This window comes from Ranitomeya imitator, chromosome 8, assembly GCF_032444005.1.
Source record: "Ranitomeya imitator isolate aRanImi1 chromosome 8, aRanImi1.pri, whole genome shotgun sequence".
Classification (NCBI taxonomy): domain Eukaryota; kingdom Metazoa; phylum Chordata; class Amphibia; order Anura; family Dendrobatidae; genus Ranitomeya; species Ranitomeya imitator.
The window spans coordinates 56,448,930-56,593,108 of NC_091289.1; the positions used below are offsets into that span (position 1 = coordinate 56,448,930).

Consider the following 144,179-nt stretch of genomic DNA (forward strand, 5'->3'; position numbering starts at 1 on the left):
TCTTGCAGGGTGTACCATTAATGAGGAGAGACTGCCATCTTCTGGCCAGACGAAATCGAGTAGAACCAAAGTGTGCTGCAGGGGGAGCAACCTTGTGTGTTGGACTGAATCAGGTGACCCACAGGAAGGACTTCCCTGATTTTTAACAGCCCTTGCGTCCAACCACAAGGAGATTTTGGGCCACGGAAGACACTGTGGCAGAAGTACTCCAGAGACAATGCTGAGACCAATGTAACAGGCATCAGCGGGAGGCCTGCACCAACAGGTGCCAGACACCCTCTGGCAAGGTCAGATTGCCCGGAAGATATCCACAAGTACCGCTTACACTGGTCAGAGTCAGGATCTGCACCCTGCGCTGGTCAAAACTCCAAGGCCCGACTACCCCTGTCAAGAGCTGAGGCCCTGTCCTCTCTGCCCCGAGCCTGAGAGACTTCCGCCGACAGTCAAGCTGAGAAGAGCCATGTGGAGACTGCAACAGGAGAGATATGTCTGCAATTGCAGGAGGTATGGTGCGAGTGAGCAGGGCTGTCACTTCCAGCTATCAACTATGGGACCAGTGTCGGCTGGGACTAGGATTACAGGTTGGAAGGGGGTGGTAGGTGTGTGGAGGGATCAATGGACTTTAAGAGACTACATCAGGAAGAGACTTGCAGCCTAGCGGGAAATCCCGGTGACCCCCGCTAGGGCCAGAGCTTCAAGAGAGAACTTACATAGTGACTCCTATAACGGGGCGCACCACCTTTGTGAAAAGGATATTAACGTTAACTAGTCACTTTCTTGGTTATTCTAACCAATATAATATTGTTATTCATTCTACTGTTGATTTGCATAGTTACTAACACTAATTGTTTAAAGTCACTGTTGTATCTAAATAGCATTATATCAATCCCTGACTGTTTCCGCCTCATGATCTCTCTTCATCGCATCCAGACACCTGCATTACATTTGGCGTAGTCATCTGGATGCAACATTCAGACACGGAGATGGTGGACCAATCTGTGACCGAGCCCGGCAAGAAAAATATACCCTTGGGGGCTCTGCTCAGCAACCTAACCAAGTTCATGGGGAGCAGCGTGTCGCTTTGGGACAGGGTTCCATTCAGGCAGAGTTAGCCCTCCTGACCCTTGATCGGGAGGCTCAGTGTCATGGGGCTACCGCGACAGAGAGGTTCCAGAGAACCGCAGCGCTCTGGGCCTTGTTCACACACAGTGAACAGAAGCTCTTCACCTATATTCTGACCTGGCTGCTTTGTGCCAGCAGTGCAGGAGTTAACCTTATTGCTGAGTTGCTGAGAGCTGGGTCTCTCTCAGCTGAAGTGGATTTTGTAATCTGATCCTCTATATAGACCCAGTCCTGACTTCAGCTATTGTCAGTGATCAGTTCTACTGCCTGGCTTGGAGGTTGAAGGAGCGTAGTGTTGGTGTTGGAGGTTTATTTACAGAGATTGGTGTCTGTGGTTTTGGTTGCATGTTTAACCTGTTTTCCTTCCTAGTTTATTAGCTCTCTTCCCTTCTCTGTATTTCCTCTGTGGTTGTGTGAGCATTTGGTAAGTTTGAGACTTTTAGTTACCTTGTCTGTATACCCTGTTATTTGTTGTATTATTACACTGGTGCAGTCCACCTCCTTTGGGGGGAGAGGGGGCCACTGATAGGGCCTGCACAAGAGACAGGGATACGCTGGTGGCTCGGGACTCCTAACTATCATAGGTACCCCCGAGATAAGGGAAAGCCAGGGCCCCATTAAAGTGGTAGGGACAGGTGCGGGTCCCAGTATGCCGTCCTGCCCCTTTAACGCTGCTTACGGCGTGACAGTATCACTGACCTTAAACCTTTTGCTTGGTCCAATATGGACCCCATTGCTGCTTTAGCTGGACAAATGCAGCAACTCAGTCTAGAGGTGGCTGACCTCCGCTCGGCGGTTGTGCAGCACACTCCAGTGGCCACTGCAGTGGTTGCTACACCTCCACAAGCTTCGCTGGAGCCGAAGATTGCGTTACCTGACAGGTTCTCAGGGGGGGCGTGACAAATTTGTTACATTCAGGGAGGCCTGTAAATTGTATTTTAGGTTGCGTCCTCACACTTCAGGTTCAGAGGAGCAGAGGGTTGGAAATATAGTATCGCTCCTACAAGGTGACCCTCAGGCCTGGGCATTTTCACTTCCCGCTGACGCTTTGCCGTTACGGACTGTGGAGGAGTTTTTTCGAGCCTTAGATCAAGTGTATGATGATCCTGACCGCATCTCCCTCACTGAGTCCACAATACGCCATCTTACACAGGGAGAACGGCCAGTAGAGGAGTACTGCTCTGAGTTTCGGAGATGGGCTACTGACACATTGTGGAATGACCCTGCACTCCGTAGTCAATTTTATCAGGGCCTATCTGATAAAATAAAAGATGCCTTCTCCCTACAGGAGACACCAAACACATTGGAGGCAGCTATCTCTTGTGATCCGTGTTGACCGCCGCCTGCGCCAGAGACTTAATGAATCGCCGCTATTCAAGGGTAATTCAGATTTGGACTCACCAGAATCTGAGTCTCTAGGAGAACCTATGCAGTTGGGTGGCGCTTCTCGTTCTAAGGGGGCTGCAGCAGTACGGTGTAAGGAAGGTGCATGTTTTTTTTGTGGCAGAAGGGGTCATTATGTGAATGTGTGTCCTTCTAGAAGACAACCGCTGGAAAACTATTGAGCCCGAGTTGCGGGGAGGTTGGCAACTCGGATGTACTAATTTCCTCCTTAGGTAAACCTCAATTTTTCCTACCAGCCGAGATTCGTCTTGGTGAAAATAGGTTCAATATCTCTACCTTTCTGGACTCTGGGGTAGGGTTTAATTTAATTGATGCTGGGTTTGTTCAGGCACATGGGCTTAAAGGGACACTGTCACCTGAATTTGGAGGGAACAATCTTCAGCCATGGAGGCGGGTTTTTTGATTCACCCTTTCCTTAACCGCTGGCTGCATGCTGGCTGCAATATTGGATTGAAGTTCATTCTCTGTCCTCCGTAGTACATGCCTGCACAAGGTAATCTTGCCTTGCGCAGGCGTGTACTATGGAGGACAGAGAATGAACTTCAATCCAATATTGCAGCCAGCATGCAGCCAGCAGGTAAGGAAAGGGTGAATCAAAAACCCCGCCTCCATGGCTGAAGATTGTTCCCTCCAAATTCAGGTGACAGTGTCCCTTTAAGACTCAAGAGTTGTCTAGACTCATACCTATAATTGCCATTGATTGTGCACTTTTGAGCCAGGGGACTTTCACTCAGATCGTCCGAGGTGTGAGCCTACAAATAGGGGCGTTGCACTCTGAGTCATTACATTGTTGTGTGTTGGGGGTTTGCCGTCGCCTGTAGTTCTCGGTTTACCATGGCTCACGTTACACAACCCGGTGTTAGACTGGCAGACTCGGGAGATTACTAGATGGAGTGAGTTTTGTCAGGAACATTGCTTGGGCACTCGGCTGGCCGCATTGAGTTCTCAGGTTTTGCCAGAGTTCATCTCAGATTTTGAGGATGTATTCTCTGAGGAGGGGAGTTGAGATTTACCTCCACACCGTCCTTATGATTGCGCCATACGTCTCATTCCTGGTGCTAAACTGCCTAAGAGTAGGCTATACAACATCCCTGCCCCAGAGAGACAGGACATGAAGGACTATATCACGGAGAGTCTGGCCAAGGGTCATATCAGACCCTCGTCATCACCCATTGCTGCCGGGTTCTTTTTTGTTAAGAAGAAGGACGGGGGTTTACGCCCATGCTTAGACTTCCGTGAATTAAATCAGATTACAGTCCGGGATTCTTTTCCGCTCCCTCTTATTCCGGACCTCTTTAACCAAATTGTGGGGGCTAAATGGTTCTCCAAATTAGACCTCAGGGGGGCATATAATCTCATTCGGATGAAGGAGGGGGATGAATGGAATACGGTGTTTAATACTCCAGAGGGACATTACAAGAGCTTGGTTATGCCTTTTGGGTTAAGTAATGCTCCTGCTGTGTTTCAACACTTTGTCAATGATATACTTAGTCACTTAATAGGTAGGTTTGTGGTGGTATATCTTAATTTATTCCCCTGACCTCGAGTCATCAGGATCATGTACGGCAGGTCCTTCAGGTACTCAGGGACAATAAACTGTTTGCCAAACTTGAGAAATGCATGTTCGCGGTCAAAGAGATTCCGTTTCTGGGTTATTTCTTATCCTCCACAGGTTTTCGTATGGATCCGGCTAAGGTCAGGGCGGTCTTGGAGTGGGATCTGTTATGATAAGGTAATTCAGTACCACAATGGACATAGAGGTCAGAGCACATACAGTGACCTGACAATAACCCAAAAACATAGAACGAGCTCTGAGACGTGGGAACTCTGCTGACCGCAATCCCTAATCCTCTCCAACCACACTAGAGGCAGCCGTGGATTGCGCCTAACGCTCCCTATGCAACTTGGCACAGCCTGAGAAACTAGCTAGCCTGAAGATAGAAAATAAGCCTACCTTGCCTCAGAGAAATACCCCAAAGGAAAAGGCAGCCCCCACATATAATGACTGTGAGTTAAGATGAAAAGACAAACGTAGAGATGAAATAGATTTAGCAAAGTGAGGCCCGACTTTCTGAACAGAGCGAGGATAGGAAAGGTAACTTTGCGGTCAACACAAAACCCTACAAAAACCACGCAAAGGGGGCAAAAAGACCCTCCGTACCGAACTAACGGCACGGAGGTACACCCTCTGCGTCCCAGAGCTTCCAGCAAGCAGGAAAAAACAAATAGCCAAGCTGGACAGAAAAAACAGCAAACAAAATAGCAAAGCGGAACTTAGCTATGCAGAGCAGCAGGCCACAGGAACGATCCAGGAGGAAACAGGTCCAATACTAGAACATTGACTGGAGGCCAGGATCAAAGCACTAGGTGGAGTTAAATAGAGCAGCACCTAACGACTTCACCACATCACCTGAGGAAGGAAACTCAGAAGCCGCAGTACCACTTTCCTCCACCAACGGAAGCTCACAGAGAGAATCAGCCGAAGTACCACTTGTGACCACAGGAGGGAGCTCTGCCACAGAATTCACAACAGGGATCGTCCTGAGGACCTTAAGGCTTTACAGAGGTTTTTAGGTTTTGCAAATTTCTTTCACAAATTTATTAAAGACTTTTCAGTGGTAGCCAAACCATTGACAGACATGACCAAGAGAGGCACGGATTTCTCCGTATGGTCCAGTGCGGCCAGTAAAGCTTTTGAAACTTTGAAAAAGTGTTTTTCCACTGCACCCATATTAATACAGCCTGACATCACTCAGCCATTTGTGGTAGAGGTGGATGCCTCTGAGGTAGGGGTGGGAGCTGTATTGTCTCAGGGGATTTCTCCGAGTAAGTGGCGTCCGTGTGCATTTTTCTCGAGAAAATTATCTCCTATGGAGAAGAATTATGACATTGGTAACAGGGATCTGTTGGCAATTAAATGGGCATTAGAGGAATGGCGTGATTTTTTGGAGGGAGCACTTCACCCTGTCATGGTGATCACAGATCACAAAAATCTGTTATATTTAGAATCTGCAAAGCGTCTTACACCTAGGCAGGCAAGGTGGTCTCTGTTCTTCGCCAGGTTCAATTTCTACATTACGTACTGGCCAGGAAATAAGAATGTCAAGGCTGATGCATTATCCCGTTGTTTCCCGGGGGGGTGGGGATAATTGTGAACCAGGTCCTATACTGCAGAAGGGTGTAGTAGTCGCCGCAATGAATTCTGATCTTGAGAAAGAGGTGGTAGAGGCACAGGGGGACGCCCCAGTAGCCTGTCCGTTAGGTAAACTTTTTGTTCCAGCTAATATCCGTCTCAGGGTCATAAATGAGCATCATGACTCAGTTTTGGCCGGACACCCTGGAAGTAAGGTTACCGCGGACCTACTCACTCGGCGTTTTTGGTGGTCTGGGATAAGACATGATGTACAGGAATATGTCGCTGCCTGCAGTGTCTGTGCGCGTTCCAAGTCCTCTCGTTCTCGCCCGTCTGGGTCTCTCCCTTTGGAGATTCCCAATAGACCTTGGACTCATTTGTCAATAGACTTCATCACTGACTTACCGGTTTCGGAGGGTAATACAGTTATTTTAGTCGTAGTTGATAGATTTAGCAATATGTCTCATTTCATTGCGCTCCCCGCATTACCAAATGCTAAGACTCTGGCACAGGTCTTTATTAAGGAAGTTGTGAGACTGCATGGTATTCCTTCAGATATTGTCTCAGACCGGGCGGGGGGGGGGGGGGGGTGCAGTTTATTTATAAGTTTTGGAGGGCTTTCTGCAGCCGGCTGGGGACTCATTTGTCGTTTTCTTTAGCTTTTCATCCTCAATCCAATGGTCAGACTGAACGCGTAAATCAAAATCTTGAGACTTATCTCAGGTGTTTCATCACAGAGAATCAGGAGGACTGGGTTAAATACTTACCGCTAGCAGAATTTGCTATAAACAATCGTACTCATGAGTCTACTGGTAAGTCCCCGTTTTTCGGGGCATATGGTTTTCATCCTCAATCTAGTTCATTTAATAGGAGGGATTCCTCAGGTGTTCCTGAAGAGGAGAGGTTTTCTTCATCCATCATGTCCGTATGGCAAGGGGTTCTTGAAAAATTAAAGATGGGTTCCAGGTATAAGGATGCGGCTGATCGGAGACGTGTGGAAGGTCCGGACCTGTGTGTGGGTGATTGAGTTTGGTTGTCCTCGAAAAATATTAAGCTGAGAGTTCCCTCGTGGAAATTGGGCCCTAGGTTCATTGGCCCTTATAGGATTGTGGCCGTCGTGAATTCCGTTGCTTTTCAGCTGGCTTTGCCTCGGTCATTTAAGATCCATAATGTTTTTCATCGCTCCTTACTCAAAAAGGTTGTGGCGTCATCCAATCAGTCCCCTTCACCTCCATCTCTGGTCCTTGTTGATGGAAATCTCGAGTTCCAGATTTCCAGGGTTATGGATTCTCGTTTAGTCCGTCGATCCCTACAATATCTGGTACACTGGAGAGGGTACGGTCCTGAGGAAAGGGTAGCTGCTGCCGATGTCCATGTGGTTAGGTTGGTTCGGGCATTTCATACAGCTCATCCTGAGAAACCTGGTCCTGAGGTTCCAAAGGTCCCTCGTAGAAGGGGGGTACTGTCACGGGGCTACAGCGACAGAGAGGTTCCAGAGATCCGCAGCGCTCTGGGCCTCGTTCACACACAGTGAACAGAAGCTCTTCACCTATATTCTGACCTGGCTGCTTTGTGCCAGCAGTGCAGGAGTTAACCTTATTGTTGAGTTGCTGAGAGCTGGGTCTCTCTCAGCTGAAGTGGATTTTGTAATCTGATCCTCTATATAAACCCAGTCCTGACTTCAGCTATTGTCAGTGATCAGTTCTACTGCCTGGCTTGGAGGTTGAAGGAGCGTAGTGTTGGTGTTGGAGGTTTATTTACAGAGATTGGTGTCTGCGGTTTTGGTTGCATGTTTAACCTGTTTCCCTTCCTAGTTTATTCCCTCTCTTCCCTTCTCTGTATTTCCTCTGTGGTTGTGTGAGCATTTGGTAAGTTTGAGACTTTTAGTTACCTTGCCTGTATACCCTGTTATTTGTTGTATTATTACACTGGTGCAGTCCACCTCCTTTGGGGGGAGAGGGGGCCACTGATAGGGCCTGCACAAGAGACAGGGACACGCTGGCGGCTCAGGCCTCCTAACCATCATAGGTACCCCCGAGATAGGGGAAAGCCAGGGCCCCATTAAAGTGGTAGGGACAGGTGCAGGTCCCAGTACGCCCTACTGCCCCTTTAACGACGCTTACGGTGTGACACCCAGCCGACGGTTATGTACCGCCCACTTAGGGATCGTGACTCTGGAAAAGGTGATAAAAATCTTGGAGGATATGAATGGTGACACCACGGACCTAGGGCACCTCCGCATGCGGTTGTTCCAGCCGGTCCAGGAGGAAAGTGAGACTCTAGCTCACTATGTTAATGTATTGCAGGAAGTGAAGGCCCATATCACCAAGAAGATCCAAGACGGATACTGAGGACTGGGTACCTTGGACGAAGTGCTGCGGGAACAACTCGTGACTGGACTAAAGGATCCCTCTGTGAAGCAGATCTTAAAAGGAGCGCCTATGCTTGAATCACAATCTCAGCTTCCTTGAGGTCTGGGCCGAAGCTAGATTCTTGGAGAGACAAACCCCTGTTATCACCGCCACGGTCCTGAGTCATGAAGTGGTCACCCCTGAGTCAACCCACACTGAGCCCAACTGGGTGCGGGAGATACGTCAAGAGATTCTGGACATTTGAGGTGAGTGGTGCAGCATTAATGAGGCCTTTGCTGCCAACCCTCTGGCTGATCACACGAAGTCATGTTAAAGGAGGTCTGAGCGGCAAAGTCTCTCCTTCCGAACCTCATCACGCCGCGTACGTAGCATATCAGCAGAACATGAGCGGGAATGTTGGACCTGTGATGGAAGGGGGAATATTTCAAAAGACTTCAAATTGAGGAGGAAACGGGGCACCCATTAAACTAATGCGCCCCACGGTCATGGAGCATACCGTCGGGTTTTGAGCCTCAGAAGGCGCAAGAGAGAACTCTGAGGATATTGCCTCCAAGAGACCCATTACCTGGGCTGAATTTAATGGGTAATGCATTCGCTGCTTGATGGACAAGAGGTCTCAGATGACCACAATGCCTGAGGCATATTTCCAGAGTCATTTTACCGAAGTTGCTCTCTCCAGAAAAGAACATGCCAGCCGACTGGTGGCGGCTAATCAACTGCCTAACCCAGTAGCCGGAGTAGTGTGGATGTCTGTCCGGGTGTGCAGAAAAAATCTCGGCCGAAAAGGAATAGTGCTGACAAAGTGGTCTGGAGTCAGAGGACCTATTGTAACCCTGGGCATGAATATGCTAAAAGAAGTAGGACAATTCTTAACGGAGGGCCCTGATTAAAAACAACAAAGGTGTTCCAGCAACTTGTCAGACAAATTCAGAAATTACCCGTTTTCTGCCAGTATCTCAGCGAAGTTTTGATACCGCCCGAAGTCGCAGTGACACTGCCGGTGGAACAGACTGTACTCTCAATGCCAGTATAGGCCTATGTATCCTTAGGGAGTGAGGACGTACAGATTGAGCCTATAGAGGGAGAAGAAACAATCTCAGGATTATTGGTGGCCCGCACCCTGGCCACTGTGCGATAGGGACGAGTATTTATGTGCTGTATAAACTTAAGTGGAGCAAGCCTACAGTTGATGAACCGTTAATAAGTGACCCGAGTTTGCATAATGCTGGAAGATCTCCCCAGAACTGATGCTATAGGACTGACACCTATGGAAGGAGAAGCATGCACCTTAATGATGTCGCTCAATAGTCATGAGGCCAACCTCACAGTTTTCCTAGAGGCAAGTTGGGCAGGTTGAACAGTTATTACAGCAGAATCGAGGGGTGTTTGCACAGCATGAAGATGACTTTGGGTGCACCCAGGCTATTCAGCACGAGATCAATACAGGAACCACTGAATGCGTTTTCTGTACAGGACTCCTATTCCTTGCCCAGAATTGAGGAGTCCCTATCTGCATTAGGGAAAGTGAAATATTTTTCCTCTCTTGATTTAGCCAGTGGCTACTGGCAAGTCCCAGTGACTGAGAAGCAGGTACGGACTCGGACTGAAATTCAGCCCTTGCGTTTGAAATAATACAGGTCCATGTTGTTCCCGTCGCCAAGCACCAAATTGAATATATTACTAATATTACCCTGGATGCAGGAATGCAAGATTTACTACATGACCAATATTTCCAATGATTCCCGAGGGATAAGTGATGGAGTAGGTGACTTTGTGCTCCGTCACAACTCTTAACAGTATGGGTGTAATTGAGAACACTGATTCTGTTAATAACGTAGCAGACAAGGTGGCCCATGACCAGACAGGCCCTTCTGGCATTTGCCAGATGGCCAGTCCGGCCCTGCTGAGAAGGACCGCCCGAGACATACTTTGTCCTCTCTATGGGCCTGTTCAAGTTCAAGCGGATGTCTTTCAGACTGATGAATGCACCAGGAACCTTTCAGTGTTTGATGGAAAGATATTTGGGGATCTGAACTTCAAAGCCACTTTGATCTATCTGGATGACATAATCATTTATTACGCCACGTTTGAGGAGCATCTTCACTGGCTCGAGCAGGTGCTGGAGTGGCTTCAAAGACACGGATTAAAAAATTAAGCCCCGGGAAATTGTACATGGGCATTTACCCCACCGTAGAGAAGGTGGCTGTGGTACAGAAGTGGCCCACGCCTACCAAACTGAGAGCATTCCTAGGGCAAACCGGATACTACCGAAGGTTCATAAGGGTCTTTGACAAGACTGCAGTTTCACTCAGCGAGTTGTTGAGGGGTACAGCTGGGGAGCCAAACGTCAACCCATTCAGTGGGGCCCACGGCAAGAGGAAGCGTATCAGGCATTGGAGATGGCACTGACAGATTCCCCAATCTTGGCCTTCTCCAGGTCTTCGTTCTGTACACTGTTGGAAGACTATACAGACTGAGGGCAGTAGTGGTTCAGATACAATAAGGAAGAGAGCGGGTGCTCGCTTATGCCAGTAGGTCACTGTGAGACATGGAGAAGAATCCGGACAATTACAGTTTGTTCAAACTGGAGTTGCTGGTGCTGGTATGGGCCATGACCAAGAAATTTGCAGAGTATTTGTTGGGGTCAAAAATACACCTGTGGACGGACAACAATCCCCTAGCCCTCCTTGAAAATGCGAAGCTGGGCACTCTAGAACAGAAGTGGGTCACAAGGATGTCTAAATACCAGTACGAGATCTCCTATCGGTCTAAGTCCCAGAATACGCTTGCAGACACCTTGTCCTGAGTCACACAAGCCAGACTGAAGACAGACATAGATGAAGAGCGTGAAGGGGTCGAGTTCGCTATGGCTGTAGTATCTGCTCAGGAGTCTAAAGAAGAGTTCAGACCCACCCAAATTCGTGGCTGCTCAAAAGATGAGTGGATACACCTGCAACAGTCCAGTCCAGAGCTGGTGAGGCCGAGGAAGTAGGTCGCTCTGGCAGAAGCGTATATAGGAAGGGGTAGCCTTGGCCGGCTCAGAGAAGCTGCAGCCCACCAGCTCCCAGTAATCAATTGAACTCGTGTCTTACATGTATGAGGAAACAGTATGGAGGGGATGGGTGCATTCACAGTATTGGGATTGGTGCAGACACAGAATGGGGAGTATGGGTGGGAATGCAGTATGTGGAATGAAGGGGGTGATGTGTGCAGAATAAAGATTGAGTAGTGTGGGGGTAGCATGGGGGGACAGTGTAAGGTCACAGCTGGGGAGTGGAAGTGTGGTGGCATAGTGTAGAGACTGGGCCTTATAGGGGGGGACACAGAGTGAAAAAGAGCCCCAATATGAAAAGGAGAGGGCACTGAGTAATATACAGTACATAATAAAAGAGAACTATGTAAGATACAGCTCTGACAAAAATTAAAGGGAATCTGTCACCTCATATTTCGTATATAAACTGCGGCCACCGCCATCATGGGCTTATCTACAGCATTCTGTAATGCTGTAGATAAGCCCCCGATGTAACCTGAAAGATGAGAAAAACAAGTTATATTATACTTACCCAGGGGTGGTCCTGGTTCGGTCCGATGGGCGTCGCGGTCTGGGTCCGGCACCTCCCATCTTCATACGATGATGTCCTCTTCTTTGCTTCCTTCCGCGGCTCCTGCTCAGGCATACTTTATCTGCCCTGTTGAGGACAAAGTACTGCACCTGCTCCATAATAGGAATCCGCAGGTGGAATCCGAACGAAATCCGCAAAACAATCGCGGTAATTCCGCAGGAAAGCCGCAGTGCGGTTTACCTGCGGATTTACCAAAATCAGTCTGGAAAAATCTGCAGAGTAATCCGCAGCGTGTGCACATACCCTTGCGATGAGATTGTATGTTCTTCCCGTGTTTGCGCGGGTTTCCTCCCACATTCCAAAGACATCCTGATAGGGAATTTTGATTGTGAGCAGCATCAGGGACAGCGATGATAATGTGTGCAAAGTGCTGCGGAATGTTAGCGCTATATAAAGATTATTATTATTATTATTATTACTACTATCCTATCATTGGTCTGTCTAGGTCAAATACGGTAATGAATAAAATTGGTTTAAATTGAATTCTTACAGAGTTGCTGTATAATAAACAGTTTCGGGTTTTTTCCTGGAAGAAATATGGATGATTTTACATGAGTCTGTATGAATCCAGTCAAAATGAGATGCCATCTAGAGACCATTATATATTTTGGCAGAATAAATATTTAGCTATGAAATGTGTCACTTGAGCGGCAAAGAGGGGTCATTATTTTTGTGTCTCTGTGGCTCTCCTGTTAGTGATCCCATAGACCAGACCAGGATCATGTTACCCTGGCTGTACAGCCGGCCCCGTACAGCTGCAGCCTGGTACAGCAGCAGCCAGGTACAGCCGGCCCTGTACAGCCACAGCCCGGTACAGCCGGCCCCGTACAGCAGCAGCCAGGTACAGCAGCAGCCAGGTACAGCCGGCCCGGTACAGCAGCAGCCAGGTACAGCCGCAGCCCCGTACAGCAGCAGCCAGGTACAGCCGGCCCGTATAACCAGCAGCCAGGTACAGCCGGCCCGTATAACCAGCAGCCAGGTACAGCCGGCCCGTATAACCAGCAGCCAGGTACAGCCGGCCCGGTACAGCAGCAGCCAGGTACAGCCGGCCCGGTACAGCAGCCAGGTACAGCCGCAGCCACGTACAGCAGCAGCCAGGTACAGCCGGCCCGTATAACCAGCAGCCAGGTACAGCCGGCCCGGTAAAGCAGCAGCCAGGTACAGCCGGCCCGGTACAGCAGCAGCCAGGTACAGCCGGCCCGGTACAGCAGCAGCCAGGTACAGCCGCAGCCCTGTACAGCCGCAGCCCCATACAGCAGCAGCCAGGTACAGCCGGTCCGGTAAAGCAGCAGCCAGGTACAGCAGCAGCCAGGTACAGCAGCAGCCAGGTACAGCCGGCCCAGTAAAGCAGCAGCCAGGTACAGCAGCAGCCAGGTACAGCCGGCCCGGTAAATCAGCAGCCAGGTACAGCCACAGCCCTGTACAGCCGCAGCCCCGTACAGCAGCAGCCAGGTACAGCAGCAGCCAGGTACAGCCGGCCCGGTAAAGCAGCAGCCAGGTACAGCCACAGCCCGGTACAGCCGGCCCCGTACAGCAGCAGCCAGGTACAGCAGCAGCCAGGTACAGCCGGCCCGGTACAGCAGCAGCCAGGTACAGCCGGCCCGGTACAGCAGCAGCCAGGTACAGCCGCAGCCCCGTACAGCAGCAGCCAGGTACAGCCGGCCCGTATAACCAGCAGCCAGGTACAGCCGGCCCGTATAACCAGCAGCCAGGTACAGCCGGCCCGGTACAGCAGCAGCCAGGTACAGCCGGCCCGGTACAGCAGCCAGGTACAGCCGCAGCCACGTACAGCAGCAGCCAGGTACAGCCGGCCCGTATAACCAGCAGCCAGGTACAGCCGGCCCGGTAAAGCAGCAGCCAGGTACAGCCGGCCCAGTACAGCAGCAGCCAGGTACAGCCGGCCCGGTACAGCCGCAGCCAGGTACAGCCGCAGCCCTGTACAGCCGCAGCCCCATACAGCAGCAGCCAGGTACAGCCGGCCCGGTAAAGCAGCAGCCAGGTACAGCCGGCCCGGTAAAGCAGCAGCCAGGTACAGCAGCAGCCAGGTACAGCCGGCCCGGTAAATCAGCAGCCAGGTACAGCCACAGCCCTGTACAGCCGCAGCCCCGTACAGCAGCAGCCAGGTACAGCAGCAGCCAGGTACAGCCGGCCCGGTAAAGCAGCAGCCAGGTACAGCCGGCCCGGTAAAGCAGCAGCCAGGTACAGCCGGCCCGGTACAGCAGCAGCCAGGTACAGGAGCAGCCAGGTACAGCCGGCCCGGTAAAGCAGCAGCCAGGTACAGCCGGCTCGGTACAGCAGCGGCCCGGTACAGCCATGTGCACACTTCAGACCTTCCTTTGCCCCTTTAACACTGAGTCAGGCATGTAAATGACATCACTGCCCCATCATGTGACGGCCCAGGCCCCGCCTCGGGGTGACGTCAGTGCATGACTGTGTTTTTATGAATGAAAGGAATCTGTGAGTGAGTAATTCCAGGAAACGGTAACATTACAACTCAGCAGATCTGAGCACTCCCTCCGCCAGCAGGCAGCACACGGCCGCGTCAGGGACTCCAGGCCCCGCGTCCCCCGGCAGCGCAGGTAAGCGGCTCGTCCACGCTCTGGGTGGGGGCTCGTTGTATTACACGCTGGAGCGTGCGGGGGGCGCTGTGTGCGGGCACCGATCTGTCTGATCGCTGGCTACATCCGGGAACGGCCGGAATCTGCAACCTGTGGCTCCCCAGCTGTTGTGAGGTCGTGCTGGGAGCAGTAGTCCCTCGGCTGGGGAGGGGGGTTGTTGTTGTTCTCTTGTATCAGCCCAGTGTGGGCTGTTGGTAAATACTGCTGTGCGTGTAAACATGGAGGAAGGCCTTCCCTAGGAGAACTTCCTCTCCGAAATGTGCTGGCACAAGAAGAGGGCGCAGGATTGGCCCAGAGGGCAATGTTTTATCTGCATTACTGTCACCCAATGGGTCTCCCTCACCAGGGTGGTTATGAAAGAGTTAACACTTTCAGAGACTGCGCTGAACCCATAGCGCACCCCAGCGTAGCCCCCGTACAGGATGGCCAGTCCGAGCTGTCACCGGCCCCTCACAGATGTGTATGACAGCTCTGCCACCCATGTGTGTCACTGCCAGTGGGTACCACACACGACTATGGGGGCCGCCCAGCACAGGTGGGCACCGGTGCCATCAGACATGGTGGAAGCCACAATAGCGGAGGGGGCTCTTCTGGCTGCCGCTCTGTTTTCCTTGCTGATTGCTCCCAGATGAAGTCATGTTGTCCCGTCGTCTTCTTCCGGAGAGGAGTGTGTGTAACATTCCTTACGTAACATTCCTGTTTTTCCTTGGGTGTTGTCTGTGTCTTATTGTACAGAACATGCAGGAGGCGTGGAGATCTGCTGGAAGGAAAGTCCAAGACGTTGTCTCTGCTTCGCATTCTTATTCCTTTCCATAGTTTGTTTCCGAAAATGGGAACAATCCGGAGCTCAGCGATGAAGACTAGGATTCGGCCTACGGACGCCCGCCTGGAATCCTTGGCCCCCTGGGAATCCGGGTTTGGGAACTCTTCTGTCTCCTAAAGTGCAGTCAGGGGGAAGTTCATCCCGTTCTGTGCAGTGGGCGACTCCAACCTTTTGTTATTGCCCCCGTCTATGGCCCCCGTCTATGGCCCCCGTCTATGGCCCCCGTCTATGGCCCCCGTCTATGGCTCCCGTCTATGGCCCCCGTCTATGGCCCCCGTCTATGGCCCCCGTCTATGGCCCCCGTCTATGGCCCCCGTCTATGGCCCCCGTCTATGGCCCCCGTCTATGGCTCCCGTCTATGGCCCCCGTCTATGGCCCCCGTCTATGGCCCCCGTCTATGGCCCCCGTCTATGGCCCCCGTCTATGGCCCCCGTCTATGGCCCCCGTCTATGGCTCCCGTCTATGGCCCCCGTCTATGGCCCCCGTCTATGGCCCCCGTCTATGGCCCCCGTCTATGGCCCCCGTCTATGGCTCCCGTCTATGGCCCCCGTCTATGGCCCCCGTCTATGGCTCCCGTCTATGGCTCCCGTCTATGGCCCCCGTCTATGGCCCCCGTCTATGGCTCCCGTCTATGGCCCCCGTCTATGGCCCCCGTCTATGGCCCCCGTCTATGGCCCCCGTCTATGGCCCCCGTCTATGGCCCCCGTCTATGGCCCCCGTCTATGGCCCCCGTCTATGGCCCCCGTCTATGGCTCCCGTCTATGGCCCCCGTCTATGGCCCCCGTCTATGGCCCCCGTCTATGGCCCCCGTCTATGGCCCCCGTCTATGGCCCCCGTCTATGGCCCCCGTCTATGGCTCCCGTCTATGGCCCCCGTCTATGGCCCCCGTCTATGGCCCCCGTCTATGGCCCCCGTCTATGGCTCCCGTCTATGGCCCCCGTCTATGGCCCCCGTCTATGGCTCCCGTCTATGGCTCCCGTCTATGGCCCCCGTCTATGGCCCCCGTCTATGGCCCCCGTCTATGGCCCCCGTCTATGGCTCCCGTCTATGGCCCCCGTCTATGGCTCCCGTCTATGGCCCCCGTCTATGGCCCCCGTCTATGGCTCCCGTCTATGGCCCCCGTCTATGGCTCCCGTCTATGGCCCCCGTCTATGGCTCCTGTCTATGGCCCCCGTCTATGGCCCCCGTCTATGGCTCCCGTCTCAGACTCCTGTTTTTCATGAGTTCCAATGTAACCGGAATACCATTCGTCCCTGTTCCCTTGTCCGTCCGGACGTTCCAGTGTAATGAGTGGTTTGGTGCATCACTTATGTAAACGGAAGCAGAGGGGTCTGTTGATTATTATGGGGTCTGTCTTCAAAAAACCAGACACCAAAAATGACCCCAGAATAAGTAGCGGGGCCCCGATACTGCAGTTTGCATAACTGATGGAACGGACATGTACACAGAGACAGTATCTGTCACGGGCTCAGATTTCGAAAGAAGAGTTAGATGAGTTCGAAGCCATAATAATAATAATAATCATCTTTATTTTTATATAGCGCTAACATATTCCGCAGCGTTTTACAGTTTGCACACATTTTCATCGCTGTCCCCGTTGGGGCTCACAGTCTAAATTCCCTATCAGTATGTCTTTGGAATGTGGGAGGAAACCGGAGTACCCGGAGGAAACCCACGCAAACACGGAGAGAACATACAAACTCTTTGCAGATGTTGTCCTTAGCCTTCTCTTATTGTACATGACGCGGCAGTAACATGACATTCCCCGGCCATACCCTGTTTTGTTTCTGAAAATGGGAACAGAGCACAGTGATGTATTGCGGATTTTCTCATCCGAGAGCATCGGCCAAATCACATTCTGATCAGAGTGTGATCATAATGAAATCTGATTCTCTCGGAAGAGGAGATGGAGAAAACCATTTCTCCATCATCTCCATTCTGTGGAAATTGGTCTGCACTCAGATGTTATCCGAGTGCAGACCAATATTTCCTATGCACTCACTGACTTGAATGGCTGAGTGCAATCTGACTATCAGATCACACTAGGGAATGCAGGTTTTTTTAAAAATTTTTTTCGTTGGACTGTCTCTGTTGCGGGATAAGATCCGACGTGCACAGCCGCATAGAATAACATTAGCCCAAGTGTCGATCCAACTTGTTGTCGGATCACACCCTCACCGAAAATATCGTCTGCACCTGTTCTTAGAGGGACATTTCTGTGTTATCCACAGGATATATCATGAATGTTCATCTCTGGGACCTGCACTCCACCTCCAGGGCTGAAGTGGGGCCACATGCACAGCTCTCTACTGATACGGGTGTTCGAATAGCCGAGTAAGTGAGACTCGTATGGCCACATCTCCATTTACTGTGCCCAAAAGACCAATGTTGGAGGACTCTATTCCCGAGATAGGAGCAGATCTAGAAGGGGCACCGCCTCTGCCAGACATCTATGGCGCATGCTGTGAACTCCTAAATGGAATTAGTCTGGTGTGTATTGTGAAGCTTTTCTAGGGCATTCATGTCACTATGGAGTCTTGTTCACATTTCATGTGAATCATCAGATTTTGTATTCTGGTGAGGTTTGGCTTGCTTTATGTCTGTTAGGGATGAGCGGACTCGTGAATGTTTTGGGTTCATCCGCATCGGATGAACTGTAGTCCAAAGTTAAGTTCGGGTATCTGAACATGACCCCGACCCCATATAAGCCAGTGGTGACCAGAACTGTCTGTCTCCACGGACTGACAGAATGAAGAAGACCGAGACTTTTTATTATTCATCTTCTAGTCAGCAAAGAGAATTGCAGCACACTATGATCAGTCTGCAATCACACTACTGTGATCATACTACTATGAGTACTCTGCAATCACACTACTGTGAGAACTCTGCAATCACACTACTGTGAGAACTCTGCAATCACACTACTGTGATCACACTACTATGAGTACTCTGCAATCACACTACTGTGAGCACTCTGTTAGCACACTACTGTGATCACACTACTATGAGTACTCTGCAATCACACTACTGTGAGAACTCTGCAATCACACTACTGTGATCACACTACTATGAGTACTCTGCAATCACACTTCTGTGAGCACTCTGTTAGCACACTACTGTGATCACACTACTATGAGTACTCTGCAATCACACTACTGTGAGAACTCTGCAATCACACTACTGTGATCACACTACTATGAGTACTCTGCAATCACACTACTGTGAGCACTCTGTTAGCACACTACTGTGATCACACTACTATGAGTACTCTGCAATCACACTACTGTGAGCACTCTGTTAGCACACTACTGTGATCACACTACTATGAGTACTCTGCAATCACACTACTGTGAGAACTCTGCAATCACACTACTGTGATCACACTACTATGAGTACTCTGCAATCACACTACTGTGAGCACTCTGTTAGCACACTACTGTGATCACACTACTATGAGTACTCTGCAATCACACTACTGTGAGAACTCTGCAATCACACTACTGTGATCACACTACTATGAGTACTCTGCAATCACACTACTGTGAGCACTCTGTTAGCACACTACTGTGATCACACTACTATGAGTACTCTGCAATCACACTACTGTGAGAACTCTGCAATCACACTACTGTGATCACACTACTATGAGTACTCTGCAATCACACTACTGTGAGCACTCTGTTAGCACACTACTGTGATCACACTACTATGAGTACTCTGCAATCACACTACTGTGAGAACTCTGCAATCACACTACTGTGATCACACTACTATGAGTACTCCGCAATCACACTACTGTGAGCACTCTGTTAGCACACTACTGTGATCACACTACTATGAGTACTCTGCAATCACACTACTGTGAGAACTCTGCAATCACACTACTGTGATCACACTACTATGAGTACTCTGCAATCACACTACTGTGAGCACTCTGTTAGCACACTACTGTGATCACACTACTATGAGTACTCTGCAATCACACTACTGTGAGAACTCTGCAATCACACTACTGTGATCACACTACTATGAGTACTCTGCAATCACACTACTGTGAGCACTCTGTTAGCACACTACTGTGATCACACTACTATGAGTACTCTGCAATCACACTACTGTGAGAACTCTGCAATCACACTACTGTGATCACACTACTATGAGTACTCCGCAATCACACTACTGTGAGCACTCTGTTAGCACACTACTGTGATCACACTACTATGAGTACTCTGCAATCACACTACTGTGAGAACTCTGCAATCACACTACTGTGATCACACTACTATGAGTACTCTGCAATCACACTACTGTGAGCACTCTGTTAGCACACTACTGTGATCACACTACTATGAGTACTCTGCAATCACACTACTGTGAGAACTCTGCAATCACACTACTGTGATCACACTACTATGAGTACTCTGCAATCACACTACTGTGAGCACTCTGTTAGCACACTACTGTGATCACACTACTATGAGTACTCTGCAATCACACTACTGTGAGAACTCTGCAATCACACTACTGTGATCACACTACTATGAGTACTCTGCAATCACACTACTGTGAGCACTCTGTTAGCACACTACTGTGATCACACTACTATGAGTACTCTGCAATCACACTACTGTGAGAACTCTGCAATCACACTACTGTGATCACACTACTATGAGTACTCCGCAATCACACTACTGTGAGCACTCTGTTAGCACACTACTGTGATCACACTACTATGAGTACTCTGCAATCACACTACTGTGAGCACTCTGTTAGCACACTACTGTGATCACACTACTATGAGTACTCTGCAATCACACTACTGTGAGAACTCTGCAATCACACTACTGTGATCACACTACTATGAGTACTCTGCAATCACACTACTGTGAGAACTCTGCAATCACACTACTGTGATCACACTACTATGAGTACTCTGCAATCACACTACTGTGAGAACTCTGTAAGCACACTACTGTGATCACACTACTATGAGTACTCCGCAATCACACTACTATGATCACTCTGCGGTCACACTACTATGAGCACTCTGCGATCACTACTATGAGCACTCTGCGATCACTACTATGAGCACTCTGCGGTCACACTACTATGAGCACTCTGCAATCACACTACTATGAGCACTCTGCGGTCACACTACTATGAGCACTCTGCGATCACTACTATGAGCACTCTGCGGTCACACTACTATGAGCACTCTGCGGTCACACTACTATGAGCACTCTGCGGTCACACTACTATGAGCACTCTGCGGTCACACTACTATGAGCACTCTGCGGTCACACTACTATGAGCACTCTGCGGTCACACTACTATGAGCACTCTGCGGTCACACTACTATGAGCACTCTGCGGTCACACTACTATGAGCACTCTGCGGTCACACTACTGTGATCACACTATGAGCAGAGTGTGATTTGCACAGTTGACAGATTCTCTAGGATGAGAGCATGTGCACTCCAGTGACCCTAGTTTAAAAAACAAATCTATACATATGACGCCCAATGGAGCATTACATTTGGACATTGCAATGTCCCTGCAGATCCTTAGTGTGGAGATCCTTAGTACAGAGGTGTACAAGATCCCTTATGCTTTTTACAGACCTTCTGAGTAAAGGTACCGTCACACATAGCGACGCTGCAGCGATACCGACAACGATCCGGATCGCTGCAGCGTCGCTGTTTGGTCGCTGGAGAGCTGTCACACAGACAGCTCTCCAGCGACCAACGATCCCGAGGTCCCCGGTAACCAGGGTAAACATCGGGTAACTAAGCGCAGGGCCGCGCTTAGTAACCCGATGTTTACCCTGGTTACCATCCTAAAAAGTAAAAAAACAAACGCTACATACTTACCTTCCGCTGTCTGTCCTCGGCGCTCTGCTTCTCTGGTCTGGCTGTGAGCGCCGGGCAGCCGGAAAGCAGAGCCGTGACGTCACCGCTCTGCTTTCCGGCTGACCGACGCTCACAGCCAGTACAGGAGGAGAGCAGAGCGCAGCGCTGGAGGACAGACGGCTGTAGGTAAGTATGTAGTGTTTGTTTTTTTACTTTTAGGATGGTAACCAGGGTAAACATCGGGTTTCTAAGCGCGGCCCTCTGGTCCTCCTAGATCTTGAGATTCTCCTGCCATCTTGCCATGGGTCTCATCTGAGTTTATTTCTGACTGATGGTTGTCGTACGCTGCCTGGAAACCTGGACTGGAAACAAGTCTCTCACCAGCCCCAGTGTAAAAGCTCTCCGCCTATAGATGGTAAAGGCACAATAGATTTGCTCTACGTTTATTTTTAGACTGTGCTCATGTTTGACCTCCAATGAAAGTCTGAGAGCTGCCATTGCTTCTGTGGTTGGGCAGGAGTGATCCCGTGTCCTCAGATCCGAGGCAAAGGTGGATGATGACTATGGATGTACAGTGTGTGATGTGTGGCTGGAGAACAGACAGTGCTTCTATATGGTCGTCCAGTGATCACAGTGTGGACGTGTTCTGTCTATATTGATGAGATGGTGATGGGTGCCCACCTGTCACTGGCTGCCGCCCCTGAGAAGAATCACTCGCTGTCAGCAGATGTGTAATTCCTTGTAATATTTAGTATGTAGAAAGATAGGAAGTGTACCGTACGATTCTCTGTAGAAAGTCTTTGCTCAGCACTGAACTACTGACCCCTCAGGTGGAGAACTAACACGGAAGTCAAGAAGCCAAAATATCCTTTGTCATGGAGTAAAGTTCATCTCCAGGGAGATGTGCCATTCCTGCCAGGTGGGGACTCTAGGGTTCGGAGGAAGCTTCTGTCTCGTTAGGCTCTAGGATATGAGATGGGCCTTATGCAAGTTCTTGAAACAATTTTTCTGAGAACAGGAGAATTTTTTTTAAACCCTCCTTAGTGATGTCTTCTAATTGTACTTGTTTCTATCTCCGCCTAGTCCTAACGTGATGTCTATGGGTGGATTCACACCAGGATCGGCGAAATTCTGCTAGGAGTAGGTAGGGTCTGCTCCACTATTTGTGGGTAAGACACAGAATTCTCCTGATGTCACGTGTAACGTACTGCTATGTACTCTTTCACGTGACACTGGACCATAGAGAGCCACAGATAGACCTGTGCTTTAGTATTGGTGTGGCTGCCAGGTTATACTGGGAGTTGTAGTTCATAACTGCTGTAGAGCCATTAGTCTTCTCTGTTGGACGGTAGAGACTAGATCATTGCTAAAAATTAATTGTTGCACTAGATAAGGCCTGCTCCATCCTTGTTGTACACGTGGATATTATAATCACATTTTGTACGTTAGTGATGTACACTGGATTCATTATTAATCTCAGCACTGTGCTCGCAATATTATCACAAAAGTGTTTTGTTTTTTTCATCAGTCCCTTCAATGTAATACTTACCCACCATCATCTTCTGGCAACCACTGGATTGGTCTGTGACCAATATTTCTGGAACCAGTGGAGGTTGATGCTGGCCACCTGCTGCATAAATCATTGTTGGGAAGACTGGGTCCAATTTTGTAATTGTTTTTTTATGAAGCCCTCGTACCCAATGCCCATTCCATGTTAGGGTAAGGCTCATACGACCGATTTCTCCACATCCGAGAAAAACGGTCCCATTATTCCAATCAGACTTTGATCAGAGTGGCATCAGTTTTTCTGAGATTTGGAGAGCAAAAAAAATAAGTTTCTCCCCTCTTCTCCATTCTGTCAGTCCACGAAAATCAGACCACACTCGTGTCATCTGAGTCACCCAAGTAGGATCCCTTTTTTTTTTTTTTTTTTTTTTCCACGAACCCATAGACTCACATTGCCGATTTTGATCCAGCACTCAGATCAAAGTCAGACATGTCTCCATTTTTTTTTTTTTTTTTGTTGCGGACCACCCTGTCCAAAGACAAAATCAGATATGTACACCGCGTCGCAAGATATCATGTGCACCAGTGCTTTCGGTGAAAACCATGGATAGCACTCATATGAAAAAATCGGTCATGTGCACAAGCCCTTGGTGTGAATATTTAGTGACTCTTGCTATCCAGACCTATACACAACTCATTGACGTATGTCATGGATGTTCTATGTTTCATAGCTTTCCTTGTCTGCATCCTTTTTCTTACCATTCCCAGGGATCAGAGCCATCATAGAACTGAAAGTCTACTAGCTCATGACCACTTTTATCTTTGTTCAAGGCTAAAAAAAAAATGTTATTTAAAGGGGTTGTGTCATGTACATTAGTGGTTAAAATTACAAAATGATTGTAAAAACAAGAAACTTTGTAACTTACCAGTACTAATTTTTTAAAAAATCTTCAATTTATTAGTCCACTGCTTGCAGTCTAAGTTACTGGCTGCTTTAGAGTGTCTGGTCTTGTAGGCAAGGAATGTGCACTTGTAAGCTGTTTGCTATATCACTTGCAAGCGTCCCGATAAAAGAAGACTGGATCGCTGTATTTAGACAGCTTTAGTGACCTAATGTTACACCCATACTGCACAGGCAAAATGACCTCTGCTAGCAGCATGAGAGTTTACAGTTCAAACCAGTGACCCAGCCATACTGCCTTGTCTGATCAGTCAGGAGCGCACTGCAACCAGGAAGTCAGGAGGCAGAGTGGCAGTGCGCTCCTGCAGACAGAAGGTAAGCACACCCCTTAAACTTCTGGCCATGAATTGTTATGATGATCTTACAGCTTCTGTAGCTTCCTGACCCTCCCCGTACACATGCAGGCTCAGCTTGTCACACTTTTTTGAGAGGGGACTAACCTTCTGCCAGTGTCTTATCTCCCCAAGAATAAAAAGAGCAAACAATGAAATTGTACAGGCCTGATCCTTTTCTTCCCAACAGAGGGGGGAGTCTGCAGACCTTCATACACTAGACAGTCACCTGGACCTGTCTCTTTGCTCTAACACACGTGGGCACCTTTACTCTTCTTTTACTATACTGTTAGAAGATTAGTGCATTGATACCGATTATTGAAGTGCTTAGATTTTAATTTTTCTGATAACTCTGTTCTACATATTTTCAAAAGTTGTCAGGTTCAGTTATGAAATGAGCCTTTTCTTAATGATTTTGACCTCCTGAATTCAAACTGACAGTGACATTTTTAGTTGGCTCTTGTTTCTAGATCGAAGAGTTTTAACCTTTTACTGCTACATATAATTGATGCATAAAAGTTTCAGAACCTGGAAACATTATTATTTTTGCAAATATAAAGATGCAGAATATTTTGTTGCCAATTTTCTGATATTTATTTAGAGGAAACTTAGCAACAATTCAAATAACTAAAACCTGTCTAAACACTATTGCAAATTATAAACAGATACCGAAATTGCACTGCAAAATTTGGTCCTCATTCAGTGACAACTCTTTTTTGCTTGTCTCTTGTACTCCTGCATTTAATCATCTCTTTCAATTGTTCAACAGTAATCTGCAATCATTGATGAATTCCATTTTCCTTGATATCTTTTTGCCATAGCCGCAATATCTTGGTGAAATCTCTCACCGTGCTCGTCTGTTCTCTCACGTAAGAAAGTGATTTTTTTTTTTTAGGGCATCTTACAGCCATGATCCTTGCATGTTTTGCAACTCTTCATGTTATTTGCTCTTGAGTTTCCCAAAAAGTTAGTTTCCACTAATGCGAATGCTTCCCATTGAGCCTTTTCCTCGCCCTGAACAAACGGAGAGACTCCTTATCTTGAAGACGCTTACGAATCTGAGATCCGATAAAGACTCCTTCCTTTATCTTTGCTTGACTCAACCATTAGAAATTTATCAATGAGATACCGTATTTTTCGGACTATAAGACGCACTGTACCATAAGACGCACCCCAAATTTGGGGTGAAAATTGCAGAAAAAAAGATTTTTTTTATAAGATGGGGGTCCGTCTTATTGTCCGAATGTAAGATCTCTTACCTGAGGGCAGGCAGTGGCAGAGCAGGGTCACAGGAGGCATGGTGGTGGCAGAGGTGAGGTGATGCTGAGCTGCGGTGGGCGGAACGGCGTGCACCTGAGCAGGGTCCCATCCTGCTTAGGTGGGTGGCGCCATGGCCTGGTGTCCATGGGGAGGTTGCTGCAGTGCTGTGGCGGCGGCAGATGTGCGGTCACTTCCTCAGGTGGCGGCAGCCAGGGTCCCTTCCACATTTGAGGTGACGTCGCGGCCCGGTATTGAAGGAGAGCAGCAGAGCTGGGTGAGTCACGGTTTTCCCAGTGGCGGCGGCCATCTTCCTGAGGTCGCGCGTGTGCAGATTCAGTATTCTGCTTCCCAGGGCTTCAGGAAAATGGCCACGGGTGGCCGCACGTGCGCAGATTTAGATCACGGCGGCCATTTTCCTGAAGCCGAGATCTCAATCTGCAAACTCGGCTTCAGGAAAATGGCCGCCGCGATCTCAATCTGCGCACGCGCGGCCTTCCGCGACCATTTTCCTGAAGCCCCAGGAAGGAGAAAACTCAATATGCGCACGCGCTGCCTTAGGAAGATGGCCGCCGCCACCGGGATATCCGTAACTCACCCAGCTCTGCTGCTCTCCTTCAATACCAGGCCATGGCATCGTTCCGGCTTCAGGTCACCACTTTGTGTATAAAGAGCGGTGACTGTAGCTTCACCCTGGTTCTGATTGACACTTGCTCTGCATTCAGCCAATAAAAACAAAAAAAAAAAACCTCCAGACTGTCCAGGGACACAATGTGATATCAAGTATTGCACCCTTCTACCAAATAACTTTAAATTGATCAGTATATGACCTACTCACCCTTTTCGTACCCCATTGCTTTTTCTTTGCACCTTCCTACTCATTCCCCTGCAACAGGTAGATCCCCTTGTTCTACTCTTCTTAAAAGTAAGGTATTGGACTTAACTTTTAAACTTTAAAAACCTTTTATCTCCTATCCACAGGGTAAGGGATAACTTTCTGAATGCTGTGGGTCTGAATTCTGTGGTTCCCAGCGATCCCTTAATTGGGTATTACCAAGTTCGAAAGTTATCACCTATCCATGGGATAGTGTATGACTTTACAGTCACTGGAAGTCCAACTGCTGTGGCCCCTATCGAACCCAAGGCTGAATGGAGCGGTGGTTGATCATGCGCTGTGTCGCTCCAATTAGTCTTAAAGGGAATTCCATTGATTGCCAAGCGCTGCACTTATCTGATCTTCGGCACCACCATTAAAATGTGCGCAGTGCACATAATCGACCTCCGCTCCATTCAGCACTGGTTCTTGGGTTCGCTAGGGGCCACAGCATACGGACTTCCAGTGACTGTAAAGTTATGCTCCAAACCTTGGATTGGGATAACTTTCAAACTTAATAATTCCTCTTTAAAGCAAAGTATACACGGTAAATACCGCTGTTTGAAATAGCTGTTGAAATGGTGTGATTAGCCTGCACATTAAATCATTAGTAATGCAATCTGCATCTCCAGTCAATTTATGCTATGGATGCACTGAGCTGAGCTTGGGACGCAGCTTCAGTGATGAGCGGTAATGTCATAGAGGTTACTGCCTGTCACTGCCAGCTGTTCCCACATTCAGATCACTGTGAGCCGGCCAATATACTGGGGTAACTATCATGACGTCACCGCTAGCACCGTGAGAAAATTCTCTATGGGGTTAGTTATAGATGCCTCTCCAATACTAATCCCTGGGCTTGATGTAAGTGGCCATACAACAGCTGACATCAACCCCAACCCTATTACCCCACTTAACATCACACCAGGGCAAGTAGGAAGAGAGAGGCTAAGTGCTAGATTTTGCACATCTTATGGATGTTCCATTTCTGGGGCAGGTTAGGGTTGATGTTGTTAGTCTGGGAGGGAGGCAATATCCATGGGCACTTCCCAGGCTATTAATATCAGCCCACAGCTGTCTGAGCCTTTGCTGGTTAGAATTTATAGGGGCACCCTTCGTCATTTTTTTCCGGGTCCCCCGAAAACTAGTAAGTAAAGGCTAAGCAAACTGCTTTGAGCTGTTAATAGCCTGGGAACTTTTTGGGATATTGTCCCCTTTCCTAGATTATCAACGTCAGCCTCCAGCTGTGGGCTTTCCCTCTGCTAGTTTTGAAACTTTCACGGGAGCTCACATCATTTTATTTTTTTTAAATGCATTTTACACGCGATGTACACAGCGAGTGCTGTATGCAGCTCCCATCATTGTCACCCGGTTGCACTGATCTCAGGAAGACCAGGCAACAATGATCCTAGCTGTCTTCAACTCCTGGAAGCAGACTGAACTGTAAGGCTTTTTTAAGGCGCCGGTACTTGGCATACTGATGCGACACACGGATTCCACACATATGTAACACATGGACACACTTACATGGATAGCTGCGCTACTGTTTTTTTCCAATACCAGAAATATCAGTACGTGTGAAAGAGCCCAAGTCTGTCAAATGCTGGAGCTAGGAATGTGTTGTCACACCGCTCTCTCAGATACACACCGGTGTGTGGGTCCCTCCCATATTTTATATATATATATATATATATATATATATATATATATATATATATATATATATATATATATATATATATATATATAATATAGTACAGACCAACAGTTTTGACACACCTTCTCATTTAAAGATTTTTCTGTATTTTCATGACTATGAAAATTGTACATTCACACTGAAAGCATCAAAACTATGAGTTAGCACATGTGGAATTGTACTTTTGCTTTGATGACTGCTTTGCACACTCTTGGCATTCTCTTGATGAGCTTCAAGAGGTAGTCACCGGAAATGGTTTTCACTTCACAGGTGTGCCCAGTCAGGTTTAATAAGTGGGATTTCTTGCCCTATAAATGGTGTTGGGACCATCAGTTGTGTTGAACAGAAGTCTGGTGGATACACAGCAGATAGTCCTACTGAATAGACTGTTAAAATTTGTATTATGGCAAGAAAAAAGCAGCTAAGTAAAGAAAAACGAGTGGCCATCATTACTTTAAGAAATGAAGGTCAGTCAGTCCGAAAAATTGGGAAAACTTTGAAAGTGTCCCCAAGTGCAGTTGCAAAAACCATCAAGCCCTATAAAGAAACTGGCTCACATGAGGACCAACCCAGGAAAGGAAGACCAAGAGTCACCTCTGCTTCTGAGGATAAGTTTATCTGAGTCACCAGCCTCAGAAATCGCAGGCTAACAGCGGCTCAGATTGGAGACCTGGTCAATGCCACACAGAGTTCTAGCAGCAGACACATCTCTACAACAACTGTTAAGAGGAGACTGTGCAGCAGGCCTTCATGGTAAAATAGCTGCTAGGAAACCACTGCTAAGGACAGGCAATAAGCAGAAGAGACATGTTTGGGCTTAAGAACACAAGGAATGGACATTAGACCAGTGAAAATCTGTGCTTTGGTCTGATGAGTCCAAATTTGAGATCTTTGGTTCCAACCACCGTGTCTCACAGAAAAGATGAACGGATGGACTCTACATGCCTGGTTCCCACTGTGAAGCATGGAGGAGGTGTGATGCTGTGGGGGTGATTTGCTGGTGACACTGTTGGGGATTCTTTCAAAATTGAAGACATACTGAACCAGCATGGCTACCACCGCATCTTGCAGCGGCATGCTATTCCATCCGGTTTGCGTTTAGTTGGACCATCATTTACTTTTCAACAGGACAATGACCCCAAACACACCGCCGGGCTGTGTAAGGGCTATTTGACCAAGAAGGAGAGTGATGGGGTGCTATGCCAGATGACCTGGCCTGCACAGTCACCAGACCTGAACCCGATTGAGATGGTTTGGGGTGAGCTGGACCGCAGAGTGAAGGCAAAAGGGCCAACAAGTGCTAAGCATCTCTGGTAACTCCTTCAAGATTGTTGGAAGACCATTTCCGGTGACTACCTCTTGAAGCTCATCAAGAGAATGCCAAGAGTCTGCAAAGCAGTCATCAAAGCAAAAGGTGGCTACTTTTGAAGAACCTAGAATATAAGACATATTTTCAGTTGTTTCACACTTTTTTTGTTAATTATATAATTCCACATGTGTTAATACACAGTTTTGATGCCTTCAGTGTGAATTTACAATTCTCAAAGTCATGAAAATACAGAAAAATCTTTAAATGAGAAGGTGTGTCCAAACTTTTGGTCTGTACTGTATATATAGATATAGATAGATGGTACACAATGTAATTTTTATATATTGGACTAAGTATGTGCCGCTGCACCTAGCACTTGCATAATGCTGATTCCTTCTTCATTGTCACTGTGCTAATAAAATCTTGAACTTCAAATTATCATATTATTAATACCGTATATGCTCGAGTATAAGCTGAGATTTTCAGCCCATTTTTTTGGTTTGAAAGTGCCCCTCTCTGCTTATACTCGACTCATGGTCGGCGGGTGATGGGGAGCGAGGACTATCACATACTCACCTGCTCCTGGGGCGGTCCCTGCATGTCCCATGATCTCCGGCGCCCGCAGCTCTTCCTCTGTTCAGCTGTCACGTGGTACCACTCATTAAAGTAATGAATATGGACTCCACTCCCATAGGGGTGGAGCCGCATATTCATTACTGTAATGAGTGGTACTAGTGACCGCTGAACAGAGGAAGAAGCTGCCGGCTCTCTGAGACCATCTGTTCGGGAGAAGCTGCCAGGGACCGCGCCGGGAGCAGGTGAGTATTTCATATTCACCTTTCCTTGTTCCACCGCCGCCCCGTCTTCCGCATCCTCTGCAGTGACTGTTCAGGTCAGAGGGCGCGATGACGTATTAGTGCGCGCGCCGCCCTCTGCCTAAACAGTCACTGTGGAGAGACAGGACGCTGAGGAGCAGCGGGCAGCAACGAAAGGTGAGTATGTCATTTTTTTTTATTGCAGCAGCATTACATGTGGCATATTTTTATATGGAGCATCTTATGGGGCCATAATGAACTGTATGGAGCATTATATGTGGCACATTTTTATATGGAGCATCTTATGGGGCCATAATGAACTGTATGGAGCATTATATGTGGCACATTTTTACACTTACCCTACTGATGTCTCAATCAATTTTACTTTTATTGGTATCTATTTTTATTTTTGAAATTTACCAGTAGTTGCTGCATTTGCTACCCTAGGCTTATACTCGAGTCATTAAGTTTTCCCAGTTTTTTTGTGGCAAAATTAGTGGCTCAGCTTATACTCGGGTCGGCTTATACTCGAGTATATACGGTAAGTATTATTTTTCTTACCTGGAGCTAAACTTCATGAGTTATTTTTGGACTATAAGACGCAACAGAACATAAGACGCACCTAGGTTTTAGAAGAGGAAAATAGAAAAGAAATTGAAGCAAAAAATGTGGTCATGATGCACTGTTATGGAGGGGGGATCTGCTGTTGACACTGTTATAGGGGTAAGGTCCCCTCAGTTCCATACTAATGTCCCCCATCCTGGTATGTATGTATGTATACCCATCCTGGTATATATAAGGTCCCTCTATCCAGGTATATATGGGCCCCACATCCTGGTATAGTTGGCCCACCATCCCCATTCTGGTGTACCACTGCACACATCAAAAAACTATTCTACTTGCCTTCCTTCCGCTCACTCGCTGTGCGGCATCCTGTTCTGATGCCAAGAGCTGATTTCATAGTTTCAGCAGCGCATGATGTCAGTGCCATGTGCACCAATAAGCTGAGGTTGGCTGCCAGAATATTCATGCCTGGGATTATGGGAGTGGGGAGCAGTAAATATTCATTCTCTTTAATAGCGGACACACGTGATTGGCCATCCACTACAAGAGGCGGTAGCTGCGGCTAACAGTGTGCCCGCTACTAAGGAGAATGAATATTCACTGCTCTCCACGCCCATAGTCCCTCCCACCATTCTGCGACAGCTTCAGTGCGTTTAAGTGGGAGGGAATAAGGGTGTGGGGAGCAGTGAATATTCATTACGTTTAACAGTGGACACGTTAGCTGCAGCTGCTGGTTCCTGCCTCTTGTGACCACTCCTCCACCACTAATGCTCCGGCCCCATCTACAGCCAGACTATAAAGTAAATCCAGACAATAAGATGCACAACCTTTAACACACACACACACACTTTCCTCCAAAAATTTTGGAGGTATAAAGTGCGTCTCATAGTTAGAGAAATACGGTCTTTGATAAAAATAAAAAAAATAAATCACCAAAACAAAGTAAATGAACAAAAGAGAAATCTAAATTGTATCAATAATTGGCGTGACCACCCTTTGCCTTGAAATGGCACCAAAGCATCAATTCTTCTCCGTATAGATTTGTACTTGCACACGATTTTTGAAAGAACTCAACAGTGAGGTTGTTCCAAACAACTCGGAGAACTAACCACAGATCTTCTGTAACTGTTTTAGGCAGATGAGAAAAAATGCTGCAACATAAGAATGCTTTAAGAAATCAAAGCGTTAATAGTTTATTTTTTAAATTAGCAAAAATCAAAGTGAATGAACAAAACATAAATCTAAATTGCATATATACATAGTCTTAAGAAGAATTAAGTATAACCTCTTTGAATGCTATGGTTTTACGTATCCGGAAGTAATTACAAAACAATCTTTTTTTAGAAGGTATTATTCTTCGGTAAATACAACTTCAGATGAATAACAACACATGACAAATTACATCATGTTGTTTTTCATTTAAATAAAATTAGTCCAAAATGCTGAGGCAGTGAGTGAAAAATTAAGTACACCCAATAATCAATAGCTAGTATAACAATCCTTAGAAGTAATTGTTTTCTGTATGACTTTATCAGTCAGTTACTCACATAGTTGTGTAAGGATTTTGGCCCACTCTCTTTACAATGTTCCTTCAGTTCATTGAGGTTTGGTTTGTGAGTATTTGTTTCTGCATAGTTCTCTTAGCATCCTGCCACAAGATTTCGTTTGGACTGATGTCTGGACTGTGACTGGGCCATTATAACATGTTGATTATTTTCTTTTTCAATTATTTTTATATATCTTTGCTTGGATGGCTTGAGATCATTATCTTGTTGCATAACCCAAATTCAGCCAAGCTTTAGCTTTTGACTCTAGAATTCTTTGGAGCAGAGAGGAGTTGGAATCGATGACTACAAGGTTCCAGATACTCACCTGTCTTAGCTGAAGGGCTTGGCTCTCAAGTATCCTGTATGCCTTTCTAACAATCTTTAAGAAGTTCAGAGGTGCTGAGCACTTGTTGGGTGCTTTCACTTTGCATACAGCTCAGCCCAAACCATTTCAAATGGGTTGTTTTGGGGTCATTGTGGAGGCTAGGCCATCTGACGCAAAACTCTTCATCTTGGTCTCCTAGATTATTTTTTATTTTTGTAATTGTCCTGTTAAAGCAGAAATGATGTTCCTACTAAAATGCAAACCAGATGAGACCGCATGTTGTTGCATAATGCTGTGGTAGCCGTGCTGGGTAAGTGCCTTAAATCTGGAATAAATCACCAATAGTGTCACCAGAGAAGCACGTCACACATTCACCTCCATGCTTCATGGTGGCCATCATACAAAAAATAATACATACAAAAATCTCAAATTTTGACTACAGTACAGATTTACACTACTGTAATGTCCAGTCCCTGTGTTGCTTGGCCCCACACGTCTCTTGGTTGCGGTGTTAAGCAGAGGCTTCTTTGCAGCAATTTAACCTTAAAGGTCTGATTTTCGCATGTTCCTCTAGACAGTTGATGGAGTTGCGTCTGTTGTTTGTGCATCATTTATGAGAGCTGTATCTTGTGATGCTGCATTTTGTTTTCTGAGGCTGATAACGCTGATAAACTTATCCTCTGCAGCATAGGTAATTCTTGTTATCCTTCCCTGACCTCATGAGAGCCAGGTTCATCATAGCAATTGTTGGTTTTCATTGTTTCATTTGAGGGTTCTAACTATTTTCCAGATTGGCTGAGCTTCATATCTTAAAGTAATGACGGACGTTTGTTTTTTTTAGTTGAATACTTCTTGTTATACACTGTTTTTTTATAGCAGTTGTGTAAGTGGGCTACGCACGCTATGGAATTTTGTACAAATGCATTCCTCTGCAATACCCATGTGATGTTTGCAAAAACTTTGAGGGCCAGTGATTTCACAAATGACCGCTTGACCAAGCATTTCTTTCAATTGGAAGCCATTCCGGGTTACTAACAGATGAGGCTACCATGCCAAGCATGTGTAAAGCTGTCATCTGAGTGAGCGAGGGGTATATAAGGCTTAACACTTTTTGTGGTTTGATTCACACATATTTCTCTATTTGTTTCATTGGCGTTCTTTTATGGTTTTGGTGCCTTTAGTCTGAATAATCTACAATGTGCAAATTCCAATAAGAATAACAGGTGTGTCCAAACCTTTGACTGATACTGTGCATGCAATGTGAATATCCATTTTCAGCTGCCTCAGGAGTTTTCACTTTCCCACATTCTAGATTGTCCATTTTTCTGATGTTTTGTCTTCACTGCACAGTCATCTGTCGTTCTGGACATGTGTATGATCACTAGGATTTGGTTACTGAGTCCCTCGCAAATCTCAATAACAGGATAAAAATCTCCTGTGTAAATCGAGTAGTAATGGGCATGTGAGACAACGAGTCAGTGTGAATAGTCCTACCTTTTTAACCAATCCATGTTATTTATGCCACAACTTCTTTAAGGTGGCTATAGATATTCAGTAACTGTTTACCGAACACTCTTTCAGTCCATATCTATTCCTCCAAACCCAGGTATACACATTCATAGTATAGTAAGGTGGCGGATGTTGTCTGTCTAGATCTCTTTTAAGGGTGTTTGATAAAGTGCCACATAAAAGGTTTCTATATAAAATGAGAACAATGGGACTAGGTGAAAAATGTGTAATTGGGTTACACCTGGCTCAGTGATCGAAAACAAAGGGTGCTTATTACTGGAACACACTGTGATTAGATCACGGTTGACAAAAGAGCTCTACACGGGTCAGTATTGGGCCCTCTTTTTCATTTATTTATTAATGTTCTTGAAGAGTACATACAGAGTAGAATTTCGATATTTGCAGGTGATGATAAAGTTTACAATGTAATCAACACAGAAGAGGATAATTTAATATTACAGGTGGATTTGTCATCTGAAGCCTTGGGCGGAGAAATGACAATTGAAGTTTAGCGTAGATAAATGTAAGGTCATATAGTTGGGCAGAGGGAAAAATAATATAAAATAATTTACTAAATGGTAAACTGTCACTGAAAAAGACTTGGGTGTATGAGTGGACTGCAAACTCAACTTTAGTGACCAGTGCCAGACAGCTGCTGTCAAGGCAGAAGAAATTAACATGGACAGTAATTTTATCTAACGACTTCTTGTTTGTTAGTACTGTAAAATAATCCTTTTTAGATATACTTCCGCATACTGGGCAGTTCTCATTTCTTTCTCTGGTCTAGTAACTTCCTTTCTAGAAAAATAATTTATAACTGTTCTGTTTGTAAGTTAATGTTTAATCACGGATAGGTAACCATCCTGGTGTTAAGTCCTTCTCAGTCCCTGGCTTACTAGAGGTAGGGATCCTAAGTAAATGACACGCAAACAAGGTATTGTGTGATCATGTACAGGGGAAGCCCAGAAGCACATCTCTCTCTCTGGGCTTTGCCCTCCCTTTATATAGAAAAGAATTATTCTTTTACAGACATGCGCACAAGCACTCATATTTCACTATCTCTTACATAAACAATCTATACCAGTCTTTATCAGTAGAAAGTTACATCATCTGGAAGGTGAATGAAAGGCTGCTATTGAAAGAAGGAATGCACACATGATTACTTCCATAAAAGGAAATGTCAAGTCAGCAGAAATGTATCTTGTTGTAAGCGAGATTTCTCAGGAAGAAGACAAGACGGATTCCTTTAGTTCAGTCTGATCTCCACAATTCCCCCCTTTGACATTTTCTTTTATTTATTTTATTACCACAGGGCCAAAGACAAAGCCTTTATTTGGTATTACACATGTACATGCTTGTATTCAATAAGAGAATCAAATCTAGTATTAATTCTTCCGTTTAACTCTCGCAACCTTTTCTTTGTTTTGCAATAAGTACAGATATTACAAAGGGATAGCAAAATAAGCGCAATAATCAGTATCAGCAAAGGATAACATAAGAGAAGAAGGAAAAAAAACTTTATACTCTTGCATCTATTACACAAAGTTTATCTGTGCATACTGAGATACTCTTGAGCACAATCTGGAATAGTACGTATATGACTACAATAATCATAACTATATGTATTATGCTCTGCATAATCCCAGCAACCCACCCACCGATTCCTCTGAACCAGTTGGCTGGGTTAAGAAAAGAAAAGGTATCTGACCACCAGCTATCCTTATTCTGGTCATTGTCTTTGTCATACTGATCTCTGAGTCGTTGTACGTCCTTTAATTTAAATGTCATACTCATAGTACTATTCGGGTCTATATAATGACAGCAGGTGGGTCCGATGATTTGACACATACCCCCTTGTGAGGCAGTTAGGTAATCCAATACCAGGGTATGTTGGTTAGTGACTATTATAAGCTGATTCTGTACAGCTATACTAGTGTTTAGTATATCCAATATATCCCAGATCTGATCATCTAGATAATCCGTGGCTCTAACTAATTTATCCCACATCTGTGTTAACATAGGATAAATAAAAATGGTACTAGCAATTTTGTTAGGAATTCCCATTTGTACTATATGTGGCCTCCCCGAGGGACGTGGTGAGTTATCTGCAGCTCTTTTATACAGTGTGTGCTTGGGCACGGCTTGCATATTCACTTGTTTATTTGGAATTATGAATGTAGCCGGGGTTAGGCGTCCTAATGTACAAGTACCCTTTATACCTACGGGAAGCCATTTATATGCTCCTTCTCCGCATATCCAAAATGTACCTTCAGGCAGATCCCATAGAGCTGAGTGCTGCAATACCAATCTGTGAGCCAAGTCCACAAATCTAGATACATTCTGAAGCATACACCAAGAGGGTTTTTGTCCCAAGGGGCTACAGTACCCGGCTGCGGGATTCCCACATACAGGCATTCCTTTGATATACTCATTGGATTCATTACAAACCAGGTTCCCCAGCTTACTTGTACAACTGTTTGCATCACCTTGGGGGAACAATTTAGAATGTTTCCATTTTCTATTATGTATGTATCTTTCCAATACTACAGGTTTGAAAGCATCAGAGGGGGGGACGGTTGTACTGAAACTAAGCTGTAGATTTTCTGTGGGGACCTGTCCTAAATTAGTTAATCCAGTCTTATTTCTAGGTACCCATTTTCCTCCCCTAAATGCTAAATATTGTAGATGTGTGTTACTCCCTGAGAGATTACCCTGCCACCAAGGAAATTCTACCCATCCCACAATTGGTATGGCGATTGTAGTATTCCACAGCCTAGCATTACCAATTTGGTTGTTGGCCAGGTTGTCTGAACAATTAGGCCAAGCGAATATTTCTTCTGCTAATACGGGAACTGCTAGAAAAGGTATACTTGTGGCTGATACCGGCGAATGGGTACAGATCCAACAATCTGTCAGGGTTTGTGTATTGTTTAACAAGTCATGCACTAATTTTCTATGATGTTGTACGAATCTATTGTTCAAAGGGGCTAGAGAATTCAGTCTATCCCACGCCTCCGTTGAGGTTATCATTATTAACATCAATATCATGAGTTTATACTGCTTTTCTTGCAATGGCTTGCATGTATCCATGATGCCTTTCCTTCAAGCTTGACTGATGTAGGTGTTGTCAACAGGACTTGGAAGGGTCCGTCAAACCTTGGTTCTAGAGCCTTTCTGGTGTGTCTTTTTACATAGACTTGATCACCTGGTTCCAACTTGTGACTTCCTTCTGTGTTGTCAGGATCTGGAAGGGAAGCAAAAACTTGTGCATGCACCTTAGTTAATTGTTTCTGAAGATTTTGCACATAAGAAGCCAATGACTCAATATTTAACACAAGTTGCTGTGGAAAATAACATCCTAAATTGGCAGTCCTGCCAAACAAAATTTCATATGGAGACAGTTTAGTCTTACCCCTTGGGGTATTGCGTATTGAGTAAAGGGCCAGTGAAAGGCATTCTGTCCAAGGCTTTCCTGTTTCAGCCATGGCTTTCTGTATTTTTAATTTTAAAGTTCCATTCATGCGTTCCACCTTACCAGAACTTTGAGGATGGTACGGAGTGTGTAACTGACTTTCAACACCCAACATTTTCAGTACATTTTGAAATATTTCTCCAGTGAAATGAGTACCCCTATCTGACTCGATCACTTCAGGGAGACCGTAACGGGGTATCAGTTCGGCAACTAGCTTTACAGCAGTGTTTTTAGCTGAAGCCTTCCGAACTGGATAGGCCTCTGGCCACCCCGAGAACATGTCCACACATACCAACACATACTCATACCCATTACTTTTTGGCAGCTGGATAAAGTCTATTTGTAATCGCTGAAACGGGTAGAGAGGTCGGACGTGGTGCTTCATAGGGGTCTTTGCTGTCTGTCCGGGATTATGTGTCAGGCATATAGCGCATGCAGCACAATAGTCTCTTGCATAGTTGCCAAAACCTGGAGCCAACCAGACTTGCTTTGCCAGTAGTGTCATTGCATTTGCAGACACATGAGTAGGGTGGTGCAGTCCACCAACTACAATCGGATACCAGGCTCTAGGTAGACATATTAGTCCATCTTTCTTCCAAATTTCCGCTTGTTCTTCTGCCCCTTCCTTTTTCCACCTGTCCCTCTCCTCTTCTCCTGCATCTTCCTGTGCTTGTCTCAGTCTATCTTCAGTATTTTCTGTGGGGTTTACAGTATGAACCTGTTGTAAGGGTTTGACAGCTGCTGCTTTGGCTGCTTTATCAGCCCTATCATTTCCCCTAGATTCCCTAGTGTCGAGTCTCACATGTGCAGCTACCTTGATTACTGCTACTTCTTTTGTTTCTTGTGCAGCCTCTAAGATCTGTTTGATCAGAGAAGCATGTTTTACAGGTTGTCCTGACGCTGTCATGTAACCTCTAGCTCTCCAGATTACTCCAAAATCAAACACAATACCATGTGCATACCTAGAATCAGTGTATATATTAGCTGTCTGGTTCTCAGCTATTTTAAGAGCTTCAATCAATGCTGTTAGTTCTGCTTCTTGTGCAGACTGTTTCGGTGGAAGTGGTTCTGCTTTGAGAGTTTCAGATTCTGACACAACTGCATACCCTGTATGGAAGTTACCTGTGTCATCTGCAAACCTACTACCATCTATAAACAGCTCTAAATCTGGATTTTGAAGTGGTGTTTCGGATACATTGGGTAAGCCTACCGTTTCTTGTAAAATGAGCTCTGTACAATCATGTGTGTCTGTAGGGAAAAAATTTGCGTGTGGATCAGTGTCCTTATTCCCCCCTTCAGACTCGAGAGGTAGCAGTGTAGCTATATTGAGAGTCTGAAGCCTAGCAAATGTGATAGTAGAGGGGAGCAACAAAGAACACTGTAGCCGCAAATGTCTGGCCATGGAAATGTGTTTTGGTTGGACCTGGTTTAATATCCCATAAACATCATGTGTAGTTTGAACTGTGAGTGGATACTCTAGAACAATTTCTGATGCTTTGTCCAACAATAGTGAGACAGCAACAACTACACGTACACAGGTTGGCGCTGCTCTAGCTACGGGATCTAACCTTGCTGAAAGATATGCAATTGGTCTTTGTTTCACTGCATGCTTCTGGGTAAGAACTCCTGTAGCATGGGAATCAACTTCTGCAGCCATAAGCTGAAACGGTTTGGTGTAGTCTGGTAGCCCTAACGCTGGAGCTGAAACAAGGGCATCTTTTAATTGTTGGAACGAAATCTGACCTTCTTTTGTCAACAAATAAGGTTCACTTTTTACACAGTCATACAGTGGTTGCATTAGTTGACTGGCATGTATAATCCATTGTCTACAATGAGACACTATTCCTAAAAATGCTCGTAGCTGTTTATGATTTCTAGGCTCATTCATCTGTCTTATTGCTTCAGTTCTTTGTGGTGTAAGATGCTTTTTACCTTGAGAAATGCAATGACCTAGAAAGACCACTTTGGTCTGACAAACTTGTAGCTTTTGTCTATTCACTTTACACCCTTCTTTTTCTAAAAAACATAGTAAACTCACAGTGGACCTTTCTGCAGTTTCTAGATCTGGGCAGCAAAGTAGTAGGTCATCCACATACTGCAAAATTACTACCTGTGGTTCGGGTTCAAACCTCTGAAGGACTGTTTGTACGGCATTTGAATAAAGAGTAGGGGAGTGTATCATTCCCTGTGGAAGGCGTGTCCACGCCAACTGTTTGCCCTTAAATGTAAATGCAAACAAATGCCAACTGTCTTGGTGTAAAGGAACCGAGAAAAATGCATTTGAAAGATCTATTACAGTAAACACTTGAGAACTGGCTGGTATCTGTGATAGTAACGTATGAGGATTGGGTACAACTGGGGTGATTGGATCTAGAACTTTGTTTATTTCTCTTAAATCATGTACCATACGATATTTGGGCATAGAACCCTTATCAAGAGTTCTCTTCTTGACTGGATACAGAGGAGTGTTAGCAGGTGATTGTATCTCTACCAAAACTCCTTTCTCTTTATATCCCTCTATCTGTTTTGTAATCGCTAGTTCCTGCTGGGCACTCACAGGGTATTGTCTGAGCTGTGGGAGAACAGTTCCTGGTTGCACAGATAGTTTTACAGGAGAGATATGCAATAGTCCCACATCGGTGTCACCCTGTGCCCACAGTGTTTCTGGGACCATTGAGAGGTCTAGATCTGTGGTGTACTCTTTTTCTTCAGCATAATCCTCAAAAGCCTGAATTCTAACATATTGTTCTAATGTTTCTGCATCATCAGGGATAGTCAGTATAACTGTGCCATCTTCCCTAAAATTGATGTTAGCTTCTAATTTCTTTAGGACATCAGTTCCTAACAAACATGTTGGGGCACCTCTGGCATACAAAAATCTGGATGCAAAACATTTAGGTCCTAATGAGACCTCTAGGGGCACAGTATATGGCAGTGTTCGAATTACCCCATCATAACCCTCAGCAAAAGTTGTTTGTTCTGAAATATCTTCCGGATTCGGAAGAAAATCTTGATTCAAAATTGAGGAAGTTGCACCTGTATCTATCAAAAATGGAATCTCTCTCCCCCCCACATTCACCTGTATCATAGGTCTTCTAGCTGGTAGGGAAGTTTGTAACACATCGAGTCAATCTGAATCTGGTATGGGACCATCTATGATGGTAGATTTCTGCTGGTTGTCCGTTTGGGGAGGGTTATTTCTGGGAACAAATTTGCCTGACTTTATATCTGCCAACTTCTTCCTGCACTCTCTTTGGAAATGACCTGGCTTTTTACAGTAGTGGCAAGGAAAGTTGTGTCTCACTCTTCCTCCTGTATTAGCTTGTGCTATTCTAACAGGCTTACGATTCTCTCTCATATCCATGACTATTCCTAAACATCGTTGTTTCACAATATTTGGTTGTTCAATTGTTCTCCAATCTGGAGTAGAGGATTTAAATTTTTCTCTGATTTTCGGATCTAGCCCCTCTATTAATTGTTTTGTAAAAAGTCTCCTTACTGAAGCATCAGTCAAATCCAATCCTTCATCCCTAAAGCTATTTTCTAATTCTTGACTATATTCTTCAATACTTTGCCCAAATTTCTGCATAATCACACCCGTAGATCCCCTTTCCCTCTGTTTTTCTCTCATGAAAATTATTAATGCCTCTGTGAACTGGGTACCTGATGCTTCTGTCTGTAAGGCACCCCCTTCTGCCACTGGTCTATTGGGCTGTAGGTGTGTCAATAATTCCTGAAAAAGTCCGGGGGACATTTTCATTCTACATAATTCTTCCCCGTCCGCCCAGACCCCAGCATGAGTCTGCATGATTTGTTGTATGTATTGTGCAAATCGGATGGGATATTGAGTGGGATCAGGCGCATTATGCAGGAGGGACATACCTTCAGCAGGGGACCAAGGAAAATACTGTCGGGTCTGGTGATATCTAGTTCCCATTACCCCGTCAGCACCAGGTTCCCTAAAGGGTCTTGGTACTACCCTAACAGGGGCAAGTACAGCGCCATGTCTAGGTGTACCACAGACTAGGCAATCATTTCTCCAATCTGGATTTTGTTGTCCACAGTGTGAACATACCCATCCTCCTACCCCACCAAGATTGGGATACAAGGCTGGAAATTGTTTTCCTCCTTCTGCTCCTCCAGATGGTACAAATGATTGGGCTTTTGGATCTAGGTAAGGTGGTGGGATTATGTCACAACTTTTTCCCTTCCCCATAATCCATTTGGAAGTGTCTGGATCATACTTCCAATTCTCCTCTTTAGCTGTTTTTGAGACCTCTATCATACAGTGTATGATTTCTTCCCACCCATTGTCTTTGATAATTCCACCTCGTTCTTTACTCAGTCTTTCCCATTCAGTGCTAAACATAAGTGCTTCTGAAATTCCCAATTTTTCTCTTACCCTTCTAATCTGACTTCTGACTGTCTTCCCACATCTTTCCTGTATGATATCTGCTGCTTCCACTTGTCCTAAGACGGTTTTTGTCTGTTTATTTCCCATTTTTCTTTTTTATTTTTTTTCAATATTAGCTATTTCTACCCCAGGTGACGTTTGGACAATCACTTATCCTAGGTGATGTCTCGTTGCCTTCTCTCCTAGGGAGCTAAAATATTGAAGGGCTGATCTGCTCCATTCTTTCTAATGTGCAGAATGTACTTAAGTGCTATTATGCACGCAAACAGACCCAGCAACACCATACAGATCACAAAACTTTCTGTGTCAGTTAGCATACTTGTCCCAGGCTCATGGACCCGCGTCCTGGGCTCATTCTATCAAACCTTATCCAGAAATGAAGGAGGTTAAGCACTTAAATGAGAGTCAAGCATGGGCGGAGGTCTCCCCGAAAGGACGCAACCACATGACCCAGTTAGGCTGACTTCCGTGTATAAGGCTTATACCCCAACTATTTCGGCTTATTTTTCTACGCACTTTTGCTCTTCTTTCACAACATACCACAACCTTCACACTGTTCACACACTGCCAGGGACAGGACTCATAAATCTATACAATATAGTAACCCGAGTTTTATAGGTATCTACTCACTACTAGACTAACCCAGCGTGACACGGCTCATAGAGATCTTTCGGATAATACAAGGCAGATAAAAGAGAACTAATAATGTCTCTTACCTGGCCAGGTTTTTCAGTTCATTTGCCGTCCATTATCCCAGATCTCCATTGTCCGTATCTGCAGGTGAATCTCGAGCAAATACTCTCATCTCGGGTCCCTGTTCGGTGCGCCAAAGAAATGTTAAGTCCTTCTCAGTCCCTGGCTTACTAGAGGTAGGGATCCTGAGTAAATGACACGCAAACAAGGTATTGTGTGATCATGTACAGGGGAAGCCCAGGAGCACATCTCTCTCTCTGGGCTTTGCCCTCCCTTTATATAGAAAAGAATTATTCTTTTACAGACATGCGCACAAGCGCTCATATTTCACTATCTCTTACATAAACAATCTATACCAGTCTTTATCAGTAGAAAGTTACATCATCTGGAAGGTGAATGAAAGGCTGCTATTGAAAGAAGGAATGCACACATGATTACTTCCATAAAAGGAAATGTCAAGTCAGCAGAAATGTATCTTGTTGTAAGCGAGATTTCTCAGGAAGAAGACAAGACGGATTCCTTTAGTTCAGTCTGATCTCCACACTGGCTACACCTGCTCATGTGAGAGGAGGCAAGAAATGAAAGCCACTATACAGGTACAGGATGATCTAGCAAAATGTTATAAGGAAGCCACTTTTACAGGATTATAGGGGTTTTCCGACCCTTGCCATTATAACTTAATATAACGTATTATAGGCAACTTAATTTTGCAATTAATTGTTTGTTTTGTATGAGACTTTTCAGAATTTTTTTTATGGATATTTTGCTACTCAAACGGCATGAAAAAGTAAATTATGTAGAAGTCTAGGCAATCGTCAGAAAGGATGTAAATACCTAATCCATTTTAAGACATTGGGTGTATTTATGATTTTTCGTTTTTTGTTTTCTTATACCCTTGGCATCTGTCTTCCTTATTTGCTATAAGAATGGAGTGGATATAAGACTTCGTAATAATGCAGAAAATGTCAAAAATCAGGTAGATTGCCCATTCTACTAAAAATACTTGTTAAATGTGTTTTCCAGGCAATTTTATAATCTTTAAATTAGCTGCTAATGGGTTAAACTAAGTAAAGTGGCAAGTGACAACGCATTTTTCCGTATGTAGACCTCCATGTTTAGAAGCTGGAATACTCCCTCTTTTCATTGAATATGTAGTTCTTATATTGTAACCTTTCAAATAAATGGTCAACGATGTCATACTTGGTCAACTAGGCACCCCATACACATTCGGCCTACAATCTACCGTGTATGGCGTGTGTCCCAACTGTCCGCCAACAAGTGATGTCGTGGGACAGACGGTCTGACTTCGAACTGTTGATTTTCTTTTTCTGTTCTCTAAGAGATAAGCTGCCATCAGAATAACTTTAGCACTCTCGCTCATAAAAAAAAATAAAAAGTAGCACTTGGCCCCCTAAGAGCTCCTGTCTATGGGAGCATTTAGGGAGATAGTAGATGACTGAATGATCATTCTTCTGACAGCTATCTAGAGTGTATATAGGGGTCCTTAAAAATTAACCTCCCCATACACATTAGAGTAAATTCCGCCATATTATCAATATCAAGAGGAATGGCCCACAATCTAAGGTGTACGGGTCACTACAGATGTGTTGCGGCGGACAGATGATTGTCAGGGGCGTTAAGCATCCCAGTGTCCAAATTCAGATGGTGATCTTGTTGATCCCTCTGAAGTAAGCCGCTGCCAGAGATGTCTAGGCAGCAGTTTTCTAAAAAAAAAAAAAAAAACCTCACTTGTCAAAGTGGATGCTCCTATTTACGGGAGAGATGGCTGCCAACCAAATGAATGGCTGAAGCTTCATTCTGTCAACAGCCATGTAAAGTGTATGTATTAAAAGTGGGTCCTCGTGTTGAAAAAGCCTTATCAATGGCATCCACAAGTCCTATCAGGGTTTGCTTGTTTGTTTGTTTTTTTTGTTTTTTTTATGAAAAAATATTTTAGGGTCCAAAATAGCCCCAATATGAAGAGAACCCCTTTTTCTTTGTTACTGTTTAACATTACGAATCAATGTGTTTAACAGCCTCGAGATGGTAGTTGGTAGATGGTTTTGGTTTATAGTGATAGAGGAACACACATAACATGTTTCAAGGTCAACAGCAGACAGTTTTTGCACTGATTCTTCAATTTTTTTTCTTTTACTAAAGTCACTATGCGGTTCTACCAATATGGACAATTTTTTTATTTAGTGCTAATTTTTGTAGTCTTTACCAATGGGGTGTTTCTGACAGATTCCTGCGGGGTCATGTCTTTAGGCTGCTTTAAATTATTACCCTGTGAGCAACGTCCCCTTGGTAAAGACAATGAAAATTCGCACTAAATAAAAAGGCCCTTATCACTGGAAATGTATAATAACTTAAAAAAGCAAAAACGGAATGCACGGGAGCAACAAGAGTAAAGTAAGAGCAAAATCTGGCCACTTTTGATCTGGTGACAGGCTTTCTTTAATTACATATGTAAAGTTCCATAATGACTACATAAAATTTTGCACACCTTCACAAACTATTAGTAAATTGCCTACCAGATACTTTCCCATTTCTTGTGGATGGCAGGTTCTGTATGGTGTAATTGGATGCAAGTACGGTAGTTGTATTAAATTGCTCCTTTTTGTATTAAATATCTGAAAGCATTTTTGTCTACACAATTAGGGATTTTCTCATTTGCAGAGGTGGTAACCCCAACTTCTAAAATAAAGCAAAATATTTTTGACTTTTTGTCCACTGTTTGCAGCTTTCAATTTTCTCTCCCAACAGAAGTGCTTCTACTGTAGAAGTATGTTTTTGTTCAGAGTGGATGATAAAAAAATAACACTGAGTGTTGCCCTGTTTTATATGCAGTGCCTTGCGAAAGTATTCGGCCCCCTGGAATTTTTCAACCTTTTCCCACATATCATGCTTCAAACATAAAGATACCAAATGTAAATTTTCGGTGACGAATCAACAATAAGTGGAACACAATTGTGAAGTTGAACGAAATTTATTGGTTATTTTTTAAATTTTCGTTGAAATTCGAAAACTGAAAAGTGGGGCATGCAATATTATTCGGCCCCTTTACTTTCAGTGCAGCAAACTCACTCCAGAAGATCATTGTGGATCTCTGAATGATCCAATGTTGTCCTAAATGCCTAATGATGATAAATATAATCCACCTGTGTGTAATCAAGTCTCCGTATAAATGCACCTGCTCTGTGATAGTCTCAGGGTTCTGTTTGAAGCACAGAGAGCATCATGAAGACCAAGGAACACAACAGGCAGGTCCGTGATACTGTTGTGGAGAAGTTAAAAGCCGGATTTAGATACAAAATGATTTCCAAAACTTTAAACATCCCAAGGAGCACTGTGCAAGCGATCATATTGAAATAGGAGTATCATACCACTGCAAATCTACACAGACCCGGCCGTCCCTCTAAAAATTCATCTCAAACAAGGAGAAGACTAATCGGAGAAGAGGCCCATGATCACTCTGGATGAACTGCAGAGATCTACAGCTGAGGTGGGACAAGTCTGTCCATAGGACAACAATCAGTCGTACACTGCACAAATCTGGCCTTTATGGAAGAGTGGCAAGAAGAAAGCCATTTCTCAAAAATATCCATAAAAAGTGTTGTTTAAAGTTTGCAACAAGCCACCTGGGAGACACACCAAATATGTGGAAGAAGGTGCTCTGATCAGACGAAACCAAAATACTTTTTAGCAACAATGCCAAATGATATGTTTGGCGTAAAGGCAACACAGCTCATCACCCTGAACACACCATCCCCACTGTCAAACGTGGTGGCAGCATCATGGTTTGGGCCTGCTTTTCTTCAGCAGGGACAGGGAAGATGGTTAAAATTGATGGGAAGATGGATGGAGCCAAATACAGGACCATTCTTGAAGAAAACCTGTTGGAGTCTGCAAAAGACCTGAGACTGGGACGGAGATTTGTCTTCCAACAAGACAATGGTCACAAACATAAAGCAAAGTTTACAATGGAATGGTTCACAAATAAACGTATCCAGTTGTTAGAATGGCCAAGTGAAAGTCCAGACCTCAATCCAATCGAGAATCTGTGGAAAGGGCTGAAAACTGCTATTCACAAACGATCACCATCAAACCTCACTGAGCTCGAGCTGTTTGCCAAGGAAGAATGGACAAGAATTTCAGTCTCTCGATGTACAAAACTGATAGAGACATACCCCAAGCGACTGGCAGGTGTAATAGCAGCAAAAGGTGGCGCAACAAAGTATTAAGTTAAAGGGGCCGAATAAGATTGCACGCCCCACTTTTCAGTTTTTGAATTTCCACAAAAATTTAAAATAACCACTAATTTTGTTCAACTTCACAATTGTGTTCCACTTGTTGTTGATTCTTCACCAAAAATTTACATTTGGTATATTTGTTAGAAGCATATGTGGGAAAAGGTTGAAAAGTTACAAGTTACAGGGGGCCGGATGCTTTTGCAAGGCACTGTACACATAAAGTGCCAGAAGGATCACAGAACCTAGTGTTGGTTCCCCCATCGAGATGTACTGGGCTTGTATTTCGACATGTCTGTCAGTTGCTTGTTTCTCCCTTCTCATTGAAAACATGAAACTGAACTGAATGTCCTTGTGTGTGGTTTTGAAGAAAGTGAGCAGCTTTTGAAGATCTGTATGCGCCTATACACACAGACAAGGCTTTTATGCTGCTGATGATTGTGCTGGGCTTTCTTGCTGGGGATGAATATAATATTATATTGAATAATTGTTCCTCCCTAACTGGATTTCCTTGATTCTGGTAATATGTGTAGGTCTCCTTTATTACATAACTTGCAATGGGGAAGCTCAAGCCATGCAGGTGACATTTTAAGGAAGTGAGATTGCGTATATCATCTTTAGTAGTTGGAAGCTCTCCTTGTTAACGGAGTCCAGATAATGTTGTATGTATAAAATTAATGTCCTGAAAGCTCCTCCTGAGGGTATAGACTGTGGAGACCTGGGTGTCGTAACCAGTGCCTTCTCCCCCTCCCATCAATCCCGTAATGAAACACCCACAGTTCTAGGTGGGTTGAACAGGTCGGTCACAGTTTATTAATTAAATAAGCACAGAAAGGCTCATATATCGTAACGGGCGGCTCGCGCCGAGCTCCTGTCCATGATCGACAGGGGAATTGGCCCAACGATTGGTTACGACCTTTGCCCTCCTCCGCTTCTTCCGCTGTAACTTAATAAAGATTACAAAGGTTAGATATATCAACATACGTATATAATTTTTTTTTTTTTTTTTTTTACAATAGTATTTACAAATTTACATTTGATGGTTGATGGGGATATCTCAATCAGGTCCTGCAATAGTCTCAGTGAAATAGGCCGGCGACATTCTTGGCTTGGCTGAAGCCTTTTCCAACCTTTAATGGCTTGTTTTATGCAGAAGGACTTAGTTACGTCTACCCAAGCCAATAATTGAAAGAAAAATGCTAGCCCCGATAATTTCCGTTGTGCTGAGGTGCCCGACGCCCCGCCTTCCCTCATCCGTAAGAGAAAATCAGTCGTCACCGCGTTTCGTGCTCCGTCGCATTCATAGACTGGCCTACCCTGAATTAGTGAGCACCACTCCTCCCAAGCCTTACCATACACCTGCCAGGTAGCTGGCGAAACGGAGGTCCGGATTAAGGGCATCAATGATTGGCCACTGTGTCCCACAGGGACAGTGGACACAGAATACCCCGGGGTTGCGCGTTGGGCTGCTGGATTCTGAAAGCCTGCCAATTGGAAAATAACAGTGGGTTAACGGTATTATCGTCGACTTCCGCCACCACGGTGGCTCTACACCAAATATTGTTATCAAGGCATATCAGCGCTAGCCGGCGCAAGAGAGCGAGTATAGGCAAGGATGAAGAAGACATGTGATTTAAACTCTTCGCCGTTTTCCCATTTTTTTGTTTGGAAACGAATGTTCATGTTCCTCAACTGATCGGCCTATATCTCCAATGCTGCTACTACCGCAAACAATTCCCATAGGGCTGGGTCTTGCCCCCATTTTGTTGTCGTCCATTTCTCTTGCCAACCAGATTTGCACCATTGGTTTTTATAGATTGCTGCAAAACCCTGTTTTTTGTTCCACCCTATTGTCAGCCCTAAATCCTCGCTTGCGATCTCACTAGCCATGACGCATGTGTGACCGTTGTACGATTGTAGGAACATCTGCCATACTAGCAGATCTGCTTTTAGCGAACGAGTGAGCCTAATTCTGTGGCTGGGCTGAGAAGCGCCTTTTGTCGCCAGAGAGAGTCTGTGCGAGAATGCTCTGCCGACCGGCATTACGCGGCAGGCGAACGTCAGTAGACCCAATAACGCCTGCATTTGCTGTAGGGTTACCTTGTTAACTTCACGAAAGCCTTTCAACATTTGCAGGGTTTTTTGTATTTTATCCTTTGGTACGCGGAACACCATCAAGTTGGTATCTATTTCGATGCCCAAAAAGGGCAATACATTACATGGTCCCTCCGTTTTCTCCAGTGACAATGGCACGCTGAATTTGTGTGAGATAGATTTGAATTTTTCTAGTAGATCGAAGCAGAGTTTAGAAGTTCTGGGCCCGACGAACAGGAAATCGTCGAGGTAGTGGATTAGGGATTTACTGCCAGTCTCGTACCGAACTACCCAATCTAGGAAGGTGCTGAATAGCTCGAAATAGTGACATGAGATGGAACATCCCATCGGGAGGCACATATCGAAGTAATAATGCTGGTCCACTTTGCAGCCCAGAAGGTGGAAACATTCTGGGTGCACGGGTAGTAAACGGAATGCCGATTCAATGTCGGATTTGGCTAGCAGGGCGCCGGGTCCGGCTGCCCGTACTAATTCTACTGCCTTATCGAAAGACGCGTATGAGACAGAAGCTTCTTCGGGGGAAATTGCGTCGTTAACCGAATCGCTCTGTGGGTGAGATAAATGATGGATTAGGTGGTATTTACCGGGTTCCTTTTTTGGTATAATGCCTAGCGATGATATTTTTATGTTTTTGAAGGGGAGCGACTGAAAGGGGCCTGCTATTCTACCCAACTCTATCTCCTTTTCAATTTTTTGTCTAAGTATTCCGGGGAATTCACAAGCCGATTTTAGGTTATCGGATAGGGTTGGCGTTCTTGTTAGCCTAAAGGGAATAAAGAACCCGTCAGAGAATCCCGCCTGCAGCTGCTGAGCCGCTTTCTTATCGGGGTAGAGTTTTAGCCAGGGGGCCATCGCGGTTACGCTCACTGGGGTTCTGCCTTGTAGGCGCTTTGTATGGCTGACGAGTGCACCTTGACGCTGGGTGTCCCCCTCCCCTCCCCCCCCCCCCCCTGCAAGTGGAGCAGTCGTGTCTAAATTTGCATAACGCGTGGAAACGACAGATTCCCTCGTTGAATAACCAGCAGGCCCCGGGTTTTCGCACGACCACTGAGTTCTGACCTGCAGCTGCGGAGTAATTAGTGGTCGTGGCCGAAAAGGGGGCTGCTTTTGGGACAACATCAGACGCAACCACACGTCTGTCGCTTTCACCCCCCAGCCTAGATCGGGCTGTAGGGCCAGACGCCTGCGGAATTCCTCGTCGTACTGTCGCCAGGCTGAACCGCCGTGCGACTTGTACGAACTATATATCATGTCCTGATATATAAACATTTCGGAGCAGCGTTCCGGATGTTTCTGGCCCATAATACAGCCCAATACTGCGAAGGCCTGGAGCCAATTATTCATGGTTAAAGCGATTCTTGATCTACCCCTATCGAAACCCCTATCGTTAGATTTATCCACCGTTTGTTGGTCCGCTGATAACGGCGACCATATATCAATATAATGCTCCAGATTTTCTGTCTAGTTTCCTGATCTATATGAGCGCCTAGCGGGCTGATCCCGCAGAAGAAGGCGTCTTTGTGTAGATTAGCGGACTGTGATGTTGTATTGTTCACCACTTCTCCGCCAGAGTGTGATAGTTGTAGGATTAACTCCTTAACCACTGAGGTTAGCTCCATTTCTTGTAACATTTCCTTGCTACCCTTGTCACACTCACCGCTGTGTGACTCTGGACGAGTGTACTCCGATCCTGGAGGAACCCCCGCAGATGTTGACGGGGTGATGTCGCAGGACAGGGAAACTCTGGCTCCCGCTACAGCGAGGGACTGGCCAATGTGCTGGCCGATGCACTGAGTAGCGTGCTTTGGAGCCCGATTACAACCACAAAGTGGCGGATTACTGGCTCTGTCTTCGGCGACTGCGTGGTGGTTGTTGTGGCTGGAAGCCGCGGGGGATTGTTCTCCCCGGCTGAAAGCCCTAGAGGGTGCCCGTAATTTTGAAGTTTTTTGACACGCACGATAACTTCTATCCGGGCTCTGCGATACATCGGACCCCTCGGATGTTGCTGATGACAGCCATCCTGAGGCCGGAGATCTACGGCGGCTCCTATGGGAGCTGCGTCTGCGTCGGTGACGGGAGGGGCGTTTAGAGGGGTAGCGGGAATGGTGATGGGATTTATCCAATGAGGAATGGGAGGACGTTTGGCGTCTACGCCTTCGTCCGCCGTCGCTCAGCGGTGTAATGGGGGAGATTCTAACAGTATTAAGAGGGGGATTATTTGCGGTATACGGTCCCGTAGTGCTGCTTAGAAGGGGGGGGGGTTAGGAGGTAACTGTATTCAGCCCCATTGCTGGGATCTGACAGGGCGGTGGTTAACGGATAATTTTTATTAGGAAATTGGGCAGTGGGGGGAGGTGTAAATGTGTCCGTGTTTGGTGCGTTTATTGATATTTCGCAGTGATTCCCACTGTACAGCTGTTGAGCGCCTTGCTCGGTCCTTTGGGACCGAACAATGCGCTCCTCAGCTGCCCTGTAACCTCTTCGTCTTGACCCCTGATACCCCCGTGCAGGCATCAGTGCTGCGTCTGCCGGGGGTGGGCAGGAGGTCAGGCCTGGTGAGAAATCAGCGCGCTGATCGGTCTGGTTTGACCGATCAGCGGGCTCTGGGGACCGTGTGATGCTAGTGCCAGCTTCCAGGTTACCCCCTGCTGGCGGCATATATGTGCCCGCAGGGAAGGTATCGGAGGACTGGCCGGCACGGTGTCCAGCGCTGAGATGTGGTGACCGGAAGTGGGTGGGCGGGGACAGGAAGCCGGTGGGCGGAGCTTCCACCGAGCGCCAGACCGAGCCAGCGGAAGGAGCCGGAAGACGCCGGCCGCTGCGAGGCCGCCCCCTCCCCAACCTGGAGCCGCTCCGGGGCGTGGGGTAGGCGGGCAGACCGCCTTCCCCCCGCACAGCCGGGATATCTGCCGGAGCGGCCAGGGAAGGGGGCGATGCCTGGCGCCGCCAGCCAGCTCACTGCCGGCCAGCTCACTGCCGGCCACTGGAGCCGCGGGGGAGGAGGCGATGCTGCAAGCTGCACAGCCTGCGATGCCCAGGGGGACTACCATTGTTTTCCGACGTGTGCGGCGCCCGGCTCTCCCCTGCCACTTCCTGGAGGCTATCCCAACGTCTGCGGCTGGGAGACCCTCGGCCCGTTGGGTGGCAGAGAGGGGCAGCACCGATTCAACCTCCGGACCGCATGGACGCTGCACGGGACAGCCCCCAGCTGGCAAGCAGGCCAGCGTCGGAGGTGAGCTTGCCATAAGGGGCCCCAGGGGCGCAGGCGTGAGGGAGGACGAGGCTGACCCAACCGGACCAGATAAGGGGGGTGTGAGCAGGGGGTCGGGAGAGGGCACAGAAAGCTGAGCGCTGATGTCGGTAAAAAGGGACCGAAGCCAGTTCTCACCTCTCTGTGCTGCTCTCTTCTGTAAGGCCTCAACCAGGGGGTCCGACATCACTACTGCAGGGACAAATGCTTCCAGGTGACAAAAGCTTCCAGGTGTCCGCTGGGAGGAAAAGAGGAAGTTCCCGGCCGGACACCTGGATTTAACCCCTGTAGGAGTGGCCGTAGGACCCCTCCCCTCCAGTGACCACTGGCCGGCTGGGGGTCTTCTAATTAGTGCATCACTAAGGGGGAGTGATGCTAGGGGGGAACTGGCACTGACAACCTTTCCAACGCCCTCTATGTGTGCTCCCCAGTCAGAGGCGCGCACCTTATACAGTACCGCGCCTGCCATTCTCATTGTTGTGGCATCTTTCCCAAAGGAATCACCTAATACTTATTGCCAGTGGCCTGCTTCATTTTGTATTTATTTAGGATGAAGACTAGAAGTCCAGCAGGTCCATGCAAAGAAAAAAAAGAGCTTTGTAGACCCAAGATAGTGGAGCAAAAAAGCCAATTGTTCTATTATGGGGTTGTCCACTTCTAAATCCTGGCTGCATGAGGTACGCACATTGTCAGGAGTCACTGGTATTGCTGGTGACAGTGGGCAGTCAAATGATCGCAAGTGTGCGATCTGAATACTTCTGGCCACATTCCGACTAGACGCGCCTGGCTTTGTTGAATACAAGTGACTTGAGGGAAGCCGAGCACGTCTAGTCGGCATGTGACTGCATGTATGCCTGCTCTCACTGGTAATACCGGTGAATCCTTCGCACTGCACATTGTCAGGTTTCTGAAATCATATAGAGTGACTGCATACTTCTATCAGAAGACCGGACAACCCCTTTTAAGACTGTGCCATCTTCACCAATTTATCTACAGCATAGGACTGATAAAGGGGTGTTCAAAGATGAACTGGTTTGGGGAGAGGGGCTAAACTTAATATGAACCATTCACACTTGGCCCTTCAGTTAGGTGTTCCACCTGAATCACCGAACCATGGGAATCGGACTGATCTGTAGAGTACCATGAGACCTATGGAATTCATATGGACTCCATTTGCGCTTTTTTTTCTCAACAGTCTTTTCATAGTAGACTCCAAGGAAGAGGTTAGTGATCAAACAAGGTTTTGTCCCCATAGATCTTGGTTGTCTAAATGGCAAAATTGTGGGAAATTCTAGCTTTTTTGACTTGTGGCTTGCTCAGATGTGCCCTTTTTTGTCTTCCTCCTCACTTGCTCACAAGATTCCGAGATGAGTAATGTAAGATGGACCAAAAAATGGATAAAAATAAAGTGACTAAGAGTACATCTGTAACATGTGAATTCCACTTGACATGCAGAAGAGGAAAAAAACGACAGCGAATATTAATAGATATGGAGTATATGAAGCTCTGTGTCGAAAGCCATGATTGTGAAAACATATCTGCTGCTGTGACTCATGGTTGTTTGTAAACCTGACCTGCAGTTCCACCACTCCCTTGTTCAACACAACCAATATAGCAGTAACAGAAATCCTTGCCCTACAAATGTTTACGGTTTATATGGAATTCGTGGCATGAGGTTTTTTCATTTCTACCTACACAGCTGTTTCTGTTTGGCCTAGCCAGAGGTAGTTCAAGAGGATCTGTAACTTAAACTGAGTTGAATCCCTTGTAAAAATCCACGTTTTGCGCTGCATCACTTGTACAACTGTTTGTTTTTTTTTCCAATCTGGTCTTGCCACAAGTGCTTTCACCCCTCCTTTCCAGATGCTGTCAATCACCTCTCAGCAGTCTCTGAGACTGATCAGATGACGACCTGTGATTGGCAGCGTCTAGAAGACTCTGAAGAGATGCTCAGTTGGCCTGCAAACTAGAGATTTCACATACTGCGCTCCAGAAGAAACATGAATATCTCTGCAATGGAGCAACGCAGCGCATAAAGGAAAATGGCGGCAGAATCAGGAGCTCTCAGAGTTTTTAACAATGTATTTAACTCCATTATTTGGGCACGTGACAGGTTGTCTTTAATGTGATGACCCGACAGCTAGCATTATTATGTAGCACCGGAGTCCTGTGCTCTTATTGTGTCAGGACCTCCGCATATGGAGATTATATTTTAAAGATTTGATGCATGTATTCTTTCTTTAATCACTGTGGATTTCCACCTAAAATGTAACATTGCTAACCAGAATAGCAGCATTTCCTGGTGTAATGTTTGCACAAACTTGGCACAGCAATACAAGACATAAATGTCATTATTATTATTATTTGGTTTCTGATCTAACTTCTGATTTACTAATAATATTGTTAAAGTGATGGGCAGAGGTCCACTTTATTAGAATTAGCGTCTTTCATTACAGGAATAGCCCTGTTTTTTGGGCAATGTTTTCTTTATAGTTATGGTATTAACACTGTTCATTTTTCCAGACAGGTCGTGATCCCCAGGTGACAATGTCGTCTGATGGACTGTCAGCCAAAGCATTAAAGGTACTGCATTTAGTTGAAATGTATATTTTATTTTGTATTTTTCTTTCCCCATGAGGGAAAAATGGTAAAATAAGTAATTAAATACAAATGATTTAATTTTCTCGGTTGCATTACATAGTTATATAGGTTGGATAAAAACCTAAATCCACCAAGTTCAACCTTTCGCCACCAGTTGTACATTCTTTAACACCAGATTTTGTATAACCCACAATGCCATTTGTTGTGAGTAAATCATCCAGCCCTTTTTGGAATGCTGTTATAATGTCTGCCATTACTACCTCTTGCAGTAGGACATTCCGCAGTTTGACTGCTCGAACTGTAAAGAACACTTCCTTTTTAGATTCCTGAATCTTCTTTCCTCCACACATAATGAATGTCCCCTGCATTGTAAAATATGTATGTAATATGTTTTGGACAAAGTCATAATTTTGAAAATACAATTCAGCCATTTTGAACCCAATGATCCTTTAAAGGGTTGTCCATGACTAAACTATTTATTACCTATCGCTAGGATAGGTCATGGGTATAAGATTCCTTAACTTTGACGCCCACCACCCCCTAGATGAGCAAATGAATGAGCAATAAATTGCAATCCTCAATTGCTGATACAATTCAGTCTTCCACATCATACATTAGTTACATCCAGCTCCACCAGGGCAGATATCAAGGTGTCAGACAGACATCCATCGATCTCAATTTCATGTCTGGGCCTAATGACAGTCACTTTATATATATGTCCCCTCGTACTTCTTGTACAGAACAGCCTTATTCACTGATAAAGTACAACCTGGACCCCTTTGTTCTTGTAATCTTTGGGGCACCAGAGGTTGGCTCTTTGTTGTAGATGGTAGAATGAATTCACAGGACCCCAATCGAGAAGCCCAGTCAGTAATCCGTTCTCATTGGAAGGACCCATGTGAACCACCACTTATTGCTGTCCTTTCTGGCTCCTCTTAACTTTCTCCCTCCTATTTGAAGACAAGATTTTAGATACTTAGACAAGTCGGCCATTGGGGAATGAGCGTTTGTAGGAATTTACCGTATTTAGCTCTCTTATATAGCTATCATATTCCACAGCACATTAGACCTGATCATCACTGTCCCCATTGGAGCTCACAATCTACATTCCCTATCAGTATGTCTTTGGAGTGTGGGAGGAAACCGGGGAGAACATACAAACTCCTTGCAAGATGTTGTCTTTGGTGGGATTTGAACCCAGCAATGCAAGGACCCCAGTGCTAACCAATGTGCCACCATGCTGCTCAGGTTTCCTGTCTTATCAGCCATCAAAATGGCTGCAATGATTTGTAACAGGCTTAAAATAATTATCTGCAGCACATTGCGCCATATAAACAGATGATGTGCTAGCGAGAACATAACAATCTAAGGGCACAGAACAATCCTATTAACGATCGTTCTGTGCACATGGAACGTTCAGGCTGTTTAAACAGGCCAGTTAGACGCCACAAATCGGCGGTCGATTGGCAGGAAGGAGACGTTGGACCTCATTCATTTCTTACACTGCTGAGGTAAAGTGAAAGCAGAGCTATGGTTGCTATGGGCAGCAAAGACAAAATAACTGTATGACCTTCTGATGAACGAGGCTAACAATTGTCCTGTACAAACCTCGCAAAAGAAATGTGGGGCTGTTTTTCCTGGCCCACCCTGTATAAAGTAGAAAGAAGGAAATGTGTAATTTTATTGCATTACGTATGATATAATACAGTCCGTATCCCTCACAATTCTGCAGAATTCAGTGGGGAAATCTCTCAGCTTTCCTTCCTGGATCAGTGACCGGTGATTTTGTATTTTGTGAAGTGTAAGACCTCTTTCACACTTGCGTCGGTACGGGTCCGTCGCTATGCATCAGGCCGACGTACCGACGCACGTTGTGAAATTTGTGCATGACGTGGGCAGCGGATGCAGTTTTTCAACGCATCCGCTGCCCATTCTGAAGTCCGGGGAGGAGGAGGCGGAGTTTCGGCCGCGCATGCACGGTAGAAAATGGCGGACGCGATGGACAAAAAAACGTTCACTTGAACGGTTTTTTGTGACGACGGTCCGCCAAAACACGACGGATCCGTCGCACGACGGACATGACGTGTGGCCATCCGTCGCGATCCGATCTAATACAAGTCTATGGGTAAAAAATGCATCCTGCAAGCACACTTGCAGGATCTGTTTTGTTCCCAAAACGACGGATTGCTAAAAACGCAAGTGTCAAAGTAGCCTAACCTTTACACCAAGCTCTGCACAGTTATGGCCTCTTTCAAATTTCTGTCTTTCATCTCCCGTCACAATCCGTTGAGTTTTGAGAAAACAGGATCCTGCAAATTTTTCTGCAGGATCCTGTTTTTTTTCTCATAGACTTGTATTAGCGACGGATTGTGACGGATGGTCATCCGTTTCATCCGTCGGCCAAAAACGGTCCGTCGGGCGAAGAAAACGTTCAGAGGAACTTTTTTTTTCTGCACGTCGGAAAATCTGTCAGCGATCCAGCGACGTATCCCGTTTTTCCACTCTGAGCGTGCCCGGAAGGATTTTTCAAGTCCGGGAAAAAGTCTCTCTCTCTATCTCTATCTCTCTCGATCTCTATCTCTCTCGATCTCTATCTCTCTCGATCTCTATCTCTCTCTATCTCTATCTCTCTCGATCTCTCTCTCTCTCTCTCTCTCTCTCGCTCTCTCTCTTTATCTATCTATCTATCTCTCTCTCGAGCTCTCTCGATCTCGATCTATCTTGATCTCGATCTATCTCGATCTGTCTCTTGAAATTCAGGCAACAACGCATCTGTCAAAACATTGGATACGTTTTTCACTATTTTCACTACGTCCGTCGAGACGTGACAACAACGCATTACGACGCTCCACAGCAGACAGAAGTGTGAAAGAGACCTATCTGATGCCAAGATGTGTTTGTAGACAAGCTTGTTTACTATTTCCAATGACAGTCAGCAGAATTTTGAATACAGCTCTGGGCTACATATGGAATGCAAGCCGTGATCATTACCCGTATTGCAATGTCTTTGTAAAGTGATTGTAGATATCATTTTATAGTTTCTATACAGATATCTAAAGATGAACATATACTGATGTCATTTTTGTAGCAGTGTAAAAATATCTGTCAACTTTAAAACACAAATTTCAGTAATGCAATATAGAGATAGAAGAAGCCTTGGTTTATTAACACAAATGATAAAAATCCCTCTGAAGTCCTTTTTTTTTTTTTTTTCTATGAGCTCCCAACACCCCGAGTAGAATGTCAGGAAATGAGACGATTTTGGCAAACCCTGCCTATTGTTACATGCGAACAACCCTCAAAACCCCATCACAGAAGCTCCTCTGTGACTATTGACGCCTGTGCCAGCTCAGTGCTTTATCTCACTCTTTTATCTAGTTTCTTTTTACATGGGCAGGGCATGTGAATGATCTTTAATTATAAGGTATGTCAAGGACTCGTGGGTGTGGAGGCACAGGTTGCATTCCTGTCTCTTATCATGGAGTGGCGCAAGTGTTGCGTATTGTCTCTCGTCAGGAATGAAAGCGTAAAAAGTGTAAATTTACACGTTTCAGCAAGTTGGCTATGACTCGCTTCCCACGAGGTCATAACACATGCACTCACCACCGCAGCTACTTTAAGATTACTCCATTGTCAAACAACTTATTTGGAAATGGGACTCTAAAGGGTTGCTTGAGATTAGGAAGAAGGTCGGCTTTTTGTTTTTGTCACAAATGTCTTTGCTCTTGGTCGTGGGTTTTATCTAGAATTCTAGTCAATAGGGCTAAGTTGCGAGAGCAGACACTGTCACTGTTCTCCAAGGAACACAGTCCTTGTTCCTAATGTTAATCTTTTGAGCAATTTTGAAAGCCCAACATTAATTTTCTACTATGTCACATATCAGATCATTTTCAAGGTCTTTAAAATTGATGGTATATACTTAGGATAGGCCATCGTTTATAGAGGTTCAACTCTAGTCAGCCTTGGTGACTTGTTTGAGAGAGCCATGGCATAGGACAAACACTATGGGCTGGATTCATCAAGAGCGGCATTGTCCACACCTGTCTTGATGAGGTGGTGTACTAGAGTCAAATGCTCCTAATTCATGAAGAGGCGTATGCCATCAGGAGTGTCAGACCAGTGTTATGCATCTCATCCTGCTCCAGCCTCTGTGGCCACCACCCTCTCCTGTCCCAGCTCCTTACATCTTGTCATGGGTGGGATAAATTGGCGCCAAAAGTCTAAAAATTTAGGAGCATCTCCAAGTTGCGCATAACTTTTGAAACTTTTCAAAGCTTTTGCGCCAGAATTCTGGAGTGAACGCTTTGATGCATTGAGTCTTTTGTCCCAGTCATTGTTTATACTGCTCCATACAGCCCACTTTGTGTACTCTTAGGCTGCTTCCAACTAGATCTTAAAGCTGCTCATCAACTTTAAAAGGGTTGTTCAACAGTTACAATTGTTAACAAAAAGTTCAGAATGTGTTAAAACTAAAGAAGCAGTCTGCTCTTTTCACCTCCAATTCTAACATTGGCTTATCCCCCACCAATGTCTACATAGTAACATAGTAACATAGTTAGTAAGGCCGAAAAAAGACATTTGTCCATCCAGTTCAGCCTATATTCCATCATAATAAATCCCCAGATCTACGTCCTTCTACAGAACCTAATAATTGTATGATACAATATTGTTCTGCTCCAGGAAGACATCCAGGCCTCTCTTGAACCCCTCGACTGAGTTCGCCATCACCACCTCCTCAGGCAAGCAATTCCAGATTCTCACTGCCCTAACAGTAAAGAATCCTCTTCTATGTTGGTGGAAAAACCTTCTCTCCTCCAGACGCAAAGAATGCCCCCTTGTGCCCGTCACCTTCCTTGGTATAAACAGATCCTCAGCGAGATATTTGTATTGTCCCCTTATATACTTATACATGGTTATTAGATCGCCCCTCAGTCGTCTTTTTTCTAGACTAAATAATCCTAATTTCGCTAATCTATCTGGGTATTGTAGTTCTCCCATCCCCTTTATTAATTTTGTTGCCCTCCTTTGTACTCTCTCTAGTTCCATTATATCCTTCCTGAGCACCGGTGCCCAAAACTGGACACAGTACTCCATGTGCGGTCTAACTAGGGATTTGTACAGAGGCAGTATAATGCTCTCATCATGTGTATCCAGACCTCTTTTAATGCACCCCATGATCCTGTTTGCCTTGGCAGCTGCTGCCTGGCACTGGCTGCTCCAGGTAAGTTTATCATTAACTAGGATCCCCAAGTCCTTCTCCCTGTCAGATTTACCCAGTGGTTTCCCGTTCAGTGTGTAATGGTGATATTGATTCCCTCTTCCCATGTGTATAACCTTACATTTATCATTGTTAAACCTCATCTGCCACCTTTCAGCCCAAGTTTCCAACTTATCCAGATCCATCTGTAGCAGAATACTATCTTCTCTTGTATTAACTGCTTTACATAGTTTTGTATCATCTGCAAATATCGATATTTTACTGTGTAAACCTTCTACCAGATCATTAATGAATATGTTGAAGAGAACAGGTCCCAATACTGACCCCTGCGGTACCCCACTGGTCACAGCGACCCAGTTAGAGACTATACCATTTATAACCACCCTCTGCTTTCTATCACTAAGCCAGTTACTAACCCATTTACACACATTTTCCCCCAGACCAAGCATTCTCATTTTGTGTACCAACCTCTTGTGCGGCACGGTATCAAACGCTTTGGAAAAATCGAGATATACCACGTCCAATGACTCACCGTGGTCCAGTCTATAGCTTACCTCTTCATAAAAACTGATTAGATTGGTTTGACAGGAGCGATTTCTCATAAACCCATGCTGATATGGAGTTAAACAGTTATTCTCATTGAGATAATCCAGAATAACATCCCTCAGAAACCCTTCAAATATTTTACCAACAATATAGGTTAGACTTACTGGCCTATAATTTCCAGGTTCACTTTTAGAGCCCTTTTTGAATATTGGCACCACATTTGCTATGCGCCAGTCCTGCGGAACAAACCCTGTCGCTATAGAGTCACTAAAAATAAGAAATAATGGTTTATCTATTACATTACTTAGTTCTCTTAGTACTCGTGGGTGTATGCCATCCGGACCCGGAGATTTATCTATTTTAATCTTATTTAGCCGGTTTCGCACCTCTTCTTGGGTTAGATTGGTGACCCTTAATATAGGGTTTTCATTGTTTCTTGGGATTTCACCTAGCATTTCATTTTCCACCGTGAATACCGTGGAGAAGAAGGTGTTTAATATGTTAGCTTTTTCCTCGTCATCTACAACCATTCTTTCCTCACTATTTTTTAAGGGGCCTACATTTTCAGTTTTTATTCTTTTACTATTGATATAGTTGAAGAACAGTTTGGGATTAGTTTTACTCTCCTTAGCAATGTGCTTCTCTGTTTCCTTTTTGGCAGCTTTAATTAGTTTTTTAGATAAAGTATTTTTCTCCCTATAGTTTTTTAGAGCTTCAATGGTGCCATCCTGCTTTAGTAGTGCAAATGCTTTCTTTTTACTGTTAATTGCCTGTCTTACTTCTTTGTTTAGCCACATTGGGTTTTTCCTATTTCTAGTCCTTTTATTCCCACAAGGTATAAACCGCTTACACTGCCTATTTAGGATGTTCTTAAACATTTCCCATTTATTATCTGTATTCTCATTTCTGAGGATATTGTCCCAGTCTACCAGATTAAGGGCATCTCTAAGCTGTTCAAACTTTGCCTTCCTAAAGTTCAATGTTTTTGTGACTCCCTGACAAGTCCCCCTAGTGAAAGACAGGTGAAACTGCACAATATTGTGGTCGCTATTTCCTAAATGCCCAACCACCTGCAGATTTGTTATTCTGTCAGGTCTATTAGATAGTATTAGGTCTAAAAGTGCTGCTCCTCTGGTTGGATTCTGCACCAATTGTGAAAGATAATTTTTCTTGGTTATTAGCAGAAACCTGTTGCCTTTATGGGTTTCACAGGTTTCTGTTTCCCAGTTAATATCCGGGTAGTTAAAGTCCCCCATAACCAGGACCTCATTATGGGTTGCAGCTTCATCTATCTGCTTTAGAAGTAGACTTTCCATGCTTTCTGTTATATTTGGGGGTTTGTAACAGACCCCAATGAGAATTTTGTTACCATTTTTCCCTCCATGAATTTCAACCCATATGGACTCGACATCCTCATTCCCTTCGCTAATATCCTCCCTTAAAGTGAACTTTAGACAAGACTTTACATAGAGACAAACCCCTCCTCCTCTCCGATTTTTACGATCCTTTCTAAACAGACTGTAACCCTGTAAGTTAACTGCCCAGTCATAGCTTTCATCTAACCATGTCTCGGTTATTCCCACTATGTCAAAGTTACCTGTAGATATTTCTGCTTCTAGTTCTTCCATCTTGTTTGTCAGGCTTCTGGCGTTTGCGAGCATGCAGTTTAGAGGATTTTGTTTTGTTCCAATCTCCTCACTGTGGATTGTTTTAGAAATGTTCTTACCTCCCTTCTGAGTATGTTTTCCTGGGTCGTCTTTGTTCGAGTCTAATGTTTTTCTTCCCGTCCCCTCTTCTTCTAGTTTAACGCCCTCCTGATGAGTGTAGCGAGTCTTCTGGCGAATGTGTGTTTCCCAGGTTTGTTGAGGTGTAGTCCGTCTCTGGCGAGGAGTCCATCATACCAGTAATTCACACCGTGGTCCAGGAATCCAAATCCTTGTTGTCTGCACCATCGTCTTAGCCAGTTGTTTGCATCAAGGATCCTGTTCCATCTCCTGGTGCCATGCCCGTCTACTGGAAGGATAGAAGAAAAAACTACCTGTGCATCCAGTTCCTTTACTTTCTTCCCCAACTCTTCAAAGTCCTTGCAGATTGTCGGTAGGTCCTTCCTTGCCGTGTCATTGGTGCCAACATGTATCAGAAGAAATGGGTGGACGTCCTTGGAGCTGAAGAGCTTTGGTATCCTATCGGTCACATCCTTGATCATCGCACCTGGAAGGCAGCATACTTCTCTTGCAGTTATGTCCGGTCTGCAGATGGCTGCTTCGGTGCCTCTCAGTAGTGAGTCTCCCACCACCACCACTCTTCGTTGCTTCTTGGCTGTACTTTTTGCTGTCACTTGTTGCTGTGTGCCTTTTTCTTTTTTGCTTGCTGGTATTGCTTCATTCTTAGGTGTGCCATCTTCATCCTCTACAAAGATTTGATATCGGTTCTTCAGTTGTGTGGTTGGTGATTTCTCCATGGTCTTCTTGCTTCTTTTGGTCACATGCTTCCACTCATCTGCTTTTGGAGGTTCTCTGACACTTTTTGCACCTTCTGTGACCAGTAGAGATGCTTCTGTTCTGTCTAGAAAGTCTTCATTCTCTTTGATGAGTTTCAAAGTTGCTATTCTTCCTTCCAGACCCCGCACCTTTTCTTCTAAAAGGGCCACTAGTCTACACTTCTGACAGGTGAAATTGGATTCTTCTTCTGGTCGATCTGTGAACATGTAGCACATGCTGCAGCTCACCATGTAGGTTGTCACATCTGCCATGTTGCTCCTAGATCCTGCTGACTTGCTGTGTGTTTTCCTTCTTGTGTTACGGCGCGCGGTTTGGTGATGCTTTCGAAGCAGCTGGTCCCGGCTGTACCCAACGATCTTCTAGCTTAGGGAGACTTCGCTTCTCCCAGAAGGCACCTGGAATATGCAAATTAGCCTCCTGAAGCTTGAATCCCTGGTTTGGTGATGCTTTCGAAGCAGCTGGTCCCGGCTGTACCCAACGATCTTCTAGCTTAGGGAGACTTCGCTTCTCCCAGAAGGCACCTGGAATATGCAAATTAGCCTCCTGAAGCTTGAATCCCTGGTTTGGTGATGCTTTCGAAGCAGCTGGTCCCGGCTATACCCAATGATCTTCTAGCTTAGGGAGACTTCGCTTCTCCCAGAAGGCACCTGGAATATGCAAATTAGCCTCCTGAAGCTTGAATCCCTGGTTTGGTGATGCTTTCGAAGCAGCTGGTCCCGGCTATACCCAATGATCTTCTAGCTTAGGGAGACTTCGCTTCTCCCAGAAGGCACCTGGAATATGCAAATTAGCCTCCTGAAGCTTGAATCCCTGGTTTGGTGATGCTTTCGAAGCAGCTGGTCCCGGCTGTACCCAACGATCTTCTAGCTTAGGGAGACTTCGCTTCTCCCAGAAGGCACCTGGAATATGCAAATTAGCCTCCTGAAGCTTGAATCCCTGGTTTGGTGATGCTTTCGAAGCAGCTGGTCCCGGCTGTACCCAACGATCTTCTAGCTTAGGGAGACTTCGCTTCTCCCAGAAGGCACCTGGAATATGCAAATTAGCCTCCTGAAGCTTGAATCCCTGGTTTGGTGATGCTTTCGAAGCAGCTGGTCCCGGCTGTACCCAACGATCTTCTAGCTTAGGGAGACTTCGCTTCTCCCAGAAGGCACCTGGAATATGCAAATTAGCCTCCTGAAGCTTGAATCCCTGGTTTGGTGATGCTTTCGAAGCAGCTGGTCCCGGCTATACCCAATGATCTTCTAGCTTAGGGAGACTTCGCTTCTCCCAGAAGGCACCTGGAATATGCAAATTAGCCTCCTGAAGCTTGAATCCCTGGTTTGGTGATGCTTTCGAAGCAGCTGGTCCCGGCTGTACCCAACGATCTTCTAGCTTAGGGAGACTTCGCTTCTCCCAGAAGGCACCTGGAATATGCAAATTAGCCTCCTGAAGCTTGAATCCCTGGTTTGGTGATGCTTTCGAAGCAGCTGGTCCCGGCTGTACCCAACGATCTTCTAGCTTAGGGAGACTTCTTCTCCCAGAAGGCACCTGGAATATGCAAATTAGCCTCCTGAAGCTTGAATCCCTGGTTTGGTGATGCTTTCGAAGCAGCTGGTCCCGGCTGTACCCAACGATCTTCTAGCTTAGGGAGACTTCGCTTCTCCCAGAAGGCACCTGGAATATGCAAATTAGCCTCCTGAAGCTTGAATCCCTGGTTTGGTGATGCTTTCGAAGCAGCTGGTCCCGGCTGTACCCAACGATCTTCTAGCTTAGGGAGACTTCGCTTCTCCCAGAAGGCACCTGGAATATGCAAATTAGCCTCCTGAAGCTTGAATCCCTGGTTTGGTGATGCTTTCGAAGCAGCTGGTCCCGGCTATACCCAACGATCTTCTAGCTTAGGGAGACTTCGCTTCTCCCAGAAGGCACCTGGAATATGCAAATTAGCCTCCTGAAGCTTGAATCCCTGGTTTGGTGATGCTTTCGAAGCAGCTGGTCCCGGCTGTACCCAACGATCTTCTAGCTTAGGGAGACTTCGCTTCTCCCAGAAGGCACCTGGAATATGCAAATTAGCCTCCTGAAGCTTGAATCCCTGGTTTACCTTCTGCTGCAGCTATGACTTCCTGAATCACGGTCATGAGACCGTTGATATCGCTCACTGGCCACATCAATGTGCCAATCTTGTCCACATGTTCTAGAGTCAGAACATCATTGCTGCAACAGGTACTAGAAACCCACAAGGGAATCACCAGCATGTAGAATGAGAGTGGCGCAGTGAGTATTTTGCCTTTTTAATTCTTATCTTAACCCTATATATATATATATATATATCTCCATTATTCTAATCCTTTATAGTACTGGAATATCCTGTTAAGGAGAACCTGTTTGCTGACTTGACTTGTCTGTTTTAGTACAGTGGTTGTACACTCATGTTAAAATGCCAGTTTTTTTGTCATGTTGAAAATCATACCAAGAATTATAATTTCAGAACTTTTTCCACCCATAATCTTTAGAGTTACAACTGTCGAAAGACATTCCTGAAGCATAGTGCAGCCTCCACCATGCTTCACTGTGGGTATAGTGTTCTTTAGGTGAAGCACAGTGTTGGCTCTGCATCAAACATGCCTTTTGGAATTATGGCCAAAATGTTCAATCTTGGTCTCATTTTCCTTGGGACAGGGTTTCCTACATGTTTTGGCTGACCATAGCCGGGCTTGGATGTTTTTCTTTGTAAAAAAAAAAAGGCTTCTGAATTGCCACCCTATCCTACAGGCCAGACATACGAAGAATATGGTAGATTGTTGTTACATGCAGTACACAACCAGTACTTGCCAGAATCTCCTGCAGCTCCTTTAATGTTGAGGTAGGCCCGTTAGCAACCTTCAGGACCAATTTTCCTTTTCTTCTGTCTGCTGTGACATCGCCTATTATGATTAGTGGATCGTGTGTTATGAGCTGTGTGTGGAGGTGAAGTCTGCCATTGTAATCCTGACTCTGATGATAAGGAGCCTGCTGAAAACTCTTCCTGAAAGGGTAGCAAACAGGAATCTAAAAAAGCCCCAGTGGCCAGTGTGAAAACTGCAAGATTACGAAGTTGTTGTTTTTTGTAAAGATCATGATATGAAGAAAAAATATATACATGTAACACAAAAACCTTATTTAAACATTAGACCCTTTTTCTGATTATGGCTTCCCTTTTAATACCCCACAGAGTAAATGTGCAGAAAGACTCTCTATTGAGAAGATTTCACTTGTGATCACAGCCACATAATAAGGCATTAACCCTCTCAATTCTCTGAATAGAAAGCTGAGAGTTGTTCCTGTTGTTTGCAGTAGTGCAGTATGTGGAGAGTTATTTAATTGGACATTCGAGGCATCGGAGAGGTACCGACAAACGTATAAACTGCAAATTGTTTATTAAACTTGAATATTTTGCCAAAAAAAACAGATACATCACACACAATGTGTTGAAATTAATACTCTTGCTTTATTGGAAATCTCATATTATTGCTAAAAGCCCAAAAACTTTGAGATGTAGCCATAAAGGAACAAGTGCAGATAGTTTGCCTAGATTTGTAAGCAGGGCCTGCTCCAGGTTTTAGTAGGCCCCGGGCCAAAGAGTCTCAGTGGGCCCCTTTAACACATACCACAATCCATGATGCACAGATACAGCAGAGAAATATACAGTGGGGCAAAAAAGTATTTAGTCAGTCAGCAATACTGCAAGTTCCACCACTTAAAAAGATGAGAGGCGTCTGTAATTTACATCATAGGTAGACCTCAACTATGGGAGACAAACTGAGAAAAAAAAATCCAGAAAATCACATTGTCTGTTTTTTTTATCATTTTATTTGCATATTATGGTGGAAAATAAGTATTTGGTCAGAAACAAAATTTCATCTCAATACTTTGTAATATATCCTTTGTTGGCAATGACAGAGGTCAAACGTTTTCTGTAAGTCTTCACAAGGTTGCCACACACTGTTGTTGGTATGTTGGCCCATTCCTCCATGCAGATCTCCTCTAGAGCAGTGATGTTTTGGGCTTTTCGCTTGGCAACACGGACTTTCAACTCCCTCCAAAGGTTTTCTATAGGGTTAAGATCTGGAGACTGGCTAGGCCACTCCAGGACCTTGAAATGCTTCTTACGAAGCCACTGCTTCGTTGCCCTGGCGGTGTGCTTTGGATCGTTGTCATGTTGAAAGACCCAGCCACGTTTCATCTTCAATGCCCTTGCTGATGGAAGGAGGTTTGCACTCAAAATCTCACGATACATGGCCCCATTCATTCTTTCATGCACCCGGATCAGTCGTCCTGGCCCCTTTGCAGAAAAACAGCCCCAAAGCATGATGTTTCCACCACCATGCTTTACAGTAGGTATGGTGTTTGATGGATGCAACTCAGTATTCTTTTTCCTCCAAACACGACAAGTTGTGTTTCTACCAAACAGTTCCAGTTTGCTTTCATCAGACCATAGGACATTCTCCCAAAACTCCTCTGGATCATCCAAATGCTCTCTAGCAAACTTCAGACGGGCCCGGACATGTACTGGCTTAAGCAGTGGGACACGTCTGGCACTGCAGGATCTGAGTCCATGGTGGCGTAGTGTGTTACTTATGGTAGGCCTTGTTACATTGGTCCCAGCTCTCTGCAGTTCATTCACTAGGTCCCCCCGCGTGGTTCTGGGATTTTTGCTCACCGTTCTTGTGATCATTCTGACCCCACAGGGTGGGATTTTGCGTGGAGCCCCAGATCGAGGGAGATTATCAGTGGTCTTGTATGTCTTCCATTTTCTAATTATTGCTCCCACTGTTGATTTTTTCACTCCAAGCTGGTTGGCTATTGCAGATTCAGTCTTCCCAGCCTGGTACAGGGCTACAATTTTGTTTCTGGTGTTCTTTGACAGCTCTTTGGTCTTCACCATAGTGGAGTTTGGAGTCAGACTGTTTGAGGGCGTGCACAGGTGTCTTTTTATACTGATAACAAGTTTAAACAGGTGCCATTACTACAGGTAATGAGTGGAGGAAAGAGGAGACTCTTAAAGAAGAAGTTACAGGTCTGTGAGAGCCAGAAATCTTGATTGTTTGTTTCTGACCAAATACTTATTTTCCACCATAATATGCAAATAAAATGTTAAAAAAACAGACAATGTGATTTTCTGGATTTTTTTTTCTCTGTTTGTCTCCTATAGTTGAGGTCTACCTATGATGTAAATTACAGATGCCTCTCATTTTTTTAAGTGGTGGAACTTGCACTATTGCTGACTGACTAAATACTTTTTTGCCCCACTGTAGGTAGCTCAGAAACCGGACAGTATAGTCCTCCATACAGTATTATGGGCACCACATAGTGCTCCATACAGAATAATGAGCCCCATATATTGCTCCATACAGAATAATGGATCCCATATAATGATCCATATGGTATCTCTTGGCAAAACCGTCAATGAAAAAGACCTGGGTGTATGAGTGGATAACAAACTCATATTCAGTGGCCAGTGTCAGGCAGCTGCTACAAAGGCAAATAAAATAATGGGATGCATTAAAAGAGGCATAGATGCTCATGAGGAGAACATAATTTTACCTCTGTACAAGTCACTAGTTCGACCACACTTAGAATACTGTGCACAGTTCTGGTCTCCGCTGTATAAGAAAGACATAGCTGAACTAGAGCGGGTGCAGAGAAGAGCGACCAAGGTTATTAGAGGACTGGGGGGTCTGCAATACCAAGATAGGTTATTACACTTAAGGCTATTTAGTTTGGAAAAACGAAGACTAAAGGTACCGTCACACTGAACGATATCACTAGCGATCCGTGACGTTGCAGCGTCCTGGCTAGCGATATCGTTCAGTTTGAGAGGTAGCAGCGATCAGGATCCTGTTGTGATGTCGTTGGTCGCTGCAGAAAGTCCAGCACTTTATTTCGTCGCTGGACTCCCTGCAGACATCGCTGAATCGGCATGTGTGACGCCGATTCAGCGATGTCTTCACTGGTAACCAGGGTAAACATTGGGTTACTAAGCGCAGGGCCGCGCTTAGTAACCCGATGTTTACCCTGGTTACCAGCGTAAAAGTAAAAAAAAACAAACACTACATACTTACCTTCCGCTGTCTGTCCTCGGCGCTGTGCTTCTCTGCACTGGCTGTGAGCGCCGGCCAGCCAGAAAGCACAGCGGTTGACGTCACCGCTGTGCTTTCCGGCCGCTGTGCTCACAGTCAGTGCAGGAAAGCACAGCGCCGAGGACAGACAGCGGAAGGTAAGTATGTAGTGTTTGGTTTTTTTACTTTTACGATGGTAACCAGGGTAAACATCGGGTTACTAAGCGCGGCCCTGCGCTTAGTAACCCGATGTTTACCCTGGTTACCGGCATCGTTGGTCGCTGGAGAGCTGTCTGTGTGACAGCTCTCCAGCGACCAAACAGCGACGCTGCAGCGATCGACATCGTTGTCGGTATCGCTGCAGCGTCGCTGAGTGTGAAGGTACCTTAAGGGGTGATCTTATTTTAATGTATAAATATATGAGGGGACAGTACAAAGACCTATCTGATGATCTTTTTAATCATAGACCTAAGACAGGGACAAGGGGGCATCCTCTACGTCTGGAGGAAAGAAGGTTTAAGCATAATAACAGGCGCGGATTCTTTACTGTAAGAGCAGTGAGACTATAGAACGCTCTGCCGTATGATGTTGTAATGAGTGATTCATTACTTAAATTTAAGAGGGGATTGGATGCCTTTCTTGAAAAGTATAATGTTACAGGGTGTATATACTAGATTCCTTGATAGGGCGTTGATCCAGGGAACTAGTCTGATTGCCGAATGTGGAGTCGGGAAGGAATTTTTTTCCCCAAAGTGGAGCTTACTATTTGCCACATGGTTTTTTTTTGCCTTCCTCTGGATCAACATGTTAGGGCATGTTAGGTTAGGCTATGGGTTGAACTAAATGGACTTAGCGTCTTCCTTCAACCTTAATAACTATGTTACTATGTATATAATAGGCCCCATATATTCCACCATACAGTATAATGAGCCCCATACGTTGCTCCATACAGTGTAATGGGCCACATATATTGCTCCATACAGAATAACGGGCCCCAAATAATGCTCCATACAGTATATAGTAGGTCCCATATATTGCTCCATACAATATGAGCCCCATATATTGCTCCATGCTTAATGGGTCCCATATAATGTTCAATACAGTATATAATAGGCTCCATGTAATGCTCCAGTATATGACGGGCTCCATATATTGCTCCATATAATGCTTCATATATTCTAGGATTGGGCCGATAGAGCCGATATAATGAGTCCCATATATGATGCTCCAGTGTATGATGGGCCCCATATAATGGTCCCCACATATTGCTCCAAACATAAAAAAACAAAAACAAGCAAAAAAAAACCGAAATCATCACCTCTCCTCGCTGGCTGCTGCTCTGCTCCGGACTCCTCAGCGTTGGCATTTTAAGGCTCTCTGCACTGTGACTGCTCAGGCAAGGAGCGCACAGTACTGACGTCATCGCACCCTCTGACCTGAACGTCAGTCAGAAGAGGCTGCAGCAGTGGAACAGGGTGAGGTAAGTATTGCTACTACCGGTGCCCTGAGAAAGCGGGCAGGGGCTCACTCACAGGCCCCCATAGCGCGCCGGTGTCCCCGATCGAGGTGGACAAATCATTGGTGCCACCTGTGCGGCCACACAGGAGCTGAAGGGGCATTTCCACCCCCAAAGCAGGTGGAATTGTGCCTTATTATGAGCTATTGGACTGATAGAGGCCCATATATTGTTCTTGCACAGGGGCCTCTTCTGACTGGGCCCGCCAGTGATTCTTCTGGTAAGGCTGCGTCACACTATCAGTATTTGGTCAGTATTTTACATCAGTATTTATAAGCCAAAACCAGGAGTGGGTGATAAATGCAGAAGTGGTGCATATGTTTCTATTACATTTTTCCTCTATTTGTTCCACTCCTGGTTTTGGCTTACAAATACTGATGTAAAATACTGACCAAATACTGCTAGTGTGACGGCAGCCTAAGTATAAGTCCTGACACTGCTAGAGATGAAGTCATCTGCGTGTAGGAGCAAGAACATTACCTGCATGTGATGCCGTACACGACGTAATTTGCAAACCCATGTGATGAGAAGTCAGAAGATTGTCACAGCCTTCACATAGTTGCCAGAAATAAACAAGTGGTCGTCAATGTAATGACTGTAGAAAAGAATGCGTGTCAAGAATCACATGAGTCAAGTGTTCCAAATGTATTAAAGCGTACAGGTCTTTTTAATACATTTGGCTCACATTCAGACTGTAAATGTGTCACCACTTGAAATATACTAAATTGTAGTAAATCTAATGGTGCAACGATGGCTACTGTGTCACAATTTAGCTTTTTTTTTTAAACACCAGTAAAGTGGTGTACAGGCACTTGTGATTAATTCCCTCCAACAAGTGCAATTAGTTTTTTTAGATTCGGAAGATACAAGTGTAAGGGCTTGTACACATGCTGTGTTTTTGTTTTTTGTTTTTTGCTGCAGGCTTTTTCTTTTGTATTTTTTTTTTCAGCTAGTAATACAGGGATTAAAAACACTGCTCCTTCCAACACCAGCAAAGTAAATGAGATATCAGAAAAAATAAGCAGTGTGTGCATGATATTTCAATGAGGATTTGAACTGTCAAAACGGGTTTTCAAATCTGCACCATGTACATTCTTTCAGCATTGTCAGTGTTTTTTACCCATTCAAATGAATAAGAAAAAAACGCAAGTAAAAAGGCGCATATTTTACATATTTGTTTTTTTTTTCAGCCAACTTTCCAGTATTTGCAGCATATTTTTTTTCAGCACCAAAAACCAAATGTGTGCACATACACTAAGGTGGCAGTAGGGTGTATAAAAATGTAAGCGTAAGTAGTTATACAGTGATACATTTATTAGAGTAGTTTGTCTAAGGCTATGTGCCCACGTTGCGGATTCTTGTGCGGATTTTTCCGCACCGTTTTTGAAAAATCTGCGGAATTCCTGCGTTTTTTGTGCGGATTTCACCTGCGGTTTTCCACCTGCGAATTCCTATTGAGGAGCAGGTGTAAACCGCTGCGGAATCCGCACAAAGATTTGACATGCTGCGGAAAATACAACGCAATGTTTCTGCGTGCTATATTCCACACCATGGGCACAGCGGATTTGGTTTTCCATAGGTTTACATGGTACTGTACACCGCATGGAAAACTGCTGCGAATCCACAGCGGCCAATAGGGCCGGCTCCAGGTTTTTGAGGGCCCCGGGTGAAAGAGTCTGTGGGTCCCCCCCTTTAACACATACCACGATTCATGATCGCATATAACACAGCCATTTAGTATATAACACAGCCCACATAGTATATAACACAGCCAAGTAGCATATAGCACAGCCCACGTAGCATATAACAGCCCATATAGTATATAGCACAGCCACATATTATATAACAGAGCCCACGTTGTATATAACACGGCCCATGTAGTATATAAAACAGCCATGTAGTATATAGCACAGCCCATGTAGCATATAACAGCCCATATAGTATATAGCACAGCCCACGTAGTATATAACACAGCCATGTAGTATACAGCACAGCCCCCTGTGTTACAAAAAAACACTACTCACCTCTCAATGTGCCTACACTGCTCCCTGCTCCGGTCTCGGCGGCTGCCGCTGCACTGCCTGACACACAGCAAGTGCGCGATGACGTCATCGCGCACCCACAGCGTCAGTGTCAGAGGCAGAGAGGGGAATGATGGGAGAGAGAGCGTCAGGTGATGCTCTCTTCTCCATCATTTGCTTTGAACTTTACCGGCAGACGCCAGTATAGTTCAATGCGGCGGCGGGGGAGTTGGCGCTGGCGACAGGCGGGCCCCCCTGCCTCAGAGGCCCAATAGCGGCTGCGTGATGTGCCGCTAGCTGGGGGAGCGGGGGCCCTAGGCTGCTGCCTGCCCTTAGTGCCGGTCCTGAATGGGCCCCCCTGTCTCGCCAGGGTGCTGACGCCGGCCCTGGCGGCCAATCCGCTGCGGATCCGCAGGCAAATCTGCAACGTGTGCACATAGCCTAAATCCTTTTTTCTAATCCCAATGGATAAAGTTTTAATTTTAAAAAAACAAAACAAATATTTGTTCAAAAAATAGACTGTCAATATTTGATTGTTGGGCAATTGCAAGTCCTACCAGAGGGACCCCAGCAATAAGTAAAGGGTCCTAGCACATGCATATCCACTATACAGTGGTGCATCAGTACAGTACATGCATCTCCTCCTGTTACTGCAGCTCTTCCCCATTCAGTTGATTAGTGTTACCCCCACAGTCACATGGTCTATTCTAAGCATGGCTACTTTTAGGAAAACTCTTTTAATACCTATTATTACTATAAATTAAAGGGGTTGTTCGCAACTTATAAATTTATGGTATATTTATTTTGTATTTATTTTACTCACTTATATAGCGCCATTAATTCCACAACGCTTTACAGACATCATCGGCACTGTCCCCATTGTGGCTCACAATCTAGATTCCCTATCAGCATGTTTTTGGAGTGTGAGAGGAAACCAGAGAACCCGTAGGGAACCCACACAAACCCTGGGAGAACTTACAAACTCCTTGCAGATGTTGTCCTTGGTGGGATTTGAACCCAGGGCTCTAGCACTGCAAGGCTGCAGTTCTAAACACTGAGCCACCGTGCTGCCCTATCCTCAGGATATTCATTAAATCTTAGCTAGATGATGTTTCCATTATTGGGACCAGCATCTGTCTTGACAATGGGGCCCTGTTGCTGTATGTTGTGAATGGAGAGGTGTTTGGGATTCTTATACATATGAACCCTTCTCTACCGACTGCATTCTCTCAATAGATGCGGGTTGGTGAAATCCACACCTACCATATATTTATAGCATGTTCTGTGAATACAGCCACACCCTTAAATTAATAAAAATGAGACCTGTTTTATGTATTAGACTACTGTACGTGGTTCTTTGAACGTGATCCATTACCGTTGTATACGGTGAACTTCTCATTGACCATCTGTTCTCTGGTTCTACTGGACCTAGGTTGATTTCACTTGTATACTTTGTTAGAAGCCTCTATTTTTCATTGTATTACAGAATATAAAGTCCTTAAATAAAATGTAAACACTTATTATTCTTGCCTTCTAGGTAAAAAGAGAAATGGGAGAGAATACACCAGTGCTCTCAGACGACGAATTAATGTCTATGTCTGTGCGGGAGCTTAATCACCACTTACGTGGTTTATCAAAGGAAGAGGTAGTCCGGCTAAAACAACGGAGGAGGACCCTAAAGAATAGGGGCTATGCTGCCAGCTGCCGTGTGAAACGTGTGTCGCAGAAGGAGGAGCTGGAGAAGCAGAAGAATGACCTACAACAAGAAGTAGATAAGTTGGCACAGGAGAATTCCACCATTAAACTGGAACTGGATGCGTTGAGGGCCAAGTATGAGGCTCTACAAAACTTTGCCCACTCGGTGTCCAGAGGCTCTGTCACTCCAGCTAAAGTGGCTGCCACCAGCGTAATCACCATTGTGAAGTCCTCTGGGAATTCTTACTCTTAACACCGGCAATAGAACATTGCTTGAGAACCCAAATCCCATCTCACCTTGTCAAAACCTACAAACCACGCACCAGATAGCAGTTTCCCAAAGACTTGGATATTCATCAGTATGAGGCTACCGATGCGAACCTGTCACGTCCAAGATGACGTTGGTTCCATAAGTCTGCAATTAATTTTAATTAAGGAAAGTAGGGGGTTTTGTCTTAAAGTAAACCTGCCACAAAATATGTTGACTATAATTTTGATTATATTTTGTACTGGTCGTTTAGCTAATGCAAAATCTTATCGATGTTATTAATAAGAAATATTTAACATTCCGTCTCTGAGAGGATCTATAAACCCAAAGTCGTTATATAACATTAAGTTAATATTTAATTTATTTTCACAATATTTATTCTAATAAAAATGCTACAGATTATCTATATGACAGGTTTACTTTAGGAAACCACTTACATGCTATGTTTTTGTTTTTTCTTAAATAAGAAAGTACCACCTTTTTTATGACAAATGATTCGTTATATACAGGACTTGCTGGTTACTGGTGGAGTTTGCTTCCAAATTTCTGATCCTTAGGATCTTGATCCAAAAGGAAAATAAAAAGTAAGAAACTAGCTGAAAGTTTTTTTTTAAAAAAAGATGTAAAGTGAATGTGAAACGGGAAAAGAAAACAGGATGTAGGAAACTCGAATGTGAAAGGGGAATTTTGGCAAGTCAGAGAGGAAGGAAAAATATTGCAGAATTGAGAAAGTTAAATGAAGGGAAAAGATTGTGATAAAAGTTTCTAATGTGCCCTGCTTCTATTGACTGCTCTGCCGTAAGAGGCAAAGCTGGGTGTAAATATCAATGTTTCCAAATCAGGAACCAGAACACCGCAAAAGAACTTGTTACTTTCACCATAGAGATAGAAAATTTATTAAAACCTGCTCAGAAGATACCTGATAAAACAGCCAACATGTGAAAAGCTGGTCATACGCCTTCTATAGCTGTTGGGCCAATGCTCATTCGTCTGACCGCTATTTCTCCCCACTCCCCCATCCACATACATGCTCAGTTTCTCCAAGTGTTCGCACGTTTTTGATAGAGAGAAGTAGACTACTGACAGACACCTCCAATGGGATCGGTGTTGAAATTTATACTGCCCAATTCTTCATTCTCAATCTCTTGGAGGAAAGTTGGTCTCTCTCGGCAGAAATAGTTAGTTCGGCCAACTTTGCTCTACCATGTATTGGAACCTTCATTTTTAGACCGTCTTAAAATGTGCTCAATTTATCATAATTGTATCTGATGTTTGATAAATCTGGCGTATTTTTAGACTTCTAGTCTAAGTTTACGTCACCTATTAATTGGATTACTTTATTTTAAAAAATTTGCACCAAAATTTTGATGCAGTTTCGGCACACATTGTTGCATGTTGGGCTGTTTTCCCTGTCGGAGGAGGTAGACCGTGTCCAAAATGCTTAATAACAAAAATGTGTATTGCACCATATTTCTCTCAAGTTGCACCAGAATTCTGGTGCAGTTCTATTGATAAATCTTCCTCATGGTGTCAAGCAAAATTTGTAGCATTCTTTACGTCTTGCGACACTGAAGACCTCCATGCATGAGATAACTGACGGCTATCTTTCCCGACTTCCCCGTAGACCCTCCTGTGTTCTCTGAGAGAGCTGCGGCCGGACTCTTCTGGCAGTGGTCCTCTCAAGGGATAATAAGGACTTATTCACTTGTTTTTAAGCATTTTTTTTTTCTTGTGTTTTTTACTGCGCCACCAAAGTTATTAAGAATTCTGAAATGTAGTGCACACGCTGCTTATTTTTATTTTCTTTGCAGATTTAACCCAGTAAAGTGGGGTTTTTGTTTTTGTTTTTTGTTTTTTTTTAATTCAGCTTGTCTTTTCTTTTATTAATTCAAATTAATGGGGAAAAAGTGCATCAAAAAAGTGCATCAAAACACCCTTAATTTATGCCGCATATTTTCCTGAGTTTTGCTGCAGAAAAAACTGCTGCAAATACTCAACATGTGTACATGCCCTAGAAGAAAAAAAAGTGTAATATGTACTTATTATGGCCCCCGCAACAGTGACTGTTGTTAGAAGCGACTTAATGAATGTTTGGATAAGAACGCAGGATTAGGAGGTGGCTTATACAATTGCAAAAAGTAGGAAGAGATTCAGAGACCAGTGAATAGTAGGAAGGTGGACCCAAAATCCTATAGGACACTGAGCGCTAGAAGCAATCTCCACCAGGAACCCAAATCATTGACGCTTGTGAGGTCACGTGGTGTCCTGGTTAAGGGACTCATGCTGATACTGGTGCAAGGTACTTTAATGTCTGTTGGACATCACGCTATAGAATTACTGTAAGTTTTAAAGCGGCCAGTTTCGGGCATATGACAAGAACCCCGCTCCTGTATGTAATTTTACTTATGGCGAGATGGGTCTGCTCCAATCTTCAGGAGAAACTCTTTTATGAAAAAAATAAAAAAAATACTTTATTAGCTGCTCAATAAAAGAAAAATCAGTTTGACAAAATATGGGACAGAGAATTCCCAATATCTGGGGAGGGAAGGGGCGAGTCACAGACCTCAGTTTTCCAGGCCATTTCTCTCTGATTATCCCGGTTGCCCTTATTTGCTTTCTTATTTATGTTTGAGACGTTTATTTTTCTGCATATTTATATATTTTTATTTTAAAGAATTTTAGGGTAAAGGGTGGGAAATGCTTATTATAAATGTTTGCTATGTCTCATAGGATGATTGATTTTCTGTTAATGGTTATTGATAATGATAGCATTATTACTTGAGCGTATAATTAGTGGGATTCGTAAATAATTCCAATGTAAGTGACAGGCACAAGTCCAGACACTTTGAACCTTTATTTACATCATGCTATAGGTATTATTATTATTATTAATAAGAGTCAGATACTTTTTTACCTGATGACTGGGATTGGTAACCTACTGAGCAATGCACAGGAACATTAGAGGCTCATTCTTAATCAAGGGTTCTGTTGTTGGCCCTCGGTCGGCGGGCTCATCGGAAAGCCATGCTGCAAAAACATGAGACTGGGTTGTCTGAGATTGTTCTGCTTCCGCTGCTCTTGTCCATAGACTTTGTAATCCTACAGTCCACTTGAATGCAGATACTCTGCAGAGCCTATAGAGACGTGTGACGCTGTGTCTGGGGGAAGAAAAAAACAAAACAAAACTGGGCCTTTCATCTTTCTAGTCCCCGAAGGGTCTTTTAAGATCGCTTTTATCATCTAATGGTGCATTTTGTCATGTACTATTAGAAGACAGAACAATTCATTTGGACAAGTCTTTTAAAAGGAATCTGTCACCCGGTTTTTGCCACCTAATCTGAGACTAGCATAATGTAGAGCCAGAGACCCTGATTCCATCGATGTATTAGTTACTCGGTTGCTTAGTGTAGTTTTGATAATCTCCTGCTCATAAAACTCTGATTTTATCACTAGAGAACTAGTAAACCTCTATATTTATGAGCTCTGTGTAACCCCGCCCCCACCACTGATTGGCAGCTTTCCGCCCATGCACAGTGCACACACAGAACGCTGCCAATCAGTGGTGTGGGCGGGGTTATCCAGAATTCAGCATTCAGAGAACTCTGTCTGCCGCAGATAAAACAGGGATTTCATCAAAATAACAGCAAGAAGCCCAGTAAGTGATACATTGCTAGAATCTGGGACTATGCTCCTATATCATGCAGTAGAAACCTGGTGGCAGATTCCCTTTAATAATAGCTATAACACCACCATTTGCCATAGCTAGCCTACAGCCCTACAATTAAAGGGGTTCACTGGTTTCAGACAACCTTGGTAACATGGTTCTTTAGGGTATGTCTATTTTTTTCATATATATATATATATTTTTTTTTATAGAAAGGAATCTCCTCTTTGTTGCTTTTTAAAGCAATTACAAATATTGCAGAGCAGAAATATCAAATTCTTCACCATTGCCCTTCGTCCCCAATGGCAGTCTGCATGCTGCACGGGAAGTTCTTTTTTTTGCCCTTGAATACCCCGGAGCTCAGCTCTGCACTGTTGCATTCATGAAACCTTTTTTTTTATTATCATATCCAAGAGGCAATTTGCCTCCTAGACATATCCCCCCCAACCCCCAAAAAACAACATGTGCCTATATAGTGGATACACGGTACCTAATTCCACCCTGCGACTTCCAGCTGCTGTGCTATGGAGGACTTGACCAGCAGATGGGGCTTCCTTGGCGAGAGGAGGGTTGACTAATCCAATTGTTGATCCCTTTAAGCTTCTAAATTTCTAGTTTCTGAGCGTTGGCTACCCGTCCATGGCATATTCAGTGGTTACCCGCCTTCTTTATCGATCTTTTTTTACCAGCTGAGGTGTGTGGCATATTTCAGGTGTAGTATCTGTGTGTGGGTCAGATACACGTGCACAGTACTTATTCTGTATTATGAGTCACATGTATTGAACATTTTCATATATCTAATATATGTGTGTATATAAATATAGTGAATGCTATTTATTTTTCTGAAGCATTTTAAAGTCCCTTTATAAGTGTATTTTATATTGTTCGAATAAAGCATTTTTTTCATGTAAATTGTGTATTTGCCTCTGAAGTTTACATCTGTTTATGTAGTATAGTACTTTATTATTTCCATCTGTTCTTTTAATCTTTGTTTCTGGCACGTACATTCCGTATGTATAACCCAAGCTGGATATATCTGCCATTGATTCCTATTATGAAAAAAAGAAAACTTTTGCTGCATGGTACAAAGTAAGAATACAGAAGCGTGGTGCCCGAGGGATCAGAAGAGCAATCTATTATTATTATTATTATTATTATTCATTTTTATAGCGCCATTTCTTCCATGGCGCTTTACATGTGAAAAGGGGGCAAATATAGACAAATACAATTAAACATGAGCAAAAGAAAGCACACACATAAGGAGGCAGGACCCTGCCCGCGAGGGCTCACAGTCTGCAGGGCATGGGCGAGGATACACTAGGAGAGGGTAGAGCTGGTTGTGTGGCATTAGATGTGTATAGATATGTTTGATGTACGGTATACATAAATTGTGCAAACTGAGCTTAGTATAGGACAAAAAGGAATTTAACAGAATAGTTTATCAATCGTTTACATCAAATAATGCCATCATCTAATGACACATTTTACCTAAAATTTAAAAAAAAATCCCTCTGTAAAAAAAACTTTTTTTTTTTTTAATCAAGTTGTTAAAACGTCTGTTAAATATTTCTTCTATTTAAAGCTGGATGACAACTGAATACAAATATGGCTTAAAGGCTTATCAGACACCCCCATTACTAACCCAATAAGCTAAAAGAAAAAAAATCACAAATTTTATTTAAAAAAAACACCCCCAGTCTCTAGCCCTATTTCACCAATTTATTAAGAAAAAAAAACATCCTGTCCAAGGATTCCGACGTAGTCCGCAAATGGGAACCTGCAAGACCTAAAAAGAGAGATAAAGAAATACAAACAAGAAATACTCCCTCATTTACCAATTTATTATTTTAAAAAAAATTCCCCGCAGCTCTGGCATAATGCCTGGCGTTCTCACGACGTCCACCAATTCAGTACTGCAGTGCTTTATTCTGAGCATGACGCTTCATAGCTCACGCCCGGTCTTGTCTCATTAGTGATGACGTCAGTAATGTAATCGCTTGTCAGACATGACCGGAAGCAGGGGTGTAACTACAACAGGTGCGGGGGTTGCAATCGCCCCCGGGCTCTGGAGCCTAGGGGGCCCTGAAAGTCCCTAGGCCTATAGAAAAAGACTACTGCTTTTAAAGATTTAAAATATTTGGGGGCCCCGTTGGAGCTTTCGCATCGGGGCCCATGAGTTTCAGGTTACGCCACTGACCGGAAGTGATCTATGGTTGCAGTACAGAGACAAAGTGGCTGGCTCCCGCGAGACCCGATGGCTCTGAACAGCGGTAATGTCAGTAACTACACCGGTAATCAGAGTCACGGATGTTAGGTGTGGGAAAAAAACAGCTCTCACATAGCACTCGCATGACATAAATTGAACTATACGGACTCTACTCATCCAACTTTTCATGAGCAACATCATCACAGCTATTTTTTTCCATCATACATGACGGCACCACGAGAGAGGGGATCCGCCCATCAAGGACAGGAAACCTTCAAGATAAAAGGGGCGGCTCCTCTCTCCACATCAGTTGGTTTCCTGTCCTTGACGGGGAACCCTCAAGATGGAAGTCGTCTGAAGACAGAAGAGGATGCCGGGGCCTGGGTCGGGTGGATTTGGGCAGGCGCTGTCTGCTGCACCCGTCACCAGGTACCCGTAGTCGCCTCGGGGGTCAATGTATATCATGCCCCCCCTGAGTGAAGCATGGCCACAGCCCGCGAGGCGAACGCCCGGGTGAAGATACTCCACGGGGGCCGCAGGTGCGTTCCCCCCCCTGTCGAGCAGAAATCCTGCCTGTCCACGGGGGTCACTTTATGGTGACTCCCCTGTTGACCAAAGGTGGCCATGCAGCCCGTGAGGCACATCGGTGCCCGGGCGAGGTAAGCTCCTCGGAGGTTTGGTGCCCTCCCTGTCGAGTGCAGGTCTCCCCCCTTCCCCCTCCTCCTTGACGGTACCTGAGGCAGAGGTTTGAAGCAGAGTCTTGTGAGTGAAGAGGCGATGCCTGACGTTGTGGCGTGGATACTCCCGGAAGTCCCTCCAGCTGACACCAGGTATCCGGGGAGGTATGGGCGCAGCAGGGGGGGGACAGATTATTCGGCACGCACCGCAGGCAGAGCCGGGTGCGCGCCTGGAGGTAAAGCGCGCACAGGCGCTGAAGCCGGCGGCAGCGGGAACCCTCGTGCAGGAGCATGGCGCCGGGGGGACCCAAAAAGGCGGCGCGCACCGGAAGTGGTGACCGGATGCGCGCCTGGAGCATAATACAGCGGTGCGCATCGGTAGTGAGGCCGGGTGCGCGCGCGCTGCTCTGCCAGGCAGGATCAACCAGGTAAATGGGGGATATGAAAGCGCGCACCGGAAGTAAGGTCCGGATGCGCGTGCACTGCTCAGACAGAGGCAGGATCAACCAGGTAAATGGTGGATATTAAAGCGCGCACCGGATGTGGTTGCCAGGTGCGCACTTGGACATATGCATATAGCGCAGGGTCGCGCTGACAGCTGACAGGCGTAGGATCAACCAGGTAGTTGATTGTTTCACGTGCACCGGAAGTGGTGCAGGCACGATCAGCCAGGTAATCATTCATGATTAATGAAGCGACCAATGGTAGCAGGATCAACCAGGTGATTCATTAAAAAAAAAAAAAGAGTGAATCTATTTAAACAAGCCAGCTGCGCTGCCCTGTGTCACTAAACCAGGCAGGTTGAAGGTGACTACTCTTGTTGCGTGCGGGTGCGTATAATGGAGAGTTTCTCGCCAGAGCATGTGATGCCACAGCAGGAGGTGCAGGAGAGGCGGTCTCGCTCAAGCGAAAAGAGCCAGACCCGCCATGGCAGCAGCAGAAGCCGCTCGGACAGTATACGGCATACCAAGGAGGGGTCCCTAGTCTCATTGGGAGACACGGAGAAGACCAGCCAACCTCCGGATCCGGTACCCGTACTTTGAAAACGTCCGAGTGGTGAGTGAACTACGAGAAAGTCCAGTACGCTAATGCCTGTTCTTTTCTCTTCTCTTATCTCCGTCTCTCCCCTCTTTTCTTACATACATTGCGGGGTGGAGTATAGGAGGTCACCAAAAAATATAAAACGAAGACTAAAAATAGAGAATGTCCCTTATGTAAAAAGCCCTTAATATCATCTTGGGGTAAAAAACTGTGTCAGGACTGTATTAACCAGACTGTGGCGGAGGAAACACCCTCCTTTACGGACAGCTTAAGATCTCTGATCCAGTCCGAAGTCTCCAAATCCGTAAGAGCATTACAGACACCTGACACAGATGCCAGATCTAGGGACAGATCCAGCCCCTCTATAGCATCCCAAAGGGATTCCTCGGGGTCAGAGCAGGATTCTGACACGGCCCGCTGTTCTGATAGTAGCTCTGAGGAGGAAGACAGTCCTCCCAAGAGAAGCAAGACAGTCTGGAGGGGGAAGTAACATCACTCCTAGACAAGCACGTCTTGGAAGAAGTTCCTATAGACGAAAGGAGGGAAGGATTTTATTCCCCTCTTTTTCTCATAAAAAAACCGGACAACTCTTGGAGGACAATTATAAATCTAAAAGGCCTCAACAAATTTCTTGTAATACCATCGTTCAAGATGGAGACCATAAAATCTGCGGTGAAACTTCTCTATCCCCAGTGCTACATGTCCGTCCTCGACCTCAAGGACGCTTATTATCACGTCCCAATCAGACAGCAAGATCGTCAGTTCCTCAGAGTGGCAGTTCAGATGGGGTCCCAGCTGCGTCACTTCCAGTACAGGGCTCTGCCCTTTGGGATAGCAACCGCCCCACGCGTATTTACGAAGCTGATTGCAGAGGTCACAGCACATCTCAGGGAAAAAGACACTCTAATAATTCCCTACTTGGACGACTTCTTGATAGTGGGGAAAAACTTTTCTCACTGTCAGGAGCAGGTCAGGATAGTGATGGACACTCTTCAGACACTGGGATGGCAACTAAATCTCAAGAAGTCCAAGTTAGAGCCGGCAATGGTCCAGAATTTCCTGGGGATAACGGTGGACTCCGTGACACAGGAGTGCCGCCTCCCAGAAGAAAAAGAGGAAAAAATCAAACAGATGATTATGGATTATGGCCACATTAAAAAAGCCGGAAATGACCTTGAGAAGGGCCATGTCGGTGTTAGGGTCCCTAACCTCCCGCATACCGGCAGTAAAATGGGCCCAGTTCCATGCAAGAGAACTGCAATGGTGTGTGCTGCAGAACGACCGAGAACTTCAGGGACAGTTAGAGCAGAAGCTCTCTCCCACTCTCTGTGCTCCAATCTCTCAGATGGTGGTTACAGATAGTCATCCCCCAGAGGAGTTCCCTGGACATTCACAGCCTCCATGGTAATCACAACGGACGCCAGTCCATGGGGATGGGGAGCTCACTCAGACACACTATGGGTCCAAGACCCCTGGGCTCAAGAGGAGAAAGATCTATCCTCAAACGAGTGGGAGCTCCTAGCAATAGAAAGGGCGCTAGAGAGATTACTTCCACACTTGGCAGGGCATCATGTGAGAGTCCTATCGGACAACCAAACAGCGGTCGCATACGTGAACCACCAGGGAGGCACCCGCTCTCGGGCACTGATGCACATAACCACAAGACTCATGTCTCTAGCCGAAAAGCACTTCCTGTCATTATCGGCCCTGCATATCCGAGGTGTGGACAACATAAAGGCAGACTTTCTAAGCAGGAACCACTTGAGGCAAGGGGAATGGTCCCTAAAAAAGTCCGTTTTTCAACGGATAGTGCACATGTGGGGAAAACCCAGGGTGGACCTCTTTGCCTCAAAAGTCAACAAGAAAGTCCAAAAATTCTGCTCCCTGAACCCTACAGACAGGCCGTTGGCAGTAGACGCCTTCAGCATAAAATGGACATCTGGACTCCTGTATGCCTTCCCACCGATATGTCTAATCCCAGTGGTTCTGAGGAAGATCAGGGAAGACAAGGCCAGAGTGATCGTGATAGCGCCCTTCTGGCCGAAAAGACCGTGGTTCTACTGGCTGAGAGTGATGTTAGTGACGGACCCGTGGGTTCTCCCGGAAGACCAGGACCTTCTAACTCAGGGTCCCTTCAACCACCCGCAGAACTCCGGGCTTCATTTGACAGCCTGGCATTTGAGCGGTCGTTACTAGAGAAAGAAGGGTTCTCAGCTGGGTTAATATCCACCTTGCTCAGCAGCAGAAAACCAGTAACGACCAAGATCTATGGGAGGATATGGAAGAAATTCCTGTCCAGCTCAGGGCCAGTACGGGAAGGGGAGGTCCCGATAGTGGCAATACTGGAGTTCCTGCAGAAGGGCTTAGATCTGGGGTTAGCTGTTAGTACCCTCAAAGTACACATTTCAGCCTTAGCAGCCCTATTCAACTGTGACCTGGCAAGTAATAGGTGGGTGGTGAGATTTATCCGAGCCTGTAGTAGAGCTGACTCTGTCCCATCTCCTACTCCTCCACCATGGGATCTAAATCTAGTGTTAACTGCCCTGACGGAAAGCCCCTTTGAGCCGTTAAATACAACTTCTGATAAAATACTAACATTAAAAACAGCTTTGTTAGTGGCACTTACGTCGGCCCGTAGGGTGGGGGATTTACACGCGTTGTCAGCTGACCCCCCTTACACACAAATTATGGACGATAGGGTTGTATTAAAATTAGATCCGGCATATCTCCCCAAAGTGGTATCGAGATTCCATAGAGCTCAGGATATAACCCTACCCTCTTTCTGTCCCAATCCCAGTAACAAAAAAGAGGAGAGACTCCATTGCCTAGACGTTAGGAGATGTATCCTACAGTATCTAGAGGTGACTAAATCCTGGAGGAAACAGAGGGCTTTATTTGTTTCATTCCAGGGGTCAAGGAAGGGCCTTAAAGCCTCAAAACAGACTATAGCTAGATGGATGAGAGAGGCCATTATTCTAGCATATAGTAGTGCAGGCAGGGTTGTTCCACAGGGTCTGAAAGCCCACTCCACGAGGGCCATGGCGACGTCGTGGGCGGAGAGAGCAGATGCTACCATCGACCAAATCTGTAAGGCGGCCACTTGGTCCTCTCCGTCTACATTTTTTAAACATTATAGGCTAGACCTATCTGCTACCTCTGATCTCACTTTTGGGAGAAGAGTGTTACAAGCAGTGATCCCTCCCTAGAAGAGAATACAAATCTCTGTAACTCTCTCGTGGTGCCGTCATGTATGATGGAAAAACACGGGTATTACATACCTGGTAATGTGTTTTTTCATGAGACATGACGGCACCCTTATATTCCCACCCTTTTGATCACGTCATTAGTTGGGTGCATTATTAGCATTATTTGTATTATACACTCCCTGGGGTATCGGTGAATAGAACTGTATAGGATGTATTATTTATGTGTACACTAACCAGTGGAGTTCCTCTCGTACTCTGTAAAACAACTGATGTGGAGAGAGGAGCCGCCCCTTTTATCTTGAAGGTTTCCTGTCCTTGATGGGCGGATCCCCTCTCTCGTGGTGCCGTCATGTCTCATGAAAAAACACATTACCAGGTATGTAATACCCGTGTTTCATACGCTAATGTAAGCGAGTCCTTAAAGAGAACCTCTCAACAGGTTTTAGCAATATAAAGAAAAGTGATGGCCAAAATGGCGCTTTTAGGCCGGGATCACACACAGGGAGATACGGCCGAATCTCGCAGGTTAAAACCAAGCTCTGGCACCGGCACTCCAGAGCGGAGCGTGCGGCCGCACAGCAATACATGGAGCCGCGCGCTCCGCTCTGTAGTCCCGATGCCAGAGCTTGTTTTTAACCTGCGAGATTCGGCCGTATCTCGCTGTAGTGTGACTCTGGCCTTATACTGATTTAATCGATACCTTTGGTGAATCTGTGATTTTTGTTTAATTAGGATTGGAAATTTTCATCAGATGATATTTCCGTACACAGGGACGACTGGGGGTAGGGTCTTCTCCTGCTCCGGCCCCTCCTCCTGTGTTTCTATGACAGGTCACTGATTCTTCAGTGACATGCCTCCAGTTGGAAATTTTCTGCAGCCATCAATGGCGTATGTGTAATTTGATTCCATGGACGTTCTTCTGGTCTTTGATAAAATGGCGCCAGAGGGGGCACATGTGAAAATTGAGATCTTGGCTTAATAAAAATGTTATTGTGCTGGGATCTTGATCTGTGCATGCGCCGCCTCTTGTGCCATTTTATCATAGATCAGAAGACATGTCATAGAAACATAGGAGGCAGGTGGAGGGGCCGCAGCCGGAGGAGAAGATCCTACCTCCAGTCGCCCCTGGTCACTGAAATATAATTAGATGAAAACTTCTAATCCTGATTTATCAGGAACCACAGATTGGACCAATATGGCCCTGACTTTACTTTATGCCACGTTTACACATTCAGTATCTGGTCAGTATTTTACATCAGTATTTGTAAGCCAAAACCAGGAGAGGAACAATCAGAGGAAAAGTATAATAGAAACATATGCACCACTTCTGTATTTATCACCCACTCTGGGTTTTGACATAAAGGGGTCGTCCAGTCCAAACTGATAAGTCTGCAATCACTCTGCGCTGCGGGGATTCACATGTTTCTGAGCCGGGGCCGGAGGGTAAGGCTACTTTCACACTAGCGTCGGGCCGTAAGTTAGGACCGCACTCCCCCCCCCAGTTTAATCCAGTACTCCCGGATTGGGAAAAGAAGAACAACAATACATGTTAGAAAAAAGACATACAAAATTTTGAAATGCTATGAATAGGTAAATATAACAATGCTTCACTTTATGAGAGGTGAGGTCGCTTGAACGTTACAACAGAAACATATAGAAACATTTTAAATAACATCCTAGCTTACAGTCGGGACCGTAGAGTTTTACAACGCATCCACTGCCCCATTGTGAGTTGCGGGGAGGAGGGGGCGGAGTTCTGGCGGTCCGCCACAACACGACGCAACCGTCGCACGACGGTTGCGACATGTGGCAATGCGTTGCTAATATTAGTCTATGGGGAAAAAACGCATCCTCCAGACAACTTTGCAGGATGCGTTTTTTCTCCAAAACGACACATTGCGACGTGCGTCGTACGACGCTAGTGTGAAAATAGCCTAATACTGACGTGAACATCGATTTGGACCAGACAATTCCTTTAAGTTACGTTCACATGTCCAGTAATTATCAGTTAGAATGGATCCAGCAGCAATCCGTTAACACAGACAACAGGTTTTGTCTGGCTTAAAAAAAAAAAAAAACAACTGCTTTTATCTGGATCAGTTTTTTTTAAACCTTGAAGTCTATGAAAAACTTATTCATTAATTAGCCAGCGTTTTTTCTTTCATATGAAAAGGATTCATTTTTTGCTTACTGCATCAGTTTCAAATGGTAGAAAACAGATGACTTAATAACTGATCAGTTTTGCCATAGACTTCAATGTTAAAAAAACAGATCCAGTTGAAATCAGTTTCTTTAAACTGACGAAATCGTAGAGTCTGTACAACTTTTTCATCAACAGATTGCTTCTGGATTAGTTGTAACTGATGACTACTGGACATTAGTGAAGGGCGAGCTTGCTCACCACTCATCGAGGGTGCTCGGCTCCATAGAGTATAAAGTCTCGATGACTACGCAGTACCATGTAGGCAGGCAATCCACGCATGTTTATTAGCTGTCTAACAGCCACAAAAGATCCGGGGCAGAGACTCAAGCATGGCACTCAAGCACCCGCGATACTCTGCATTCTCCAAGCACCATGATGCTCAAGTGGTAAGCACACTTGCTCATCACTACTGGACATGAAAAAATAGCCTTACAAATAGTGATGTCAAATACTGAACGTGGACTTATATTGTGAAATCCTGCTGCCTGGTTCTCTTTAACTGCTCTCGTCAAACCTTCAGAATTGCTATTGTGTTGTTGGGCCTGGTAACTGTTCAGTGTACGTCACTCGCACCACTTCTGCATACTCAAGAATAACAGTGTAAGATATTTAGTGCTTTAATTTAGAAAATTACTCACAAGTACTCACAGGCAATGTATCCTCCATTCAGTCTCCGGCCGACTAACGGGGCTTGGCCACAATCTCTCTGACACTTGAAAAACAACACATTTTCCAGTTACAAATGAAAAAATGTATTCACAACATATTAGCCAAGGCAGAGTAATCATCATTTTATTAATATTTTGTCTCCACAAATCAATAGTACATGTGAAGATAAAAAATTTTTTTAAATATATCTTATCAGTCAAATCTGCTTCTTTCTCCTCCTGGACTGATTATTTATTCTCATAATTCATGGATAACATTACTGTAATAGAAGATGGGGGTTGGTATTCATTTAAGTTCTATGGAGAACTGCAACTTGCAGCAGAATGACTCTGCTTTAGCTCCTCCCTCCATAGAGTTTTAAAAGCACCAACTGCCATCTACTATCTAAGTAACGTGAACATCTGTCTTCACTTAAAGGGACACTGTCACCTGAATTTGGAGGGAACAATCTTCAGCCATGGAGGCGGGGTTTTGGGGTTTTTGATTCACCCTTTCCTTACCCGCTGGCTGCATGCTGGCTGCAATATTGGATTGAAGTTCATTCTCTGTCCTCCATAGTGCACGACTGCGGAAGGTAAGATTGCCTTATGCAGGCATGTACTACGGAGGACAGAGAATGAACTTCATTCCAATATTGCAGCCAGCATGCAGCCAGCGGGTAAGGAAAGGGTGAATCAAAAACCCCAAAACCCCGCCTCCATGGCTGAAGATTGTTCCCTCCAAATTCAGGTGACAGTGTCCCTTTAATACAGAATGTGCCCATTAACTGTGAGCATATCAATCCAAGATTTTCTAAAATATAATGAAAAGATGGTTATTTTCATATGAACTATCCATTTCTGAAATACAAAATAAAGTGTTGGTTATTCTTTAACGACTAGCAGAAAATGATAGAATATTTGAGTGATGGCAAGAGTTTATTACCGAGTACCCAGAGAAAACGTCCACACCAATTCCTTCTTCAAATATCTGCAAAACTTTGGTGTGCAATGAACACGTAGTCCCTGTGTATTTGCCACAAATGATCAAACCATGTCCCTGCACGGTCAGACACGGCCATTACACAGTACACAGCAGGGGCACATTTATAAGATTATCTCAGCACAGGAACATTTTATTTAAACACATCCAATTCTGGAAATTCTAATTCCAAGATCTATTAATGACTTCACCCTCAAGCCATTTTTATTTCCCCCCTCCCCCCCCCCCCTCCAAGTACCATTACTTTTTAATTTTTCCGTCAATATAGGCGTATGAGGGTTTGTTTTTTTTGCAGGATGAGTTGTACTTTTGAATGACGCCATTGATTTTACCATATAATGTCATGCAAAATGGGAAAAAATTCCAAGTGCAGTGAAATTAAAAATAAATCCACAATTGTTTTTTGGGGATTTTTATTTACCATGTTCACTATGTAGTAAAACTGAACTGGAAATAAGATTCTACAGGCCATTACGAATACGCAGATACCAAACAAGCATAGGTTTTTATTTATTTTTTTTTATTTAACCCCTTCTCTCTGAAGCCTCTTTTCACCTTCCTGACCAGGCCAAATTTTACAGTTCTGACAATTGTCACTTTATGTGGTAATAACTCCGGAACGCTTCAAGCGATCCCACTGATTCTGAGGTTGTTTTCTCCTGACATATTGTACTTCAGGATAGTGGTAAATTTTGGTAAATATGACCTGCATTTATTTGTGAAAATATTGAAAATTTGGAACATTTTGAAATTTTCTAACTTTTTAAATTTTTTTTCTCTTCAATCAGAGTTATATCACACAAAATAGTTAACAAATAACATTTCTCACATGTCTACTTTACATCAGCACAATTTTTGAAACGTAATTTTTTTTTTTGTTAGGAAGTTATAAGGGTTAAAAGTTGACCAGAGATTTCTCATTTTTCCAACAAAGTTTACAACATAATTTTTTTAGGGACCACATCACATTTGAAGTGACTTTGAGGGGTCTATATGACAGAAAATACCCAAAAGTGACACCATTCTAAATACTGCACCCCTCAAGGTGTTCAAAACCACATTCAAGACGTTTATTAACCCTTCAGGTGCTTCACAGGAATTAATGGAATGTGTAAGGAAAAATTGAACATTTAACTTTTTTTTCACAAAGAATTAACTTTAGACCCCAATGTTTTTTTTTTTTCACATGGGTAACATGACATAATGGACCAAAAAATTTGTTGTGCAATGTCTGCACTGTTTGAGCACACAGCAGAGCTCAGAAGGAAAGGAGTGCCATTTAACTTTTTAATGTAAAATTTTCTGGAATAATTAGCAAATGCCATGCCACGTTTGAGTGGAAACCACTTATAAGTGACATCATTTTGGAAACTGGACCCCCCAGAGAACTTATCTATATATGTGATGAGCACAGTGAACCCCCAGGTGCTTCACAGACGTTTATAACATTGAGCTGTAAAAATAAAAAGAAACATTTTTCACACAAAAATATTTTTTTAGTCCCTAATTTTGCATTTTCACAAGGGTAACATGAGAAATTGCACCATGCAATTTTTTGTCCAATTTCTCCTGAATACGCTGATACCCTGTTTGTGGGGGGAAAACTATTGTTTCAGCGCACAGCATGGCTCAGAAGGGAAGGAGCGCCATTTGACATTTTGAATGTAAAATTTGCAGGAATAATTATCAAATGCCATGTCACATTTGGAGAGCCCCTGATGTGCCTAAACAGTGGCAACTGATCACAAATTACACCATTTTGGAAACTAGACCCTTCAGGGAATTTATCTAGATGTGTAGTAAGCACTTTGAACCCCCAGGTACTTCACAGAAGTTTATTATGTTGAGCTATGAAATAAAAAAAAATCACATTTTTCCCACAAAAATGTTCTTTTTGCCCCCTTTTTTAATTTTAACAAGGGTGACAGGAGAAAATGCACCTTCAAATTTGCTGTGCAATTTCTCCTGAGTATGCTGATACCCAAAATGTAGAGGAATGGAATGGAAAGGGCAACACTAGACTTTTTGAATGCAAAATTTGCTGGAGTCATTAGTGGACGCCATGTCTAGCTTGAAGAGCACCTGATGCAGGGCCGTATTTAGAATTTCTGCTGCCCTAGGCACTTCTAGTGCTGCCTCCCCCTTTGGTGAGTATGAAACTATCGGCAGTGACTTTGGCAAGAATCGCTGTTGTGAAAGTAGCCTTTTGCAGCAGATCTGGCAGTTTTTCTGCATCTGCCGCGTAACGGATCACTTACGGCAACACTGCGTTCAGCCTCATACATTCCCTATGGGACTTGCGGACATGTGCGGCACTTGCGGCTTTGCCGCGATCCGGCAAATGCGGTACTTGCAGCAATGGAAAAAAATGCTGCTAGCAGTGTTTTTTGTATCGCCGCAAGTGCAAAACCGCAATTGCCGCACATGTCCGCAAGTAGCCATCACTACCTGTCCCTTATTAGGATTAGGAAGTGGACCCTCTGGGTCACGACTTCAGAGCCCCCGAGGGCGAGTGGACCAGATGGCACCACCCCCTGTACAGGGAGTGTTAGGGACAGGCCCAAGGATGGTGAAGCCGCAACAGCCGGAGCCAAAGGGACGAGGAAGAACAGAGGAAGAACAGAAGAAGCTAGGATGGCGGCGGTACTGTTGACAGACAGAGAAAGCAAGGAGTGGCACTAACCGGTAGGATGCTAGTACTTGACAGAAGGAGACCACGGAGACTCTGGACTAGCAGAATACGGCAGACCCAAAAGGAGCGGCTAGGTAGGACAGGAACGCGGAGCCGACTGGATTCAGCAGGAACGATGGAGACAGGAACGCTGGACTGGCGGGACACAGTCAGGATGCAGGAACATAAGACTGGCAGGACACGACTGGAACACAGGACAGGCAGGACACGGCAGGATCACAGGACCGGCAGGACACGGCGGGATCACAGGACTGGCAGGACACGGCGGGATCACAGGACTGGCAGGACACGGCGGGATCACAGGACAGGTAGGACACGGCGGGATCACAGGACAGGCAGGACACGGCAGGATCACAGGACAGGCAGGACACGGCAGGATCACAGGACTGGCAGGACACAGCAGGATCACAGGACTGGCAGGACACGGCAGGAACAAAGGAGAAAAGAGACTCAGCGAAGATAGCAGGGAACAGAGCCAGGGAACCTAAAGGAATGCTGGCAGCAGACCAGCAAACGCAATAGACGCAAAGGCGTCTTACCCGATGCGGTGCAGGGGAGAAATACCCGATGGGCGCCGCCATATTGGGGGCGGAGCTGGCGGGTCACGACCTCCCAGTAGTCCTGGCAGTGAGAGGAGAGCGTCTGCGCATGCGCGGGCCGCCGAAGGGACGAACGCCAGGAAATCCAGAGAGAGAGGAGCGCGGAGGAGAATCGGGAGCGCGCCGGCCGGATAGGTAAGTATAGCGTGGTGTAACATCCCTACACCTTGCTAGCTCATCCCTAACCATCCTTCTCTGACCTAAAACTACTCTATAAAGCTTTAGGAAAACAATTTATTAACTGACATATTCCTATGATAATGAGGGCTCCAGGCTATGGCGTAGACTGGGACGGTCAGTCTCCGGATCTCCATTCTCTCTGCACACCCTCAGTCCCTGCCTCACTACCTGTGCACACACATCCCTCCACCGGACCCGGTAATCGCCGCTCGCAGTGGCATACCGGCAGAGGTGTATTTAGGTTTTCTGGCACCAAGGGCAAGAATTCATTTTGGTGCCTCCCCTCCGCCAAGGACATATGCGATTTGCACACTTAGTCATGTACCGACGAGCTCCTCTCCCTAATGCTCTCAATGTTCAGTGAAAAACTGAGAGAAGTGGGAAGAGAAGCTCGTTGTCACAGGACCATGAGTATGAAAGTCGCATATGAGTGAAGTGTCCATGTGACGACTACTGGAACCTACAGAGCTGAATCCTGACATCGCAGCTTCTGAATTCTCACAACTAATGCACTGTACACTTTTAGAATTCTCCCTTGCCTGTGGACAGTCATGTCAGCACAAGTATGTGATTTGTATACTTCTGACCACATTCCGACTAGACTTGCACAGCCTCGCTCAGTTCATTTTCATGATAGAGTATAGAGGCTCCTCTATCCTCTCACCCTGCGTGCATGTCTCCCCCATCCTCCTCCCCTGTCATACTCACCTTTCTCTCACCGTGCGGCGCAGAACTTCCCAGCATCTCTGCAGCGTCTTCCTTCCTGTATGAGCGGTCACGTGGTACCGCTCATTAAGGTGATGAATGTGAGCATATTCATCACCTTAATGGGCGGTACCACGTGACCGCTGAAGACAGGACGCGCTGCGCTGAGACGGGGTTGCAGCCACCGCTGGAGGAAGGTGAGTATGACGTCTTCAGGGGGGGGGAAGGAGGGAAGGAGGGAGAGAGGAGAGGGGGTGGGCACTTGACCCCGGACTTTTATTAAATAAAAAAATCCTTGCTCAATTGCGCCCCCCCGCATCCTGCCGCCCTAGGCACGTGCCCTCAAGTGCCTAGTGGCAAATACGGCCCTGACCTGATGTGCCTGAAGAGTAGTAACCCCCCCACAAGTGACATCATTTTGGAAACTAGACCCCTCAAGGAACTTATCTAGCTTGTGTGATAGTGTGCATCTTGAACCTACAGGTGCTTCATATAAGTTTATAATGTTGAGTGGTGAAAAAAAAATGTTTTCCCCATAAACATGTTTTTTAGCCCCATTTTTTTAGTTTTCACAAGATTAAGAGGAAAAATGGACCCCCAAAATTTGTTGTGCTATTTCTCCTGAAGACACAGATACCCCATATGTGAGGGAAAATGATTGTTTGGGCGCACGGCAGAGCTAAGAAAAGATGGAGTGACGTTTTGGAACGCAGACTTTGATGGAATGTTCTACAGGTGTCATATCGAGTTTGGAGAGCCTCAGATGAGCCTAAACAGTGGAAACCCCTCACAAGTCACTTCATTTTGGAAACTAAACCCCTCAAGGAATTTATGTAGATGTGTGGTGAGCACCTTGAATCCCCAGGTTCTTCACATAAGTTAATAACGTTGAGCTATGAAAATAAGAAAATCAAATTTGTAATTTTCATAAGGTTAACAGGAAAAAATTCACCCCAAAATGTGCTGTGCACTTTCTCCTGAGAACAACAACACCCCATATGTGGCTGATAACTACTTTTGATGCACAGTGCAAAGTTCAGAAGGCAAGAATTGCCATATTAGAGTTCAGATTTTGCTGGACTGGTTTGAGGGTGCCATGTCACATTGGTAGAGTCCATGTGGTGCCAGAATAGCAGAATCCACCATAAGTGATGACATTTAACAAACTACACAAGTCAATGAATTAATCTACGGATGCAGTGATCATATTGACACCACAAGTGTGTGACAGAATTTGATACCATTGAGCAGTGAAGAAAAAATAATTACATTTTTACCGCCAAATTTTTGTTTCAGCCCCAGATTTTACATTTTCACACTGGGAAATGGGTAAAATGGGCACCAAAATTTGTCCCACAATGTCTGCTGAATGTGGAAATACCCCATATGTGGCTGTACAGTGCTGCTTAGCCAAATGGTGAGACTCAGGAGGGATGGAGCACTATTTTCATCCTGGAGTGCAGATTTTGTGAGAATAGTTTGCAGACTCCACATGCAGAGCCCCTAAGTGCCCCAAGTGTCTCCAGCATTCTGCCCCCAGTGTGTCCAGCATTCTGCCCTCAGTGTGTCCAGCATTCTGCCCCCAGTGTGTCCAGCATTCTGCCCCCAGTGTCTCCAGCATTCTGCCCCCAGTGTGTCCAGCATTCTGCCCCCAGTGTCTCCAGCATTCTGCCCCAGTGTCTCCAGCATTCTGCCCCCAGTGTCTCCAGCATTCTGCCCCCAGTGTGTCCAGCATTCTGCCCCAGTGTGTCCAGCATTCTGCCCTCAGTGTGTCCATCATTCTGCCCCAGTGTCTCCAGCATTCTGCCCCAGTGACTCCAGCATTCTGCCCTCAGTGCTCCAGCATTCTGCCCCCAGTGTGTCCAGCATTCTGCCCTCAGTGTATCCAGCATTCTGCCCCAGTGACTCCAGCATTCTGCCCTCAGTGTGTCCAGTATTCTGCCCTCAGTGTGTCCATCATTCTGCCCCAGTGTGTCCAGTATTCTGCCCTCAGTGTGTCCATCATTCTGCCCCAGTGTCTCCAGTATTCTGCCCCAGTGACTCCAGCATTCTGCCCTCAGTGCTCCAGCATTCTGCCCACAGTGTGTCCAGCATTCTGCCCTCAGTGTGTCCATCATTCTGCCCCAGTGTCTCCAGTATTCTGCCCCAGTGACTCCAGCATTCTGCCCTCAGTGCTCCAGCATTCTGCCCCCAGTGTGTCCAGCATTCTGCCCTCAGTGTGTCCATCATTCTGCCCCAGTGTGTCCAGCATTCTGCCCTCAGTGCTCCAGCATTCTGCCCCCAGTGTGTCCAGCATTCTGCCCTCAGTGCTCCAGCATTCTGCCCCAGTGTGTCCAGCATTCTGCCCCCAGTGTGTCCAGCATTCTGCCCTCAGTGTGTCCATCATTCTGCCCCAGTGTGTCCAGCATTCTGCCCTCAGTGCTCCAGCATTCTGCCCCCAGTGTGTCCAGCATTCTGCCCTCAGTGCTCCAGCATTCTGCCCCAGTGTGTCCAGCATTCTGCCCTCAGTGCTCCAGCATTCTGCCCCCAGTGTGTCCAGCATTCTGCCCTCAGTGTGTCCAGCATTCTGCCCCAGTGACTCCAGCATTCTGCCCTCAGTGTGTCCAGCATTTTGCCCCCAGTGTGTCCAGCATTCTGCCCCCAGTGTGTCCAGTATTCTGTCCCCAGTGTCTCCAGCATTCTGCCCCCAGTGTGTCCAGCATTCGGCCCCAGTGTCTCCAGCATTCTGCCCCAGTGACTCCAGCATTCTGCCCTCAGTGCTCCAGCATTCTGCCCCCAGTGTGTCCAGCATTCTGCCCCCAGTGTGTCCATCATTCTGCCCCAGTGTGTCCAGCATTCTGCCCTCAGTGCTCCAGCATTCTGCCCCCAGTGTGTCCAGCATTCTGCCCTCAGTGTGTCCAGCATTCTGCCCCAGTGACTCCAGCATTCTGCCCTCAGTGTGTCCAGCATTTTGCCCCCAGTGTGTCCAGCATTCTGCCCCCAGTGTGTCCAGTATTCTGTCCCCAGTGTCTCCAGCATTCTGCCCCCAGTGTGTCCAGCATTCTGCCCTCAGTGTGTCCATCATTCTGCCCCAGTGTGTCCAGCATTCTGCCCTCAGTGCTCCAGCATTCTGCCCCCAGTGTGTCCAGCATTCTGCCCTCAGTGTGTCCAGCATTCTGCCCCAGTGACTCCAGCATTCTGCCCTCAGTGTGTCCAGCATTTTGCCCCCAGTGTGTCCAGCATTCTGCCCCCAGTGTGTCCAGTATTCTGTCCCCAGTGTCTCCAGCATTCTGCCCCCAGTGCTCCAGCATTCTATCCCCAGTGTGTCCAGCATTCTGCCCCCCGCCCCGTGTCTCCAGCATTCTGCCCTGGGGCCCCCCGGATCGCCGCTCTCAATAATAATAATAATAAAAAAGTTCTTCTTACCTGGCCATGCTCCTGCGGCGAAGGTGAAGCTCCCTCCACTCACCTGAAGTGCGCACTTGCCGACAATTGCCTCCGATTGTCTGGCAGCTGTTAACTACTGACGTGCGGGCTCGTATGGGGCTCATGTTGCCGCAGCGCCGCTAAGGGCCCGGTTTAGCCTGCCAGTAGGGGCCCGGTGAGCAGATGAGACGGGGCCCGATGCAGGCCCCCTCTGCCCACCGGGCCCCATATGCCAGTCAGGGCAGTAATGCCCTGATGGCGGCCCTGATGGAGACCATCGGCATAGCTGATAGAAAGCATGGAAGGAGCTCCCTCCCTCAGCGATGCCCCACGATGTTGCAGTTACTATTGACAGTGGCATCACAGGGGTTTAACTCCCGAATTCGGTGCCAGCACCGATCATGGGCATCGCTCAGTGTGAGCCCGCGCAATCACGGCAACGTATATATACGGCGGTTTGCGGGAACGTAGCTCCTGTGGCGCCGTATGTATGCATATGATGCATGACGGGAAGGGGTTAAGTGGTGAAAAAAAATTCAGACATTTGCATCAATTTTTTTTTTATTTTGTTGTCATTTTACTCTTTCTTTTTTGGGGATGTGGGTCTGAGAGAATAATCATTTTTGCTCCATTGACTGATGTTTTTACTGATACAATTTTGGGGTATATATGATGTTTTGATTGCCTTGTATTGCATTTTATTGTAATGTGGCAGCGGACAAAAAAAACATAATTCTGTCATTTCAATTTTTTTTTCTCATTATTTCGTTTGCAGATTGGATTAATTTATTTTATATTTTGGTAGGTCAGACAATTCTGAAAGCAGTAATACCAAATATGTGTATTTTTTTATTGTTTTATTTTCAGTGGATCAAATGGTGGATCATTTGAACTTGAGTTTTTTTTTTAGATTTCTAAAAACTTAAAATTCAACTCTGTTACTTTCTGTTTGAACTTGCCTTCCACCAAAAAGATACCCATTGTTTTTTTATGTTTCTGCACTTCGTTCATTCATGTTCAATAAATTCTCCTGTATCATCAAGTTTACTCCTGTTTCTGGCACTGATCCTGAGGAAAAAATTGGTACCGGAATTATCCGTGTCCGTGTGCTCACGTGGCACATCAGTGTGGCACACGTGCGGCATCCGTGTGCCGACTGGGTACCACACGCACCGTGCAGGAGACAGCGCTACAGTTAAGCGCTGTCCCCTGCATCTGGTGCTGAAGCCACCATTCATTTCTTCTCTCCAGCAGCGTTCGCTGGAGAGAAGATATGAAAAATCTTTTTTTTTTTTTTTTGGTGTTTAAAAAAAAGATCCCTGTCCCCAACTCCCTCCCACCCCCTGTGCACCCCTTCCCCCCCCCCCCCCCCCCCCGCTGTAAATAAAATACTTACCCGGCTCCCTCGCTGCTTCCTCTCCTGGCCGCAACTTCTCCTGTATGAGCGGTCACGTAGTGTCGCCCATTACAGTGATGAATATGCGGCTCCACCCCTATGGGAGGTGGAGCCGCATATTCATCACTGTAATGGGCAGCACCATGTAACCGCTCATACAGGAGAAGCTGCGGCCAGGAGAGGAAGCAGCGAGGGAGCTGGGTAAGTATTTTATTAACAGCGGGGAGGGGCGCACAGGGGGTGGGAGGGGGTTGGGGACAGGGATCTTTTTTTTAAACACCAAAAAAAAAGATTTTTCATATCTTCTCTCCAGCGAACGCTGCTGGAGAGAAGAAATGAATGGCGGCTTCAGCACCACGCTGGGGGGACAGCGCTTACTGTAGCGCTGTCTCCTGCACGGCACACGGACTGCACACGGACAACATCCGTGTGCGGTACGTGTATTACACGGACCCATTGACTTTAATGGGTTTATGTAATACGTGCGCTCCCACGAACACTGACATGTCTCCGTGTTTTTCTAACGGACACACGGTCCTTGAAAACACGCTGACATGTGCAGAGACACATTGATTTTAATGTGTCTACGTGAGTCAGTGTCTCCGGTACGTGAGGAAACTATCACCTCACGTACCGGAGCCACTGACGTGTGAAACCGGCCTGACATGGCGTATGAAATAAACCCAATTTTGGACTACAAGAGCGTTCTTGAGAATCTTGTATACTTGATTGACTGGAAGGATATGGTCCCAAGGAGAGTTGTTGGATCCTTAAAAACTATATGAATGCTCCAACTTTGTTAAAAAAAAATGTCATGCCAAGCATCCTCTCTTTTCTGGGAGGGCCCTAAAAAATGGAGTACTGTTACCTGTCCCGGCTCCAATGCCAGCTTCCATATCTGTATGTACAACTGCAATGGTAACCCAGCGGCACCTCACATTTCTCTCTTCTGGGCCTTTTTAGGTTGGCTCAAGTGGCTGCACACTACCTGTGTCCCATGTAGCATTTGGCATGCACATAGTGCACATCTGATTTGTGGCTGCTAAGGAGGCATTATCCAAACGTTGCAAGGGCTTTCTGCTGCATTATTAGAAATAAATTACAATAACCTTTCTGATTATTATTGGCCACAGTTTCGGCAAAAACTGTATGGCCATTAACCATAGGCAAGCCATTTGTAATGAATTTCTAATGACGCAGTAGAAAACTTTCAGGCTGTGTGCACACGTTGCGTTTTTTGCATTTTTTCGCTATAAAAACACGATAAAAACACATTAAAAACGCATACATATGCATCCTATCATTTAGAATGCATTCTGCAATTTTTGTGCACGATGCGTTTTTTTCCGCGAAAAAAAACGCATCGCGGTGAAAAACGCAGCATGTTCATTATTTTAGCGGGGTTTTTTGCGTTTTTCCCGCTATATAATGCATTGGGAAAGCTCCGGAAAAAAAACGCGAAAAAAACGCATGTGGATTTCTTGCAGAAAATGTACGGTTTTCTTCAGGAAATTTCTGCAAGAAATCCTGACGTGTGCACATACCCTAAAGCTGTGTTCACCTGTTGCTCATTTACAGTAGAACTGCAGCGATTTTGGGGGAAAAAAAGTAACATTTTCACAACAGGTAAATGCAGCATTTGCAAGCATCTTCTTATCAGCCTCATCTTGGATGTGTTACTATATGTGTCCAGGGCCGGCGGGACAAAACATTTTGGTGCCTAAGACAGATGAAGCCAATGGCCCACCACCCCAAAGCAAAGACATGGCTCAGAGACTAAGGAAACAGACCTCTAATGCATATCCTCCTTCAACGCCTATGGGTTAGGTAGCAACCTTTGATGACCACTTCCACTAGAACTGTTATCTTTTTCACTAAAAAAAGTTATCAAAAGTAAAAAAAGTGGAGTGCAATTTCAAAGTTAGATACAGAATCAATCATTTTTGTCTGACCATTTACACAATACAGGGAAAAAAAATAACGATAACCATCCCTACATCCTATACTTTACATGTAGAACCCAATGATAGTTATGGAAACTAATAAAGTGTAACTACAGGTCCTTCTCAAAAAATTAGCATATAGTGTTAAATTTCATTATTTACCATAATGTAATGATTACAATTAAACTTTCATATATTATAGATTCATTATCCACCAACTGAAATTTGTCAGGTCTTTTATTGTTTTAATACTGATGATTTTGGCATACAACTCCTGATAACCCAAAAAACCTGTCTCAATAAATTAGCATATCAAGAAAAGGTTCTCTAAACGACCTATTACCCTAATCTTCTGAATCAACTAATTAACTCTAAACACATGCAAAAGATACCTGAGGCTTTTATAAACTCCCTGCCTGGTTCATTACTCAAAACCCCCATCATGGGTAAAGGTACTGTCACACTAGACGATATCGCTAGCGATCCGTGACGTTGCAGCGTCCTCGCTAGCGATATCGTCCAGTGTGACAGGCAGCAGCGATCAGGCCCCTGCTGTGCTGTCGCTGGTCGGGGAAGAAAGTCCAGAACTTTATTTCGTCGCTGGACTCCCTGCAGACATCGCTGAATCGGTGTGTGTGACACCGATTCAGCGATGTCTTCACTGGTAACCAGGGTAAACATCGGGTAACTAAGCGCAGGGCCGCGCTTAGTAACCCGATGTTTACCCTGGTTACCATCGTAAAAAAAACAAACAGTACATACTTACATTCAGCTGTCTGTCCCTTGCCGTCTGCTTCCTGCACTGACTGCTGGCCGTAAAGTGAAAGTGAAAGCACAGCACAGCGGTGAGTCACACAGCGGTGACTCACCGCTGTTGCTGTGCTGTGCTTTCACTTTACGGCCAGCAGTCAGTGCAGGAAGCAGACGGCAAGGGACAGACAGCTGAATGTAAGTATGTACTGTTTGTTTTTTTACGCTGGTAACCAGGGTAAACATCGGGTTACTAAGCGCGGCCCTGCGCTTAGTTACCCGATGTTTACCCTGGTTACTGGGGACCTCGGGATCGTTGGTCGCTGGAGAGCTGTCTGTGTGACAGCTCTCCAGCGACCAAACAGCGACGCTGCAGCGATCCGGATCGTTGTCGGTATCGCTGCAGCGTCGCTAAGTGTGACGGTACCTTAAGACTAGCGACCTGACAGATGTCAAGAAGGCCATCATTGACACCCTCAAGCAAGAGGGTAAGACCCAGAAAGAAATTTCTCAACAAATAGGCTGTTCCCAGAGTGCTGTATCAAGGCACCTCAATGGTAAGTCTGTTGGAAGGAAACAATGTGTTAGAAAACACTGTACAACGAGAAGAGGAGACCGGACCCTGAGGAAGATTGTGGAGAAGGACCGATTCCAGACCTTGGGGAACCTGAGGAAGCAGTGGACTGAGTCTGGTGTGGAAACATCCAGAGCCACCGTGCACAGGCGTGTGCAGGAAATGGGCTACAGGTGCCGCATTCCCCAGGTAAAGCCACTTTTGAACCATAAACAGCGGCAGAGGCGCCTGACCTGGGCTACAGAGAAGCAGCACTGGACTGTTGCTAAGTGGTCCCAAGTACTTTTTTCTGATGAAAGCAAATTTTGCATGTCATTCGGAAATCAAGGTGCCAGAGTCTGGAGGAAGACTGGGGAGAAGGAAATGCCAAAATGCCTGAAGTCCAGTGTCAAGTACCCACTGTCAGCTGCTGGTGTTGGTCCACTGTGTTTCATCAAGGGCAGGGTCAATGCAGCTAGCTATCAGGAGATTTTGGAGCACTTCATGCTTCCATCGGCTGAAATGCTTTATGGAGATGAAGATTTCATTTTTCAGCACGACCTGGCACCTGCTCACAGTGCCAAAACCACTGGTAAATGGTTTACTGACCATGGTATTACTGTGCTCAATTGGCCTGCCAACTCTCCTGACCTGAACCCCATAGAGAATCTGTGGGATATTGTGAAGAGAAAGTTGAGAGACGCAAGACCCAACACTCTGGATGAGCTTAAGGCCGCTATTGAAGCATCCTGGGCCTCCATAACATCTCAGCAGTGTCACAGGCTGATTGCCTCCATGCCACGCCGCATTGAAGCAGTCATTTCTGCCAAAGGATTCCCGACCAAGTATTGAGTGCATAACTGAACATTATTATTTGTTGGTTTTTTTGTTTGTTATTAAAAAACACTTTTATTTGATTGGATGGGTGAAATATGCTAATTTATTGAGACAGGTTTTTTGGGTTATCAGGAGTTGTATGCCAAAATCATCAGTATTAAAACAATAAAAGACCTGACAAATTTCAGTTGGTGGATAATGAATCTATAATATATGAAAGTTTAATTGTAATCATTACATTATGGTAAATAATGAAATTTAACACTATATGCTAATTTTTTGAGAAGGACCTGTATAATAGGGGATGTTTGGCTTCAATTAAGGTATCCAGCATTTGGCAAATACCCTAATGGAAAATAAACAGACCACCACTATAAATAAAGGGATATGTCTCATGGTTTTTGGATCCATCAGGCAACAAGTATAGCTTGCACAAAACTGATGGTTTGGGGATGTATTCCTATTCTGGTAACATATTCATGTAGTTAGTGATGGTTGTTCTGGTGCTGTATTCATGTAGAGATGATCATTCTAGTGATATATTTATCACCAGAACCATCATCAGTACATGACTATGAAGCCAAAATCATCATCTGTACATAATTAGAGCACTAGAGCCATCAATAGTATATGAATATGGAACAAAAAACATCATCAGTAAATAAAGACATATTACATATTAATGTAACCAGAACCACCATCAGTTCTTGAATAAGTCACCAGAACCATCATAAGTGCATGAATGTATCACTACATCCACCATCAGTACATTAATACATCAACATCAACAGACCCTCCAACAGTACTTGACTACGTCACCAGAACCATCATCAGTAAATTAATACTTTACCAGTATTATATCAGTACATAAATGCGTCACTAGTACCAAGAGTATTTGAATATAAGGACCAAGCTAAGTACAACAATCTATTGTAATATCAAGTCAGGCCCATAAACAATTGTATCACATAAACCTACAACTCTACAACTCCCAGTATGCCCTTTAAAATGGTAAGTAGATACTGGGAGTTGTTATTAACAGCCATCATCAGACTATGGACCATACAGGAAGCACAGTACTGATGAGAATTAGCTAGTATCACAAATAAACATTTAGATCCAGGTACCTTATTGGTGACATCTTCTCTGGAGTTGTCTCTTTATCTTCATCTCCATCTTCTCTAGATACCATGATGACTTTTCACATCCACATCCCTTCTTTGCAGACCTCCCTCTTCTCCAGTCTTTTGCAGCACATCCCGAAACTGTGCCCTTAAAAATAAGAGTGCTATTAAAATGCTCTCTGCATAAAAATATCTGTCCATATTATCCCCCAACCAGTAGCGTAGCTACCGGGGGGACAGAGGGGGCCATCGCCCTGCACTCTGAGGGGGCCCACCCGGAGCTACGCTACTGTAACTGCATCGGCGCGCGCAGTTACATTCTGCGACAGGGCAGGGAGAATCGATCTCCCTGCTCTGCCTCTATGGGGCCCCTGAGCAGGCGGGGGGGGGCGGTGCCAGCAGTGGGCCCCCCGCCCGTTATCGCAATGTGAGCTGTATCGGCATCTAGCCAATACAGCTCACCGCAGTGATGAGGGAAGGAGCGCTGCGCTGCGCTCCTTCTCCCATCATCCCCCACACTGACAGTGGGCGCGATGACGTCACTGTCCGGCGCCCGCTGTCAGTAGATGAGCGGGAGCAGGGAGCGCCGCTGGAACAAGGAGGAAGAGAGGTGAGTATTTGTTTATTTATAGGATCTGCCTATGGGGGGAGTGCTGCCTTATATGCATGATCTGCCTATTGGGGGGGGGGCTGCCTTATTTACAGGATCTGCCTATTGGGGGGGGCGCTGCCTTATTTACAGGATCTGCCTATTGGGGGGGGGGCGCTGCCTTATTTACAGGATCTGCCTATTGGGGGGGTGCTGCCTTATTTACAGGATCTGCCTATTGGGGGGGTGCTGCCTTATTTACAGGATCTGCCTATTGGGGAGGGCTGCTGCCTTATTTACAGGATCTGCCTATTGGGGGGGAGTGCTGCCTCATTTACAGGATCTGCCTATTGGGGGGGTGCTGCCTTAAATACAGGATCTGGCTATGGGGGTGCTGCCTTATATACATGATGTGCCTATTGGAGGGGCGCTGCCTTATATACATGATCTGCCTATTTGGGAGGGGAGTGCTGCCTTATATGCATGATCTGCCTATTTGGGGGGGAGTGCTGCCTTATATACATTTGTGGTATATATGGCCAAATGCTCATGTGGCCTGGCCTATGTGGGTCTTACCTCACGCGAACTGAGGGTCAGGACTAGGGAGCATATAAGAGATATTATGGCGGCTGGCAAGGTGGATGACATTGCCACCTTGAAAACTATACCCCGCCACTTTAGGTTGCACCATGAATGCAACCCTAAAGATTTGAAGATCTTTGGCATTGACCATGTGAGATGCGGGATTAGAGGGGGAGACTTGAAACGCACATTAGCGCAATTGGAATGTCGCTGGATAGCAACCCTAGGCACTATGTCTCCACAAGGCCTAAATGAACAACTTAGTTTCTCATCTTTCCTATAGCCTATCGAGGTCAGAATCTGGTTCTCTGTGTTTTCTGGATTTTAATTGTGTGTTTTTTTATTCTTTTCTTTTTTAGTATTGTCGTTTTATTGTTACATCCTCATCAATAATTCATTTCCTGAGTGTTTATGTTTCGGCATGACATCAAGAGGCACCTTGAGTGGGACATCGTCTGAAAATCCTATAAGACCCATTATTGGAATGAAGCTGGACATACACCGATGTGTTCTTCACTTATTTATATACATTTTTTGTATATTTTCTTATCTTATATGCTTACTTTCTATTTCAGTGTTATCTTATCATGCTTTTTGTAGGTGATTTATCTCCTTTTAGGGATACCTATATTTGAGGTCTTTTTATCTCTGTTTTTTTATATTTGCTATGTCACTTTATGGGGAGTGTGTCTCCTCTGTGCACTATTATACATTTATTCATGCTATGCTATCCTGCTATTTAGTCGGTCAGAGATATACATGCTATTTAAGGGAGATTGCAATTGTGGGTACGTTCTTTCTCTGAGGGTTGATTATAATGCACATTGTCACTTTAGACTGTCACTTTGTCACATAATCCATAGAGATAGTGTAGTTACACTCATTTTTTACTTCTTTTTCATTCAATCTTTGGTGCACATTATATGCTTACCATCGGCAACTTTGCCCTCTTCCAAAATGGCTACCGCTGCGCGCGCGCATGCGCAGTGCGGCAGATTCCGGTACGCATCTCCTGCCTCCAGGATGTGACGCGACGGGGTACTGACGTCATGAGGGATTTCCCTCCCCCCGTCGCGTCGCAGGAAGAGCAGGATTTGATGCGGTCTGTACGGGCCTGCATGACGCTGCGCATGCGCCGATAATGGCGCTGATTATCACACACAGGTGGCTCCTTTACATAAATAAACGCTCAGCACACACATGTTTACAGCCTCCCGAGGAAGCCCAACGCGAAACGCGCGTCGGGGCTGCTGGGGAGACACACACTGGCACATATTTATGGGTAAGATGAGCGGTGCACTTTGCCTATTTGTTTACTTCCTGGCCCTATATGTGATATAACGTATACGGAGATTTTACTCCGGATAGGGATCTAGCTGCATATATCTTGGCACCTTAGCACTTCTCTGATATATGCTACACCACATCTATTATGAGGTTATCCGTTCTTCATACCCATGGTGTTATTACAGTTGTTTGTGTCCTCTGTACACGCATCATTTCTGGACCTTGTGTTGTTAGTCTGTAGTTACTTTTTTGTGATTATTAATAAAAATTACTGATATTTTTTATACGCTTGTATGGGACTCTTAACTGCAAGGTTTTTTGTAGGATAAGTAGTTTCGGAGTGTCCTGGTGACTGTGATAGTGTCCAAACTCATATGGGATGTTATCCCGGTATTTATTTTTAAGATATGCATCAGTGGTATCTGTTCTTATATGCAGGATCTGCCTATTGGGGGGGGTGCTGCCTTATATACATGATCTGGCTATGGGGTGCTGCCTTATTTACAGGTCTGCCTATTGGGGGGGCGCTGCCTTATATGCATGATCTGCCTATTTGGGGGGGAGCGCTGCCTTATATACAGGATCTTCCTATTGGGGGGGGGGTGCTGCCTTATATACATGATCTGCCTATTGGGGGTGCTGCCTTAAATACAGGATCTGGCTATGGGGGTGCTGCCTTATATACATGATCTGCCTATTGGGGGGGGGGGGGGCGCTGCCTTATATGCATGATCTGCTATTTGGGGGGGAGCGCTGCCTTATATACAGGATCTTCCTATTGGGGGGGTGCTGCCTTATATACATGATCTGCATATTGGGGGGGGCGCTGCCTTATATGCATGATCTGCCTATTTGGGGGGGAGTGCTGTCTTATATACAGGATCTGCCTATTGGGGGGGATGCTGCCTTATATACATGATCTGCCTATTGGGGGTGCTGCCTTAAATACAGGATCTGGCTATGGGGGTGCTGCCTTATTTACAGGATCTGCCTATTGGGGGGGCGCTGCCTTATATGCATGATCTGCCTATTTGGGGGGGAGCACTGCCTTATATACAGGATCTTCCTATTGGGGGGGGGTGCTGCCTTATATACATGATCTGCCTATTGGGGGGGGGGGTGCTGCCTTATTTGCAGGATCTGCCTATTGGGGGGGGGGGGGGGTACAGCCTTACATACAGGATCTGCCTATTGGGGAGGGTGCTGCCTTATATACAGTATCTGCCTCTGGGGGTGCTGCTTAATACTACAGGGTCTGCTTATGGGGGTACTGTCTTATACTACAGGGTCTGCCTATGGGGGTACTGTCTTATACTACATGGGCTGCCTATGGGGTGCTGCCTTATATACAGGATCTGCCTATGGGGGTGCTGCTTAATACTACAGGGTCTGCCTATGGGGGTACTGTCTTATACTACAGGGTCTGCCTATGGGGTGCTGCCTTATACTACAGGGTCTGCCTATGGGGTGCTGCCTTGTACTATATTGAGGACTATCTGGCACATTATACTATATGGAGGTTATCTATGGGGCCATCACACAGTGAAGGGGCATCATACAGTGTGGGGATTACAGTGAGGGGGCCATCATATAGTGTTGGAGCCATCAAACAGTTTGGAGGCTAATAAGGGGTCAATATACTGTGTGGGTGGTACTATACAGTTAGGGGGCATTATACTGTGTATAGGGGAGCTGTACAGGGGGGAGACTGAGGACATTATTATTAAATGTAAAGTGGGCACTTATTGTTATAGGGGAACTCAGGTTACTGTGACTATCAAAGGGGCACACAGGGCAATATTACTTTCTAGGGGCAAAATGTGGGCACTAATTTCTAGGGCACTTGCACCCGGCATTACTTTAGAGGGTACAGAGAACCACACAGCAGGTGCAGTAATAGGGGCACATACGGCAGCAGCGGCTCAGTATTGGGGTATCAGGTACAGTAATAGGGACACATACGGCAGCAGCGGCTCAGTATTGGGGTATCAGGTACAGTAATAGGGGCACATACGGCAGCAGCGGCTCAGTATTGGGGTATCAGGTACAGTAATAGGGACACATACGGCAGCAGCAGCTCAGTATTGGGGTATCAGGTACAGTAATAGGGGCACATACGGCAGCAGCGGCTCAGTACTGGGGTATCAGGTACAGTAATAGGGACACATACGGCAGCAGCGGCTCAGTATTGGGGTATCAGGTGCAGTAATAGGGACACATACGGCAGCAGCGGCTCAGTATTGGGGTATCAGGTGCAGTAATAGGGACACATACGGCAGCAGCGGCTCAGTATTGGGGTATCAGGTGAAGTAATAGGGTCACATACGGCAGCAGCGGCTCAGTATTGGGGTATCAGGTGCAGTAATAGGGACACATACGGCAGCAGCGGCTCAGTATTGGGGTATCAGAGGCAGTAATAGGGACACATACGGCAGCAGCTCAGTATTGGGGTATCAGGTGCAGTAATAGGGACACATACGGCAGCAGCGGCTCAGTATTGGGGTATCAGGTGCAGTAATAGGGACACATACGGCAGCAGTGGCTCAGTATTGGGGTATCAGGTACAGTAATAGGGACACATACGGCAGCAGCGGCTCAGTATTGGGGTATCAGGTGCAGTAATAGGGACACATACGGCAGCAGCGGCTCAGTATTGGGGTATCAGGTGCAGTAATAGGGACACATACGGCAGCAGCGGCTCAGTATTGGGGTATCAGGTACAGTAATAGGGACACATACGGCAGCAGCGGCTCAGTATTGGGGTATCAGAGGCAGTAATAGGGACACATACGGCAGCAGCTCAGTATTGGGGTATCAGGTGCAGTAATAGGGACACATACGGCAGCAGCGGCTCATTATTGGGGTATCAGGTGCAGTAATAGGGACACATACGGCAGCAGCGGCTCAGTATTGGGGTATCAGGTGCAGTAATAGGGACACATACGGCAGCAGCGGCTCAGTATTGGGGTATCAGGTGCAGTAATAGGGACACATACGGCAGCAGCGGCTCAGTATTGGGGTATCAGGTACAGTAATAGGGACACATACGGCAGCAGTGGCTCAGTATTGGGGTATCAGGTAGAGTAATAGGGACACATACGGCAGCAGCGGCTCAGTATTGGGGTATCAGGGGCAGTAATAGGGACACATACGGCAGCAGCGGCTCAGTATTGGGGTATCAGGTAGAGTAATAGGGACACATACGGCAGCAGCGGCTCAGTATTGGGATATCAGGTGCAGTAATAGGGACACATACGGCAGCAGCGGCTCAGTATCGGGGTATCAGGTGCAGTAATAGGGACACATATGCCAGCAGCGGCTCAGTATTTGGGGTATCAGCAGGATGAGGAGTTTGTGCAGGTTGGGAATAGATGGTGATGGGGCTGGAATATGAGAAGTGAAATGTGTCTTTGTTGTATTCTGTGCAGCCGAGTCCTGGCTGGAAGAAGTTGTTATGTCGGTCTGGGGCAGATGGAAAAGACGGGAAAAGTGAATGATTCCATCATAAAGGACATCAGAGGTAAGACATTATCTGTAACTTTGCTGTGATTTATGTTCCGTAGGACTGGTATCTACCACTGACCATATGGAGGTAATATCCATGTTGGTCTTTATATAGAGATCATCTTCAATAATAGCGCTGTCATCTGCTGAAGTTCTCCTGCACTATTAGGGCGCGTCACCCAGTTATAATCAAGGTTACCTGGTTAGGGGCCCACTCAGAAGCTTCGCCCCCCTGGAACCAAAACCCTAGCTACGCCTCTGCCCCCAACATATAGTTTGGTCAACACCACAACCCCATATATAGTATGATGTCCAACGCAGATCCCTGATAAATAGTATGATGTTCAAAACAGCCCCTATGCATACTTTGATGCCCACAAACAACACCTCAAACAGTATGATATTCACTACAGCTCCCTATCCAGTAGGTCACCACGGTCCCCAGTATAAGGACCTCCGCAGCCCCATATACAGTATGGTCTTCACAGCTCCTCATACACTTTGCTGTCACCCCCTCACAGCCCCTCATTTCATGGCCCAAATGTCCGCAGTATTGTAATCAACTGGATTGCTGATTTAAAGGGGACAACCCCTTCTTAAACTAAATGTTCGGCCCCGATAAAATGAATACACCTATACTCCCATGCCGGCTCTGTTCCAGCAGTGTCGACAATTGCAGTCCCAGGGCTGTCATGCGGTGGAATGACACATGATGCCCGACACCCAATCAGCGCTGGCATCACTGCCTCCACGTTCGGACAAACTGAACATGAAGCCAAAGTCCGGGCTGCAGCTGATCTCGGACTTCCTCTTCATGTTTATTTCAATTGGAGGTGTGGACAGTGGCACCAGCGCTGATTGTGCGTCGGTATCATGTGTTATTCCACCACATCACAGCCCCGAGACTGGAAGTGCCGACACCGCTGGAACGGATCCGGCATGGGAGGTGTGTACAGGTTTATTTATTTTATAGGGACCAAACTTTTAGGTTAAGAAGGGGTTGTTTAAGTAGTGGATAACCCTTTTAATTGTTCAACACAGAGAATTGTTAACATACTAACAGCACAGCTTATTTATAGACTGGAACAGGTTCTTTTGAGAATAGAATCTGTCACTTGAATTTCCATGTACCGTAAACGTTATTTCCTCTTTCATTAGTAACTAAACAGCATTAGGACTCCCACAGCCGGGGGCAGGAGTCATCACAAAGCTGCTGTATCATAGTGACTGTGCTCTACAATCTTCTGTCCCGCTCCTTCCACAGACAGAGGAGAGTCTTCAAGAAACTGTGGCTACAAACAATCAACTCCACCACACTATTTACATTAAAAACATAAAAACTCCCAAATTCACAGTCACGTGGTTGGAGTTTATGTCTCTTATGACAAGTAACAAATTATATTTGTAAGTGTCTTGATCTGATGACTCATGAGACACTGAACATTTTTTCATTTGCTCTCCCTGTTTGAAACATTGTTATCAGGGGTAAGAAGGAAGCATTATTTTCTATTCTGATGTCATTATTCCTGGCTTCTAACACTATGACTTTGTAAGCAGGTTGCGGGATGCAGTGACGCAAGGGAGGCAGAGCAAGGGTTAACAAATTAACAATTTAATTGGAACAGTAGAGTAACTCCTCGCAGGGAGAAAACAGTTAAATTGAAAAGGAGAAAGTGCAATGTAACAGTCCAGTAGTCAAACTTATTGTCTTTAAGGTCCTCAGCCGCAGGTGATTCATTGGGGGTTGTAGTACCGTGAACGGCCGGTGGAGTGTCCTGAAATGGGGTCCCACAGATTACGGTCCAACTTCTGGCGGCAGCGTGTGGTCACCGGTTTTACCCGCTGAGCCCCTACTCCATAAACCTGTGCACCTAAAGCAAAGAGAGCTGCCGAAATCCCGTTGTCAAGCGGGGGTTGCTGCGCTCTGGCCGACAGAGGGGATCGTAACTTAATGTCCTGCAACCGTCTCTTGTTTCTCTGTGCAAGCGCGGTCTCGCTTTCAACCAAGCCCACGGTACTCTCCACCATCCCACCTGAGTGTCCAGGAGAAGTTGGCCGCAGCACATCGCGGGAATGATGCTCTGGGTACGGAGCTGATGCTCTGGGTGCGGAGCGCGGCTCACCCTGTTGCACTCTCCCTGACGGCGGGAAACTAACTGCCACTTCGCCCGCTTTCAGCTCTGCTTCAGCTTTAAACATGCCCCCTCTTCACGGTCATGGGGCCTGTCCGATCCCCTATTTCTTCCCCCTGGGCAACATGGGATGCAGTCTCGACAGTTCCGGACCCTGCTCAATACAGGTACCCGCAGCCCGGTCTGCCTCCTTGCAACTTTGAAACTGAAAGGTATCAATGTTTTATCTTTGTTATGTGCAGATTTCACTGAAAATACTTAGGCAATTCACATGAAAAACGCCATGTTTGAGCATGGTATAAAGACAGGGCCGCCATCGGGGCATTACTGCGCTTACTTGTGTATGGGGTCTGGTGAGCAGAAGCAAAGAGGGGGAACCCGGCCACCACCTCTTTTGTTTCTGCTCACCGGGCCCCAGGGGCAGCGTTGGGTTGCCTCTCACATCTCATCGGCGAAGGGAGCTTTCCTGGAGCTTCACAGTCGTCAACAGAATATCAGAGTGCGCATCTCAAAGCTCCCTCTGCCTCTTCTGTGATGGCACTTTACGCGATGACGACACCGGATGTGGAGCCGCAGGGAATTATATGAGCTGTAAGTATGAAAACTTTTTTAAAAACTAAAGAAAATGAATTAAATGGGTGTGAGGAGTTGGGAGCAAATTAGGATGAATTGAGACTGGGGGTGGGGTGCAGCAAATAATGATCAATTGAGACTGCAGGATGGGGAACAGCAAACGATAAATTGAAACTCGGGGAGGGGCTACAGTCAATAATGATTAATTGAGACTGGGAGATGGGGTACAACAAATGATTATTATGAATTGAGCCTGGGGGATGGTGGAGAGCAAATAATGATGAATTGAGCCTGGGGGATGGGGGAGAGCAAATGATGATGAATTGAGTCTGAGGGATGTATAATGTAACTGGTGATTCTTGTATTGCCTGTACACTGACACTATATATAGAGCTCATGTGTATAATGTCACTGGTGATCCCTTTATTACCTGTACACTATACACTATATACAGAGCTCCTGTGTATAATGTCACTGGTTATCACTGTATTACCTGTACATTAACACTATATACAGAGCTCATGTGTATAAAGTCACTGGTGATCTCTGTATTACCTGTCCACTGACACTATGTACAGCCCTCCTGTGTATAATGTCATTGGTGATCACTTTATTATCTTTACACTGACACTATATACCATGTACAGAGTTCATTTGTTTAATGGCACTGGTGATCCCTGTATTATCTGTACACTTTATACAGACCTCCTGTGTATAATGTTACTGGTGGTCACTGTTTTACCTGTACACTATCTACAGAGCTCCTGTGTATGTCACTAGTGAATCAGTGTTTTGCCTGTACACTGACACTATATACTGAGTTCCTGCATATAATGTTACTGGTGAGTCAGTGTGTTACCTGTACATTCACACTATACTCTATATACTATATACAGAGCTCTTGTTAATAATGTCACTGATGAGTCCCTGTTTTACCTGTACACTGACACTATATACAGAGCTCCTGTGTATAATGTCACTGGTGATCACTGTATTACATGTACACCATATACTATATACAAAGCTCTTGTATATAATGTGTCACTGGTGATAACTCTATTATCTGTACACTGACACTGTATACTATATAATATGCACAGAGTTCCTGTGTTTAATGGCACTGGTGATCCTTGTATTATCTGTACACTTTATACAGAAATCTTCTGTATAATGTCACCAGTGATCACTGTTTTACCTGTACTCTATATACAGAACTCCTGTGTATAATGTCACCGGTGATCACTGTATTACCTGTACACTATATACAGAGCTCCTGTGTATAATGTCACTAGTGATCATTGAATTACCTGTGCACTATATACAGAGCTCCTGTGTGCAATATCATTGGTGAATCAGTGTGTTACCTGTACACTGCCACGATGTACAGAGTTCCTGTGTATAATGGTACTGGTGAGTCAGAGTGTTACATGTACACTGACACTGTATGCTATAAAAAGAGCTCCTGTGTATAATGTAAATGGTAAGTCCCTGTATTACCTGTGTTAGGGCTGGCGGAACGCACCGAATAATTATAAAGATAGTAATAAGGTGCGTTCGCAGCCCGGGGTCCACCGTGCAGAGATGGAACCTGCTGCTAGATAATGGCGGCACTATATGGCGGTACTATGCCAGAATAAACACGGGTTCCATCACCTGGTTTGAACTGGTGCAAACAAACTCTGTTGCTTAACAGAGATGCAGAGAAACAAAGGAAACGCTGTGCTCTTTTAGCAGTCACATGATGCAGCAGATGGACGCTAGTGGGATCCCTGAAATTCACCCTCACTACACTGGTGATTGATCTCGCTCTGACCCTCGGTGGCTTTTGAGTCCACGCCTGAGGACGCCCTGAGTCAGAAACTGAGATCAAGTGGGAATTCCCACCCTATACTGACCAGTAGTGTTAATGTAGGTGAGAAGCCATTATTAGGTGTTGACTGCTTGCTCCACTCACTCTAATACCCAGACAAAAACCAAAAGGATGGGGATCATTTAGGAGTATTCACCAGTATCAATCTCTCAGCACACACATAGTCAAGTCTATACTAGCACATGGCCGAGCGGCCATGCAAACCTTTTATAGTCGCAGCCTTCCAGAACCTTCCTGGTGGTCCAATCAGAGCTGCTACAGGGCCTGGGCATGTGATCTCCGACCTCCAATGAGAGGTCGTCCCACGGGCATGCTCAGTAGATGAAAAGCAGGACTTAGTCCCTGGAACATCTGCTCACTGCTGATCAATGCTGGTTACAAAGGCTGAACCTGGGACGGCAGCTGTAACCAGAAGCACAGTATCAGCTTGATCCAGATGCTCGGACCGACTTCTCCACTGAGCAGACTCCACTGCGGCTGAGGAAGAATGGGAGACCGCAGAGGATATGGTGCGTGATTCCCCCTGTGCAGCGGCAGGAACTCGACACCTAACAACATGTACACTGGCACTGTATACAGAGCGCCTGTGTATAATGTCACCGGTGATCTCTGTATTACTTGTTTACTATATACAAAGTATACAAAGCTCCTGTGTATAATGGCACTTATGGTAATATTAGTATTGTGTGATTTTCTTAATGATCAGTATTGTAGTATTCGGTCACTATGGAGTGGTATTATGTGGCCTAGTCATGGTGTGGCAATATTCGTTCCTTGTATGTGGTATTATTCAGTTTTTATGTGGTGGTAATATGTGGTATGGTCATGATGTGGCGGTATTTGCTCCTTGTATGTGGTATTATTTGGTCACTATGTGTTGGAAATATATGGTCTTGTCAAGGTGTTGTGGTATTTGTCCCTTAAAATGAGTATTGGCAGGCTGAAATAATGTTTTAGCCAAATTGAAAGCTGATGGCAATGTATGTAATATGGTTCTTGATGGGAACTGTTAATGCGTGTGTGGAGTTTTAACAAGAGTGGGTGGTGGGACTCTGGAATATTCAAGGGGTGTAGGTGGAGCTTGGGTCGAGCCAGGAATGAGTTTGAAGGTGTCCCAAAAATCTTTGCCAGTATGCGGCCCTGAAATTCCTGGTGGCAGCCCTCTATGAAGATGGTGAAATTCAAGATATCTAGTTTCTAGCACCATAGAATTATTAAAGAGTAGTGATGGGCGAATCCATTGATATTTACAAATAAACATACAGCAAGAATAAAGTCCTTTATGTAAAATGAAAAGACACACCGTTTTACTTTAAAAAACAAACAAAATATACACAGTCATACTCACTTAACGCCCATTCCAGTGAAGCCCTCGTCCCCTGTAAAAAAACATAAATACTCACCTAACACCCATTCCATTGATGCCCTAGTCTCCTGTAAAAAAAAACAACCGTAATCCATGACATGTGATAAACGGTTTTCAACCTGGATGTAGCCAAGATGCAACCGTCTGGCTGAAAACCACGGGAGTATGAACTGCTGCGAGCGCATCGTCAGTGACTAGTGGTGACATAATCGGCAATAAGATTAGCAATGTTGAGGCATCTTATATTCTATCTTGTGAAAGTTGATGTCACCTGACAATACAAAGGTGACATAAACCCCACAAATATTACCCCACTTGCCACTGCCACAGGGCAAGTGAGAAGAGCCGAGCAAAGCACCAGAATAGATGGAATACTATAGATGCACCTTTTCTGGGCAGCTGGGGACTGCTATTTTTAGGCTGCTATATCCATGGACCTTACCAGCCTGAGAATAACAGCCCCCAGCTGTCTGCTTTAGCTTGGCTGGTTGTTAAAAATGGGGTGGACCCATGCCGTTTTTTTAAATTATTCATTTAAATATTTTAAAAAACGCATGGGCACCCCTCTATTCTTGATAACCAGCCATGATAAAGCTGACAGTTGAGGGTTTAAGCCCACTGATGGGTGGTGGGAGTAGTAGTCCCATCAGCGGACGCCTGTAACCGGAGGTAAACTTTTTACTAAGCTTCGACCAGTGGTAATAATCTTGACGCCGATCAGAGCCACAGGTTTTTCTTATGTTGTCATGCAGATGACAGTGAGAGAAACACCCGGTGTTCATAGTGACGAACCTGAACAATAACACGGATTTCCTGGAGAAGTGATTGAGGTCTGCACCTGAGCAGTAGGTGTTTGGGTTCGCCCATCTCTATTAAAGATCCAAAAGCATTTATTAACCAACTAGATGGTGGCCCGATTCTAACGCATCGGGTATTCTAGAATATGCATGTCCACGTAGTATATTGCCCAGCCACGTAGTATATTGCCCAGTCACGTAGTATATTGCGCAGTCACTTAGTATATTGCCCAGTGACGTAGTATATTGCCCAGCCACATAGTATATGCGCAGCCACGTAGTATATTGCCCAGCCACATAGTATATGCACAGCCACGTAGTATATTGCCCAGTGAGGTAGTATATTGGCCAGCCAAGTAGTATATTGCCCAGCTATGTAGTATATTGCCCAGCCACATAGTATATTGCCCAGCGACGTAGTATACAGCACAGAGCCATGTAGTATATTGCCCAGTCACGTAGTATATTGCACAGCCACGTAGTATGTTGCCCAGCCACGTAGTATATTGCCCAGTCACGTAGTATATTGCCCAGTCATGTAGTATATTGCCCAGTGACGTAGTATATTGCCCAGCCACGTAGTATATTGCCCAGCTACGTAGTATACAGCACAGAGCCACGTAGTATATTGCACAGCGACATAGTATATTGCCCAGTGACGTAGTATATTGCCCAGCCACGTAGTATATTGCCCAGTCACGTAGTATATTGCCCAGCCACGTATGTCACAGCTGAAAAAATAAAAAATAAACATACTCACCTTCGTATCCGAGGGCCCATTGTAGTTGTAACATACTCACCTTCGGATCTGGCGCAGGCGATGAGCGTGCGGCTGCCGCCATCTTCCGTTCCCAGGATGCATTGTGAAATTACCCAGATGACTTAGTGGTCTCGCGATGCCGCTAAGTCTTCTGGGTAATTTCCCAATGCATCGCCGGGAACGGAAGATGGCGGCCGTCGCGAGAGGCTCGGCGGACAACGGAGGGTGAGTATAGCAGGCTTTTTGTTTTTTATTATTTTTAACATTAGATTTTTTACTATTGATGCCGCATAGGCAGCATCAATAGTAAAAAGTTGGGGACACACAGGGTTAATAGCGGGCGGGGGTAACGGAGTGCGTTACCCGTGGCATAACGCTGTCCGTTACCGCCGGCATTAACCCTGTGCTAGCGGTGACTGGAGGGGAGTATGCGGGCGCCGGGCAGTGACTGCCGGGAGTAAGGAGTGACCATTTTCTTCCGGACTGTGCCCGTCGCTGATTGGTCGTGGCTTTTTTTCCGCGACCAATCAGCGACTTGGATTTCCTTGACAGACAGAGGCCTCGACCAATGAATATCCGTGACAGATAGACAGACAGGGACAGACGGAAGTGACCCTTAGACAATTATATAGTAGATACCCATCAGATAGCTGATAAATACTAAATCAGTGTGGATCCAACCACTGGGAAACAATCATTACAACTGGTGACCCTTCAAAGTCTATAGTACTGACAAAAATATGTGAGCACAGCGTAGCTCTTAGCTTTAGCTCTCACTGGATGTGTACGTTCACATGACCTTGTTTTCTCTCGGAGTGCTGTCCTTGAATAGACTGACCTCCCACGGGCAGCATTCAGCCAATGTTATTCATTAGGGCTATGTGCACATGGCATCTTTTTCAGGTGGATACTTACTGCTTGGAATTTTACTGAAAAAGTGACCCATAAAATGAACATAAAGCACAGTAATGTCAAAATGAGATTATTATAACAAAAGAGAAATAGGGTCGGGTGCACCTCCATTAAATAGTATACATGTCAATATACAGTATGTACCAGGGTGCCACACCGTGCCTGGAAATACAACATGAACGACCAGAAGCATAACGGGTGTGCACACCTGTTTCAATACTAAGACCAAGGAAACAATGATAAAATATATAGCTTTATTCAAACACTAGGACACACAAATCCACAAACAATAAAAACAATTGTCTGTATGGCTTGCAACTATTCGGACACTAAGGCTATGTTCACATATTGTGGTGTTTTGTTTTGGGTTTTTTTTGCTGCATTTTTAATGCAAATTTTAAGCTGCGTTTCACAGTACGAACTAAAGCTATGAGATTTTAGAAAGCTCATGCGCACGTTTTTTCTCCTTACTGATTTGGAAAACTGCTGCGTTTTTACAAATTTTAGCATGTCTCTTCCTTCAGTGTGGTGCAGCATTATTTTTACCCATAGAAAGTAATGGGTAAGTGCAAAAACACAGCAAAAAATGCAAATATCAGGTTTTGCTGCTCTATAGTTGCAAAAACTTTTAGGGAGTTGGATCATCTTTTTTTGGGTGCACTAAATGTTATCAGCATGCACAAGAGACAATAAAAACGCAGGAAAAATGTAGTAAAATCTGCTTTTTGTAAGCAGCCAAAGAGAGCAGGTTTTGCCTGGAGAACAAAACACAGAAAAAACGCAATGTGTGAACATAGAATCATGGAATGTTAGCGTTGGAAGGGACCTCCAGAGTCATCGTGTCCAGCCCCCTGTGCAATGCAGGATTCACTAAACCATCTCAGACAAATATCTGTCCAGCCTCTGTCTAAGGACTTCCATTGAAGTAGAACTCACCACCTCTAGTGGCAACCTGTTCCACTCATTGATCACCCTCAAGGTATGTGCACACGTCAGGATTTCTTGCAGAAATTTTCCTGACAAAAAAACGGACATTTCTGCCAGAAATCCGCATGCGTTTTTACCGCGATTTTGACGCATTTTTGGTGCGTTTTTTGTGCGTTTTTTCCCAAATGCATAGAATTGCGGGAAAAATGCAGAAAATCCGCAAAAATAATGAACATGCTCATTTTTTACCGCGATGCGTTTTTTTTCACGGAAAAAAACCACATCCATGTGCACAAAACATGCAGAATGCATTCTAAATGATAGAATGCATAATGTATGCGTTTTAATGAGTTTTTATAGCGTTTTTAGCGCGAAAAAACGCGAAAAAAACGCGAAAAAACCTGAACGTGTGCACATGGCCTCACTGTCAAAACTTTTCTCTAATATCTAATCTCTATCTTCTCCCTTTCAGTTTCATCCCATTGCTTCTCATGTTTCCATGTGCAAATGAGAATATTAGGATGATCCCTCTATGCTGTGACATCTCTTCAGATATTTGTGGACAGCTATTAAGTCTCATCTTAGCCCTAGCCTATTTGCAAGCTAAACATTTCCAGATCCTTTAATTGTTGCTCCCAGAACATACCATACTTTGCAGTCCGCTTACCATCCTGGTAGCTCTTATCTAAACTTGATCCAATTTTTCAATGTGTTTTTTAAAATGTACTGTTATCTGGATCATTTATAAAAATGTTGAACAACACTGGGGCCAGGACAGAGCCTTGTGGTACCCCACTTGAAACACTCGTCCAATTGGATGTGCAACCATTTGTTACCACTCTTTGAGTACGAACACTGAGCCAGTTATGAATCCACCTAACCGTAGTCTTGTCAATCCCATACTTGGTCATTTTTTTCAATAAGGATTAGTATGAGATACTTTATCAAATGCTTTGCTGAAGTTGGATATACTATATCTACAGCAATTCCGGGATCCATCCAATCAGTGATTCCATCATAGAAGGAAATTAGTTTAGTCTGGCATGACTTGTTTGTTACAAACCCATGCTGGCTCTGGTTAATTACTGTAGTGTTATGCAAGTACTTACATACATGCTGCTTATTAATTTGTTCAAAGATCTTTCCTGATATAGAAGTAAGGGTCACTGGTCTGTAATTTTGTGGCTCCATCTTCTTTCCTTTTTTTGAAGATAGGGACATTTGCCCTTCTCCAATCTTATGGGACTTCTCCTGTTCTCCAGAATTTTTCAAAGATTCTGCCAGACAGCAGACTGGAGCAGTCTGAGGCAGAGAGATGTGTGTGGGAAAATACAGCCTGAGGTGCTGCAGCTCCTGTATAGTGATATACAGAAGGAAAGAACAGCGTTTAGTGAGCGTGCAGGAGAGCAAAGCACAGGAGAGTGACATCTGGGGAGGACAGCTGCGACTGGGCTACCTCCCTGGCAGAGTGCAGATACGGGTAGCCGGAAGACCGAGGTTGTGTCAGACTCTAGAAGGCACAGCAGAAACCAACAGGACAGCTGGACTATACGTTACCTGTCTGCCCTAATACCCAGGAGACACAGTGGTGCATAGAGCCCGGGTCGTGATAGAGACCCTATAAAAAGGCTCGAGCCACCTGTTATATGGGTTTGTGTCCCACCTTTATGGAGGACAGAGAGGAACTGTGAGGACCTTGCTAAAAGCCATAGGGAGTAAGGGACTACAATACCACCACGCTATGAGGAAGGCTTTCATCTCCACCTGGTAAAGGGTAATCTGAATTCGCTTCCAAGCCATAGCACCACCCCAGTGGACTCCTTTAAGCAACGTTGGTCCTCTCTGACTGAAACCACAGGTGGCGTCACGAACATAAACTTTATTCAAAACCCCTTTAAGGACATTCCCTTTGACATGGGCGCCCAGGGCCACGGACCGGGTCGCCACCACCATGACATTCCCCTTTAAGTACCGGACTCCTTTAAGTACCGGATGTTACAATTGCTTTATTAGAGAACACATATGCAAAATAGGAATTTAAAAGTTCAGCCTTCTTAGCATCATTTTGACCACGTCACCCTTTTCATCCTGTAAAAGTCCTATTTCATTTTTTACTTTTCTTTTGCATTTGGCATATCCCCAAATCCTTTTTTATTGCTTTTGGTCTCCCTTGCAAGCCTCACTTCATTACTGGCTTTAGCTCTTCTAAAACTTGTCCTGCATTCCCTGCAGACAGCATTGTATTCCTCTTTAGATATTCCCCCTCTTTCCATTTAATATACCTTTATGTTTTCCTCTTTAAAAGTAATTAAGTTCTGTGTTCATCCATCCTGGTCTCTTTAAATACTTCCAATTCTTTCTTCTTTTCAGGATTGTTACAGATTGTGCGGTGAGAATTTCATTTAGCAAAATCTCCCATCCTTCTTGGACATTTCTGTCTTTTAGGACATCCAGCCAATGGACCTTTCCCACTTTTCCTGAAGAAGTTCTTGTAACTTTGAAACGCGCAGAATAAAAACTACAATATATTTATTAAAATCAACCTCGGACTGACGTCTTTTCAACCATTCAGCAGCGTGGAGGATGTCCACAAACATTTCTTCTAAACACAAAATACTAGATGTAGCAGTTTTTTTAATGTGGGATTTATTCTTTTTGCTTCAACTAATTTGAGTAAAACTGAAGATTTTGTAACAAAAGTGATATGCACCTTACTTTTATGTTATGGGTTTAAAAAAAGGTTCTAATCGAGCTTAGTCTTGTCAAAAGATTGGAAATTGTTCCTGTGCTCACTGAGATATTGATTAAAATCTTACTTTCCAAAGAGAGATGTACTCATTTATGCTGAGCACTGTATGTGCCTTCATGGTAAGATATTTATTACAAGCTGCCTTGTCTGATCCTGCAGCTTTGCGATACTCCAAAGCTTAGAAAAGAGGAAGCAGATGGACGAAAGTGATACATGACACAAGGAACACTTTTTGCAAAGTTACTTACTTTTTGTTATTTTCGATGCACTGAAACAAAAAAAAAGTGTGTGTCTCATACACTGTAATTCGCTATCTAATAGTTTATTATTTGTATTTGCTTTACTCCATACAGTTGGAGCGCCCCCAGACACAGGGCCACGGGTTCTCGGTACCGGGCCTCTCTGGTTCGGTTCTGAGGCTGTCACGGTGGCTAAACCCGGTCCGCGACCCTGCTAAGGGGCGTCCAATAAAGGTGGTACAGTCTATCAGGGATTCGTGACGCCACCTGCGGTGTTCGGTCAGGGTGACCGACGCTGCTGTGGGGTCCGCTGGGGTGATGGAATGGCAGCTGGATGGTATACCTTCCCACAGGTGAAGTATGTCCCCAGGGCTTCCCAGTAAGGTGGATGGTAATGATGTGAGGTGCAGACAATAACGAGGACACAAGGTTGCAGTCTCTTTACCTCTTTACTGAAGACTTCAGGATCCTCAATCCAGAGCACGCTTAACAGGGCTATCAGAGACCGGCCGGTCCGATGGGCACATCCAGAGTTCCCTTTGCAGGTGGAAATCAGTGCCTACCACTAGCGCCTGTGTGTTGTAGTGCTACCCTGCTGAGCATTCGGAATAGTCCTCACAACTGCTGTTCTCGTTCGTTCGTTTTTTCTAATTCTCTCTCGCTTGTTCCAGATGTTACTAGTTTCTCGTTCCCCAGGTATGTTATGGCTAGGACGCACCCGTATGACGGGAAGGCTCAGAGCTCTTCCGGGACCCTAGAGACGCCCCTCTCCACGCGTTGCCCCCTATGTCTTCGTAGGAAATTTAAGGTAGACAGCCAACCTATAATTAACTGTCCTGCGGAGTTCGAAGTAAGGCCTAGAGTCAGTTACTCCCGCGGTGTTCTGGCCACCGGCCACGCGCTTCAGTAGGATGTTGCCTCGGTCTCACTGCACGACTCCTACTGGTTCTCCTTTGTGCTTGATCTCGTTTCTCACTGTTCCACAATATCCTTCCCTTCGTGTCACTTCCTTAGGATACCGCCGCGGGGTTTGCAGGCGCGGTTCCGTAACGTTCTGCTCTGTTCACTAGGCACCTGCCAGGTTCCCACGCCTGACAGGGACCCCCCTGTGTCTTCTCCCTGCAATACCCCCTGCCACGGGATGTTCCCTGAATCCAACCCAGTCAGCTTCTGACTAACTTCCTATCCAACCCCTAGTTTTACCAGTGTGAGGAGTGGCCCAATAAATAAAGCCTTTTCTCCCCCTAGTGGCCGGAGTGTGAAGTGTAATGTGTGCTTGGTGATACCTGGTCAGTAGAATTCCTTCAGTGCCATCAGACGTACCATCACTCCCCTTAGTGGCAGTGTGTCATACTGCAACGACCAGATCTCTGGGGCGCTGCACTCCCCCCCGGTTAAATCCAGTACTCCTGGACTGGGAAGAAGAACAACAATACATTTCAGCAAAAGACATACAAATTTTTTGAAATGCTTAAAACAAGTACGGTAAATAGAACAATGCTTCCCTTTATGGGAGGTGAGGACACTTGAACGTTACAAACAAAAACAGGATTAAATATTTTTAAATAACATTATGACTATAAATAACTCTTATCACCCAGCCGGGTATTCTAAGTGCAAATTCTGTACAATAATTTAACTTTTCCTTTAAGGGCGTATAAGCTGAGCCCACTAAAGGCCTACTACAAAATACTATAAAATAACTCAACTTTTCTTTCCGTTCTAGCTTCACCAATGCAGGACCGCCTAGCTCCTGGCCTACTGTCATTGTCTCTCTTTCAGCAACCAACTGTCGTTCTACGGTTCTCAGGAGGACTCTCTCTCTAACCCCTACGGGTTCACTTTCAATCTTTCCTGTCCTCAATCTCTATTAACATTATCGAACTTTTCTAAATTTCAACATTATCAACATTTCAACCTTTCCTAAGGCAACATGTAAACATTCCCTTTAAGAGGGAGCCGAGTCTCGAGGAGGTAGTGCAGATTCTCTCTGTCTGCAAGTTCAATGAATGCAAGACCTTCTGCGTCATGTCCAAAAGCATTATCTTCGCAAAGTCTTCTTTCTTTTGTAAAACCAGTAGGGAGCACCTTTAAGAAGGCGCAAACTATATACAAAACAGTTTTGGAATCATTCACTGTTCATGATCCGGCAGTCTTTAAAACAATGCAAAAAGAAATGCAAAACAATAGGGATCCCGGGTAAACGAAGGGACCCCTTTAAGAAATAACCCTGGACGGGTTTAAAGCAGCAAAGACAGGAAACAGTTAATTATTTACATCTTTTTCGGTTCTTGAGGTTTATTTCTATAGTAGGTTGCAAGGCATCAGTCGGTAGCGAACATTTCCCGGCTGTGGAAGCTCTGGTTCCGTGTTCTCGCCTGATGCGGCGTCAGTATCATGGGTTCGTCTCTCAGGTGCGGCCAGGTCACCCGGTGTCTGGATCCGAATGTCAGCTTTGGTTGCAAGTTCAGTAGCGGCGATAATAGTGCACCTGTGTCTCAGCCTGTTTCACCCTTCATCTTTGGTGCGGGTTTGGCAGTGTGAAAGCCAAATCTGAAATGTCCGCACTGGACCTGATCGGCCTTTACCTGCGCTTGCCTTTCCTGGCACCAAGGGAGTGATTCTGAAAATGCTCCAGGTACAGTTCGCATGTAATGTAGTCCTTTTTTTTTTTTATACTCTTTATACATTCAGGAGGCTATAATGGCACAACGTAAATAAAATACGTAGATTAGGACTGCCCCATTATGAGAATGCTGTGAAGTGGCGGGGTAGCTCAAAGAATTGATCAATTGTTTGCTAAATGCCTCATATTTGAAATACAGTTAGAATTTATGTGCAATTGCACTTCAGTTATTGCGTTCTGACCATAAGCAGTGCTGGCTTCCTCCCTTTTTTTGCTTTGCAAAGGCGATAATGTACACTGTGGTGACAGGGGTAGAATTCGTCAAATCAGGGTTAGTCGCAGTCAGGACAGCAGGTGGCGCCATTACCGGGTCGCATCGGTAGACGTTTCGAGCGCACCACCCTTGCGCACTCCGATGGCGGGTGTACGTCACCTGGTCCCCTCTGTATAGCAGCCGATCATCACATCTATCGCGGCGTGGGGTCTTCATATTGTAGCTAGTAACGAAGATTTCCGTCGGTAGCCCCGGTTCCTGTATGTAGCCCCAACCCCGCTTCGGGTGAAAGGCCAGCACAGTCCCCTGCTTTACCGGACTTCCTTTACTGCGTTCTGTCTTTGGTCCCTGTACTTTCGGCGGGTCACTTTGTTCCGTCTCTTTTCGGTCTTTCCAATGTAAAATTAGGCATTGTTTATATTGTTCCCAAGTGAGCGCAGCGATGCTGAGGCCCTCCTGCCTGGTTCCGTCTGGCCCAATCCTTGGGGTGTCCCACTGGAAGACCACCCCCTCTGGGCTTACATCCAGTGGTACCCCCATAGTCGTCAGTAGCGGAGGCACCAGCTTCTCCATGGTGCTGGGGGCTATAACCACCAGTTCAGGAGCAAGGACTCGGTCACTGTCAGGACGGGGAGCGGTCACGGGAGCCGGATCGGTCAGGAGGGCAGGGGCGTTTTCCATACCTCCGTCTGATGTGGTTCCACCGATGCTGATCGGTTCCATTGATGAGGGCACTAGAGTCGGCTGCGGCTCGGACCGCGGTTCTCCCGATGCGGCCCTCGGTGACGGCTCCAACCTCCATTGCTTCACATCGGCTGGCTCCACACTCAGGATAGGCCGACTCGGCTCCTCCGCCCGCGGCCCCAAGAAGTCCGAGTCCTCCAGCCGCGGCAGATTCGAGTCCGGATCCTCCTCCGACTGACGGGGACAGGCCAGGATCACTCCTTCGTCGTTCAGGCACCCGCTGATCGTCATCCCCACTCGGGGATCTGCGATGGCACTCACACGCTGCTCCTCCATTTCCTGGGGGTGGAGCTCCTTCTTGTCTTGGTTCCCGCCGTTGCAAGTCAGGGGGCGGTTCTCCTCTGCTTTGGGGCAGATCGTCCTCCCGCAACAGTAATCGGAGGGGGCGGTCAGCACTTCTGGCGCCACTTTGGTAGTCTCCTCCCATGGCACGCCCTCCTTCTTCCCCTGCGCTCCTCGTGGCGCGGCAATGGCGGCAGTTTTGGCGGGAATCTTGCGGCAGATAGCAATACACAGTCTTTGCAATAAATCACAGTCCGAATACGTTTCAATCACAGTTCCAAGGCACACATGACCCAATTCTTCAGGCTTAAGTACGATCCTGTTCGTGACGCCAAGTTGGAGTGCCCCCAGACACAGGGCCACGAGTTCTCGGTACCGGGCCTCTCTGATTCGGTTCTGAGGCTGTCACGGTGGCTAAACCCGGTCCGTGACCCTGCTAAGGGGCGTCCAATAAAAGGTGATAGGAGTCTATCAAGGTTTCGTGACGCCACCTGTGGTGTTCGGTCAGGGTGACCGACGCTGCTGTGGGGTCCGCTGGGGTGATGGAATGGCAGCTGTATGGTATACCTTCCCACAGGTGAAGTATGTCTCCAGGGCTTCCCAGTAAGGTGGATGGTGATGGTGTGAGGTGCAGTCAATAATGAGGACACAAGGTTGCAGTCTCTTTACCTCTTTACTGAAGACTTCAGGATCCTCAATCCAGAGCACGCTTAACAGGGCTATCTGAGACCGGCTGGTCAGATGGGCACATCCAGAGTTCCCTTTGCAGGTGGAAATCAGTGCCTACCACTAGCGCCTGTGTGTTGCAGTGCTACCCTGCTGAGCATTCGGAATAGTCCTCACAACTGCTGTTCTCGTTCGTTCTTTCTAATTCTCTCTCGCTTGTTCCAGATGTTACTAGTTTCTCGTCCCCCAGGTATGTTATGGCTAGGACGCACCCGTATGACGGGAAGGCTCGGAGCTCTTCCGGGACCCTAGAGACGCCCCTCTCCACGCGTTGCCCCCTATGTATTCGTAGGAAATTTAAGGTAGACAGCCAACCTATAATTAACTGTCCTGCGGAGTTCGAAGTAAGGCCTAGAGTCAGTTACTCCCGCGGTGTTCTGGCCACCGGCTATGCGCCTCAGTAAGATGTTGCCTCGGTCTCACGGCACGACTCCTACTGGTTCTCCTTTGTGCTTGATCTCGTTTCTCACTGTTCCACAATATCCTTCCCTTCGTGTCACTTCCTTAGGATACCGCCGCGGGGTGTGCAGGCGCGGTTCCGTAACGTTCTGCTCTGTTCGCTAGGCACCTGCCAGGTTCCCACACCTGACAGGGACCCCCTGTGTCTTCTCCCTGCAACTCCCCCTGCCACAGGATGTTGCCTGAATCCAACCCAGTCAGCTTCTGACTAACTTCCTATCCAACCCCTAGTTTTACCAGTGTGAGGAGTGGCCCAATAAATAAAGCCTTTTTCTCCCCCTAGTGGCCGGAGTGTGAAGTGTAATGTGTGCTTGGTGATACCTGGTCAGTAGAATTCCTTCAGTGCCATCAGACGTACCATCACTCCCCTTAGTGGCAGAGTGTCATACTGCAACAACCAGATCTCTGGGGCGCTGCACATTCACTTCATGTGTGTACATAGGAAGCATGAGCATACTGCCCATAGCAGCAGATCACGAGACCGCTATGGTTCCCATGAGTTGGGGGGCTGGCGTTGATTAGCACCGGGCCCCCTCACCCACCCATCATCATCATCATCAACGTGGACACTGTTAAATAGAATGATGGATGAAGTTTGCGCCAGAAATCTGGTGTCAATTTGTTAAATTTTGCAAACTTTTTGTGCAACACGTAGATCTGCAAAAATATTGTGACTTTTGGGGATTTTTACCCTAGCTGTGCCAACTATTTTAGTTTACTTAGAGGGCGTGCTTTATTGTGGCCTGACTAATTCATTATGATTTATTCCACAAAAGTGGTGTAAAATATTATAGAAATGAAATTTACATGTCCTAAGAGCAGATGCAAATTTGCCTGCAAATTGTCAACATTTTCAGGTGTAAAGCTTAACGAAGCTGCCTAAAAATTGTTGTCGTACTATGAGGGAACATCGTGGGTGTGGATGTGGTGGGTTCAGCGAATCTGTCAAAGTCCAGTGAATCTGCCGTACAAAGCCTATAGAGGCTTATTCCGATGTTCCATCGGCTTTGTAAACAACCCCTTCTGGGTCACGCAGCGCTGAACGAGACCTGGCGACTCTGAAGACCAGTGGCATCAGTAACGTTACCGCTTTTCACAGTCACCGAGTCATGCACAGAGCAGCATGTTCCAGAAGTGGTTGTTTGCAAAGCCTATGGAACATCAGAACAAGGCTCGTTAGGCTTTGTACTGCAGATTCGATGAACCTTGACTAATTCACTGAACTACTGTATTCAGTGGACCCCATAGGACCTGCATGGGATTTTGTTTTCTTTTTTAATAAAGTAGTAAACCAGGGAAAGTGTTGGGGAGTGTTCAGATCAATAAAAGTATTTTTTTGTGTGTTTCTTTTTTATTACTGGATTAGCAATGGTGGTGTCCGAAAGACACTTCTCCATTACTAGCACCAGGCCATGATGTCAGCCGTGTTTTTGGACATTTCATAGCTGACATCAGCTCCAAGCATCATTACCCCGATTGCCAACATACCGGTGAAATCAGGAAGAGCCAAGGCAAAGCGCCAGAATTGGCACATCTATTGTGATGCTTCACTTCTGGGGCAACTGCGGACTGGTATTTATAGGCTGGGAAGGAACCAGGAACCATGGACCTTCCCAGCCTGATAATATCAGCTCACAGCTGTCTGCTTTACTTTTGCTGGTTACAGAAAAAGGGGGGATGACCCCACAACATTTTTTTCATTTATTTTTTAGGTTAATAGATGTACAGTAAGTTACACATGCAAGGCACTAATTATATATGTGATAGATATCTATTTATCCATTATCTATCATCTTTGCACATCTTTAACACATAAAAAACAGTAATTTCTTGAATGCATTTTATTCCGGTGTCACACAGATCACAAACGGATGTCTTCTATCTTCTGTATGCAGTTACATGCACCCATTGACTTATATTGGCTGTTGTCCGTTTTTTTATCCGGCCGCACAGATGACATTTCTCTGTGTGGTTCACATGGACACATGATCTGTGCGAAAACACAGACATGTGAAGATCACCATAGCATTTATTAGGTACGTGTGAATACCTGTCTCATGTATGTGTATAAATGGATGCTACACATACTGGAGACGCATACATGTGAAGGAGGCGTGAACTGTATTGCTAAATCAAGCAACTCAGGAAAAAAGTGCTTTTTCTATGCTACATGGGAACAAGGACTGAAACGGTTCAAAAACAGTTAAGGTAACATCTAAGCGTCACAGTATAACCTTCAGTCAATTACGGTAAGCGTAAAGGGATGCAATCAGGTTTTTGTGTTACTATATATATATATATATATGCTGGTACCATCCTGCGCCCGTTCTGTCATGTGCTGCTGCCATCCTGCGCCCGTTCTGTCATGTGCTGCTGCCATCCTGCGCCTCCGTTCTGTCATGTGCTGCTACCATCCTGCGCCCGTTCTGTCATGTGCTGCTGCCATCTTGTGCCCCCATTCTGTCATGTGCTGCTACCATCCTGCGCCCCCGTTCTGTCATGTGCTGCTGCCATCTTGCGCCCCCATTCTGTCATGTGCTGCTCCCATCCTGCGCCCCCATTCTGTCATGTGCTGCTCCCATCCTGCGCCCGTTCTGTCATGTGCTGCTCCCATCTTGCTCCCCCATTCTGTCATGTGCTGCTCCCATCCTGCGCCCCCGTTCTGTCATGTGCTGCTACCATCCTGCGCCCGTTCTGTCATGTGCTGCTGCCATCCTGCGCCCGTTCTGTCATGTGCTGCTGCCATCCTGCGCCCCCGTTCTGTCATGTGCTGCTCCCATCCTGCGCCACCATTGTATTATATGCCCCCCATAAGATGCTCCTTTATATATGCCCCGTATGCTGCCATATATATAAAAAAAAATAAAAATACCATACTCACCTATGGTCGCTGGGCGCCGAGTGCTGGGAGGCCTGAGCAGGCGGGGACACCGGCGCGCTGTGGGGGTCAGGTGCCGGAGTCACCGTTAGCTCAGGCCCCCAGCACTTGCTATACTCACCTGTCTGTCCCGTTCCAGCGCTGCGCGCCGCCATCTTCCGGATCCTCTGCTGTGACTGTTCAGTCAGAGGGCGGCGTCGGCGCACATTAAGCACGTCATCGCGCCCTCTGAACTGGGAACGTCACAGCAGAGGACCCGGGAGACGGAGCCGCATGCAGCGCTGGAACGGGGGACAGGTGAATATACTTACCCTCCTGGCGGTCCCTGACTCTCCGGCGGAGATCGCGGTGTGCGTTCTGTGTTTATGCATACCGCGATCTCCTGGGAGCGTCACTCTGTGAGGCCCAGACTGCGCCGGCGCTTGCGCAGTCTATAAAGGCTTCGGACAGAGTGACGCTCCCAGCGTTATATTATAGATATATATATATATATATATATGGATATATATATATATATATATATATATATATATATATACACACACACTAGTTGGTGGCCCGATTCTAACGCATCGGGTATTCTAGAATATGCATGCCCACGTAGTATATTGCACAGCCCACGTAGTATATTGGCCAGCCATGTAGTATATTGCCCATTGACGTAGTATATTGCCCAGCCACGTAGTATATTGCCCAGTTATATAGTATATTACCCAGTGACGTAGTATATTGCCCAACCACGTAGTATATTGACCAGCCACGTAGTATATTGGCCAGCCACGTAGTATATTGCCCAACCACGTAGTATATTGCCCAACCACGTAGTATATTGCCCAGCCACATAGTATATTGCCCAGTGACGTAGTATACAGCACAGAGCCACGTAGTATATTGCACAGCGACGTAGTATACAGCACAGAGCCATGTAGTATATTGCCCTGCCACGTATGTCACAGGTTAAAAAATAAAAAATAACGTGACGTCATGGCAGATCCTTCTCCCATACCATCCTTGCCACCGGAACCTGCCACTTGCATGGAGCGGTCACCGGAGCGTCGCGAAAGGTGAGTATATAATGATTTTTTTATTTTTTTTTTTAAATTATTTTTAACATTAGATGTTTTTACAATTGACGCTGCATAGGCAGCATCAATAGTAAAAACTTGGTCAAACAGGGTTAATAGCGGCGGTAGCGGAGTGAGTTACGCGCGGCATAACGCGGTCCGTTACCACTGGCATTAACCCTGTGTGAGCGGTGCCTGTGGGGAGCATGGAGCAGGCGCCGGGCACTGACTGCAGGGGAGTAGGGAGGGACTAATCAGACTGTGGCCGTCGCTGATTGGTCGTGGCAGCCATGACAGGCAGCTGGCGAGACCAATCAGCGACTTGGATTCCATGACAGACAGAGGCCGCGACCAATGAATATCCGTGACAGACAGAAAGACAGACAGACAGAAGGACAGAAAGACGGAAGTGACCCTTAGACAATTATATAGTATATATATACACTGTGTGTGTGTGTATATTATATATATATATATATATATATATATATATATATATATATATATATATATATATACACAGTATATATATATATATATATATATATATACATATATATATATATATATATATATACATATATATACACACACACACATATATATATACATATACACACACACTATGCCATACCACACTGGTATTCTTAGGCTCATCCTTCCAGTGTTGAGGAATAGTTTTCAGCAGGCTCTTTATCAGAAAGAACACTGCCAGTGATACCAAACCCCTGTACATGAAGGCACCAAGGCTGAAATGATTTAAAGTACGGTAATTCAAACTTTATTAATGTTGTCCAATATATAAACAAAATCAAAAGACAAGCATGAAGGTGGCAAATGTTTGTAGCGAGCAGATATACCAGGTCTATAAATATAAATATGGTCACGTTATACGGACCATTGGATTGTGGAAACTTCACACTAGACCTCCAGCAGCTTGGATTGTGGCCTCCCCACTCTTCCTCCAGACTCTGGGACCTTGATTTCCAAATGAAATGCAAAATTTACTTTCATCTGAAAACACCTTGGACCACTGAGTAACAGTCCAGTTCTTTGTCTCCTTGGCCCATGTAAGACGCTTCTGGGGCTGTCTATTGGTCATGAGTGGCTTGACACAAGGAATGTGACACTTGTAGCCCATGTCCTGGATACGTCTGTGTGTGGTGGCTCTTGAAGCAATGACTCCAGCAGCAGTCCACTCCTTGTTAATCTTCCCCAAATTTTTGAATGGCCTTTTCTTAACAATCCTATCAAGGCTGCGGTTATCCCGGTTGCTTGTGCACCTTTTTCTACCACACTTTTTCTTTCCACTCAACTTTCCATTAATATGCTTGGATACAGCACTCTGAACAGCCAGCTTCTCTGGCAATGACCATTTGTGGCTTATCTTCCCTTGTGGAGTGTGTCAGTGACTGCCTTCTGGACATCTGTCAAGTCAGCAGTCTTCCCCATGATTGTGGAGCTACTGAAACAGACTAAGGGACCGTTTTAAATGCAAAAGAATAAAAACACACCGGCGCTCCCAGGGGGGGTACACTAGAAAGCTGCTGGTGCCTAGACAGCTACTGTGCTAAATGTCATATGACAAAAAGAAAGGTATAAATCGAAAAAGACACCACGCTAACTAGGTGAAGAAACAAATAATGGGTACATATAATCCAAGGAGTAGGTAAACTTCTAGTTAAACAATAATAGTAGATAGAAAATGGCCAGCAGTGGGGGCAGCCAATAAGAAAATGGCCGCAACCACCAGCAGAGGATACGGTAATACGTACAGTGAGGGTGTCACAGGTATCAATAAATGTCAATAGTATCAGTAAATGTCAGTAAACAAATGAGCAATTGTTCACAGAGCCAGCAAAATAGCCTATTGTGGCCACGGTATGAGGTATAATGGAGAAATAATAAAGTGTATGGCAAATGTATATAATGAATAAAAAGACCGCACACTTACTCGATTAGATGTGACTGCCATGGAGATGCTGGCGCTGTCCTAGGAAGTATTGGATCAGAATCACCAGCGGCCCGGGTATATGGAGACGCAGAGTCCAAGACGGCAGCGTGAGGCGGCAACAACACCTGTAAGTATGGGGAGAGTCCTCCCTGGTGAGTGCACAGCCTCCGTGCGCCCGGAACGATGCTAGCTGGCACACGTGGGCCGGAAGGGAGCCGCTGCAAAGAGCGGTGAGAGAGAGGGGGCGTGGTCTGGGTGACGTCACCAAGACAGGAGGGTAAGGAGCAAAGGACGGATGCCGCACAGGACCAAAATTGCCTACATGTTTCGAAGGTCTCCGGACCTTCTTCGTCAGGGCCCTTGGATAATATGTACCCATTATTTGTTTCTTCACCTAGTTAGCGCGGTGTCTTTTTCGATTTATACTGTTTTAAATGCTTAGGAAGCCTTTGCAGTTGTTTTTTGTTAATTAAGCTAATTTACTGAGATAATGACTTTTGGGTTTTCATTGGCTGTAAGCCATAATCATTAACAGAAATAAACACTTGAAATAGATCGCTCTGTTTGTAATGACTATATAATATACGAGTTTCACTTTTTGCATTGAAGAACTGAAATAAATTAACTTTTTGATGATATTCTAATTTTGTGAGAAGCACCTGTATATGTGTCACTGACATATATATATCTATCTATTCTATGTGTATATATCTATTCTATCCTATTCTGACCTGTCACTCTGTGATGTTACTGTATGCAATAGATGAATTGACTGCTTTTATTCTATTATATACTGCTCTGGCAAAAATTAAGAGACCACTGCAAAATGTTCAGTTTCTCTGATATTTCTCTTTATAGTTGTATTTTTGAGTAAATTGTAAAATTTTTCTTTTATTCTATAAACTTCTGACAACATGTCTCCGAAGTTCCAAGCAATACATTTTTTTTTCTGAAAATCAAAAATGGTCAAAATTAAAAAACAAACAGTGCTTTCAGACCTCAAATAATGAAAACAAGTTCATAATCATTTAGAAACAACAATACTAAGGTTTTAACCCAGGAAGAGTTCAGAAATCAATATTTTGTGGAATAACCATGATTTTTAATCACAGCTTTCATGCGTCTTGGCATGCTTTCCACCAGTCTTTCACACTACTTCTGGCGCAAAAATGTAAGCAGTTCTTCTTTGTTTGATGGCTTGTGACTATCCATCATCCTCTTGATTACATTCCAGAGGTTTTCAGTGGGGTTCAGGTCTGGAGATTGGGCTGCCCATAACAGGGTTTTGATGTGGTGGTCTCTTAATTTTTGCCAGAGCTGTATATACCGTATATACTGGAGTATAAGTCGAGTTTTTCAGCACATTTTTTGTTACTCGAGTGAGGGTCCAGAACATGGAGGGGGAGCTGCAGAGGCGGAGCAGTGGGTCACAGAAGGTAGGAGCCAGCTGCTGAGGCTCACTCCTGTGCCTGTTGATAAAGAAGAATGAATATTCACTGCGCTGGCAGTGAATATTCATTTGTCTGTAATAGCGCGCACAGCGTCAGCAGCTGCCGGGAGGTCACGTGTGCTGCTACTTAAGAGAAATATTCACCTTTCTCCACTCCCACCAGCGTGGAGAGAGGTGAATATTTATTTCTCTTAAGTAGCAGCACACTTGACCACCCGGTGGCTGACACTGTGCACACTGCTTAATAGCAATGAATAATCACTGCCCTCCACTCACATAGTCATGGTGTGGAGAGCGGCGAGTATTCCCGCAGCTGTGCTCTATTTTTGAGCAGTGCATGACGTTCCTGCCATGCGCTGCTTACAAGCATAAAGCAGCTGATGGCACCGGAACAAAACGCTGAGAGAGAGCGCAGGAAGGTAAGTATAATGGTTTATTTTTTTTATGTTTTTTTGATGGGGGCCATGCATACCAGGATGAGGTGGGGGCCAATCATACAAGGATGGAGATGAGGAGCCATGCAGACAAGGATGGGGATGAGGAGCCATGCAGACAAGCATGGAGATGAGGAGCCATGCAGACAAGGATGGGGATGAGGAACCATGCAGACAAGGATAGGGATGAGGAGGCAATGCATACCCGGCTTATACTCGAGTCAATACGTTTTTCCAGTTTTTCGTGCCAAAATTAGGTGCCTCGGCTTATACTAAGGTCAGCCTATAGTAGGGTCAGCTTATACTCGAGTATATATGTGTGTTTTGAAGAATATTTCCTTGAAAACAATGTGTAAATGACAGAATTGCTCCATGTAAAGCTCATATTAAAAGTCGAATTGCAATCGAATAGCAATCACACTGCATTTGGATGTAAATCGGATGCTAGGTGTGAAAAATTGGATAGTACTCGCATGACACCTGCATTACACTCGTGCGACTCTCAGCAGTGAGAATTGGACCGATTTTTTTATATGTTTATTGTGACTCCAGCCTTAAACTCACATCCAGTGTAGGTGCTGTCCCAGTGGTGTCAGCACTGGCTCTCCCGGGGCTTGCGTGACATTATGTCATGCGATCCCTGCAGCCAATAACAGCCGTTTACTCTCCCCTCGTTTAGACAAATCTGACCTCTGGAGAAAGTGATAGAGCAGAGACAGCTGTAAGTTCCTCAGGATGTCAATTACGTGAAAAGGATGGGAGAGTGAGGTGACTGCTGATGGACTGCAGGGATCATGTGACTTAATGCCACACGAGGAAAGTGGGGGAAATGGTGATTGAGAAGGGGTTTTCCAAATAATGGATAACCCTTTAACTGAAATACCTTTTGCCAATTTGCTCTTGGTTAAGTGATTAACATATTTTCTCCCTGCAGGGTGAATATTACCTCAATGTTCTAACAGACATGAACTGCACTATTGTAGTTTGAGTTTTCCAATAATGGTGATATCAGGCCAGATTTTATTAGTAATCAATGTAGAATTTCAGGTACTGTATTTCCAATGAGTTCACTTTCTACTTACCCTTAGTCCTACTCTTTGACACTGGCTTAAAGCCCAGTGATTGGCTGCAGCAGTTAAAGGTGCTTTAACAGTGAAGTCATCAATCACCGTCCAAGAATATTATAGGTGGTTAGTTATGTTCCTTCCTTAATACTGAAGAAACCCCAAGTTCCTTATTCATCCTGACCTCTCAGTGAGATCTCTATGGCATCCCTGTAAACCCTGTCTGCAGCCTGCCTATACTGCGCTGACTGCCTCAGTGTCGAGGTCCTGAGCCTCCTACAGCCATCTCCATTTCCAACGTGTCTTGATCCAATATCTCTTGGACAGAAATATATGACTGATATGTTTATTCACATTGTGCATTGCAGATAAAAGTAGGACGTCTGTTTCTAGTGAATTCATTGCGTCTACCATTGGAGAGGTCTCGGATATTGGAGAGGTCTCGGATATTGGAGAGGTCTCGAATGTTGGAAAGGTCTCGAATGTTGGAAAGGTCTCGAATGTTGGAAAGGTCTCGAATGTTGGAAAGGTCTCGAATGTTGGAAAGGTCTCGAATGTTGGAAAGGTCTCGAATGTTGGAAAGGTCTCGAATGTTGGAAAGGTCTCGAATGTTGGAAAGGTCCCGAATGTTGGAAAGGTCCCGAATGTTAGAAAGGTCTCGAATGTTGGAGAGCCGATGCTTAGAGACTTTCACCTTTATTAGAAAAGAGGATTTCAGTAGATTCTCCTCATATATTTGCAGAAAATCCCTGAACAGGAATTTACCCATCGTATCAGAATTAAAGAGCAAGTAAATAGTTTAAGTAATTCACCAAACATTTTCCATTAATACTTTTTTTTATTTTTTAAAGAAACACAAAAAAATAAAACTCCACACAATCGTTGACACCTCCCAAACCCAACATATATACGATATTGCACCTAAATGGGATCTTGATCCAAGCAGTATTCACAATTTCTCTACTTTTAAAAGGGATAGTGTTCTACGTAATGTTTTTCTAGGATACAAAAGTCCCGAGGTGCATACGACCATTCCCTCCATCTCTGCACACAGCTCACCGACTCCCCACATCCAGCACCTACAAGTGTATAGGAAGGATACGTCTGCAGTGACCACAGAAATCCGAACGGTTAGTATCACTCATCACTGCATCGCGGTAGAGAAAATAATATCTACAAATATTTATAAAAATATACCTGTTTTATTTCCTCCGCTGCCAGAGCAGACAAGGGCTGCAGTCTGCCCCCCCGCCGGTGAAGGGGAAATATAGCAGGGGACAAGCGAAAGGGCATAATGGGCAATTTTTGTCTGTTCGCCACTTTTTAATAAATATAAATATTTTCTAAACACAGAAAAGCAAATGGAAGATGAAGGAAGACAGCCTGACTGTAGGTTGTGCATCAGTTATGGACCTATGGATTCTAATACCGCGTGTGGTCCCACTATTCCAGCATTTGTCCAATATGGCAGATAATGGTGCCCACTGAGAAGGGCTGGTAGGTTATGGGGGTGCAGGTCTTAGAAAGTCTATGTAGGCATCTCCCCAGCTCCAAGGGGCAGACAAGTACTCACATGAAACTCCTTTAATGGTACAAATCTACTCTGTGTCCCGGACTTTTCTCTGCATTACTACTTATTCCCGCAATGTGTGACTGCAGACTATATGTGATCATCTCCAGTATATGCTGCTTTGTGTATAGCAGATCTGCCAAGCTTAAAGGGCCGGTCCACTACCGGAGAATCCCAGCATTAAATCCATCCAGGCCCCCCAATACTGTATCCTCAAACCTGGATTAGCTCTGGTCCAGCAATGTCAGCGCTCCTCATAGCCAACCACCAGAACATTTTTGAAAACGTGAACACGGCAAACGTCTTCATAGGTCACATAGAGTAGCTCCACTTCCTGTCTAGCACTTCTCTCTGTGTGTTCTGGCAACGACTAAAGATGTGATGAAGCCTTAACAGTCTTTAAATGGGTATTACCATCTCAAAGATCCTATTCCAATATGTTGTAAGTGTAATAATAATAATATTAGCAAATATCTCCTATTAGCAATTAGTATAGTTCTTCTGATTTGCAATGTCACTTACCCCATGTGCAGGGCACTGTAGTAGCTTATGACCACTAACAGCTGTCGCTATTCGAGTGCCTGTAACCATGGATGCCTCAGCTGCTGCAATGCCCTGCACATGGGGATAACAACATAGCTAATCAGAAGAACTATACATTTCTAATTGGAGGTATTTGCCATTATTATTATACCTACTGCATATTGGGATAGGATCTTTGAGATGGGAATACCCCTTTAACCACTCCACAGCCCCGAGTTCTTAGTGTGTTAATTCCGGTCCTGTTTTTCACGTGTGTTGCTTGTGATCACCGATTAGCAGCAGTCATTGGACGAGACTCTGTCCTGATCATGTGACGAACAGATCTGACTATACCGAGCCATGTGCCCATCATATGACCGGGACGGACCTTTCATACATTTTATGTAAACATATGTTCATATAAAAAGTACATGACAAAACCACAGAAAAACATCCATCATACAACGGATCAGCGCTGTTTGCTAAAACTGGAATCCCCCTTGGATTATTCATGTGACAGTGTGTGATGACATAGGGAAGTTACGATCAACAAGGATGTAAAATACGTGACCCCAATGAACTTCCTAGACAGCAGTATTTTTGGGCAGGTTCTCGAAAAAAATAAAAAGCTGAAATCAACATTACTACGCAACGGAGGAGTTAAACCGTCACAGGAGTTGGGAAATAACCCACTGACAGCAGGACAGATGGAGGATGGAGCCACAGAGCTGCCGCAGTGGAGCTGGGCGAGGACAAGTGGGACACACTGTCTAGATTTGTTGCAGGTTGCGATCCATCCCTCGGCACTTGCGTCTGGAAGGTTTCCAGAGCTACGCTGACCTTTCCATAGACCTCCATGGATGCTACAGAGGTCCTTCGCCTATGGTGAAGATCAGAGCCCAAGCACACTGCTTCCATAGTAAGGCAGGAGAACTCAGAAGACACCATCAGCCACTTACAGCAATAACATGGTCCAGGCCCTTACACATACTAATAAAAAAATCGGAAATTGGCAGTAGGAGACGTCAAACCCTTCACTGATCCAAACCTCAGATCGCAACCTGCAACAACCCACTTCTATACTGATCTTACTGATTTTCCCTGGACTCGTCTAAAGTAAAAGGCAGCACATTATTTGGTGAGAGTGAGCCCCAGATCGGAATAGGCCCTGGCAGCCGAGTCCTCGCCCCTAGAGGTTAGCCAGTCAGGCTGTCTCTTCTTGCAGATCAGAATTCATCATCGGAGCTCAAGAGTAAGGTCTTCTCTGTGTCGCGAGCCCCCGACAGACTCTGGGAGCGGGAGATGATTTGTCCATTGCGCCAGCTCGTGCCCTGCTCCAAGGTGGACTGCTGCGTGTACTGCTGGTAGGCCGGGGAGAAGTTGTGGATGGCGTCCTGGACAATGTCATGAGGATTCATGGTTTCCTTCAAACTGCTTGAGATGCTCTTCATGGGGGCGCAGCGGCCTGAGAAGCAAAACATACAGATTCAGATAAGAAGGTGAATGTAAAAATACAATTATATTATGTACAACCAATGCATATCAGACACATCCTACATACTTCCTCCCCTGCCAGATCCACTTTATTCTGGGCGACCACATGGACAACCACTGATGGTGATGGCGGATTATGAGACTGCCTGGAAAAGGCAGAGAGGGCAGGAGAAAACCCATACAGGGCACATCCGGTACCACTCACTTTTGCATCCTGATGTGAACAGCACTCATCATGTCCCTTTAACAGGTACCTACAAGGACATGTGCATTGCAAACGGGTGTCCTGCCCACATCCGGCAGGCTCCTGCCCACTGGATGTCATCAGGCTCCTCACCTCCCAATGATGAAGTGCATGGCGGAACTATTCTACATCTATGTGCAGGCTCACCATGCAGAAAGCTAGGCTTATGGGTGAAACCTTATAAAACAGTGGCACAATGAGCAAAACAACGCCCCAAAACAGGCATGCGTGCCTTGCATAATTGTATCTTAATTGATGAGTATAAGGAGATCCCGTTTCAAGCGGATTGTGCCGCTGTTGGGACAATAGTCATTATAGCGCCTCTATCAGAATGGAGTCAGGCTAGACGGGCTGTGTTGTGGGAATGAGGAGCCTTGGATCTTCAGATAAGGTTATTACTACCAATGCTTTTCGGCGCCTTAAATGTAAAAAAAAATAAACATGACATTTGTTTTGTTCTTTTACCTAGAGAAAAGTGCAGGTCTGACACCGAAACGCGTTGGTATTAATAAAACCTTATGTGAAGATCCAAAGCTCGTCATTTTCCACCTAACGCGTTACGACTACTCTTCCAGCAGCAGCCAGAAATAGATGCCACACGGATGGTACACTGATGCCACCCTTGTCCTATATGCATTTTACATGGACCCTTAGGCTTCTACTGGCCAGTTTCATCAGGGAGACTGGAAAAAAAGGGCCGTGTCTCCAGGTGGTTTGCACAGACACATGGACATGTATGCAGCACCATAGATTATAATGGGTACGCGTATTTCCATGGCAAAAAAAACGGACGCCACATGTACCTGAAATATGGACACGTGAAGAGGTGGTGTAAAGCTCGACAAAAAAATATCATCCAGTATTAGACACGTGATAAACTGGGCACATCATCAGACTGGGTTTATACTGGTCTTATACTAGGCCGGATTAATCCGCACCGATATCTGGCACAGGGTTAGATAAGCCGCCCGCCACTTCCAGCAATGATACTATACACAGTATACGGCTTTAGGAGATCATTACTGTGACGGATAAGTGTGACGTGTCGGCCGGTAACAAATTTTCATGTACAACCCCTGGCAAAAATTATGGAATCACCGGCCTTGGAGGATGTTCATTCAGTTGTTTAATTTTGTAGAAAAAAAAGCAAATCACAGACATGGCACAAAACTAAAGTCATTACAAATGGCAACTTTCTGGCTTTAAGAAACACTAAAAGAAATCAAGAACAAAAAATGTGGTAGTCAGTAATGGTTACTTTTTTAACCAAGCATAGGGGAAAAATTATGGAGTCACTCAATTCTGAGGAAAAAAATTATGGAATCACCCTGTAAATTTTCATTCCCAAAACTAACACCTGCATCAAAATAGATCTCCTCGTTAGTCTGCATCTAAAAATGAGCGATCACACCTTGGAGAGCTGTTGCACCAAGTGGACTGACATGAATCATGGCTCCAACACGAGAGATGTCAATAGAAACAAAGGAGAGGATTATCAAACTCTTAAAAGAGGGTAAATCACGCAATTTTGCAAAAGATATTGGTTGTTCACAGTCAGCTGTATCTAAAATCTGGAGCAAATACAAACAACATGGGAAGGTTGAAAAAGAATCGAAACCGCGCTTGAGGGAAACTAACAGAACCTATACGTAAACCAACAAAGATTGTGTGACACTATACCTGAACATACTGATCCAAGATGGTAGAGGGAGGCACATCAAAAACATAAAGGGGTCCACATGGAAGGTGATATGAAGGACTGTATCAAAACCATATAATGATGAGAATAACGGAAATGGTTAAAATAGAATGAGATAAAACACAAACAGTAGTACACAGTGCCAGGTGTGTGTCAATAGGTGCGAAACACGTACCTAAGGACGAATGATGCACCTCTGAAAAATCCGCCGAAAAAATGCACACTCAGGACTCAAAAAATCCCACCGTAACTGCACACGCTGTGTAAACTTGGCCAGAGAAAACCCCGGCCGGCGGTATCTCTGGTTGCGTGCAGGAGAAGACAGGGAACAAAGATGGCCGACAGGACTAACTGGCGTGTGACGTCACAGCTTGAACTACGGAGCAATGTTGGGGCCAAAAAGGCGTACCGACGCGTTTCAAAGGAGCAACGTCCTTCTTCATCAGGGTTGCCGGTCCCTGTTGCTCCCAGCTAATAAAGCCAGAGCCCTGTCTGTCAAAAAAGGCCCGCCCATCCATCCAGTAGAATAAATATGGAAAAAAGCCTGCTAAGAATGAGTGGTTGTGTAGGTGCCGAAAAAAAAGGGGGGGTGGGGGGGGAGGGATAAGAAGACCTAAATAGAAAAGAGGGTGTATGATACCCTAAAATGCAAATGAGATGACATGGAATACCAACTAGAGGGAAAGGACAAACTGCACTCCCAATATAAATACAAATACACATGATAAAACCCACATGGGGTAAAAAGCATAACACGTAAATAGGGTAAAATTAAACTTTAATAGAAAAATGCGTTAAAAGTGAAAAATAAAAATAAACTCAAAATTAAAAATCAGGCTACAAATACATGCCGTGACTTACAAAAAATACTGATGATATCATAAGACTCCGTAGGAACAAATATCAGGAAAAGAAAAGATAAAAAGAAAAAGAAAAACATTGAAAGGCATCAGTTATTTCATATGAATATAATACATATATATAAAAATCTATATAAAAACTGAGTAAAAAACCATATGAAATCCATATACGGATATGGTGCTATATAGATTAATCCGGATATGGTACTACGTGGGAAAGCGAAAAACCAGGGCGCTGGGGCTGGAAAATTCCCCTAAAACGCATATAGTTCTAACCCATGATTGAGTCCCTTAGGTGCAAGGCAATCTAAAGAGAAAATCCAATGGGACTCTATCCTAGACATAACTTGTATGAGATTACCACCCTGTATATTCTGTTGGACTTTGTGAATCCCACAAAAACGGACACCCCTAATGGATCTATTGTGTTTTTCACTGAAATGCCGTGAAAGGGGATGGCCCGCAAATCCTTTCTGAATATTAGTCAGATGTTCCTTCAGCCGTACCATAAGGGGCCTCTTTGTGCGTCCTACATAGAGTTTTTTGCACGGACATTCGATAATATGGGGGTTTTATCATGTGTATTTGTATTTATATTGGGAGTGCAGTTTGTCCTTTCCCTCTAGTTGGTATTCCATGTCATCTCATTTGCATTTTAGGGTATCATACACCCTCTTTTCTATTTAGGTCTTCTTATCCCTCCCCCCCCCCCCCTTTTTTTCGGCACCCACACAACCACTCATTCTTAGCAGGCTTTTTTCCATATTTATTCTACTGGATGGATGGGCGGGCCTTTTTTGACAGACAGGGCTCTGGCTTTATTAGCTGGGAGCAACAGGGACCGGCAACCCTGATGAAGAAGGACGTTGCTCCTTTGAAACGCGTCGGTACGCCTTTTTGGCCCCAACATTGCTCCGTAGTTCAAGCTGTGACGTCACACGCCAGTTAGTCCTGTCGGCCATCTTTGTTCCCTGTCTTCTCCTGCACGCAACCAGAGATACCGCCGGCCGGGGTTTTCTCTGGCTCTGCGTAGCACTCTTCTATTTGCATCCTGCCGACTGTCGCCCCCCCCTACTGCTGCCACAGACATCCCTGCTCCCGGTGTCCAGTACTCTGGCTCTTAGGTGAGTCCTATGTTCATGCACACCAGTTTTATGCTGTTTTAGGAGTATCATTAGCGGTTTATATTTTAGGGGCTTGCAGGGGCCAAGTTTACACAGCGTGTGCAGTTACGGTGGGATTTTTTGAGTCCTGAGCGTGCATTTTTTCGGCGGATTTTTCAGAGGTGCATCATCCGTCCTTAGGTACGTGTTTCGCACCTATTGACACACACCTGGCACTGTGTACTACTGTTTGTGTTTTATCTCATTCTATTTTAACCATTTCCGTTATTCTCATCATTATATGGTTTTGATACAGTCCTTCATATCACCTTCCATGTGGACCCCTTTATGTTTTTGATGTGCCTCCCTCTACCATCTTGGATCAGTATGTTCAGGTATAGTGTCACACAATCTTTGTTGGTTTACATATAGGTTCTGTTAGTTTCCCTCAAGCGCGGTTTCGATTCTTTTTCAGTTTGCAAGGTTTACATGACAGAATTCCGCACCTTTCTGTCCTGAATCCAGCTGCTGAGGGTCTCTCCTTTTCGTTCTTCAGGTTAGCGCTGGTGTGTTTTTTGTATTTTTTAAACATGGGAAGGTTGTTAAAGGCAAACATACTGGTAGACCAAGGAAGACATCAAAGCGTCAAGACCGGAAACTTAAAGCAATATGTCTCCAAAACAGGAAATGCACAACAAAACAAATAAGGAACGAATGGGTGGAAACTGAAGTCAACGTCTGTGACCGAACTGTAAGAAACCGCCTAAAGGAAACGGGATTTGCATACAGAAAAGCTAAACAAAAGCCATCATTAACACCTAGACAGAAAAAACAAGGTTACAATGGGCTAAGGAAAAGCAATCGTGGACTGTGGATGACTGGATGAAAGTCATATTCAGTGATGAATCGCGAATCTGCATTGGGCAAGGTAATGATGCTGGAACTTTTGTTTGGTGCCGTTCCAATGAGATTTATAAAGATGACTGCCTGAAGAGAACATGCAAATTTCCACAGTCATTGATGATATGGGGCTGCATGTCAGGCAAAGGCACTGGGGAGATGGCTGTCATTACATCTTCAATAAATGCACAAGTTTATGTTGATATTTTGGACACTTTTCTTATCCCATCAATTGAAAGGATGTTTGTGGATGATGAAATCATTTTTCCAGATGATAATGCATCCTGCCATAGAACAAAAACTGTGAAAACATTCCTTGAAAAAAGACACATAAGGTCAATGTCATGGCCTGCAAATAGTCCGGATCTCAATCCAATTGAAAATCTTTGGTGGAAGTTGATGAAAATGGTCCATGACAAGACTCCAACCTGCAAAGCTGATCTGG

The 144,179-nt window shown here is 45.4% G+C and overlaps 2 protein-coding genes across 5 annotated transcripts in view; one reads left to right on the forward strand and one right to left on the reverse strand.

Annotated features, from left to right (window-relative positions):
* The first annotated feature begins 14,072 nt into the window (after nt 1–14,072).
* Nucleotides 14,073–78,845, forward strand: MAFF (MAF bZIP transcription factor F). Its single transcript, XM_069736965.1, has 3 exons — nt 14,073–14,233; nt 54,353–54,412; nt 73,844–78,845. Exons 2-3 carry the CDS (start codon nt 54,377–54,379, stop codon nt 74,252–74,254), a joined length of 447 nt encoding a protein of 148 aa, XP_069593066.1. The 5' UTR covers nt 14,073–14,233; nt 54,353–54,376; the 3' UTR covers nt 74,255–78,845.
* Nucleotides 78,846–136,160: 57,315 nt separating this feature from the next.
* TMEM184B (transmembrane protein 184B) overlaps nt 136,161–144,179 on the reverse strand; it is a 66,094-nt gene continuing 58,075 nt past the window's right edge. For all 4 annotated transcript variants that reach the window (XM_069736969.1, XM_069736966.1, XM_069736970.1 and 1 more), the window contains one exon: nt 136,161–138,899. In XM_069736969.1, the coding sequence (XP_069593070.1) occupies nt 138,661–138,899 (239 nt within the window). In that variant the 3' untranslated portion in view covers nt 136,161–138,660. The remainder of the gene's footprint in view (nt 138,900–144,179) is intronic.

What these genes read in the sequence shown, in the direction of transcription:
- MAFF (XM_069736965.1), top strand. Translation starts at nt 54,377, where the DNA reads ATGTCGTCTGATGGACTGTCAGCCAAAGCATTAAAG. An exon ending in TGTCAGCCAAAGCATTAAAG is followed by an intron (nt 54,413 to 73,843) that starts GTACTGCATTTA and finishes CTTGCCTTCTAG; the next exon opens with GTAAAAAGAGAAATGGGAGA.